Source organism: Schistocerca cancellata, unplaced genomic scaffold (assembly GCF_023864275.1).
Source record: "Schistocerca cancellata isolate TAMUIC-IGC-003103 unplaced genomic scaffold, iqSchCanc2.1 HiC_scaffold_1093, whole genome shotgun sequence".
Taxonomy (NCBI): Eukaryota; Metazoa; Arthropoda; class Insecta; order Orthoptera; family Acrididae; genus Schistocerca; species Schistocerca cancellata.
Genome location: NW_026047092.1, coordinates 311,233 through 455,411, shown reverse-complemented (window position 1 = coordinate 455,411; position 144,179 = coordinate 311,233).

Below are 144,179 nucleotides of genomic sequence, written 5' to 3'. Positions count from 1 at the left end.
CTCATAGCAGAACGGCCATAAGGTGCCCGAGGCAACAATAGACACATGGAGACAAGTCTGCTGGAGGACGATGTATTGAATCGGGACGCAATTTGAGTGATCCATCGTCATTAGGTGGCCATGAACGTTACAATTCTCTATCAGTTTTTCGTCCCATTCGATAATCTAGACTCACAGCAGAACGGCCATAAGGTGCCCGAGGCAGCAATAGACCCATGGAGACAAGTCTGCTGGAGGACGATGTATTGAATCGGGACGCAATTTTAGTGATCCATCGTCATTCGAAATGTGGTGCTACAGAAGATTGCTGAAGATTAGATGGGTAGATCACATAACTAATGAGGAGGTATTGAATAGAATTGGGGAGAAGAGAAGTTTGTGGCACAACTTGATCAGAAGAAGGGATCGGTTGGTAGGACATGTTCTGAGGCATCAAGGAGTCACCAATTTAGTATTGGAGGGCAGCGTGGAGGGTAAAAATCGTAGGGGGAGACCAAGAGATGAATACACTAAGCAGATTCAGAAAGATGTAGGTTGCAGTAGGTACTGGGAGATGAAGAAGCTTGCACAGGATAGAGTAGCATGGAGAGCTGCATCAAACCAGTCTCAGGACTGAAGACCACAACAACAACAACAACATCGTCATTAGGTGGCCCTGAATGTTACAATTCACTATCAGTTTTTCGTCAGATTCGAAAATCTTTGACTCACAGCAGAACGGCCATAAGGTGCCCGAGGCAGCAATAGACCCATGAAGACAAGTCTGCTGGAGGACGATGTATTGAATCGGGACGCAATTAGAGTGATCCATCGTCATTAGGTGGCCCTGAACGTTACAATTCACTATCAGTCTTTCGTCCGATTCGAAAATCTTTGAGTCACAGCAGAACGGCCATAAGGTGCCCGAGGCAGTAATAGACGCATGGTGACAAGTCTGCTGGTGGACGATGTATTGAATCGGGACGCAATTTGAGTGATCCATCGTCATTAGGTGGCCCTGAATGTTACAATTCACTTTCAGTTTTTCGTCCGATTCGAAAATCTTTGACTCACAGCAGAACGGCCATAAGGTGCCCGAGGCAGCAATAGACTCATGGAGACAAGTCTGCTGGAGGACGATGTATTGAATCATGACGCAATTTGAGTGTTCCATCGTCATTAGGAGGCCCTGAATGTTACAATTAACTATCAGTTTTTCGTCCCATTCGATAATCTAGACTCACGGGAGAACGACCATAAGGTGCCCGAGGCAGCAATAGACCCATGGAGACAAGTCTGCTGGAGGACGATGTATTGAATCGGGACGCAATTTGAGTGATCCATCGTCATTGGGTGGCCCTAAACGTTACAATTCACTGTCAGTTTTTTGTCCGATTCGAAAATCTTTGACTCACAAAAGAACGGCCATAAGGTGCCCGAGGCAGCAATAGACCCATGGAGACAAGCCTGCTGGAGGACGATGTATTGAATCGGGACGCAATTTGAGTGATCCATCGTCATTAGGTGGCCCTGAACGTTACAATTCACTATCAGTTTTTCGTCCCATTCGATAATCTAGACTCCCAGCAGAACGGCCATAAGGTGCCCGAGGCAGCAATAGACCCATGGAGACAAGTCTGCTGGAGGACGATGTATTGAATCGGGACGCAATTTTAGTGATCCATCGTCATTAGGTGGCCCTGAATGTTACAATTCACTATCAGTTTTTCGTCAGACTCGAAAATCTTTGACTCACAGCAGAACGGCCATAAGGTGCCCAAGGCAGCAATAGACCCATGATGACAAGTCTGCTGGAGGACGATGTATTGAATCGGGACGCAATTTGAGTGATCCATCGTCATTAGGAGGCCTTGAACGTTACAATTCACTATCAGTTTTTCGTCCGATTCGAAAATCTTTGACTCACAGCAGAACGGCCATAAGGTGCCCGAGGCAGCAATTGACCCATGGAGACAAGTCTGCTGGAGGACGATGTATTGAATCGGGACGCAATTTGAGTGTTCCATCGTTATTAGGAGGCCATGAACGTTACAATTCACTATCAGTTTTTCGTCCGATTCGAAAATCTTTGACTCACAGCAGAACGGCCATAAAGTGCCCGAGGCAGCAATAGACCCATGGAGACAAGTCTGCTGGAGGACGATGTATTGAATCGGGACGCAATTTGAGTGATCCATCGTCATTAGGTGGCCCTGAACGTTACAATTCACTATCAGTCTTTCGTCCGATTCGAAAATCTTTGAGTCACAGCAGAACGGCCATAAGGTGCCCGAGGCAGTAATAGACGCATGGTGACAAGTCTGCTGGAGGACGATGTATTGAATCGGGACGCAATTTGAGTGATCCATCGTCTTTAGGTCGCCCTGAACGTTACAATTCACTATCAGTTTTTCGTCCCATTCGATAAACTAGACTCACAGCAGAACGGCCATAAGGTGCCCGAGGCAGCAATAGACCCATGGAGTCAAGTCGGCTGGAGGACGATGTATAGAATCAGGACGCAATTTGTGTGGTCCATCGTCATTAGGTGGAACTGAATGTTACAATTCACTATCAGTTTTTCATCCGATGCGAAAAACTTTGACTCACAGCAGAACGGCCATAAGGTGCCCGAGGCAGCAATAGACCCATGGAGTCAAGTCGGCTGGAGGACGATGTATTGAATCAGGACGCAATTTGTGTGGTCCATCGTCATTAGGTGGAACTGAATGTTACAATTCACTATCAGTTTTTCATCCGATGCGAAAAACTTTGACTCACAGCAGAACGGCCATAAGGTGCCCGAGGCAGCAATAGACCCATGGAGACAAGTCGGCTGGAGGACGATGTATTGAATCGGGACGCAATTTGAGTGATCCATCGTCATTAGGTGGCCCCGAACGTTACAATTCACTATCAGTCTTTCGTCCGATTCGAAAATCTTTGAGTCACAGCAGAACGGCCACAAGATGCCCGAGGCAGTAATAGACGCATGGTGACAAGTCTGCTGGTGGCCGATGTATTGAATCGGGACGCAATTTGAGTGATCCATCGTCATTAGGTGGCCCTGAATGTTACAATTAACTATCAGTTTTTCGTCCCATTCGATAATCGAGACTCACGGGAGAACGACCATAAGGTGCCCGAGGCAGCAATAGACCCATGGAGACAAGTCTGCTGGAGGACGATGTATTGAATCGGGACGCAATTTGAGTGATCCATCGTCATTAGGTGGCCCTAAACGTTACAATTCACTGTCAGTTTTTTGTCCGATTCGAAAATCTTTGACTCACAGCAGAACGGCCATAAGGTGCCCGAGGCAGCAATAGACCCATGGAGACAAGTCTGCTGGAGGACGATGTATTGAATCGGGACGCAATTTGTGTGTTCCATCGTCATTAGGAGGCCCTGAACGTTACAATTCACTATCAGTTTTTCGTCCGATTCGAAAATCTTTGAGTCACAGCAGAACGGCCATAAGGTGCCCGAGGCAGCAATAGACCCATGGAGACAAGTCTGCTGGAGGACGATGTATTGAATCGGGACGCAATTTGAGTGATCCATCGTCATTAGGTGGCCCTGAACGTTACAATTCACTATCAGTTTTTCGTCCGATTCGAAAATCTCTGACTCATAGCAGAACGGCCATAAGGTGCCCGAGGCAACAATAGACACATGGAGACACGTCTGCTGGAGGACGATGTATTGAATCGGGACGCAATTTGAGTGATCCATCGTCATTAGGTGGCCATGAACGTTACAATTCTCTATCAGTTTTTCGTCCCATTCGATAATCTAGACTCACAGCAGAACGGCCATAAGGTGCCCGAGGCAGCAATAGACCCATGGAGACAAGTCTGCTGGAGGACGATGTATTGAATCGGGACGCAATTTTAGTGATCCATCGTCATTAGGTGGCCCTGAATATAACAATTCACTTTCAGTTTTTCGTCAGATTCGAAAATCTTTGACTCACAGCAGAACGGCCATAAGGGGCCCAAGGCAGCAATAGACCCATGAAGACAAGTCTGCTGGAGGACGATGTATTGAATCGGGACGCAATTTGAGTGATCCATCGTCATTAGGAGGCCTTGAACGTTACAATTCACTATCAGTTTTTCGTCCGATTCGAAAATCTTTGACTCACAGCAGAACGGCCATAAAGTGCCGAGGCAGCAATAGTCAAGTCGGCTGGAGGACGATGTATTGGATCGGGACGCAATTTGTGTGGTCCATTGTCATTAGGTGGCACTGAATGTTACAATTCACTATCAGTTTTTCGTCCGATTCGAAAATCTTTGACTTTCAGCAGAACGGCCATAAGGTGCCCGAGGCAGCAATAGACCCATGGAGACAAGTCTGCTGGAAAACGATGTATTGAATCGGGACGCAATTTGAGTGTTCCATCGTCATTAGGAAGCCCTGAACGTTACAATTCACTATCAGTTTTTCGTCCGATTCGAAAATCTTTGACTCACAGCAGAACGGCCATAAAGTGCCCGAGGCAGCAATAGACCCATGGAGACAAGTCTGCTGGAGGACGATGTATTGAATCGGGACGCAATTTGAGTGTTCCATCGTCATTAGGAGGCCCTGAACGTTACAATTCACTATCAGTTTTTCGTCCGTTTTGAAAATCTTTGAGTCACAGCAGAACGGCCATAAGGTGCCCGAGGCAGCAATAGACCCATGGAGACAAGTCTGCTGGAGGACGATGTATTGAATCGGGACGCAATTTGAGTGATCCATCGTGATTAGGTGGCCCTGAAAGTTACAATTCACTATCAGTTTTTCGTCCGATTCGAAAATCTTTGACTCATAGCAGAACGGCCATAAGGTGCCCGAGGCAACAATAGACACATGGAGACAAGTCTGCTGGAGGACGATGTATTGAATCGGGACGCAATTTGAGTGATCCATCGTCATTAGGTGGCCATGAACGTTACAATTCTCTATCAGTTTTTCGTCCCATTCGATAATCTAGACTCACAGCAGAACGGCCATAAGGTGCCCGAGGCAGCAATAGACCCATGGAGACAAGTCTGCTGGAGGACGATGTATTGAATCGGGACGCAATTTTAGTGATCCATCGTCATTCGAAATGTGGTGCTACAGAAGATTGCTGAAGATTAGATGGGTAGATCACATAACTAATGAGGAGGTATTGAATAGAATTGGGGAGAAGAGAAGTTTGTGGCACAACTTGATCAGAAGAAGGGATCGGTTGGTAGGACATGTTCTGAGGCATCAAGGGATCACCAATTTAGTATTGGAGGGCAGCGTGGAGGGTAAAAATCGTAGGGGGAGACCAAGAGATGAATACACTAAGCAGATTCAGAAAGATGTAGGTTGCAGTAGGTACTGGGAGATGAAGAAGCTTGCACAGGATAGAGTAGCATGGAGAGCTGCATCAAACCAGTCTCAGGACTGAAGACCACAACAACAACAACAACATCGTCATTAGGTGGCCCTGAATGTTACAATTCACTATCAGTTTTTCGTCAGATTCGAAAATCTTTTGACTCACAGCAGAACGGCCATAAGGTGCCCAAGGCAGCAATAGACCCATGAAGACAAGTCTGCTGGAGGACGATGTATTGAATCGGGACGCAATTTGAGTGATCCATCGTCATTAGGTGGCCCTGAACGTTACAATTCACTATCAGTCTTTCGTCCGATTCGAAAATCTTTGAGTCACAGCAGAACGGCCATAAGGTGCCCGAGGCAGTAATAGACGCATGGTGACAAGTCTGCTGGTGGACGATGTATTGAATCGGGACGCAATTTGAGAGATCCATCGTCATTAGGTGGCCCTGAATGTTACAATTCACTTTCAGTTTTTCGTCCGATTCGAAAATCTTTGACTCACAGCAGAACGGCCATAAGGTGCCCGAGGCAGCAATAGACCCATGGAGACAAGTCTGCTGGAGGACGATGTATTGAATCATGACGCAATTTGAGTGTTCCATCGTCATTAGGAGGCCCTGAATGTTACAATTAACTATCAGTTTTTCGTCCCATTCGATAATCTAGACTCACGGGAGAACGACCATAAGGTGCCCGAGGCAGCAATAGACCCATGGAGACAAGTCTGCTGGAGGACGATGTATTGAATCGGGACGCAATTTGAGTGATCCATCGTCATTGGGTGGCCCTAAACGTTACAATTCACTGTCAGTTTTTTGTCCGATTCGAAAATCTTTGACTCACAAAAGAACGGCCATAAGGTGCCCGAGGCAGCAATAGACCCATGGAGACAAGCCTGCTGGAGGACGATGTATTGAATCGGGACGCAATTTGAGTGATCCATCGTCATTAGGTGGCCCTGAACGTTACAATTCACTATCAGTTTTTCGTCCCATTCGATAATCTAGACACCCAGCAGAACGGCCATAAGGTGCCCGAGGCAGCAATAGACCCATGGAGACAAGTCTGCTGGAGGTCGATGTATTGAATCGGGACGCAATTTTAGTGATCCATCGTCATTAGGTGGCCCTGAATGTTACAATTCACTATCAGTTTTTCGTCAGACTCGAAAATCTTTGACTCACAGCAGAACGGCCATAAGGTGCCCAAGGCAGCAATAGACCCATGATGACAAGTCTGCTGGAGGACGATGTATTGAATCGGGACGCAATTTGAGTGATCCATCGTCATTAGGAGGCCTTGAACGTTACAATTCACTATCAGTTTTTCGTCCGATTCGAAAATCTTTGACTCACAGCAGAACGGCCATAAGGTGCCCGAGGCAGCAATTGACCCATGGAGACAAGTCTGCTGGAGGACGATGTATTGAATCGGGACGCAATTTGAGTGTTCCATCGTCATTAGGAGGCCATGAACGTTACAATTCACTATCAGTCTTTCGTCCGATTCGAAAATCTTTGACTCACAGCAGAACGGCCATAAAGTGCCCGAGGCAGCAATAGACCCATGGAGACAAGTCTGCTGGAGGACGATGTATTGAATCGGGACGCAATTTGAGTGATCCATCGTCATTAGGTGGCCCTGAACGTTACAATTCACTATCAGTCTTTCGTCCGATTCGAAAATCTTTGAGTCACAGCAGAACGGCCATAAGGTGCCAGAGGCAGTAATAGACGCATGGTGACAAGTCTGCTGGAGGACGATGTATTGAATCGGGACGCAATTTGAGTGATCCATCGTCTTTAGGTCGCCCTGAACGTTACAATTCACTATCAGTTTTTCGTCCCATTCGATAAACTAGACTCACAGCAGAACGGCCATAAGGTGCCCGAGGCAGCAATAGACCCATGGAGTCAAGTCGGCTGGAGGACGATGTATTGAATCAGGACGCAATTTGTGTGGTCCATCGTCATTAGGTGGAACTGAATGTTACAATTCACTATCAGTTTTTCATCCGATGCGAAAAACTTTGACTCACAGCAGAACGGCCATAAGGTGCCCGAGGCAGCAATAGACCCATGGAGACAAGTCGGCTGGAGGACGATGTATTGAATCGGGACGCAATTTGAGTGATCCATCGTCATTAGGTGGCCCTGAAAGTTACAATTCCCTATCAGTTTTTCGTCCGATTCGAAAATCTTTGACTCACAGCAGAACGGCCATAAGGTGCCCGAGGCAGCAATAGACCCATGGAGACAAATCTGCTGGAGGACGATGTATTGAATCGGGACGCAATTTGAGTGATCCATCGTCATTAGGTGGCCCCGAACGTTACAATTCACTATCAGTCTTTCGTCCGATTCGAAAATCTTTGAGTCACAGCAGAACGGCCATAAGGTGCCCGAGGCAGTAATAGACGCATGGTGACATGTCTGCTGGTGGCCGATGTATTGAATCGGGACGCAATTTGAGTGATCCATCGTCATTAGGTGGCCCTGAATGTTACAATTAACTATCAGTTTTTCGTCCCATTCGATAATCGAGACTCACGGGAGAACGACCATAAGGTGCCCGAGGCAGCAATAGACCCATGGAGACAAGTCTGCTGGAGGACGATGTATTGAATCGGGACGCAATTTGAGTGATCCATCGTCATTAGGTGGCCCTAAACGTTACAATTCACTGTCAGTTTTTTGTCCGATTCGAAAATCTTTGACTCACAGCAGAACGGCCATAAGGTGCCCGAGGCAGCAATAGACCCATGGAGACAAGCCTGCTGGAGGACGATGTATTGAATCGGGACGCAATTTGAGTGATCCATCGTCATTAGGTGGCCCTGAACGTTACAATTCACTATCAGTTTTTCGTCCCATTCGATAATCTAGACTCACAGCAGAACGGCCATAAGGTGCCCGAGGCAGCAATAGACCCATGGAGTCAAGTCGGCTGGAGGACGATGTATTGAATCGGGACGCAATTTGTGTGGTCCATCGTCATTAGGTGGCCCTGAATGTTACAATTCACTATCAGTTTTTCGTCCGATTCGAAAATCTTTGACTCACAGCAGAACGGCCATAAGGTGCCCGAGGCAGCAATAGACCCATGGAGACAAGTCTGCTGGAGGACGATGTATTGAATCGGGACGCAATTTGAGTGTTCCATCGTCATTAGGAGGCCCTGAACGTTACAATTCACTATCAGTTTTTCGTCCGATTCGAAAATCTTGGACTCACAGCATAACGGCCATAAGGTGCCCGAGGCAGCAATAGACCCATGGAGACAAGTCTGCTGGAGGACGATGTATTGAATCGGGACGCAATTTGAGTGATCCATCGTCATTAGGTGGCCCTGAACGTTACAATTCACTATCAGTTTTTCGTCCGATTCGAAAATCTCTGACTCGGAGCAGAACGGCCATAAGGTGCCCGAGGCAACAAAGACACATGGAGACACGTCTGCTGGAGGACGATGTATTGAATCGGGACGCAATTTGAGTGATCCATCGTCATTAGGTGGCCATGAACGTTACAATTCTCTATCAGTTTTTCGTCCCATTCGATAATCTAGACTCACAGCAGAACGGCCATAAGGAGCCCGAGGCAGCAATAGACCCATGGAGACAAGTCTGCTGGAGGACGATGTATTGAATCGGGACGCAATTTTAGTGATCCATCGTCATTAGGTGGTCCTGAATATTACAATTCACTATCAGTTTTTCGTCAGATTCGAAAATCTTTGACTCACAGCAGAACGGCCATAAGGTGCCCAAGGCAGCAATAGACCCATGAAGACAAGTATGCTGGAGGACGATGTATTGAATCGGGACGCAATTTGAGTGATCCATCGTCATTAGGAGGCCTTGAACGTTACAATTCACTATCAGTTTTTCGTCCGATTCGAAAATCTTTGACTCACAGCAGAACGGCCATAAGGTGCCCGAGGCAGCAATAGACCCATGGAGACAAGTCGGCTGGAGGACGATGTATTAAATCGGGACGCAATTTGAGTGATCCATCGTCATTAGGTGGCCCTGAAAATTACAATTCACTATCAGTCTTTCGTCCCATTCGATAATCTAGACTCACGGGAGAACGACCATAAGGTGCCCGAGGCAGCAATAGACCCATGGAGACAAGTCTGCTGGAGGACGATGTATTGAATCGGGACGCAATTTGAGTGATCCATCGTCATTAGGTGGCCCTGAACGTTACAATTCACTATCAGTTTTTCGTCCGATTCGAAAATCTTTGACTCACAGCAGAACGCCCATAAGGTGCCCGAGGCAGCAATAGACCCATGGAGACAAGTCTGCTGGAGGACGATGTATTGAATCGGGACCCAATTTGAGTGATCCATCGTCATTAGGTGGCCCTGAACGTTACAATTCACTATCAGTTTTTCGTCCGATTCGAAAATCTTTGACTCACAGCAGAACGGCCATAAGGTGCCCGAGGCAGCAATAGACCCATGGAGACAAGTCTGCTGGAGGACGATGTATTGAATCGGGACGCAATTTGAGTGTTCCATCGTCATTAGGAGGCACTGATTGTTAGAATTAACTATCAGTTTTTCGTCCCATTCGATAATCTAGACTCACGGGAGAACGACCATAAGGTGCCCGAGGCAGCAATACACCCGTGGAGACAATTCTGCTGGAGGACGATGTATTGAATCGGGACGCAATTTGAGTGATCCATCGTCATTAGGTGGCCGTGAACGTTACAATTCACTATCAGTTTTTCGTCCGATTCGAAAATCTTTGACTCACAGCATAACGGCCATAAGGTGCCCGAGGCAGCAATAGGCCCATGGAGACAAGTCTGCTGGAGGACGATGTATTGAATCGGGACGCAATTTGAGTGTTCCATCGTCATTAGGAGGCCCTGAACGTTACAATTCACTATCAGATTTTCGTCCGATTCGAAAATCTTTGACTCACAGCAGAACGGCCATAAGGTGCCCGAGGCAGCAATAGACCCATGAAGACAAGTCTGCTGGAGGACGATGTATTGATACGTGACGCAATTTGAGTGTTGAATGTTACAATTAACTATCAGTTTTTCGTCCCATTCGATAATCTAGACTCACGGGAGAACGAACATAGGGTGCTCGAGGCAGCAATAGACCCATGGAGACAAGTCTGCTGGAGGACGATGTATTGAATCGGGACGCAATTTGAGTGTTCCATCGTCATTAGGTGGCCCTGAACGTTACAATTCACTATCAGTTTTTCGTCCGATTCGAAAATCCTTTACTCACAGCAGAACGCCCTTAAGGTGCCCGAGGCAGCAATAGGCCCATGGAGACAAGTCTGCTGGAGGACGAGGTATTGAATCGGGACGCAATTTGAGTGATCCATCGTCATTAGGAGGCCCTGAACGTTACAATTCACTACCAGTTTTTCGTCCGATTCGAAAATCTTTGACTCACAGCAGAACGGCCATAAGGTGCCCGAGGCAGCAATAGACCCATGGAGTCAAGTCGGCTGGAGGACGATGTATTGGATCGGGACGCAATTTGTGTGGTCCATCGTCATTAGGTGGCACTGAACGTTACAATTCACTATCAGTCTTTCGTCCGATTCGAAAATCTTTGAGTCACAGCAGAACGGCCATAAGGTGCCCGAGGCAGCAATAGACCCATGGAGACAAGTCTGCTGGAGGACGATGTATTGAATCGGGACGCAATTTGAGTGATCCATCGTCATTAGGTGGCCCTGAACGTTACAATTCACTATCAGTTTTTCGTCCGATTCGAAAATCTCTGACTCGGAGCAGAACGGCCATAAGGTGCCCGAGGCAACAAAGACACATGGAGACACGTCTGCTGGAGGACGATGTATTGAATCGGGACGCAATTTGAGTGATCCATCGTCATTAGGTGGCCATGAACGTTACAATTCTCTATCAGTTTTTCGTCCCATTCGATAATCTAGACTCACAGCAGAACGGCCATAAGGAGCCCGAGGCAGCAATAGACCCATGGAGACAAGTCTGCTGGAGGACGATGTATTGAATCGGGACGCAATTTTAGTGATCCATCGTCATTAGGTGGTCCTGAATATTACAATTCACTATCAGTTTTTCGTCAGATTCGAAAATCTTTGACTCACAGCAGAACGGCCATAAGGTGCCCAAGGCAGCAATAGACCCATGAAGACAAGTATGCTGGAGGACGATGTATTGAATCGGGACGCAATTTGAGTGATCCATCGTCATTAGGAGGCCTTGAACGTTACAATTCACTATCAGTTTTTCGTCCGATTCGAAAATCTTTGACTCACAGCAGAACGGCCATAAGGTGCCCGAGGCAGCAATAGACCCATGGAGACAAGTCGGCTGGAGGACGATGTATTAAATCGGGACGCAATTTGAGTGATCCATCGTCATTAGGTGGCCCTGAAAATTACAATTCACTATCAGTCTTTCGTCCCATTCGATAATCTAGACTCACGGGAGAACGACCATAAGGTGCCCGAGGCAGCAATAGACCCATGGAGACAAGTCTGCTGGAGGACGATGTATTGAATCGGGACGCAATTTGAGTGATCCATCGTCATTAGGTGGCCCTGAACGTTACAATTCACTATCAGTTTTTCGTCCGATTCGAAAATCTTTGACTCACAGCAGAACGCCCATAAGGTGCCCGAGGCAGCAATAGACCCATGGAGACAAGTCTGCTGGAGGACGATGTATTGAATCGGGACCCAATTTGAGTGATCCATCGTCATTAGGTGGCCCTGAACGTTACAATTCACTATCAGTTTTTCGTCCGATTCGAAAATCTTTGACTCACAGCAGAACGGCCATAAGGTGCCCGAGGCAGCAATAGACCCATGGCGACAAGTCTGCTGGAGGACGATGTATTGAATCGGGACGCAATTTGAGTGTTCCATCGTCATTAGGAGGCACTGATTGTTAGAATTAACTATCAGTTTTTCGTCCCATTCGATAATCTAGACTCACGGGAGAACGACCATAAGGTGCCCGAGGCAGCAATACACCCGTGGAGACAATTCTGCTGGAGGACGATGTATTGAATCGGGACGCAATTTGAGTGATCCAACGTCATTAGGTGGCCGTGAACGTTACAATTCACTATCAGTTTTTCGTCCGATTCGAAAATCTTTGACTCACAGCATAACGGCCATAAGGTGCCCGAGGCAGCAATAGGCCCATGGAGACAAGTCTGCTGGAGGACGATGTATTGAATCGGGACGCAATTTGAGTGTTCCATCGTCATTAGGAGGCCCTGAACGTTACAATTCACTATCAGATTTTCGTCCGATTCGAAAATCTTTGACTCACAGCAGAACGGCCATAAGGTGCCCGAGGCAGCAATAGACCCATGGAGACAAGTCTGCTGGAGGACGATGTATTGATACGTGACGCAATTTGAGTGTTGAATGTTACAATTAACTATCAGTTTTTCGTCCCATTCGATAATCTAGACTCACGGGAGAACGAACATAGGGTGCTCGAGGCAGCAATAGACCCATGGAGACAAGTCTGCTGGAGGACGATGTATTGAATCGGGACGCAATTTGAGTGTTCCATCGTCATTAGGTGGCCCTGAACGTTACAATTCACTATCAGTTTTTCGTCCGATTCGAAAATCCTTTACTCACAGCAGAACGCCCTTAAGGTGCCCGAGGCAGCAATAGGCCCATGGAGACAAGTCTGCTGGAGGACGAGGTATTGAATCGGGACGCAATTTGAGTGATCCATCGTCATTAGGAGGCCCTGAACGTTACAATTCACTACCAGTTTTTCGTCCGATTCGAAAATCTTTGACTCACAGCAGAACGGCCATAAGGTGCCCGAGGCAGCAATAGACCCATGGAGTCAAGTCGGCTGGAGGACGATGTATTGGATCGGGACGCAATTTGTGTGGTCCATCGTCATTAGGTGGCACTGAACGTTACAATTCACTATCAGTCTTTCGTCCGATTCGAAAATCTTTGAGTCACAGCAGAACGGCCATAAGGTGCCCGAGGCAGCAATAGACCCAAGGGGACAAGTCTGCTGGAGGACGATGTATTGAATCGGGACGCAATTTGAGTGTTCCATCGTCATTAGGAGGCCCTGAACGTTACAATTCACAATCAGTTTTTCGTCCGATTCGAAAATCTTTGACTCACAGCAGAACGACCATAAGGTGCCCGAGGCATAAATAGACCCATGGAGACAAGTCTGCTGGAGGACGATGTATTAAATCGGGACGCAATTTGAGTGTTTCATCGTCATTAGGAGGCCCTGAATGTTACAATTAACTATCAGTTTTTCGACCCATTCGATAATCTAGACTCACGGGAGAACGACCATATGGTGCCCGAGGCAGCAATAGACCCATGGAGACAAGTCTGCTGGAGGACGATGTATTGAATCGGGACGATGTATTGGATCGGGACGCAATTTGTGTGGTCCATCGTCATTAGGTGGCACTGAACGTTACAAACTGTCAGTTTTTTGTCCGATTCGCAAATCTTTGAGTCACAGCAGAACGGCCATAAGGTGCCCGAGGCAGCAATAGACCCATGGAGGCAAGTCTGCTGGAGGACGATGTATTGAATCGGGACGCAATTTGAGTGTTCCATCGTCATTAGGTGGCCCTGAACGTTACAATTCACTATCAGTTTTTCGTCCGATTCGAAAATCCTTTACTCACAGCAGAACGCCCTTAAGGTGCCCGAGGCAGCAATAGGCCCATGGAGACAAGTCTGCTGGAGGACGAGGTATTGAATCGGGACGCAATTTGAGTGATCCATCGTCATTAGGAGGCCCTGAACGTTACAATTCACTATCAGTTTTTCGTCCGATTCGAAAATCTTTGACTCACAGCAGAACGGCCATAAGGTGCCCGAGGCAGCAATAGACCCATGGAGTCAAGTCGGCTGGAGGACGATGTATTGGATCGGGACGCAATTTGTGTGGTCCATCGTCATTAGGTGGCACTGAACGTTACAATGCACTATCAGTCTTTCGTCCGATTCGAAAATCTTTGAGTCACAGCAGAACGGCCATAAGGTGCCCGAGGCAGCAATAGACCCATGGAGACAAGTCTGCTGGAGGACGATGTATTGAATCGGGACGCAATTTGAGTGTTCCATCGTCATTAGGAGGCCCTTGAACGTTACAATTCACAATCAGTTTTTCGTCCGATTCGAAAATCTTTGACTCACAGCAGAACGGCCATAAGGTGCCCGAGGCAGCAATAGACCCATGGAGACAAGTCTGCTGGAGGACGATGTATTGAATCGGGACGCAATTTGAGTGACCCATCGTCATTAGGTGGCCCTGAACGTCACAATTAACTGTCAGTTTTTTGTCCGATTCGCAAATCTTTGAGTCACAGCAGAACGGCCATAAGGTGCCCGAGGCAGCAATAGACCCATGGAGACAAGTCTGCTGGAGGACGATGTATTGAATCGGGACGCAATTTGAGTGATCCATCGTCATTAGGTGGCCCTGAACGTTACAATTCACTATCAGTTTTTCGTCCGATTCGAAAATCTTGGACTCACAGCATAACGGCCATAAGGTGCCCGAGGCAGCAATAGACCCATGGAGACAACTCTGCTGGAGGACGATGTATTTAATCGGGACGCAATTTGAGTGATCCATCGTCATTAGGTTGCCCTGAACGTTACAATTCACTATCAGTTTTTCGTCCGATTCGAAAATCTTTGACTCACAGTAGAACTGCCATAAAGTGCCCGAGGCAGCAATAGACCCATGGAGACAAGTCTGCTGGAGGACGAGGTATTGAATCGGGACGCAATTTGAGTGTTCCATCGTCATTAGGAGGCCCTGAACGTTACAATTCACTATCAGTTTTTCTTCCGATTCGAAAATCTTTGACTCACAGCAGAACGGCCATAAGGTGCCCGAGGCAGCAATAGACCCATGGAGACAAGTCTGCTGGAGGACGATGTATTGAATCGGGACGCAATTTGAGTGATCCATCGTCATTAGGTGGCCCTGAACGTTACAATCCACTATCAGTTTTTCGTCCGATTCGAAAATCTTTGACTCACAGCAAAACGACCATAAGGCGCCCGAGGCAGCAATAGACCCATGGAGACAAGTCTGCTGGAGGACGAGGTATTTAATCGGGACGCAATTTGAGTGATCCATCGTCATTAGGTGGCCCTGAACGTTACAATTCACTATCAGTTTTTCGTCCGATTCGAAAATCTTTGATTCATAGCAGAACGGCCATAAGGTGCCCGAGGCAACAATAGACACATGGAGACACGTCTGCTGGAGGACGATGTATTGAATCGGGACGCAATTTGAGTGATCCATCGTCATTAGGTGGCCATGAACGTTACAATTCTCTATCAGTTTTTCGTCCCATTCGATAATCTAGACTCACAGCAGAACGGCCATAAGGTGCCCGAGGCAGCAATAGACCCATGGAGACAAGTCTGCTGGAGGACGATGTATTGAATCGGGACGCAATTTTAGTGATCCATCGTCATTAGGTGGCCCTGAATATTACAATTCACTATCAGTTTTTCGTCAGATTCGAAAATCTTTGACTCACAGCAGAACGGCCATAAGGTGCCCAAGGCAGCAATAGACCCATGAAGACAAGTCTGCTGGAGGACGATGTATTGAATCGGGACGCAATTTGAGTGATCCATCGTCATTAGGAGGCCTTGAACGTTACAATTCACTATCAGTTTTTCGTCCGATTCGAAAATCTTTGACTCACAGCAGAACGGCCATAAAGTGCCGAGGCAGCAATAGTCAAGTCGGCTGGAGGACGATGTATTGGATCGGGACGCATTTTGTGTGGTCCATTGTCATTAGGTGGCACTGAATGTTACAATTCACTATCAGTTTTTCGTCCGATTCGAAAATCTTTGACTTTCAGCAGAACGGCCATAAGGTGCCCGAGGCAGCAATAGACCCATGGAGACAAGTCTGCTGGAAAACGGTGTATTGAATCGGGACGCAATTTGAGTGTTCCATCGTCATTAGGAAGCCCTGAACGTTACAATTCACTATCAGTTTTTCGTCCGATTCGAAAATCTTTGACTCACAGCAGAACGGCCATAATGTGCCCGAGGCAGCAATAGACCCATGGAGACAAGTCGGCTGGAGGACGATGTTTTAAATCGGGACGCAATTTGAGTGATCCATCGTCATTAGGTGGCCCTGAAAATTACAATTCACTATCAGTCTTTCGTCCCATTCGATAATCTAGACTCACGGGAGAACGACCATAAGGTGCCCGAGGCAGCAATAGACCCATGGAGACAAGTCTGCTGGAGGACGATGTATTGAATCGGGACCCAATTTGAGTGATCCATCGTCATTAGGTGGCCCTGAACGTTACAATTCACTATCAGTTTTTCGTCCGATTCGAAAATCTTTGACTCACAGCAGAACGGCCATAAGGTGCCCGAGGCAGCAATAGACCCATGGAGACAAGTCTGCTGGAGGACGATGTATTGAATCGGGACGCAATTTGAGTGTTCCATCGTCATTAGGAGGCACTGATTGTTAGAATTAACTATCAGTTTTTCGTCCCATTCGATAATCTAGACTCACGGGAGAACGACCATAAGGTGCCCGAGGCAGCAATACACCCGTGGAGACAATTCTGCTGGAGGACGATGTATTGAATCGGGACGCAATTTGAGTGATCCATCGTCATTAGGTGGCCGTGAACGTTACAATTCACTATCAGTTTTTCGTCCCATTCGATAATCTAGACTCACGGGAGAACGAACATAGGGTGCTCGAGGCAGCAATAGACCCATGGAGACAAGTCTGCTGGAGGACGATGTATTGAATCGGGACGCAATTTGAGTGTTCCATCGTCATTAGGTGGCCCTGAACGTTACAATTCACTATCAGTTTTTCGTCCGATTCGAAAATCCTTTACTCACAGCAGAACGCCCTTAAGGTGCCCGAGGCAGCAATAGGCCCATGGAGACAAGTCTGCTGGAGGACGAGGTATTGAATCGGGACGCAATTTGAGTGATCCATCGTCATTAGGAGGCCCTGAACGTTACAATTCACTATCAGTTTTTCTTCCGATTCGAAAATCTTTGACTCACAGCAGAACGGCCATAAGGTGCCCGAGGCAGCAATAGACCCATGGAGACAAGTCTGCTGGAGGACGATGTATTGAATCGGGACGCAATTTGAGTGATCCATCGTCATTAGGTGGCCCTGAACGTTACAATCCACTATCAGTTTTTCGTCCGATTCGAAAATCTTTGACTCACAGCAAAACGACCATAAGGCGCCCGAGGCAGCAATAGACCCATGGAGACAAGTCTGCTGGAGGACGAGGTATTTAATCGGGACGCAATTTGAGTGATCCATCGTCATTAGGTGGCCCTGAACGTTACAATTCACTATCAGTTTTTCGTCCGATTCGAAAATCTTTGATTCATAGCAGAACGGCCATAAGGTGCCCGAGGCAACAATAGACACATGGAGACACGTCTGCTGGAGGACGATGTATTGAATCGGGACGCAATTTGAGTGATCCATCGTCATTAGGTGGCCATGAACGTTACAATTCTCTATCAGTTTTTCGTCCCATTCGATAATCTAGACTCACAGCAGAACGGCCATAAGGTGCCCGAGGCAGCAATAGACCCATGGAGACAAGTCTGCTGGAGGACGATGTATTGAATCGGGACGCAATTTTAGTGATCCATCGTCATTAGGTGGCCCTGAATATTACAATTCACTATCAGTTTTTCGTCAGATTCGAAAATCTTTGACTCACAGCAGAACGGCCATAAGGTGCCCAAGGCAGCAATAGACCCATGAAGACAAGTCTGCTGGAGGACGATGTATTGAATCGGGACGCAATTTGAGTGATCCATCGTCATTAGGAGGCCTTGAACGTTACAATTCACTATCAGTTTTTCGTCCGATTCGAAAATCTTTGACTCACAGCAGAACGGCCATAAAGTGCCGAGGCAGCAATAGTCAAGTCGGCTGGAGGACGATGTATTGGATCGGGACGCATTTTGTGTGGTCCATTGTCATTAGGTGGCACTGAATGTTACAATTCACTATCAGTTTTTCGTCCGATTCGAAAATCTTTGACTTTCAGCAGAACGGCCATAAGGTGCCCGAGGCAGCAATAGACCCATGGAGACAAGTCTGCTGGAAAACGGTGTATTGAATCGGGACGCAATTTGAGTGTTCCATCGTCATTAGGAAGCCCTGAACGTTACAATTCACTATCAGTTTTTCGTCCGATTCGAAAATCTTTGACTCACAGCAGAACGGCCATAATGTGCCCGAGGCAGCAATAGACCCATGGAGACAAGTCGGCTGGAGGACGATGTTTTAAATCGGGACGCAATTTGAGTGATCCATCGTCATTAGGTGGCCCTGAAAATTACAATTCACTATCAGTCTTTCGTCCCATTCGATAATCTAGACTCACGGGAGAACGACCATAAGGTGCCCGAGGCAGCAATAGACCCATGGAGACAAGTCTGCTGGAGGACGATGTATTGAATCGGGACCCAATTTGAGTGATCCATCGTCATTAGGTGGCCCTGAACGTTACAATTCACTATCAGTTTTTCGTCCGATTCGAAAATCTTTGACTCACAGCAGAACGGCCATATGGTGCCCGAGGCAGCAATAGACCCATGGAGACAAGTCTGCTGGAGGACGATGTATTGAATCGGGACGCAATTTGAGTGTTCCATCGTCATTAGGAGGCACTGATTGTTAGAATTAACTATCAGTTTTTCGTCCCATTCGATAATCTAGACTCACGGGAGAACGACCATAAGGTGCCCGAGGCAGCAATACACCCGTGGAGACAATTCTGCTGGAGGACGATGTATTGAATCGGGACGCAATTTGAGTGATCCATCGTCATTAGGTGGCCGTGAACGTTACAATTCACTATCAGTTTTTCGTCCCATTCGATAATCTAGACTCACGGGAGAACGAACATAGGGTGCTCGAGGCAGCAATAGACCCATGGAGACAAGTCTGCTGGAGGACGATGTATTGAATCGGGACGCAATTTGAGTGTTCCATCGTCATTAGGTGGCCCTGAACGTTACAATTCACTATCAGTTTTTCGTCCGATTCGAAAATCCTTTACTCACAGCAGAACGCCCTTAAGGTGCCCGAGGCAGCAATAGGCCCATGGAGACAAGTCTGCTGGAGGACGAGGTATTGAATCGGGACGCAATTTGAGTGATCCATCGTCATTAGGAGGCCCTGAACGTTACAATTCACTATCAGTTTTTCGTCCGATTCGAAAATCTTTGACTCACAGCAGAACGGCCATAAGGTGCCCGAGGCAGCAATAGACCCATGGAGTCAAGTCGGCTGGAGGACGATGTATTGGATCGGGACGCAATTTGTGTGGTCCATCGCCATTAGGTGGCACTGAACGTTACAATTCACTATCAGTCTTTCGTCCGATTCGAAAATCTTTGAGTCACAGCAGAACGGCCATAAGGTGCCCGAGGCAGCAATAGACCCATGGAGACAAGTCTGCTGGAGGACGATGTATTGAATCAGGACGCAATTTGAGTGTTCCATCGTCATTAGGAGGCCCTGAACGTTACAATTCACAATCAGTTTTTCGTCCGATTCGAAAATCTTTGACTCACAGCAGAACGACCATAAGGTGCCCGAGGCATAAATAGACCCATGGAGACAAGTCTGCTGGAGGACGATGTATTGAATCGGGACGCAATTTGAGTGTTTCATCGTCATTAGGAGGCCCTGAATGTTACAATTAACTATCAGTTTTTCGACCCATTCGATAATCTAGACTCACGGGAGAACGACCATATGGTGCCCGAGGCAGCAATAGACCCATGGAGACAAGTCTGCTTGAGGACGATGTATTGAATCGGGACGCAATTTGAGTGACCCATCGTCATTAGGTGGCCCTGAACGTCACAATTAACTGTCAGTTTTTTGTCCGATTCGCAAATCTTTGAGTCACAGCAGAACGGCCATAAGGTGCCCGAGGCAGCAATAGACCCATGGAGACAAGTCTGCTGGAGGACGATGTATTGAATCGGGACGCAATTTGAGTGATCCATCGTCATTAGGTGGCCCTGAACGTTACAATTCACTATCAGTTTTTCGTCCCATTCGATAATCTAGACTCACAGCAGAACGGCCATAAGTTACCCGAGGCAGCAATAGACCCATGGAGACAAGTCTGCTGGAGGACGATGTATTGAATCGGGACGCAATTTGAGTGATCCATCGTCATTAGGTGGCCCTGAACGTTACAATTCACTATCAGTTTTTCGTCCCATTCGATAATCTAGACTCACAGCAGAACGGCCATAAGGTGCCCGAGGCAGCAATAGACCCATGGAGACAAGTCTGCTGGAGGACGATGTATTGAATCGGGACGCAATTTGAGTGATCCATCGTCATTAGGTGGCCCTGAACGTTACAATTCACTATCGGTTTTTCGTCCGATTCGAAAATCTTGGACTCACAGCATAACGGCCATAAGGTGCCCGAGGCAGCAATAGACCCATGGAGGCAACTCTGCTGGAGGACGATGTATTTAATCGGGACGCAATTTGAGTGATCCATCGTCATTAGGTGGCCCTGAACGTTACAATTCTCTATCAGTTTTTCGTCCTATTCGAAAATCTTTGACTCAGAGCAGAACGGCCATAACGTGCCCGAGGCAGCAATAGACCCATGGAGACAAGTCTGCTGGAGGACGATGTATTGAATCGGGACGCAATTTGAGTGATCCATCGTCATTAGGTTGCCCTGAACGTTACAATTCACCATCAGTTTTTCGTCCGATTCGAAAATCTTTGACTCACAGCAGAACTGCCATAAAGTGCCCGAGGCAGCAATAGACCCATGGAGACAAGTCTGCTGGAGGACGAGGTATTGAATCGGGACGCAATTTGAGTGTTCCATCGTCATTAGGAGGCCCTGAACGTTACAATTCACTATCAGTTTTTCTTCCGATTCGAAAATCTTTGACTCACAGCAGAACGGCCATAAGGTGCCCGAGGCAGCAATAGACCCATGGAGACAAGTCTGCTGGAGGACGATGTATTGAATCGGGACGCAATTTGAGTGATCCATCGTCATTAGGTGGCCCTGAACGTTACAATTCACTATCAGTTTTTCGTCCGATTCGAAAATCTTTGACTCACAGCAAAACGACCATAAGGTGCCCGAGGCAGCAATAGACCCATGGAGACAAGTCTGCTGGAGGACGAGGTATTTAATCGGGACGCAATTTGAGTGATCCATCGTCATTAGGTGGCCCTGAACGTTACAATTCACTATCAGTTTTTCGTCCGATTCGAAAATCTTTGACTCACAGCAGAACGACCATAAGGTGCCCGAGGCATAAATAGACCCATGGAGACAAGTCTGCTGGAGGACGATGTATTGAATCGGGACGCAATTTGAGTGTTTCATCGTCATTAGGAGGCCCTGAATGTTACAATTAACTATCAGTTTTTCGACCCATTCGATAATCTAGACTCACGGGAGAACGACCATATGGTGCCCGAGGCAGCAATAGACCCTTGGAGACAAGTCTGCTGGAGGACGATGTATTGAATCGGGACGCAATTTGAGTGACCCATCGTCATTAGGTGGCCCTGAACGTCACAATTAACTGTCAGTTTTTTGTCCGATTCGCAAATCTTTGAGTCACAGCAGAACGGGCATAAGGTGCCCGAGGCAGCAATAGACCCATGGAGACAAGTCTGCTGGAGGACGATGTATTGAATCGGGACGCAATTTGAGTGATCCATCGTCATTAGGTGGCCCTGAACGTTACAATTCACTATCAGTTTTTCGTCCCATTCGATAATCTAGACTCACAGCAGAACGGCCATAAGTTACCCGAGGCAGCAATAGACCCATGGAGACAAGTCTGCTGGAGGACGATGTATTGAATCGGGACGCAATTTGAGTGATCCATCGTCATTAGGTGGCCCTGAACGTTACAATTCACTATCAGTTTTTCGTCCCATTCGATAATCTAGACTCACAGCAGAACGGCCATAAGGTGCCCGAGGCAGCAATAGACCCATGGAGACAAGTCTGCTGGAGGACGATGTATTGAATCGGGACGCAATTTGAGTGATCCATCGTCATTAGGTGGCCCTGACCGTTACAATTCACTATCAGTTTTTCGTCCGATTCGAAAATCTTGGACTCACAGCATAACGGCCATAAGGTGCCCGAGGCAGCAATAGACCCATGGAGGCAACTCTGCTGGAGGACGATGTATTTAATCGGGACGCAATTTGAGTGATCCATCGTCATTAGGTGGCCCTGAACGTTACAATTCTCTATCAGTTTTTCGTCCTATTCGAAAATCTTTGACTCAGAGCAGAACGGCCATAACGTGCCCGAGGCAGCAATAGACCCATGGAGACAAGTCTGCTGGAGGACGATGTATTGAATCGGGACGCAATTTGAGTGATCCATCGTCATTAGGTTGCCCTGAACGTTACAATTCACTATCAGTTTTTCGTCCGATTCGAAAATCTTTGACTCACAGCAGAACTGCCATAAAGTGCCCGAGGCAGCAATAGACCCATGGAGACAAGTCTGCTGGAGGACGAGGTATTGAATCGGGACGCAATTTGAGTGTTCCATCGTCATTAGGAGGCCCTGAACGTTACAATTCACTATCAGTTTTTCTTCCGATTCGAAAATCTTTGACTCACAGCAGAACGGCCATAAGGTGCCCGAGGCAGCAATAGACCCATGGAGACAAGTCAGCTGGAGGACGATGTATTGAATCGGGACGCAATTTGAGTGATCCATCGTCATTAGGTGGCCCTGAACGTTACAATTCACTATCAGTTTTTCGTCCGATTCGAAAATCTTCGACTCACAGCATAACGGCCATAAGGTGCCCGAGGCAGCAATAGACCCATATAGACAACTCTGCTGGAGGACGATGTATTTAATCGGGACGCAATTTGAGTGATCCATCGTCATTAGGTGGCCATGAACGTTACAATTCACTATCAGTTTTTCGTCCTATTCGAAAATCTTTGACTCAGAGCAGAACGGCCATAACGTGCCCGAGGCAGCAATAGACCCATGGAGACAAGTCTGCTGGAGGACGATGTATTGAATCGGGACGCAATTTGAGTGATCCATCGTCATTAGGTGGCCCTGAACGTTACAATTCACTATCAGTTTTTCGTCCGATTCGAAAATCTTTGACTCACAGCAGAACTGCCATAAAGTGCCCGAGGCAGCAATAGACCCATGGAGACAAGTCTGCTGGAGGACGAGGTATTGAATCGGGACGCAATTTGAGTGTTCCATCGTCATTAGGAGGCCCTGAACGTTACAATTCACTATCAGTTTTTCTTCCGATTCGAAAATCTTTGACTCACAGCAGAACGGCTATAAGGTGCCCGAGGCAGCAATAGACCCATGGAGATAAGTCTGCTGGAGGACGATGTATTGAATCGGGACGCAATTTGAGTGATCCATCGTCATTAGGTGGCCCTGAACGTTACAATTCACTATCAGTTTTTCGTCCGATTCGAAAATCTTTGACTCACAGCAGAACGACCATAAGGTGCCCGAGGCATAAATAGACCCATGGAGACAAGTCTGCTGGAGGACGATGTATTGAATCGGGACGCAATTTGAGTGTTTCATCGTCATTAGGAGGCCCTGAATGTTACAATTAACTATCAGTTTTTCGACCCATTCGATAATCTAGACTCACGGGAGAACGACCATATGGTGCCCGAGGCAGCAATAGACCCATGGAGACAAGTCTGCTGGAGGACGATGTATTGAATCGGGACGCAATTTGAGTGACCCATCGTCATTAGGTGGCCCTGAACGTCACAATTAACTGTCAGTTTTTTGTCCGATTCGCAAATCTTTGAGTCACAGCAGAACGGCCATAAGGTGCCCGAGGCAGCAATAGACCCATGGAGACAAGTCTGCTGGAGGACGAGGTATTTAATCGGGACGCAATTTGAGTGATCCATCGTCATTAGGTGGCCCGGAACGTTACAATTCACTATCAGTTTTTCGTCCGATTCAAAAATCTTTGACTCACAGCAGAACGGCCATAAGGTGCCCGAGGCAGCAATAGACCCATGGAGACAAGTCTGCTGGAGGACGATGTACTGAATCGGGCCGCAATTTGAGTGTTCCATCGTCATTAGGAGGCCCTGAATGTTACAATTAACTATCAGTTTTTCGTCCCATTCGATAATCTAGACTCACGGGAGAACGACCATAAGGTGCCCGAGGCAGCAATAGACCCATGGAGACAACTCTGCTGGAGGACGATGTATTTAATCGGGACGCAATTTGAGTGATTCATCGTCATTAGGTGGATCTGAACGTTACAATTCACTATGAGTTTTTCGTCCTATTCGAAAATCTTTGACTCAGAGCAGAACGGCCATAACGTGCCCGAGGCAGCAATAGACCCATGGAGACAAGTCTGCTGGAGGACGATGTATTGAATCGGGACGCAATTTGAGTGATCCATCGTCATTAGGTAGCCCTGAACGTTACAATTCACTATCAGTTTTTCGTCCGATTCGAAAATCTTTGACTCACAGCAAAACGACCATAAGGTGCCCGAGGCAGCAATAGACCCATGGAGACAAGTCTGCCGGAGGACGAGGTATTTAATCGGGACGCAATTTGAGTGATCCATCGTCATTAGGTGGCCCGGAACGTTACAATTCACTATCAGTTTTTCGTCCGATTCAAAAATCTTTGACTCACAGCAGAACGGCCATAAGGTGCCCGAGGCAGCAATAGACCCATGGAGACAAGTCTGCTGGAGGACGATGTATTGAATCGGGACGCAATTTGAGTGTTCCATCGTCATTAGGAGGCCCTGAATGTTACAATTAACTATCAGTTTTTCGTCCCATTCGATAATCTTAACTCACGGGAGAACGACCATAAGGTGCCCGAGGCAGCAATAGACCCATGGAGACAAGTCTGCTGGAGGACGATGTATTGAATCGAGACGCAATTTGAGTGATCCATCGTCATTAGGTGGCCCTGAACGTTACAATTCACTATCAGATTTTTCGTCCGATTCGAAAATCTTGGACACACAGCATAACGGCCATAAGGTGCCCGAGGCAGCAATAGACCCATGGAGACAACTCTGCTGCAGGACGATGTATTTAATCGGGACGCAATTTGAGTGATCCATCGTCATTAGGTGGCCCTGAACGTTACAATTCACTATCAGTTTTTCGTCCTATTCGAAAATCTTTGACTCAGAGCAGAACGGCCATAACGTGCCCGAGGCAGCAATAGACCCATGGAGACAAGTCTGCTGGAGGACGATGTATTTAATCGGGACGCAATTTGAGTGATCCATCGTCATTAGGTGGCCCTGAACGTTACAATTCACTATCAGTTTTTCGTCCTATTCGAAAATCTTTGACTCAGAGCAGAACGGCCATAACGTGCCCGAGGCAGCAATAGACCCATGGAGACAAGTCTGCTGGAGGACGAGGTATTGAATCGGGACGCAATTTGAGTGTTCCATCGTCATTAGGAGGCCCTGAACGTTACAATTCACTATCAGTTTTTCTTCCGATTCGAAAATCTTTGACTCACAGCAGAACGGCCATAAGGTGCCCGAGGCAGCAATAGACCCATGGAGACAAGTCTGCTGGAGGACGATGTATTGAATCGGGACGCAATTTGAGTGATCCATCGTCATTAGGTGGCCCTGAACGTTACAATTCACTATCAGTTTTTCGTCCGATTCTAAAATCTTTGACTCACAGCAAAACGACCATAAGGTGCCCGAGGCAGCAATAGACCCATGGAGACAAGTCTGCTGGAGGACGAGGTATTTAATCGGGACGCAATTTGAGTGATCCATCGTCATTAGGTGGCCCTGAACGTTACAATTCACTATCAGTTTTTCGTCCGATTCGAAAATCTTCGACTCACAGCATAACGGCCATAAGGTGCCCGAGGCAGCAATAGACCCATATAGACAACTCTGCTGGAGGACGATGTATTTAATCGGGACGCAATTTGAGTGATCCATCGTCATTAGGTGGCCCTGAACGTTACAATTCACTATCAGTTTTTCGTCCTATTCGAAAATCTTTGACTCAGAGCAGAACGGCCATAACGTGCCCGAGGCAGCAATAGACCAATGGAGACAAGTCTGCTGGAGGACGATGTATTGAATCGGGACGCAATTTGAGTGATCCATCGTCATTAGGTGGCCCTGAACGTTACAATTCACTATCAGTTTTTCGTCCGATTCGAAAATCTTTGACTCACAGCAGAACTGCCATAAAGTGCCCGAGGCAGCAATAGACCCATGGAGACAAGTCTGCTGGAGGACGAGGTATTGAATCGGGACGCAATTTGAGTGTTCCATCGTCATTAGGAGGCCCTGAACGTTACAATTCACTATCAGTTTTTCTTCCGATTCGAAAATCTTTGACTCACAGCAGAACGGCTATAAGGTGCCCGAGGCAGCAATAGACCCATGGAGATAAGTCTGCTGGAGGACGATGTATTGAATCGGGACGCAATTTGAGTGATCCATCGTCATTAGGTGGCCCTGAACGTTACAATTCACTATCAGTTTTTCGTCCGATTCGAAAATCTTTGACTCACAGCAAAACGACCATAAGGTGCCCGAGGCAGCAATAGACCCATGGAGACAAGTCTGCTGGAGGACGAGGTATTTAATCGGGACGCAATTTGAGTGATCCATCGTCATTAGGTGGCCCGGAACGTTACAATTCACTATCAGTTTTTCGTCCGATTCAAAAATCTTTGACTCACAGCAGAACGGCCATAAGGTGCCCGAGGCAGCAATAGACCCATGGAGACAAGTCTGCTGGAGGACGATGTATTGAATCGGGAGGCAATTTGAGTGTTCCATCGTCATTAGGAGGCCCTGAATGTTACAATTAACTATCAGTTTTTCGTCCCATTCGATAATCTAGACTCACGGGAGAACGACCATAAGGTGCCCGAGACAGCAATAGACCCATGGAGACAAGTCTGCTGGAGGACGATGTATTGAATCGGGACGCAATTTGAGTGATCCATCGTCATTAGGTGGCCCTGAACGTTACAATTCACTATCAGTTTTTCGTCCGATTCGAAAATCTTGGGCTCACAGCATAACGGCCATAAGGTGCCCGAGGCAGCAATAGACCCATGGAGACAACTCTGCTGGAGGACGATGTATTTAATCGGGACGCAATTTGAGTGATCCATCGTCATTAGGTGGCCCTGAACGTTACAATTCACTATCAGTTTTTCGTCCTATTCGAAAATCTTTGACTCAGAGCAGAACGGCCATAACGTGCCCGAGGCAGCAATAGACCCATGGAGATAAGTCTGCTGGAGGACGATGTATTGAATCGGGACGCAATTTGAGTGATCCATCGTCATTAGGTGGCCCTGAACGTTACAATTCACTATCAGTTTTTCGTCCGATTCGAAAATCTTTGACTCACAGCAGAACTGCCATAAAATGCCCGAGGCAGCAATAGACCCATGGAGACAAGTCTGCTGGAGGACGATGTATTGAATCGGGACGCAATTTGAGTGTTCCATCGTCATTAGGTGGCCCTGAACGTTACAATTCACTATCAGTTTTTCTTCCGATTCGAAAATCTTTGACTCACAGCAGAACGGCCATAAGGTGCCCGAGGCAGCAATAGACCCATGGAGACAAGTCTGCTGGAGGACGATGTATTGAATCGGGACGCAATTTGAGTGATCCATCGTCATTAGGTGGCCGTGAACGTTACAATTCACTATCAGTTTTTCGTCCGATTCGAAAATCTTTGACTCACAGCAAAACGACCATAAGGTGCCCGAGGCAGCAATAGACCCATGGAGACAAGTCTGCTGGAGGACGAGGTATTTAATCGGGACGCAATTTGAGTGATCCATCGTCATTAGGTGGCCCGGAACGTTACAATTCACTATCAGTTTTTCGTCCGATTCAAAAATCTTTGACTCACAGCAGAACGGCCATAAGGTGCCCGAGGCAGCAATAGACCCATGGAGACAAGTCTGCTGGAGGACGATGTACTGAATCGGGCCGCAATTTGAGTGTTCCATCGTCATTAGGAGGCCCTGAATGTTACAATTAACTATCAGTTTTTCGTCCCATTCGATAATCTAGACTCACGGGAGAACGACCATAAGGTGCCCGAGGCAGCAATAGACCCATGGAGACAACTCTGCTGGAGGACGATGTATTTAATCGGGACGCAATTTGAGTGATTCATCGTCATTAGGTAGCCCTGAACGTTACAATTCACTATCAGTTTTTCGTCCGATTCGAAAATCTTTGACTCACAGCAAAACGACCATAAGGTGCCCGAGGCAGCAATAGACCCATGGAGACAAGTCTGCCGGAGGACGAGGTATTTAATCGGGACGCAATTTGAGTGATCCATCGTCATTAGGTGGCCCGGAACGTTACAATTCACTATCAGTTTTTCGTCCGATTCAAAAATCTTTGACTCACAGCAGAACGGCCATAAGGTGCCCGAGGCAGCAATAGACCCATGGAGACAAGTCTGCTGGAGGACGATGTATTGAATCGGGACGCAATTTGAGTGTTCCATCGTCATTAGGAGGCCCTGAATGTTACAATTAACTATCAGTTTTTCGTCCCATTCGATAATCTTAACTCACGGGAGAACGACCATAAGGTGCCCGAGGCAGCAATAGACCCATGGAGACAAGTCTGCTGGAGGACGATGTATTGAATCGGGACGCAATTTGAGTGATCCATCGTCATTAGGTGGCCCTGAACGTTACAATTCACTATCAGTTTTTCGTCCGATTCGAAAATCTTGGACACACAGCATAACGGCCATAAGGTGCCCGAGGCAGCAATAGACCCATGGAGACAACTCTGCTGCAGGACGATGTATTTAATCGGGACGCAATTTGAGTGATCCATCGTCATTAGGTGGCCCTGAACGTTACAATTCACTATCAGTTTTTCGTCCTATTCGAAACCTTGACTCAGAGCAGAACGGCCATAACGTGCCCGAGGCAGCAATAGACCCATGGAGACAAGTCTGCTGGAGGACGATGTATTTAATCGGGACGCAATTTGAGTGATCCATCGTCATTAGGTGGCCCTGAACGTTACAATTCACTATCAGTTTTTCGTCCTATTCGAAAATCTTTGACTCAGAGCAGAACGGCCATAACGTGCCCGAGGCAGCAATAGACCCATGGAGACAAGTCTGCTGGAGGACGATGTATTGAATCGGGACGCAATTTGAGTGATCCATCGTCATTAGGTGGCCCTGAACGTTACAATTCACTATCAGTTTTTCGTCCGATTCGAAAATCTTTGACTCACAGCAGAACTGCCATAAAGTGCCCGAGGCAGCAATAGACCCATGGAGACAAATCTGCTGGAGGACGAGGTATTGAATCGGGACGCAATTTGAGTGTTCCATCGTCATTAGGAGGCCCTGAACGTTACAATTCACTATCAGTTTTTCTTCCGATTCGAAAATCTTTGACTCACAGCAGAACGGCCATAAGGTGCCTGAGGCAGCAATAGACCCATGGAGACAAGTCTGCTGGAGGACGATGTATTGAATCGGGACGCAATTTGAGTGATCCATCGTCATTAGGTGGCCCTGAACGTTACAATTCACTATCAGTTTTTCGTCCGAATCGAAAATCTTGGACTCACAGCATAACGGCCATAAGGTGCCCGAGGCAGCAATAGACCCATGGAGACAACTCTGCTGGAGGACGATGTATTTAATCGGGACGCAGTTTGAGTGATCCATCGTCATTAGGTGGCCCTGAACGTTACAATTCACTATCAGTTTTTCTTCCTATTTGAAAATCTTTGACTCAGAGCAGAACGGCCATAACGTGCCCGAGGCAGCAATAGACCCATGGAGACAAGTCTGCTGGAGGACGATGTATTGAATCGGGACGCAATTTGAGTGATCCATCGTCATTAGGTGGCCCTGAACGTTACAATTCACTATCAGTTTTTCGTCCGATTCGAAAATCTTTGACTCACAGCAAAACGACCATAAGGTGCCCGAGGCAGCAATAGACCCATGGAGACAAGTCTGCTGGAGGACGAGGTATTTAATCGGGACGCAATTTGAGTGATCCATCGTCATTAGGTGGCCCGGAACGTTATAATTCACTATCAGTTTTTCGTCCGATTCAAAAATCTTTGACTCACAGCAGAAAGGCCATAAGGTGCCCGAGGCAGCAATAGACCCATGGAGACAAGTCTGCTGGAGGACGATGTATTGAATCGGGACGCAATTTGAGTGTTCCATCGTCATTAGGAGGCCCTGAATGTTACAATTAACTATCAGTTTTTCGTCCCATTCGATAATCTAGACTCACGGGAGAACGACCATAAGGTGCCCGAGGCAGCAATAGACCCATGGAGACAAGTCTGCTGGAGGACGATGTATTGAATCGGGACGCAATTTGAGTGATCCATCGTCATTAGGCGGCCCTGAACGTTACAATTCACTATCAGTTTTTCGTCCTATTCGAAAATCTTTGACTCAGAGCAGAACGGCCATAAGGTGCCCGAGGCAGCAATAGACCCATGGAGACAAGTCTGCTGGAGGACGAGGTATTGAATCGGGACGCAATTTGAGTGTTCCATCGTCATTAGGAGGCCCTGAACGTTACAATTCACTATCAGTTTTTCTTCCGATTCGAAAATCTTTGACTCACAGCAGAACGGCCATAAGGTGCCCGAGGCAGCAATAGACCCATGGAGACAAGTCTGCTGGAGGACGATGTATTGAATCGGGACGCAATTTGAGTGATCCATCGTCATTAGGTGGCCCTGAACGTTACAATTCACTATCAGTTTTTCGTCCGATTCGAAAATCTTTGACTCACAGCAGAACGGCCATAAGGTGCCCGAGGCAGCAATAGACCCATGGAGACAAGCCTGCTGGCGGACAAGGTATTGAATCGGGACGCAATTTGAGTGTTCCATCGTCATTAGGAGGCCCTGAACGTTACAATTCACTATCAGTTTTTCGTCCGATTCGAAAATCTTTGACTCACAGCAGAACGGCCATAAGGTGCCCGAGGCAGCAATAGACCCATGGAGACAATTCTGCTGGAGGACGATATATTGAATCGGGACGCAATTTCAGTAATCCATCGTCATTAGGTGGCCCTGAACGTTACAATTCACTATCAATTTTAAGTCCGATTCGAAAATCTTTGACTCACAGCAGATCGGCCATAAGGTGCCCGAGGCAGCAATAGACCCATGGAGACAAGTCTGCTGGAGGGTGATGTATTGAATCGGGACGCAATTTGAGTGTTCCATCGTCATTAGGAGGCCCTGAATGTTACAATTAACTATCAGTTTTTCGTCCCATTCGATAATCTAGACTCACGGGAGAACGACCATAAGGTGCCCGAGGCAGCAACAGACCCATGGAGACAAGTCTGCTGGAGGACGATGTATTGAATCGGGACGCAATTTGAGTGATCCATCGTCATTAGGTGGCCCTGAACGTTACAATTCACTATCAGTTTTTCGTTAGATTCGAAATTCTTTGACTCACAGCAGAACGCCCATAAGGTGCCCGAGGCAACAATAGACCCATGGAGACAAGTCTGCTGGAGGACGAAGTATTGAATCGGGACGCAATTTGAGTGTTCCATCGTCATTAGGAGGCCCTGAACGTTACAATTCACTATCAGTTCTTCGTCCGATTCGAAAATCTTTGACTCACAGCAGAACGGCCATAAGGTGCCCGAGGCAGCAATAGACCCATGGAGACAAGCCTGCTGGCGGACAAGGTATTGAATCGGGACGCAATTTGAGTGTTCCATCGTCATTAGGTGGCCCTGAACGTTACAATTCACTATCAGTTTTTCGTCCGATTCGAAAATCCTTTACTCACAGCAGAACGCCCTTAAGGTGCCCGAGGCAGCAATAGGCCCATGGAGACAAGTCTGCTGGAGGACGAGGTATTGAATCGGGACGCAATTTGAGTGATCCATCGTCATTAGGAGGCCCTGAACGTTACAATTCACTATCAGTTTTTCGTCCGATTCGAAAATCTTTGACTCACAGCAGAACGGCCATAAGGTGCCCGAGGCAGCAATAGACCCATGGAGACAAGTCTGCTGGAGGACGATGTATTGAAACGGGACGCAATTTGAGTGATCCATCGTCATTAGGTGGCCCTGAACGTTACAATTCACTATCAGTTTTTCGTCCGATTCGAAAATCTTTGACTCACAGCAAAACGGCCATAACGTGCCCGAGGCAGCAATAGACCCATGGAGACAAGTCTGCTGGAGGACGAAGTATTTAATCGGGACGCAATTTGAGTGATCCATCGTCATTAGGTATCCCTGAACGTTACAATTCACTATCAGTTTTTCGTCCGATTCAAAGATCTTTGACTCACAGCAGAACGCCCATAAGGTGCCCGAGGCAGCAATAGACCCATGGAGACAAGTCTGCCGGAGGACGATGTATTGAATCGGGACGCAATTTGAGTGTTCCATCGTCATTAGGAGGCCCTGAATGTTACAATTAACTATCAGTTTTTTGTCCCATTCGATAATCTAGACTCACGGGAGAACGACCATAAGGTGCCCGAGGCAGCAATAGACCCATGGAGACAAGTCTGCTGGAGGACGATGTATTGAATCGGGACGCAATTTGAGTGATCCATCGTCATTAGGTGGCCCTGAACGTTACAATTCACTTTCAGTTTTTCGTCCGATTCGAAAATCTTTGACTCACAGCAGAACGGCCATAAGGTGCCCGAGGCAGCAATAGACCCATGGAGACAAGTCTGCTGGAGGACGATGTATTGAATCGGGACGCAATTTGAGTGATCCATCGTCATTAGGTGGCCCTGAACGTTACAATTCACTATCAGTTTTTCGTCCGATTCGAAAATCTTTGACTCACAGCAGAACTGCCATAAAGTGCCCGAGGCAGCAATAGACCCATGGAGACAAATCTGCTGGAGGACGAGGTATTGAATCGGGACGCAATTTGAGTGTTCCATCGTCATTAGGAGGCCCTGAACGTTACAATTCACTATCAGTTTTTCTTCCGATTCGAAAATCTTTGACTCACAGCAGAACGGCCATAAGGTGCCCGAGGCAGCAATAGCCCCATGGAGACAAGTCTGCTGGAGGACGATGTATTGAATCGGGACGCAATTTGAGTGATCCATCGTCATTAGGTGGCCCTGAACGTTACAATTCACTATCAGTTTTTCGTCCGAATCGAAAATCTTGGACTCACAGCATAACGGCCATAAGGTGCCCGAGGCAGCAATAGACCCATGGAGACAACTCTGCTGGAGGACGATGTATTTAATCGGGACGCAATTTGAGTGATCCATCGTCATTAGGTGGCCCTGAACGTTACAATTCACTATCAGTTTTTCTTCCTATTCGAAAATCTTTGACTCAGAGCAGAACGGCCATAACGTGCCCGAGGCAGCAATAGACCCATGGAGACAAGTCTGCTGGAGGACGATGTATTGAATCGGGACGCAATTTGAGTGATCCATCGTCATTAGGTGGCCCTGAACGTTACAATTCACTATCAGTTTTTCGTCCGATTCGAAAATCTTTGACTCACAGCAAAACGACCATAAGGTGCCCGAGGCAGCAATAGACCCATGGAGACAAGTCTGCTGGAGGACGAGGTATTTAATCGGGACGCAATTTGAGTGATCCATCGTCATTAGGTGGCCCGGAACGTTATAATTCACTATCAGTTTTTCGTCCGATTCAAAAATCTTTGACTCACAGCAGAAAGGCCATAAGGTGCCCGAGGCAGCAATAGACCCATGGAGACAAGTCTGCTGGAGGACGAGGTATTGAATCGGGACGCAATTTTAGTGTTCCATCGTCATTAGGAGGCCCTGAATGTTACAATTAACTATCAGTTTTTCGTCCCATTCGATAATCTAGACTCACGGGAGAACGACCATAAGGTGCCCGAGGCAGCAATAGACCCATGGAGACAAGTCTGCTGGAGGACGATGTATTGAATCGGGACGCAATTTGAGTGATCCATCGTCATTAGGCGGCCCTGAACGTTACAATTCACTATCAGTTTTTCGTCCTATTCGAAAATCTTTGACTCAGAGCAGAACGGCCATAAGGTGCCCGAGGCAGCAATAGACCCATGGAGACAAGTCTGCTGGAGGACGATGTATTGAATCGGGACGCAATTGGAGTGATCCATCGTCATTAGGTGGCCCTGAACGTTACAATTCACTATCAGTTTTTCGTCCGATTCGAAAATCTTTGACTCACAGCAGAACTGCCATAAAGTGCCCGAGGCAGCAATAGACCCATGGAGACAAGTCTGCTGGAGGACGAGGTATTGAATCGGGACGCAATTTGAGTGTTCCATCGTCATTAGGAGGCCCTGAACGTTACAATTCACTATCAGTTTTTCTTCCGATTCGAAAATCTTTGACTCACAGCAGAACGGCCATAAGGTGCCCGAGGCAGCAATAGACCCATGGAGACAAGTCTGCTGGAGGACGATGTATTGAATCGGGACGCAATTTGAGTGATCCATCGTCATTAGGTGGCCCTGAACGTTACAATTCACTATCAGTTTTTCGTCCGATTCGAAAATCTTTGACTCACAGCAGAACGGCCATAAGGTGCCCGAGGCAGCAATAGACCCATGGAGACAAGCCTGCTGGCGGACAAGGTATTGAATCGGGACGCAATTTGAGTGTTCCATCGTCATTAGGAGGCCCTGAACGTTACAATTCACTATCAGTTTTTCGTCCGATTCGAAAATCTTTGACTCACAGCAGAACGGCCATAAGGTGCCCGAGGCAGCAATAGACCCATGGAGACAATTCTGCTGGAGGACGATATATTGAATCGGGACGCAATTTCAGTAATCCATCGTCATTAGGTGGCCCTGAACGTTACAATTCACTATCAATTTTAAGTCCGATTCGAAAATCTTTGACTCACAGCAGATCGGCCATAAGGTGCCCGAGGCAGCAATAGACCCATGGAGACAAGTCTGCTGGAGGGCGATGTATTGAATCGGGACGCAATTTGAGTGTTCCATCGTCATTAGGAGGCCGTGAATGTTACAATTAACTATCAGTTTTTCGTCCCATTCGATAATCTAGACTCACGGGAGAACGACCATAAGGTGCCCGAGGCAGCAACAGACCCATGGAGACAAGTCTGCTGGAGGACGATGTATTGAATCGGGACGCAATTTGAGTGATCCATCGTCATTAGGTGGCCCTGAACGTTACAATTCACTATCAGTTTTTCGTTAGATTCGAAATTCTTTGACTCACAGCAGAACGCCCATAAGGTGCCCGAGGCAACAATAGACCCATGGAGACAAGTCTGCTGGAGGACGAAGTATTGAATCGGGACGCAATTTGAGTGTTCCATCGTCATTAGGAGGCCCTGAACGTTACAATTCACTATCAGTTCTTCGTCCGATTCGAAAATCTTTGACTCACAGCAGAACGGCCATAAGGTGCCCGAGGCAGCAATAGACCCATGGAGACAAGTCTGCTGGAGGACGAGGTATTGAATCGGGACGCAATTTGAGTGTTCCATCGTCATTAGGAGGCCCTGAACGTTACAATTCACTATCAGTTTTTCTTCCGATTCGAAAATCTTTGACTCACAGCAGAACGGCCATAAGGTGCCCGAGGCAGCAATAGACCCATGGAGACAAGTCTGCTGGAGGACGATGTATTGAATCGGGACGCAATTTGAGTGACCCATCGTCATTAGGTGGCCCTGAACGTTACAATTCACTATCAGTTTTTCGTCCGATTCGAAAATCTTTGACTCACAGCAGAACGGCCATAAGGTGCCCGAGGCAGCAAAAGACCCATGGAGACAAGCCTGCTGGCGGACAAGGTATTGAATCGGGACGCAATTTGAGTGTTCCATCGTCATTAGGAGGCCCTGAACGTTACAATTCACTATCAGTTTTTCGTCCGATTCGAAAATCTCTGACTCACAGCAGAACGGCCATAAGGTGCCCGAGGCAGCAATAGACCCATGGAGACAATTCTGCTGGAGGACGATATATTGAATCGGGACGCAATTTCAGTAATCCATCGTCATTAGGTGGCCCTGAACGTTACAATTTACTATCAATTTTAAGTCCGATTCGAAAATCTTTGACTCACAGCAGATCGGCCATAAGGTGCCCGAGGCAGCAATAGACCCATGGAGACAAGTCTGCTGGAGGGCGATGTATTGAATCGGGACGCAATTTGAGTGTTCCATCGTCATTAGGAGGCCCTGAATGTTACAATTAACTATCAGTTTTTCGTCCCATTCGATAATCTAGACTCACGGGAGAACGACCATAAGGTGCCCGAGGCAGCAATAGACCCATGGAGACAAGTCTGCTGGAGGACGATGTATTGAATCGGGACGCAATTTGAGTGATCCATCGTCATTAGGTGGCCCTGAACGTTACAATTCGCTATCAGTTTTTCGTTAGATTCGAAATTCTTTGACTCACAGCAGAACGCCCATAAGGTGCCCGAGGCAACAATAGACCCATGGAGACAAGTCTGCTGGAGGACGAAGTATTGAATCGGGACGCAATTTGAGTGTTCCATCGTCATTAGGAGGCCCTGAACGTTACAATTCACTATCAGTTCTTCGTCCGATTCGAAAATCTTTGACTCACAGCAGAACGGCCATAAGGTGCCCGAGGCAGCAATAGACCCATGGAGACAAGTCTGCTGGAGGACGAGGTATTGAATCGGGACGCAATTTGAGTGTTCCATCGTCATTAGGAGGCCCTGAACGTTACAATTCACTATCAGTTTTTCTTCCGATTCGAAAATCTTTGACTCACAGCAGAACGGCCATAAGGTGCCCGAGGCAGCAATAGACCCATGGAGACAAGTCTGCTGGAGGACGATGTATTGAAACGGGACGCAATTTGAGTGATCCATCGTCATTAGGTGGCCCTGAACGTTACAATTCACTATCAGTTTTTCGTCCGATTCGAAAATCTTTGACTCACAGCAAAACGGCCATAACGTGCCCGAGGCAGCAATAGACCCATGGAGACAAGTCTGCTGGAGGACGAGGTATTTAATCGGGACGCAATTTGAGTGATCCATCGTCATTAGGTGGCCCTGAACGTTACAATTCACTATCAGTTTTTCGTCCGATTCAAAGATCTTTGACTCACAGCAGAACGCCCATAAGGTGCCCGAGGCAGCAATAGACCCATGGAGACAAGTCTGCTGGAGGACGATGTATTGAATCGGGACGCAATTTGAGTGTTCCATCGTCATTAGGAGGCCCTGAATGTTACAATTAACTATCAGTTTTTTGTCCCATTCGATAATCTAGACTCACGGGAGAACGACCATAAGGTGCCCGAGGCAGCAATAGACCCATGGAGACAAGTCTGCTGGAGGACGATGTATTGAATCGGGACGCAATTTGAGTGATCCATCGTCATTAGGTGGCCCTGAACGTTACAATTCACTTTCAGTTTTTCGTCCGATTCGAAAATCTTTGACTCACAGCAGAACGGCCATAAGGTGCCCGAGGCAGCAATAGACCCATGGAGACAAGTCTGCTGGAGGACGATGTATTGAATCGGGACGCAATTTGAATGATCCATCGTCATTAGGTGGCCCTGAACGTTACAATTCACTTTCAGTTTTTCGTCCGATTCGAAAAAGTTTGACTCACAGCAGAACGGCCATAAGGTGCCCGAGGCAGCAATTGACCCATGGAGACAAGTCTGCTGGAGGACGATGTATTGAGTCGGGACGCTATTTGCGTGTTCCATCGTCATTAGGAGGCCCTGAATGTTACAATTAACTATCAGTTTTTCGTCCGATTCGAAAATCTTTGAGTCACAGCAGAACGGCCATAAGGTGCCCGAGGCAGCAATTGACCCATGGAGACAAGTCTGCTGGAGGACGATGTATTGAGTCGGGACGCTATTTGCGTGTTCCATCGTCATTAGGTGGCCCTGAATGTTACAATTAACTATCAGTTTTTCGGCCCATTCGATAATCTAGACTCACAGCAGAACGGCCATAAGGTGCCCGAGGCAGCAATAGACCCATGGAGACAACTCTGCTGCAGGACGATGTATTTAATCGGGACGCAATTTGAGTGATCCATCGTCATTAGGTGGCCCTGAACGTTACAATTCACTATCAGTTTTTCGTCCTATTCGAAAATCTTTGACTCACAGCAGAACGGCCATAACGTGCCCGAGGCAGCAATAGACCCATGGAGACAAGTCTGCTGGAGGACGATGTATTTAATCGGGACGCAATTTGAGTGATCCATCGTCATTAGGTGGCCCTGAACGTTACAATTCACTATCAGTTTTTCGTCCTATTCGAAAATCTTTGACTCAGAGCAGAACGGCCATAACGTGCCCGAGGCAGCAATAGACCCATGGAGACAAGTCTGCTGGAGGACGAGGTATTGAATCGGGACGCAATTTGAGTGATCAATCGTCATTAGGTGGCCTTGAACGTTACATTTCACTATCAGTTTTTCGCCGATTGGAAAATCTTTGACTAACAGCAGATTGGTCATAAGGTGCCCGAGGCAGCAATAGACCCATGGAGACAAGTCTGCTGGAGGACCATGTATTGAATCGGGACGCAATTTGGGTGTTCCATCGTCATTAGGAGGCCCTGAACGTTACAATTCACTATCAGGTTTTCGTCCGATTCGAAAATCTTTGGCTCACAGCAGAACGGCCATAAGGTGCCCGAGCCAGAAATAGACCCATGGAGACAAGTCGGCTGGAGGACGATGTATTCAATCGGGACGCAATTTGAGTGATCCATCGTCATTAGGTGGCCCTGAATGTTACAATTCGCTATCAGTTTTTCGTCCGATTCGAAAATCTTTGACTCACAGCAGAACGGCCATAAGGTGCCCGAGGCAGCAATAGACCCATCGAGACAAGTCTGCTGGAGGACGATGTATTGAATCGGGACGCAATTTGAGTGTTCCATCGTCATTAGGACGCCCTGACCGTTACAATTCACTATCAGTTTTTCGTCCGATTCGAAAATCTTTGACTCACAGCAGAACGCCCATAAGGTGCCCGAGGCTGCAATTGACCCATGGAGACAAATCTGCTGGAGGACGATGTATTGAATCGGGACGCAATTTGAGTGTTCCATCGTCATTAGGTGGCCCTGAACATTACAATTCACTATCAGTTTTTCGTCCGATTCGAAAATCTTTGACTCACAACAGAACGGCCATAAGGTGCCCGAGGCAGCAATAGACCCATGGAGACAAGTCGGCTGGAGGACGATGTATTGAATAGGGACGCAATTTGAGTGATCCATCGTCATTAGGTGGCCCTGATAGTTACAATTCACTATCAGTTTTTCGACCGATTCGATAATCTTTGACTCACAGCAGAACGGCCATAATATGCCCGAGGCAGCAATAGACCCATGGAGACAAGTCTGCTGGAGGACGATGTATTGAATCGGGACGCAATTTGAGTGATCCAACTTCATTAGTTGGAGCTGAACGTTACAATTCACTATCAGTTTTTCGTCCGATTCGAAATTCTTTGACTCACAGCAGAACGGCCATAAGGTGCCCGAGGCGGCAATAGACCCATGGAGACAAGTCTGCTGGAGGGCGATGTAATGAATCGGGACGCAATTTGAGTGTTCCATCGTCATTAGGAGGCCCTGAATGTTACAATTAACTATCAGTTTTTCGTCCCATTCGATAATCTAGACTCACGGGAGAACGGCTATAAGGTGCCCGAGGCAGCAATAGACCCATGGAGACAAGTCTGCTGGAGGACGATGTATTGAATCGGGACGCAATTTGAGTGATCCATCGTCATTAGGTGGCCCTGAATGTTACAATTCACTATCAGTTTTTCGTCCGATTCGAAAATCTTTGACTCACAGCAGAACGACCATAAGGTGCCCGAGGCAGCAATAGACCCATGGAGACAAGTCGGCTGGAGGACGATGTATTGAATCGGGACGCAATTTGAGTGTTCCATCGTCATTAGGATTCCCTGAATGTTACAATTAACCATCAGTTTTTCGTCCCATTCGATAATCTAGACTCACGGGAGAACGACCATAAGGTGCCCGAGGCAGCAATAGACCCATGGAGACAAGTCTGCTGGAGGACGATGTATTGAATCGGGACGCAATTTGAGTGATCCATCGTCATTAGGTGGCCCTGAATGTTATAATTCACTATCAGTTTTTTGTCCGATTTGAAAATCTTTGACTAACAGCAAATTGGCCATAAGGTGCCCGAGGCAGCAATAGACCCATGGAGACAAGTCTGCTGGATGACCATGTATTGAATCGGGACGCAATTTGAGTGTTCCATCGTCATTAGGAGGCCCTGAACGTTACAATTCACTATCAGGTTTTCGTCCGATTCGAAAATCTTTGGCTCACAGCAGAACGGCCATAAGGTGCCCGAGCCAGAAATAGACCCATGGAGACTAGTCGGCTGGAGGACGATGAATTGAATCGGGACGCAATTTGAGTGATCCATCGTCATTAGGTGGCCCTGAATGTTACAATTCACTATCAGTTTTTCGTCCGATTCGAAAATCTTTGACTCACAGCAGAACGGCCATAAGATGCCCGAGGCAGCAATAGACCCATGGAGACAAGTCTGCTGGAGGACGATGTATTGAATCCGGACGCAATTTGAGTCTTCCATCGTCATTAGGAGGCTCTGAACGTTACAATTCACTATCAGTTTTTCGTCCGATTCGAAAATCTTTGATTCACAGCAGAACGGCCATAAGGTGCCCGAGGCTGCAATTGACCCATGGAGACAAGTCTGCTGGAGGACGATGTATTGATCGGGACGCGATTTGAGTGATCCATCGTCACTAGGTGGCCCTGAACGTTACTATCAGTTATTCCTCCTATTCGATAATCTAGACTCACAGCAGAACGGCAATAAGGTGCCCGAGACAGCAATAGACCCATGGAGTCAAGTCGGCTGGAGGACGATGTATTGAATCGGGACGCAATTTGTGTGGTCCATCGTCATTAGGTGGCCCTGAATGTTACAAATCACTATGAGTTTTTCGTCCGATTCGAAAATCTTTGACTCACAGCAGAACGGCCATAAGATGCCCGAGGCAGCAATAGACCCATGGAGACAAGTCTGCTGGAGGACGATGTATTGAATCCGGACGCAATTTGAGTGTTCCATCGTCATTAGGAGGCTCTGAACGTTACAATTCACTATCAGTTTTTCGTCCGATTCGAAAATCTTTGATTCACAGCAGAACGGCCATAAGGTGCCCGAGGCAGCAATAGACCCATGGAGACAAGTCTGCTGGAGTACGATGTATTGAATCGGGACGCAATTTGAGTGATCCAACGTCATTAGGTGGCCCTGAACGTTACAATTCACTATCAGTTTTTCGTCCGATTCGAAATTCTTTGACTCACAGCAGAATGGCCATAAAGTGCCAAAGGGAACAATAGACCCATGGAGACAAGTCGGCTGGAGGACGATGTATTGAATCGGGACGCAATTTGAGTGATCCATCGTCATTAGGTGGCTCTGAATGTTACAATTGACTATCAGTTTTTCGTCAGATTCGAAATTCTTTGACTCACAGCAGAACGGCCTTAAGGTGCCCTAGGCAGCAATAGACCCATGGAGACAAGTCTGCTGGAGTGCGATGTATTGAATCGGGACGCAATTTGAGTGTTCCATCGTCATTAGGAGGCCCTGAATGTTACAATTAACTATCAGTTTTTCTTCCCATTCGATAATCTAGACTCACGGGAGAACGACCATAAGGTGCCCGAGGCAGCAATAGACCCATGGAGAGAAGTCTGCTGGAAGACGAGGTATTTAATCGGGACGCAATTTGAGTGTTCCATCGTCATTAGGAGGCCCTGAACGTTACAATTCACTATCAGTTTTTCGTCCGATTCGAAAATCTTTGACTCACAGCAGAACGGCCATAAGGTGCCCGAGGCAGCAATAGACCCATGGAGACAAGTCTGCTGGAGTGCGATGTATTGAATCGGGACGCAATTTGAGTGTTCCATCGTCATTAGGAGGCCCTGACCGTTACAATTCACTATCAGTTTTTCGCCCGATTCGAAAATCTTTGACTCACAGCAGAACGGCCATAAGGTGCCCGAGGCAGCAATAGACCCATGGAGACAAGTCGGCTGGAGGACGATGTATTAAATCGGGACGCAATTTGAGTGATCCATCGTCATTAGGTGGCCCTGAAAGTTTCAATTCACTATCAGTTTTTCGTCCGATACGAAAATCTTTGACTCACAGCAGAACGACCATAAGGTGCCCGAGGCAGCAATAGACCCATGGAGACAAGTCTGCTGGAGGACGATGTATTGAATCGGGACGCAATTTGAGTGATCCATCGTCATTAGGCGGCCCTGAACGTTACATTTCACTATCAGTTTTTCGTCCGATTCGAAAATCTTTGACTCACAGCATAACGCCCATAAGGTGCCCGAGGTAGCAATAGACCCATAGAGACAAGTCTGTTGGAGGACGAGGTATTGAATCGGGGCGAAATTTAAGTGTTCCATCGTCATTAGGAGGCCCTTAACGTTACAATTCACTATCAGTTTTTTGTCCGATTTGAATACCTTTGACTAACAGCAGATTGGCCATAAGGTGCCCGAGGCAGCAATAGACCCATGGAGACAAGTCTGCTGGAGGACCATGTATTGAATCGGGACGCAATTTGAGTGTTCCATCGTCATTAGGAGGCCCTGAACGTTACAATTCACTATCAGGTTTTCGTCCGATTCGAAAATCTTTGACTCACAGCAGAACGGCCATAAGGTGCCCAAGGCAGCAATAGACCCATGGAGACAAGTCTGCTGGAGGACGATGTGTTGAATCGGGACGCAATTTGAGTGATCCATCGTCATTAGGTGGCCCTGAACGTTACAATTCACTATCAGTTTTTCGTCCGATTCGAAAATCTTTGACTCACAGCAGAACGGCCATAAGGTGCCCGAGGCAGCAATAGGCCCATGGAGACAAGTCTGCTGGAGGACGATGTATTGAATCGGGACGCAATTTGAGTGATCCATCGTCATTAGGTGGCCCTGAACGTTACAATTCACTATCAGTTTTTCGTCCGATTCGAAAATCTTTGACTCACAGCAGAACGGCCATAAGGTGCCCGAGGCAGCAATAGACCCATGGAGACAAGTGTGCTGGAGAACGATGTATTGAATCGGGACGCAATTTGAGTGTTCCATCGTCATTAGGTGGCCCTGAATGTTACAATTAACTATCAGTTTTTCGTCCCATTCGATAATCTAGACTCACAGCAGAACGGCCATAAGGTGCCCGAGGCAGCAATAGACCCATGGAGTCAAGTCGGCTGGAAGACGATGTATTGGATCGGGACGCAATTTGTGTGGTCCATCGTCATTAGGTGGCACTGAATGTTACAATTCACTATCAGTTTTTCGTCCGATTCGAAAATCTTTGACTCACAGCAGAACGGCCATAAGGTGACCGAGACAGCAATAGACCCATGGAGACAAGTCTGCTGGAGGACAATGTAATGAATCGGGACGCAATTTGAGTGTTCCATCGTCATTAGGAGGCCCTGAACGTTACAATTCACTATCAGTTTTTCGTCCGATTCGAAAATCTTTGACTCACAACAGAACGGCCATAAGGTGCCCGAGGCAGCAATAGACCCATGGAGACAAGTCTGCTGGAGGACGATGTATTGAATCGGGACGCAATTTGAGTGATCCATCGTCATTAGGTGGCCCTGAACGTTACAATTCACTATCAGTTTTTCGTCCGATTCGAAAATCTTTGACTCACAGCAGAACGGCCATAAGGTGCCCGAGGCAGCAACAGACCCATAGAGACAAGTCTGCTGGAGGACGATGTATTGAATCGGGACGCAATTTGAGTGATCCATCGTCATTAGGTGGCCCTGAACGTTACAATTCACTATCAGTTTTTCGTCCGATTCGAAAATCTTTAAGGTGCCCGAGGCAGCAATAGACCCATGGAGACAAGTCTGCTGGAGGACGATGTATTAAATCGGTACGCAATTTGAGTGATCCATCGTCATTAGGTGGCCCTGAAAGTTACAATTCACTATCTGTTTTTCGTCCGATTCGAAAATCTTTGACTCACAGCAGAAGGACCATAAGGTGCCCGAGGCAGCAATAGACCCATGGAGACAAGTCGGCTGGAGGACGATGTATTGAATCGGGACGCAATTTGAGTGTTCCATCGTCATTAGGAGGCCCTCAATGTCACAATTAACCATCAGTTTTTCGTCCCATTCGATAATCTAGACTCACGGGAGAACGACCATAAGGTGCCCGAGGCAGCAATATACCCATGGAGACAAGTCTGCTGGAAGACGATGTATTGAATCGGGACGCAATTTGAGTGATCAATCGTCATTAGGTGGTCCTGAACGTTACATTTCACTATCAGTTTTTCGTACGATTGGAAAATCTTTGACTCACAGCAGAACGGCCATAACGTGCCCGAGGCAGCAATAGACCCATGGAGACAAGTCTGCTGGAGGACGATGTATTGAATCGGGACGCAATTTGAGTGATCCATCGTCATTAGGTGGCCCTGAACGTTACAATTCACTATCAGTTTTTCGTCCGATTCGAAAATCTTTGACTCACAGCAGAACTGCCATAAGGTGCCCGAGGCAGCAATAGACTCATGGAGACAAGTCTGCTGGAGGACGAGGTATTGAATCGGGACGCAATTTGAGTGTTCCATCGTCATTAGGAGGCCCTGAACGTTACAATTCACTATCAGTTTTTCGTCCGATTCGAAAATCTTTGACTCACAGCAGAACGGCCATAAGGTGCCCGAGGCAGCAATAGACCCATGGAGACAAGTCTGCTGGAGAACGATGTGTTGAATCGGGACGCAATTTGAGTGATCCATCGTCATTAGGTGGCCCTGAACGTTACAATTCACTATCAGTTTTTCGTCCGATTCGAAAATCTTTGACTAACAGCAGAACGGCCATAAGGTGACCAAGACAGCAACAGACCCATGGAGACAAGTCTGCTGGAGGACGATGTATTGAATCGGGACGCAATTTGAGTGTTCCATCGTCATTAGGAGGCCCTGACCGTTACAATTCACTATCAGTTTTTCGTCCGATTCGAAAATCTTTGACTCACAGCAGAACGGCCATAAGGTGCCCGAGGCAGCAATAGACCCATGGAGACAAGTCTGCTGGAGGACCATGTATTGAATCTGGACGCAATTTGAGTGTTCCATCGTCATTAGGAGGCCCTGAACGTTACAATTCACTATCAGGTTTTCGTCCGATTCGAAAATCTTTGACTCACAGCAGAACGGCCATAAGGTGCCCGAGCCAGCAATAGACCCATGGAGACAAGTCTGCTGGAGGACGATGTATTGAATCCGGACGCAATTTGAGTGATCTATCGTCATTAGGTGGCCCTGAACGTTACAATTCACTAGCAGTTTTTCCTCCCATTCGATAATCTAGACTCACAGCAGAACGGCCTTAAGGTGCCGAGGCAGCCCATGGAGTGAACTCGGCTGGAGGACGATGTATTGAATCGGGACGCAATTTGTGTGGCCCATCGTCATTAGGTGGCCCTGAATGTTACAATTCACTATCAGTTTTTCGTACGATTCGAAAATCTTTGACTCACAGCAGAACGGCCATAAGGTGCCCGAGGCAGCAATAGACCCATGGAGACAAGTCTGCTGGAGGACGATGTATTGAATCCGGACGCAATTTGAGTGATCCAACGTCATTAGGTGGCCCTGAACGTTACAATTCACTATCAGTTTTTCGTCAGATTCGAAAATCTTTGACTCACAGCAGAACGGCCATAAGGTGCCCGAGGCAGCAATAGACCCATGGAGACAAGTGTGCTGGAGGACGATGTATTGAATCGGGACGCAATTTGAGTGTTCCATCGTCATTAGGTGGCCCTGAATGTTACAATTAACTATCAGTTTTTCGTCCCATTCGATAATCTAGACTCACAGCAGAACGGCCATAAGGTGCCCGAGGCAGCAATAGACCCATGGAGTCAAGTCGGCTGGAAGACGATGTATTGGATCGGGACGCAATTTGTGTGGTCCATCGTCATTAGGTGGCACTGAATGTTACAATTCACTATCAGTTTTTCGTCCGATTCGAAAATCCTTGACTCACAGCAGAACGGCCATAAGGTGACCGAGACAGCAATAGACCCATGGAGACAAGTCTGCTGGAGGACAATGTAATGAATCGGGACGCAATTTGAGTGTTCCATCGTCATTAGGAGGCCCTGAACGTTACAATTCACTATCAGTTTTTCGTCCGATTCGAAAATCTTTGACTCACAACAGAACGGCCATAAGGTGCCCGAGGCAGCAATAGACCCATGGAGACAAGTCTGCTGGAGGACGATGTATTGAATCGGGACGCAATTTGAGTGATCCATCGTCATTAGGTGGCCCTGAACGTTACAATTCACTATCAGTTTTTCGTCCGATTCGAAAATCTTTGACTCACAGCAGAACGGCCATAAGGTGCCCGAGGCAGCAATAGACCCATAGAGACAAGTCTGCTGGAGGACGATGTATTGAATCGGGACGCAATTTGAGTGATCCATCGTCATTAGGTGGCCCTGAACGTTACAATTCACTATCAGTTTTTCGTCCGATTCGAAAATCTTTAAGGTGCCCGAGGCAGCAATAGACCCATGGAGACAAGTCTGCTGGAGGACGATGTATTAAATCGGTACGCAATTTGAGTGATCCATCGTCATTAGGTGGCCCTGAAAGTTACAATTCACTATCAGTTTTTCGTCCGATTCGAAAATCTTTGACTCACAGCAGAAGGACCATAAGGTGCCCGAGGCAGCAATAGACCCATGGAGACAAGTCGGCTGGAGGACGATGTATTGAATCGGGACGCAATTTGAGTGTTCCATCGTCATTAGGAGGCCCTCAATGTCACAATTAACCATCAGTTTTTCGTCCCATTCGATAATCTAGACTCACGGGAGAACGACCATAAGGTGCCCGAGGCAGCAATATACCCATGGAGACAAGTCTGCTGGAAGACGATGTATTGAATCGGGACGCAATTTGAGTGATCAATCGTCATTAGGTGGTCCTGAACGTTACATTTCACTATCAGTTTTTCGTACGATTGGAAAATCTTTGACTCACAGCATAACGGACATAAGGTGCCCGAGGCAGCAATAGACCCATAGAGACAAGCCTGTTGGAGGCCGAGGTATTGAATCGGGACGCAATTTGAGTGTTCCATCGTCATTAGGAGGCCCTGAACGTTACAATTCACTATCAGTTTTTTGTCCGATTTGAAAATCTTTGACTAACAGCAGATTGGCCATAAGGTGCCCGAGGCAGCAATAGACCCATGGAGACCAGTCTGCTGGAGGAACATGTATTGAATCGGGACGCAATTTGAGTGTTCCATCGTCATTAGGAGGCTCTGAACGTTACAATTCACTATCAGTTTTTCGTCCGATTCGAAAATCTTTGATTCACAGCAGAACGGCCATAAGGTGCCCGAGGCAGCAATAGACACATGGAGACAAGTCTGCTGGAGGACGAAGTATTGAATCGGGACGCAATTTGAGTGATCCATCGTCATTAGGTGGCCCTGAACGTTACAATTCACTATCAGTTTTTCGTCCGATTCGAAAATCTTTGACTCACAGCAGAACGGCCATAACGTGCCCGAGGCAGCAATAGACCCATGGAGACAAGTCTGCTGGAGGACGATGTATTGAATCGGGACGCAATTTGAGTTATCCATCGTCATTAGGTGGCCCTGAACGTTACAATTCACTATCAGTTTTTCGTCCGATTCGAAAATCTTTGACTCACAGCAGAACGGCCATAAGGTGCCCGAGGCAGCAATAGACTCATGGAGACAAGTCTGCTGGAGGACGAGGTATTGAATCGGGACGCAATTTGAGTGTTCCATCGTCATTAGGAGGCCCTGAACGTTACAATTCACTATCAGTTTTTCGTCCGATTCGAAAATCTTTGACTCACAGCAGAACGGCCATAAGGTGCCCGAGGCAGCAATAGACCCATGGAGACAAGTCTGCTGGAGAACGATGTGTTGAATCGGGACGCAATTTGAGTGATCCATCGTCATTAGGTGGCCCTGAACGTTACAATTCACTATCAGTTTTTCGTCCGATTCGAAAATCTTTGACTAACAGCAGAACGGCCATAAGGTGACCAAGACAGCAACAGACCCATGGAGACAAGTCGGCTGGAGGACGATGTATTGAATCGGGACGCAATTTGAGTGTTCCATCGTCATTATGAGGCCCTGACCGTTACAATTCACTATCAGTTTTTCGTCCGATTCGAAAATCTTTGACTCACAGCAGAACGGCCATAAGGTGCCCGAGGCAGCAATAGACCCATGGAGACAAGTCTGCTGGAGGACCATGTATTGAATCTGGACGCAATTTGAGTGTTCCATCGTCATTAGGAGGCCCTGAACGTTACAATTCACTATCAGGTTTTCGTCCGATTCGAAAATCTTTGACTCACAGCAGAACGGCCATAATGTGCCCGAGGCAGCAATAGACCCATGGAGACAAGTCTGCTGGAGGACGATGTATTGAATCCGGACGCAATTTGAGTGATCTATCGTCATTAGGTGGCCCTGAACGTTACAATTCACTAGCAGTTTTTCCTCCCATTCGATAATCTAGACTCACAGCAGAACGGCCTTAAGGTGCCGAGGCAGCAATTACCCATGGAGTGAACTCGGCTGGAGGACGATGTATTGAATCGGGACGCAATTTGTGTGGCCCATCGTCATTAGGTGGCCCTGAATGTTACAATTCACTATCAGTTTTTCGTACGATTCGAAAATCTTTGACTCACAGCAGAACGGCCATAAGGTGCCCGAGGCAGCAATAGACCCATGGAGACAAGTCTGCTGGAGGACGATGTATTGAATCCGGACGCAATTTGAGTGATCCAACGTCATTAGGTGGCCCTGAACGTTACAATTCACTATCAGTTTTTCGTCAGATTCGAAAATCTTTGACTTACAGCAGTACGGCCATAAGGTGCCCTAGGCAGCAATAGACCCATGGAGACAAGTCTGCTGGAGGGCGATGTATTGAATCGGGACGCAATTTGAGTGTTCCATCGTCATTAGGAGGCCCTGAACGTTACAATTCACTATCAGGTTTTCGTCCGATTCGAAAATCTTTGACTCACAGCAGAACGGCCATAAGGTGCCCGAGCCAGCAATAGACCCATGGAGACAAGTCTGCTGGAGGACGATGTATTGAATCGGGACGCAATTTGAGTAATCCATCGTCATTAGGTGGCCCTGAATGTTACAATTCGCTATCAGTTTTTCGTCCGATTCGAAAATCTTTGACTCACAGCAGAACGGCCATAAGGTGCCCGAGGCAGCAATAGACCCATGGAGACAAGTCTGCTGGAGGACCATGTATTGAATCGGGACGCAATTTGAGTGTTCCATCGTCATTAGGAGGCCCTGAACGTTACAATTCACTATCAGGTTTTCGTCCGATTCGATAATCTTTGACTCACAGCAGAACGGCCATAAGTTGCCCGAGCCAGCAAAAGAACCATGGATACAAGTCGGCTGGAGGACGATGTATTGAATCGGGACGCAATTTGAGTGATCCATCGTCATTAGGTGGCCCCGAATGTTACAATTCGCTATCAGTTTTTCGTCCGATTCGAAAATCTTTAACTCACAGCAGAACGGCCATAAGGTGCCCGAGGCAGCAATAGACCCATGGAGACAAGTCGCCTGGAGGACGATGTATTGAATAGAGACGCAATTTGTGTGATCCATCGTCATTAGGTGGCCCTGAAAGTTACAATTCACTATCAGTTTTTCGTCCGATTCGAAAATCTTTGACTCACAGCAGAACGGCCATAATGTGCCCGAGGCAGCAATAGACCCATGGAGACAAGTCTGCTGGAGGACGATGTATTGAATCGGGACGCAATTTGAGTGATCCATCGTCATTAGGTGGCCCTGAACGTTACAATTCATTATCAGTTTTTCCTCCCATTCGATAATCTAGACTCACAGCAGAACGGCTATAAGGTGCCCGAGGCAGCAATAGACCCATGGAGTCAAGTCGGCTGGAGGACGATGTATTGAATCGGGAAGCAATTTGTGTGGTCCATCGTCATTAGGTGGCCCTGAATGTTACTATACACTTTCAGTTTTTCGTCCGATTCGAAAATCTTTGACTCACAGCAGAACGGCCATAAGGTGCCCGAGGCAGCAATAGACCCATGGAGACAAGTCTGCTGGAGGACGATGTATTGAATCCGGACGCAATTTGAGTGATCCAACGTCATTAGGTGGCCCTGAACGTTACAATTCACTATCAGTTTTTCGTCAGATTCGAAAATCTTTGACTTACAGCAGTACGGCCATAAGGTGCCCTAGGCAGCTATAGACCCATGGAGACAAGTCTGCTGGAGGGCGATGTATTGAATCGGGACGCTATTTGAGTGTTCCATCGTCATTAGGAGGCCCTGAACGTTACAATTCACTATCAGGTTTTCGTCCGATTCGAAAATCTTTGACTCACAGCAGAACGGCCATAAGGTGCCCGAGCCAGCAATAGACCCATGGAGACAAGTCTGCTGGAGGACGATTTAATGAATCGGGACGCAATTTGAGTGTTCCATCGTCATTAGGAGGCCCTGAACGTTACAATTCACTATCAGTTTTTCGTCCGATTCGAAAATCTTTGACTCACAGCAGAACGACCATAATGTGCCCGAGGCAGCAATAGACCCATGGTGACAAGTCTGCTGGAGGACGATGTATTGAATCGGGACGCAATTTGAGTGTTCCATCGTCATTAGGTGGCCCTGAACGTTACAATTCACTATCAGTTTTTCCTCCCATTCGATAATCTAGACTCACAGCAAAACGGCCATAAGGTGCCCGAGGCAGCAATAGACCCATGGAGTCAAGTCGGCTGGAGGACGATGTATTGAATCGGGTCGCAATTTGTGTGGTCCATCGTCATTAGGTGGCCCTGAATGTTACAATTCACTATCAGTTTTTCGTCCGATTCGAAAATCTTTGACTCACAGCAGAACGGCCATAAGGTGCCCGAGGCAGCAATAGACCCATGGAGACAAGTCTGCTGGAGGACGATGTATTGAATCGGGACGCAATTTGAGTGATCCATCGTCATTAGGTGGCCCTGAACGTTACAATTCACTATCAGTTTTTCGTCCGATTAGGAAAATCTTTGATTCACAGCAGAACGGCCATAAGGTGCCCGAGGCAGCAACAGACCCATGGAGACAAGTCTGCTGGAGGACGATGTATTGAATCGGGACGCAATTTGAGTGTTCCATCGTCATTAGGAGGCCCTGAATGTTACAATTAACTATCAGTTTTTCGTCCCATTCGATAATCTAGACTCACAGCAGAACGGCCATAAGGTGCCCGAGGCAGCAATTGACCCATGGAGTCAAGTCGGCTGGAGGACGATGTATTGGATCGGGACGCAATTTGTGTGGTCCATCGTCATTAGGTGGCACTGAATGTTAGAATTCAATATCAGTTTTTCGTCCGATTCGAAAATCTTTGACTAGCAGCTGAACGGCCATAAGGTGACCGAGACAGCAATAAACCCATGGAGACAAGTCTGCCGGAGGACGATGTATTGAATCGTGACGCAATTTGAGTGTTCCATCGTCATTAGGAAGCCCTGACCGTTACAATTCACTATCAGTTTTTCGTCCGATTCGAAAATCTTTGACTCACAGCAGAACGGCCATAAGGTGCCCGAGGCAGCAATAGACCCATGGAGACAAGTCTGCTGGAGGACGATGTATTGAATCCGGACGCAATTTGAGTGATCCGACGTCATTTGGTGGCCCTGAACGTTACAATTCACTATCAGTTTTTCGTCCGATTCGAAATTCTTTGACTCACAGCAGAACGGCCATAAGGTGCCCGAGGCAGCAATAGACCCATGAAGACAAGTCGGCTGGAGGACGATGTATTGAATCGGGACGCAATTTGAGTGATCCATCGTCATTAGGTGGCCCTGAACGTTACAATTCACTATCAGTTTTTCGTCCGATTAGGAAAATCTTTGATTCACAGCAGAACGGCCATAAGGTGCCCGAGGCAGCAACAGGCCCATGGAGACAAGTCTGCTGGAGGACGATGTATTGAATCGGGACGCAATTTGAGTGTTCCATCGTCATTAGGAGGCCCTGAATGTTACAATTAACTATCAGTTTTTCGTCCCATTCGATAATCTAGACTCACAGCAGAACGGCCATAAGGTGCCCGAGGCAGCAATAGACCCATGGAGTCAAGTCGGCTGGAGGACGATGTATTGGATCGGGACGCAATTTGAGTGATCCAACGTCATTAGGTTGCCCTGAACGTTACAATTCACTATCAGTTTTTCGTCCGATTCGAAATTCTTTGACTCACAGCAGAACGGCCATAAGGTGCCCGAGGCAGCAATAGACCCATGGAGACAAGTCGGCTGGAGGACGATGTATTGAATCGGGACGCAATTTGAGTGATCCATCGTCATTAGGTGGCCCTGAACGTTACAATTCACTATCAGTTTTTTCTCCGATTTGAGAATCTTTGACTAACAGCAGAACGGCCATAAGGTGCCCGAGGCAGCAATAGACCCATGGAGACAAGTCTGCTGGAGGACCATGTATTGAATCGGGACGCATTTGAGTGTTCCATCGTCATTAGGAGGCCCTCAATGTTACAATTCACTATCAGGTTTTCGTCCGATTCGAAAATCTTCGACTCACAGCAGAACGGCCATAAGGTGCCCGAGCCAGCAATAGACCCATGGAGACAAGTCGGCTGGAGGACGATGTATTGAATCGGGACGCAATTTGTGTGGTCCATCGTCATTAGGAGGCCCTGAATGTTACATTTAACTATCAGTTTTTCGTCCCATTCGATAATCTAGACTCACGGGAGAACGACCATAAGGTGCCCGAGGCAACAATAGACCCATGGAGTCAAGTCTGCTGGAGGACGAGGTATTGAATCGGGACGCGATTTGAGTGTTCCATCGTCATTAGGAGGCCCTGAACGTTACAATTCACTATCAGTTTATCGTCCGATTCGAAAATCTTTGACTCACGGGAGAACGGCCACAATGTGCCCGAGGCAGCAATAGACCAATGGAGACAAGTCTGCTGGGCGACGATGTATTGAATCGGAACGCAATTTGAGTGATCCATCGTCATTAGGTGGCCCTGAACGTTACAATTCACTATCAGTTTTTCCTCCCATTCGATAATCTAGACTCACAGCAGAACGGCCATAAGGTGCCCGAGGCAGCAATAGACCCATGGAGTCAAGTCGGCTGGAGGACGATGTATTGAATCGGGACGCAATTTGAGTGATCCATCGTCATTAGGTGGCCCTGAACGTTACAATTCACTATCAGTTTTTCCTCCCATTCGATAATCTAGACTCACAGCAGAACGGCCATAAGGTGCCCGAGGCACCAATAGACCAATGGAGTCAAGTCGGCTGGAGGACGATGTATTGAATCGGGACGCAATTTGTGTGGTCCATCGTCATTAGGTGGCCCTGAATGTTACGATTCACTATCAGTTTTTCGTCCGATTAGAAAATCTTTGACTCATAGCAGAACGGCCAAAAGGTGCCCGAGGCAGCAATAGACTCATGGAGACAAGTCTGCTGGAGGACGATGTATTGAATCGGGATGCAATTTGAGTGATCCATCGTCATCAAGTTGCCCTGAACGTTACAATTCACTATCAGTTTTTCGTCCGATTCGAAAATCTATGACTCACAGCAGAACGGCCATAAGGTTCCCGAGGCAGCAATAGACCCATGGAGACAAGTCTGCTGGAGGACAAGGAATTGAATCGGGACGCAATTTGAGTGTTCCATCGTCATTAGGAGGCCCTGAACGTTACAATTCACCATCAGTTTTTCGTCCGATTCGAAAATCTTTGACTCACAGCAGAACGGCCATAAGGTGCCCGAGGCAGCAATAGACCCATGGAGACAAGTCTGCTGGAGGACGATATATTGAATCGGGACGCAATTTGAGTAATCCATCGTCATTAGGTTGCCCTGAACGTTACAATTCACTATTAGTTTTTCGTCCGATTCGAAAATCTTTGACTCACGGGAGAACGGCCATAATGTGCCCGAGGCAGCAATAGACCAATGGAGACAAGTCTGCTGGGCGACGATGTATTGAATCGGGACGCAATTTGAGTGATCCATCGTCATTAGGTGGCCCTGAACGTTACAATTCACTATCAGTTTTTCCTCCCATTCGATAATCTAGACTCACAGCAGAACGGAAATAAGGTGCCCGAGGCAGCAATAGACCCATGGATTCAAGTCGGCTGGAGGACGATGTATTGAATCGGGACGCAATTTGAGTGATCCATCGTCATTAGGTGGCCCTGAACGTTACAATTCACTATCAGTTTTTCCTCCCATTCGATAATCTAGACTCACAGCAGAACGGCCATAAGGTGCCCGAGGCACCAATAGACCAATGGAGTCAAGTCGGCTGGAGGACGATGTATTGAATCGGGACGCAATTTGTGTGGTCCATCGTCATTAGGTGGCCCTGAATGTTACGATTCACTATCAGTTTTTCGTCCGATTAGAAAATCTTTGACTCATAGCAGAACGGCCAAAAGGTGCCCGAGGCAGCAATAGACTCATGGAGACAAGTCGGCTGGAGGACGATGTATTGAATCGGGACGCAATTTGAGTGATCCATCGTCATTAGGTGGCCCTGAATGTTACAATTGACTATCAGTTTTTCGTCAGATACGAAAATCTTTGACTCACAGCAGAACGGCCATAAGGTGCCCGAGCTAGCAATAGACCCATGGAGACAAGTCGGCTGGAGGACGGTGTATTTAATCGGGACGCAATTTGTGTGGTCCATCGTCATTAGGAGGCCCTGAATGTTACAATTAACTATCAGTTTTTCGTCCCATTCGATAATCTAGACTCACGGGAGAATGACCATAAGGTGCCCGAGGCAACAATAGACACATGGAGTCAAGTCTGCTGGAGGACGAGGTATTGAATCGGGACGCAATTTGAGTGTTCCATCGTCATTAGGAGGCCCTGAACGTTACAATTCACTATCAGTTTTTCGTCCGATTCGAAAATCTTGGACTCACAGCATAACGGCCATAAGGTTCCCGAGGCAGCAATAGACCCATGGAGACAAGTCTGCTGGAGGATGATGTATTGAATGGGGATGCAATTTGAGTGATCCATCGTCATTAAGTGGCCCTGAACGTTACAATTCACTATCAGTTTTTCGTCCGATTTGAAAATCTTTGACTCACAGCAGAACGGCCATAAGGTTCCCGAGGCAGCAATAGACCCATGGAGACAAGTCTGCTGGAGGACAAGGAATTGAATCGGGACGCAATTTGAGTGTTCCATCGTCATTAGGCGGCCCTGAACGTTACAATTCACTATCAGTTTTTCGTCCGATTCGAAAATCTTTGACTCACAGCAGAACGGCCATAAGGTGCCCGAGGCAGCAATAGACCCATGGAGACAAGTCTGCTGGAGGACGATATATTGAATCGGGACGCAATTTGAGTAATCCATCGTCATTAGGTGGCCCTGAACGTTACAATTCACTATCAGTTTTTCGTCCGATTCGAAAATCTTTGACTCACGGGAGAACGGCCATAATGTGCCCGAGGCAGCAATAGCCCCATGGAGACAAGTCTGCTGGAGGACGATGTATTGAATCGGGACGCAATTTGAGTGATCCATCGTCATTAGGTGGCCCTGAACGTTACAATTCACTATCAGTTTTTCCGCCCATTCGATAATCTAGACTCACAGCAGAACGGCCATAAGGTGCCCGAGGCAGCAATAGACCCATGGAGTCAAGTCGGCTGGAGGACGATGTATTGAATCGGGACGCAATTTGAGTGATCCATCGTCATTAGGTGGCCCTGAACGTTACAATTCACTATCAGTTATTCCACCCATTCGATAATCTAGACTCACAGCAGAACGGCCATAAGGTGCCCGAGGAAACAATAGACATATGGAGACAAGTCTGCTGTAGGACGATGTATTGAATCGGGACGCAATTTGAGTGATCCATCGTCATTAGGTGGCCCTGAACGTTACAATTCACTATCAGTTTTTCGTCCGATTTGGAAAATCTTTGATTCACAGCAGAACGGCCATAAGGTGCCCGAGGCAGCAACAGACCCATGGAGACAAGTCTGCTGGAGGACGATGTATTGAATCGGGACGCAATTTGAGTGTTCCATCGTCATTAGGAGGCCCTGAATGTTACAATTCACTATCAGTTTTTCGTCCCATTCGATAATCTAGACTCACAGCAGAACGGCCATAAGGTGCCCGAGGCAGCAATAGACCCAAGGAGTCAAGTCGGCTGGAGGACGATGTATTGGATCGGGACGCAATTTTTGTGGTCCATCGTCATTAGGTGGCACTGAATGTTACAATTCACTATCAGTTTTTCGTCCGATTCGAAAATCTTTGACTAGCAGCAGAACAGCCATAAGGTGACCGAGACAGCAATAAACCCATGGAGACAAGTCTGCTGGAGGACGATGTATTGAATCGGGACGCAATTTGAGTGTTCCATCGTCATTAGGAGGCCCTGAACGTTACAATTCACTATCAGTTTTTCGTCCGATTCGAAAATCTTTGACTCACAGCATAACGGCCATAAGGTTCCCGAGGGAGCAATAGACCCATGGAGACAAGTCTGCTGGAGGACGATGTATTGAATGGGGATGCAATTTGAGTGATCCATCGTCATTAAGTGGCCCTGAACGTTACAATTCACTATCAGTTTTTTGTCCGATTCGAATATCTATGACTCACAGCAGAACGGCCATAAGGTTCCCGAGGCAGCAATAGACCCATGGAGACAAGTCTGCTGGAGGACAAGGAATTGAATCGGGTCGCAATTTGAGTGTTCCATCGTCATTAGGAGGCCCTGAACGTTACAATTCACCATCAGTTTTTCGTCCGATTCGAAAATCTTTGACTCACAGCAGAACGGCCATAAGGTGCCCGAGGCAGCAATAGACCCATGGAGACAAGTCTGCTGGAGGACGATATATTGAATCGGGACGCAATTTGAGTAATCCATCGTCATTAGGTTGCCCTGAACGTTACAATTCACTATTAGTTTTTCGTCCGATTCTAAAATCTTTGACTCACGGGAGAACGGCCATAATGTGCCCGAGGCAGCAATAGACCAATGGAGACAAGTCTGCTGGGCGACGATGTATTGAATCGGGACGCAATTTGAGTGATCCATCGTCATTAGGTGGCCCTGAACGTTACAATTCACTATCAGTTTTTCCTCCCATTCGATAATCTAGACTCACAGCAGAACGGCCATAAGGTGCCCGAGGCAGCAATAGACCCATGGAGTCAAGTCGGCTGGAGGACGATGTATTGAATCGGGACGCAATTTGAGTGATCCATCGTCATTAGGTGGCCCTGAACGTTACAATTCACTATCAGTTTTTCCTCCCATTCGATAATCTAGACTCACAGCAGAACGGCCATAAGGTGCCCGAGGCAGCAATAGACCCATGGAGTCAAGTCGGCTGGAGGACGATGTATTGAATCGGGACGCAATTTGAGTGTTCCATCGTCATTAGGAGGCCCTGAATGTTACAATTAACTATCAGTTTATCGTCCCATTCGATAATCTAGACTCACGGGAGAACGACCATAAGGTGCCCGAGGCAGCAATAGACCCATGGAGACAAGTCTGCTGGAGGACGATGTATTGAATCGGGACGCAATTTGAGTGTTCCATCGTCATTAGGAGGTCCTGAATGTTACAATTAACTATCAGTTTATCGTCCCATTCGATAATCTAGACTCACGGGAGGACGACCATAAGGTGCCCGAGGAAACAATAGACATATGGAGACAAGTCTGCTGGAGGACGAGGTATTGAATCGGGACGCAATTTGAGTGTTCCGTCGTCATTAGGAGGCCCTGAACGTTACAATTAACTATCAGTTTTTCGTCCCATTTGATAATCTAGACTCACGGGAGAACGACCATAAGGTGCCCGAGGCAGCAATAGACCCATGGAGACAAGTCTGCTGGAGGACGATGTATTGAATCGGGACGCAATTTGAGTGTTCCATCGTCATTAGGAGGCCCTAAACGTTACAATTCACTATCAGGTTTTCGTCCGATTCGAAAATTTTTGACTCACAGCAGAACGGCCATAAGGTGCCCGAGCCAGCAATAGACCCATGGAGACAAGTCGGCTGGAGGACGGTGTATTTAATCGGGACGCAATTTCTGTGGTCCATCGTCATTAGGAGGCCCTGAATGTTACAATTAACTATCAGTTTTTCGTCCCATTCGATAATCTAGACTCACGGGAGAACGACCATAAGGTGCCCGAGGCAACAATAGACCCATGGAGTCAAGTCCGCTGGAGGACGAGGTATTGAATCGGGACGCAATTTGAGTGTTCCATCGTCATTAGGAGGCCCTGAACGTTACAATTCACTATCAGTTTTTCGTCCGATTCGAAAATCTTGGACTCACAGCATAACGGCCATAAGGTTCCCGAGGCAGCAATAGACCCATGGAGACAAGTCAGCTGGAGGACGATGTATTGAATGGGGATGCAATTTGAGTGATCCATCGTCATTAAGTGGCCCTGAACGTTACAATTCACTATCAGTTTTTCGTCCGATTTGAAAATCTTTGACTCACAGCAGAACGGCCATAAGGTTCCCGAGGCAGCAATAGACCCATTGAGACAAGTCTGCTGGAGGACAAGGAATTGAATCGGGACGCAATTTGAGTGTTCCATCGTCATTAGGCGGCCCTGAACGTTACAATTCACTATCAGTTTTTCGTCCGATTCGAAAATCTTTGACTCACAGCAGAACGGCCATAAGGTGCCCGAGGCAGCAATAGACCCATGGAGACAAGTCTGCTGGAGGACGATATATTGAATCGGGACGCAATTTGAGTAATCCATCGTCATTAGGTGGCCCTGAACGTTTTAATTCACTATCAGTTTTTCGTCCGATTCGAAAATCTTTGACTCACGGGAGAACGGCCATAATGTGCCCGAGGCAGCAATAGCCCCATGGAGACAAGTCTGCTGGAGGACGATGTATTGAATCGGGACGCAATTTGAGTGATCCATCGTCATTAGGTGGCCCTGAACGTTACAATTCACTATCAGTTTTTCCTCCCATTCGATAATCTAGACTCACAGCAGAACGGCCATAAGGTGCCCGAGGCAGCAATAGACCCATGGAGTCAAGTCGGCTGGAGGACGATGTATTGAATCGGGACGCAATTTGAGTGATCCATCGTCATTAGGTGGCCCTGAACGTTACAATTCAATATCAGTTATTCCTCCCATTCGATAATCTAGACTCACAGCAGAACGGCCATAAGGTGCCCGAGGAAACAATAGACATATGGAGACAAGTCTGCTGGAGGACGATGTATTGAATCGGGACGCAATTTGAGTGATCCATCGTCATTAGGTGGCCCTGAACGTTACAATTCACTATCAGTTTTTCGTCCGATTCGGAAAATCTTTGATTCACAGCAGAACGGCCATAAGGTGCCCGAGGCAGCAACAGACCCATGGAGACAAGTCTGCTGGAGGACGATGTATTGAATCGGGACGCAATTTGAGTGTTCCATCGTCATTAGGAGGCCCTGAATGTTACAATTAACTATCAGTTTTTCGTCCCATTCGATAATCTAGACTCACAGCAGAACGGCCATAAGGTGCCCGAGGCAGCAATAGACCCAAGGAGTCAAGTCGGCTGGAGGACGATGTATTGGATCGGGACGCAATTTGTGTGGTCCATCGTCATTAGGTGGCACTGAATGTTACAATTCACTATCAGTTTTTCGTCCGATTCGAAAATCTTTGACTAGCAGCAGAACAGCCATAAGGTGACCGAGACAGCAATAAACCCATGGAGACAAGTCTGCTGGAGGACGATGTATTGAATCGGGACGCAATTTGAGTGTTCCATCGTCATTAGGAGGCCCTGATCGTTACAATTCACTATCAGTTTTTTGTCCGATTTGAGAATCTTTGACTAACAGCAGAACGGCCATAAGGTGCCCGAGGCAGCAATAGACCCATGGAGACAAGTCTGCTGGAGGACCATGTATTGAATCGGGACGCATTTGAGTGTTCCATCGTCATTAGGAGGCCCTGAACGTTACAATTCACTATCAGGTTTTCGTCCGATTCGAAAATCTTTGACTCACAGCAGAACGGCCATAAGGTGCCCGAGCCAGCAATAGACCCATGGAGACAAGTCGGCTGGAGGACGATGTATTGAATCGGGACGCAATTTGTGTGGTCCATCGTCATTAGGAGGCCCTGAATGTTACATTTAACTATCAGTTTTTCGTCCCATTCGATAATCTAGACTCACGGGAGAACGACCATAAGGTGCCCGAGGCAACAATAGACCCATGGAGTCAAGTCTGCTGGAGGACGAGGAATTGAATCGGGACGCGATTTGAGTGTTCCATCGTCATTAGGAGGCCCTGAACGTTACAATTCACTATCAGTTTATCGTCCGATTCGAAAATCTTTGACTCACAGCATAACGGCCATAAGGTTCCCGAGGCAGCAATAGACCCATGGAGACAAGTCTGCTGGAGGACGATGTATTGAATGGGGATGCAATTTGAGTGATCCATCGTCTTTAAGTGGCCCTGAACGTTACAATTCACTATCAGTTTTTCGTCCGATTCGAAAATCTATGACTCACAGCAGAACGGCCATAAGGTTCCCGAGGCAGCAATAGACCCATGGAGACAAGTCTGCTGGAGGACAAGGAATTGAATCGGGACGCAATTTGAGTGTTCCATCGTCATTAGGAGGCCCTGAACGTTACAATTCACCATCAGTTTTTCGTCCGATTCGAAAATCTTTGACTCACAGCAGAACGGCCATAAGGTGCCCGAGGCAGCAATAGACCCATGGAGACAAGTCTGCTGGAGGACGATATATTGAATCGGGACGCAATTTGAGTAATCCATCGTCATTAGGTTGCCCTGAACGTTACAATTCACTATTAGTTTTTCGTCCGATTCGAAAATCTTTGACTCACGGGAGAACGGCCATAATGTGCCCGAGGCAGCAATAGACCAATGGAGACAAGTCTGCTGGGCGACGATGTATTGAATCGGGACGCAATTTGAGTGATCCATCGTCATTAGGTGGCCCTGAACGTTACAATTCACTATCAGTTTTTCCTCCCATTCGATAATCTAGACTCACAGCAGAACGGCCATAAGGTGCCCGAGGCAGCAATAGACCCATGGAGTCAAGTCGGCTGGAGGACGATGTATTGAATCGGGACGCAATTTGAGTGACCCATCGTCATTAGGTGGCCCTGAACGTTACAATTCACTATCAGTTTTTCCTCCCATTCGATAATCTAGACTCACAGCAGAACGGCCATAAGGTGCCCGAGGCACCAATAGACCAATGGAGTCAAGTCGGCTGGAGGACGATGTATTGAATCGGGACGCAATTTGTGTGGTCCATCGTCATTAGGTGGCCCTGAATGTTACGATTCACTATCAGTTTTTCGTCCGATTAGAAAATCTTTGACTCATAGCAGAACGGCAAAAGGTGCCCGAGGCAGCAATAGACCCATGGAGACAAGCCTGCTGGAGGACGATGTATTGAATCCGGACGCAATTTGAGTGATCCAACGTCATTAGGTGGCCCTGAACGTTACAATTCACTATCACTTTTTCGTCCGATTCGAAATTCTTTGACTCACAGCAGATCGGCCATAAGGTGCCCGAGGCAGCAATAGACCCATGGAGACAAGTCGGCTGGAGGACGATGTATTGAATCGGGACGCAATTTGAGTGATCCATCGTCATTAGGTGGCCCTGAATGTTACAATTGACTATCAGTTTTTCGTCAGATACGAAAATCTTTGACTCACAGCAGAACGGCCATAAGGTGCCCTAGGCAGCAATAGACCCATGGAGACAAGTCTGCTGGAGGGCGATGTATTGAATCGGGACGCAATTTGAGTGTTCCATCGTCATTAGGAGGCCCTGAATGTTACAATTAACTATCAGTTTATCGTCCCATTCGATAATCTAGACTCACGGGAGAACGACCATAAGGTGCCCGAGGAAACAATAGACAAATGGAGACAAGTCTGCTGGAGGACAAGGTATTGAATCGGGACGCAATTTGAGTGTTCCGTCGTCATTAGGAGGCCCTGAACGTTACAATTAACTATCAGTTTTTCGTCCCATTCGATAATCTAGACTCACGGGAGAACGACCATAAGGTGCCCGAGGCAGCAATAGACCCATGGAGACAAGTCTGCTGGAGGACGATGTATTGAATCGGGACGCAATTTGAGTGTTCCATCGTCATTAGGAGGCCCTGAATGTTACAATTAACTATCAGTTTATCGTCCCATTCGATACTCTAGACTCACGGGAGGACGACCATAAGGTGCCCGAGGAAACAATAGACATATGGAGACAAGTCTGCTGGAGGACGAGGTATTGAATCGGGACGCAATTTGAGTGTTCCGTCGTCATTAGGAGGCCCTGAACGTTACAATTAACTATCACTTTTTCGTCCCATTTGATAATCTAGACTCACGGGAGAACGACCATAAGGTGCCCGAGGCAGCAATAGACCCATGGAGAGAAGTCTGCTGGAGGACGATGTATTGAATCGGGACGCAATTTGAGTGTTCCATCGTCATTAGGAGGCCCTGAACGTTACAATTCACTATCAGGTTTTCGTCCGATTCGAAAATCTTTGACTCACAGCAGAACGGCCATAAGGTGCCCGAGCCAGCAATTGACCCATGGAGACAAGTCGGCTGGAGGACGGTGTATTTAATCGGGACGCAATTTGTGTGGTCCATCGTCATTAGGTGGCACTGAATGTTACAATTCACTATCAGTTTTTCGTCCGATTCGAAAATCTTTGACTAGCAGCAGAACAGCCATAAGGTGACCGAGACAGCAGTAAACCCATGGAGACAAGTCTGCTGGAGGACGATGTATTGAATCGTGACGCAATTTGAGTGTTCCATCGTCATTAGGAGGCCCTGACCCTTACAATTCACTGTCAGTTTTTCGTCCGATTCGAAAATCTTTGACTCACAGCAGTACGGCCATAAGGTGCCCGAGGCAGCAATAGACCCATGGAGACAAGACTGCTGGAGGACGATGTATTGAATCCGGACGCAATTTGAGTGATCCAACGTCATTTGGTGGCCCTGAACGTTACAATTCACTATCAGTTTTTCGTCCGATTCGAAATTCATTGACTCACAGCAGAACGGCCATAAGGTGCCCGAGACAGCAATAGACCCATGGAGACAAGTCGGCTGGAGGACGATGTTTTGAATCGGGACGCAATTTGAGTGATCCATCGTCATTAGGTGGCCCTGAATGTTACAATTGACTATCAGTATTTCGTCAGATTCGAAAATCTTTGACTCACAGCAGAACGGCCATAAGGTGCCCTAGGCAGCAATAGACCCATGGAGACAAGTCCGCTGGAGGGCGAGGTATTGAATCGGGACGCAATTTGAGTGTTCCATCGTCATTAGGAGGCCCTGAACGATACAATTCACTATCAGTATTTTGTCCGATTTGAAAATCTTTGACTAACAGCAGAACGGCCATAAAGGTGCCCGAGGCAGCAATAGACCCATGGAGACAAGTCTGCTGGAGGACCATGTATTGAATCGGGACGCAATTTGAGTGTTCCATCGTCATTAGGAGGCCCTGAATGTTACAATTCACTATCAGGTTTTCGTCCGATTCGAAAATCTTTGACTCACAGCAGAACGGCCATAATGTGCCCGAGCCAGCAAAAGAACCATGGAGACAAGTCGGCTGGAGGACGATGTATTGAATCGGGACGCAATTTGAGTGATCCATCGTCATTAGGTGGCCCTGAATGTTACAATTCGCTATCAGTTTTTCGTCCGATTCAAAAATCTCTAACTCACAGCAGAACGGCCATAAGGTGCCCGAGGCAGCAATAGACCCATCGAGACAAGTCTGCTGGAGGACGATGTATTGAATCGGGACGCAATTTGAGTGTTCCATCGTCATTAGGAGGCCCGGAACATTACAATTCACTATCAGTTTTTCGTCCGACTCGAAAATCTTTGACTCACAACAGAACGGCCATAAGGTGCCCGAGCCAGCAATAGACCCATGGAGACAAGTCGGCTGGAGGACGATGTATTGAATCGGTACGCAATTTGTGTGGTCCATCGTCATTAGGTGGCCCTGAATGTTACAATTCACTATCAGATTTTCGTCCGATTCGAAAATCTTTGACTCACAGCAGAACGGCCATAAGGTGCCCGAGGCAGCAATAGACCCATGGAGACAAGTCTGCTGGAGGACGATGTATTGAATCCGGACGCAATTTGAGTGATCCAACGTCATTAGGTGGCCCTGAACGTTACAATTCACTATCAGTTTTTCGTCCGATTCGAAATTCTTTGACTCACAGCAGAACGGCCATAAGGTGCCCGAGGCAGCAATAGACCCATGGAGACAAGTCGGCTGGAGGACGATGTATTGAATCGGGACGCAATTTGAATGATCCATCGTCATTAGGTGGCCCTGAATGTTACAATTGACTATCAGTTTTTCGTCAGATTCGAAAATCTATGACTCACAGCAGAACGGCCATAAGGTACCCTAGGCAGACAAGTCTGCTGGAGGGCGATGTATTGAATCGGGACGCAATTTGGGTGTTCCATCGTCATTAGGAGGCCTATCAGTTTATCGTCCCATTCGATAATCTAGACTCACGGGAGAACGACCATAAGGTGCCCGAGGAAACAATAGACATATGGAGACAAGTCTGCTGGAGGACGAGGTATTGAATCGGGACGCAATTTGAGTGTTCCATCGTCATTAGGAGGCCCTGAACGTTACAATTAACTATCAGTTTTTCGTCCCATTCGATAATCTAGACTCACGGGAGAACGACCATAAGGTGCCCGAGGCAGCAATAGACCCATGGAGACAATCTGCTGGAGGACGATGTATTGAATCGGGACGCAATTTGAGTGTTCCATCGTCATTAGGAGGCCCTGAACGTTACAATTCACTATCAGGTTTTCGTCCGATTCGAAAATCTTTGACTCACAGCAGAACGGCCATAAGGTGCCCGAGCCAGCAATAGACCCATGGAGACAAGTCGGCTGGAGGACGATGTATTGATTCGGGACGCAATTTGTGTGGTTCATCGTCATTAGGAGGCCCTGAATGTTACAATTAACTACCAGTTTTTCGTCCCATTCGATAATCTAGACTCACGGGAGAACGACCATAAGGTGCCCGAGGCAACAATAGACCCATGGAGTCAAGTCTGCTGGAGGACGACGTATTGAATCGGGACGCAATTTGAGTGTTCCATCGTCATTAGGAGGCCCTGAACGTTACAATTCAATATCAGTTTTTCGTCCGATTCGAAAATCTTTTACTCACAGCATAACGGCCATAAGGTTCCCGAGGCAGCAATAGACCCATGGAGACAAGTCTGCTGGAGGACGATATATTGAATCGGGACGCAATTTGAGTATTCCATTGTCATTAGGTGGCCCTGAACGTTACAATTCACTATCAGTTTTTCGTCCGATTCGAAAATCTTTGACTCACGGGAGAACGGCCATAATGTGCCCGAGGCAGCAATAGACCAATGGAGACAAGTCTGCTGGAGGACGATGTATTGAATCGGGACGCAATTTGAGTGATCCATCGTCATTAGGTGGCCCTGAACGTTACAATTCACTATCAGTTTTTCCTCCCATTCGATAATCTAGACTCACAGCAGAACGGCCATAAGGTGCCCGAGGCAGCAATAGACCCATGGAGTCAAGTCGGCTGGAGGACGATGTATTGAATCGGGACGCAATTTGAGTGATCCATCGTCATTAGGTGGCCCTGAATGTTACAATTCACTCTCAGTTTTTCCTCCCATTCGATAATCTAGACTCACAGCAGAACGGCCATAAGGTGCCCGAGGCAGCAATAGACCCATGGAGTCAAGTCGGCTGGAGGACGATGTATTGAATCGGGACGCAATTTGTGTGGTCCATCGACATTAGGTGGCCCTGAATGTTACAATTCACTATCAGTTTTTCGTCCGATTCGAAAATCTTTGACTCACAGCAGAACGGCCATAAGGTCCCCATTGCAGCAATAGACCCATGGAGACAAGTCTGCTGGAGGACGATGTATTGAATCCGGACGCAATTTGAGTGATCCAACTTCATTAGGTGGCCCTGAACGTTACAATTCACTATCAGTTTTTCGTCCGATTTGAAATTCTTTGACTCACAGCAGAACGGCCATAAGGTGCCCGAGGCAGCAATAGACCCATGGAGACAAGTCTGCTGGAGGGCGATGTAATGAATCGGGACGCAATTTGAGTGTTCCATCGTCATTAGGAGGCCCTGAACGTTACAATTCACTATCAGGTTTTCGTCCGATTCGAAAATCTTTGACTCACAGCAGAACGGCCATAAGGTGCCCGAGCCAGCAATAGACCCATGGAGACAAGTCGGCTGGAGGACGATGTATTGAATCGGGACGCAAATTGAGTGATCCATCGTCATTAGGTGGCCCTGAATGTTACAATTCACTATCAGTTTTTCGTCAGATTCGAAAATCTTTGACTCACAGCAGAACGGCCATAAGGTGCCCTAGGCAGCAATAGACCCATGGAGACAAGTCTGCTGGAGGGCGATGTATTGAATCGGGACGCAATTTGAGTGTTCCATCGTCATTAGGAGGCCCTGAATGTTACAATTAACTATCAGTTTATCGTCCCATTCGATAATCTAGACTCACGGGAGAACGACCATAAGGTGCCCGAGGAAACAATAGACACATGGAGACAAGTCTGCTGGAGGACGAGGTATTGAATCGGGACGCAATTTGAGTGTTCCGTCGTCATTAGGAGGCCCTGAACGTTACAATTAACTATCAGTTTTTCGTCCCATTCGATAATCTAGACTCACGGGAGAACGACCATAAGGTGCCCGAGGCAGCAATAGACCCATGGAGACAAGTCTGCTGGAGGACGATGTATTGAATCGGGACGCAATTTGAGTGTTCCATCGTCATTAGGAGGCCCTGAACGTTACAAATCACTATCAGTTTTTTGTCCGATTTGAAAATCTTTGACTAACAGCAGAGCGGCCATAAGGTGCCCGAGGCAGCAATAGACCCATGGAGACAAGTCTGCTGGAGGACCATGTATTGAATCGGGACGCATTTGAGTGTTCCATCGTCATTAGGAGGCCCTGAACGTTACAATTCACTATCAGGTTTTCGTCCGATTCGAAAATCTTTGACTCACAGCAGAACGGCCATAAGGTGCCCGAGCCAGCAATAGACCCATGGAGACAAGTCGGCTGGAGGACGATGTACTGAATCGGGACGCAAATTGAGTGATCCATCGTCATTAGGTGGCCCTGAATGTTACAATTCACTATCAGTTTTTCGTCAGATTCGAAAATCTTTGACTCACAGCAGAACGGCCATAAGGTGCCCTAGGCAGCAATAGACCCATGGAGACAAGTCTGCTGGAGGGCGATGTATTGAATCGGGACGCAATTTGAGTGTTCCATCGTCATTAGGAGGCCCTGAATGTTACAATTAACTATCAGTTTATCGTCCCATTCGATAATCTAGACTCACGGGAGAACGACCATAAGGTGCCCGAGGAAACAATAGACATATGGAGACAAGTCTGCTGGAGGACGAGGTATTGAATCGGGACGCAATTTGGGTGTTCCGTCGTCATTAGGAGGCCCTGAACGTTACAATTAACTATCAGTTTTTCGTCCCATTCGATAATCTAGACTCACGGGAGAACGACCATAAGGTGCCCGAGGCAGCAATAGACCCATGGAGACATATCTGCTGGAGGACGATGTATTGAATCGGGACGCAATTTGAGTGTTCCATCGTCATTAGGTGGCCCTGAATGTTACAATTAACTATCAGTTTATCGTCCCATTCGATAATCTAGACACACGGGAGAACGACCATAAGGTGCCCGAGGAAACAATAGACATATGGAGACAAGTCTGCTGTAGGACGAGGTATTGAATCGGGACGCAATTTGAGTGTTCCGTCGTCATTAGGAGGCCCTGAACGTTACAATTAACTATCAGTTTTTCGTCCCATTCGATAATCTAGACTCACGGGAGAACGACCATAAGGTGCCCGAGGCAGCAATAGACCCATGGAGACAAGTCTGCTGGAGGACGATGTATTTAATCGGGACGCAATTTGAGTGTTCCATCGTCATTAGGAGGCCCTGAACGTTACAATTCACTATCAGGTTTTCGTCCGATTCGAAAATCTTTGACTCACAGCAGAACGGCCATAAGGTGCCCGAGCCAGCAACAGACCCATGGAGACAAGTCGGCTGGAGGACGATGTATTGAATCGGGACGCAATTTGTGTGGTCCATCGTCATTAGGAGGCCCTGAATGTTACAATTAACTATCAGTTTTTCGTCCCATTCGATAATCTAGACTCACGGGAGAACGACCATAAGGTGCCCGAGGCAACAATAGACCCATGGAGTCAAGTCTGCTGGAGGACGAGGTATTGAATCGGGACGCAATTTGAGTGTTCCATCGTCATTAGGAGGCCCTGAACGTTACAATTCACTATCAGTTTTTCGTCCGATTCGAAAATCTTTGACTCACAGCATAACGGCCATAAGGATCCCGAGGCAGCAATAGACCCATGGAGACAAGTCTGCTGGAGGACGATGTATTGAACGGGGATGCAATTTGAGTGATCCATCGTCATTAAGTGGCCCTGAACGTTACAATTCTCTATCAGTTTTTCGTCCGATTCGAAAATCTTTGACTCACAGCAGAACGGCCATAAGGTTCCCGAGGCAGCAATAGACCCATGGAGACAAGTCTGCTGGAGGACAAGGAATTGAATCGGGACGCAATTTGAGTGTTCCATCGTCATTAGGCGGCCCTGAACGTTACAATTCGCTATCAGTTTTTCGTCCGATTCGAAAATCTTTGACTCACAGCAGAACGGCCATAAGGTGCCCGAGGCAGCAATAGACCCATGGAGACAAGTCGGCTGGAGGACGATGTATTGAATCGGGACGCAATTTGAGTGTTCCATCGTCATTAGGTGGCCCTGAATGTTACAATTAACTATCAGTTTATCGTCCCATTCGATAATCTAGACTCACGGGAGAACGACCATAAGGTGCCCGAGGAAACAATAGACATATGGAGACAAGTCTGCTGGAGGACGAGGTATTGAATCGGGACGCAATTTGAGTGTTCCGTCGTCATTAGGAGGCCCTGAACGTTACAATTAACTATCAGTTTTTCGTCCCATTCGATAATCTAGACTCACGGGAGAACGACCATAAGGTGCCCGAGGCAGCAATAGACCCATGGAGACAAGTCTGCTGGAGGACGATGTATTGAATCGGGACGCAATTTGAGTGTTCCATCGTCATTAGGAGGCCCTGAACGTTACAAATCACTATCAGTTTTTTGTCCGATTTGAAAATCTTCGACTAACAGCAGAGCGGCCATAAGGTGCCCGAGGCAGCAATAGACCCATGGAGACAAGTCTGCTGGAGGACCATGTATTGAATCGGGACGCATTTAAAGTGTTCCATCGTCATTAGGAGGCCCTGAACGTTACAATTCACTATCAGGTTTTCGTCCGATTCGAAAATCTTTGACTCACAGCAGAACGGCCATAAGGTGCCCGAGCCAGCAATAGACCCATGGAGACAAGTCGGCTGGAGGACGATGTATTGAATCGGGACGCAAATTGAGTGATCCATCGTCATTAGGTGGCCCTGAATGTTACAATTCACTATCAGTTTTTCGTCAGATTCGAAAATCTTTGACTCACAGCAGAACGGCCATAAGGTGCCCTAGGCAGCAATAGACCCATGGAGACAAGTCTGCTGGAGGGCGATGTATTGAATCGGGACGCAATTTGAGTGTTCCATCGTCATTAGGAGGCCCTGAATGTTACAATTAACTATCAGTTTATCGTCCCATTCGATAATCTAGACTCACGGGAGAACGACCATAAGGTGCCCGAGGAAACAATTGACATATGGAGACAAGTCTGCTGGAGGACGAGGTATTGAATCGGGACGCAATTTGAGTGTTTCGTCGTCATTAGGAGGCCCTGAACGTTACAATTAACTATCAGTTTTTCGTCCCATTCGATAATCTAGACTCACGGGAGAACGACCATAAGGTGCCCGAGGCAGCAATAGACCCATGGAGACATATCTGCTGGAGGACGATGTATTGAATCGGGACGCAATTTGAGTGTTCCATCGTCATTAGGTGGCCCTGAATGTTACAATTAACTATCAGATTATCGTCCCATTCGATTTTCTAGACTCACGGGAGAACGACCATAAGGTGCCCGAGGCAACAATAGACCCATGGAGTCAAGTCTGCTGGAGGACGAGGTATTGAATCGGGACGCAATTTGAGTGTTCCATCGTCATTAGGAGGCCCTGAACGTTACAATTCACTATCAGTTTTTCGTCCGATTCGAAAATCTTTGACTCACAGCATAACGGCCATAAGGTTCCCGAGGCAGCAATAGACCCATGGAGACAAGTCTGCTGGAGGACGATGTATTGAACGGGGATGCAATTTGAGTGATCCATCGTCATTAAGTGGCCCTGAACGTTACAATTCACTATCAGCTTTTCGTCCGATTCGAAAATCTTTGACTCACAGCAGAACGGCCATAAGGTTCCCGAGGCAGCAATAGACCCATGGAGACAAGTCTGCTGGAGGACAAGGAATTGAATCGGGACGCAATTTGAGTGTTCCATCGTCATTAGGCGGCCCTGAACGTTACAATTCGCTATCAGTTTTTCTTAAGATTCGAAAATCTTTGACTCACAGCAGAACGGCCATAAGGTGCCCGAGGCAGCAATAGACCCATGGAGACAAGTCGGCTGGAGGACGATGTATTGAATCGGGACGCAATTTGAGTGATCCATCGTCATTAGGTGGCCCTGAATGTTACAATTGACTATCAGTTTTTCGTCAGATTCGAAAATCTTTGACTCACAGCAGAACGGCCATAAGGTGCCCTAGGCAGCAATAGACCCATGGAGACAAGTCTGCTGGAGGGCGATGTAATGAATCGGGACGCAATTTGAGTGTTCCATCGTCATTAGGAGGCCCTGAATGTTACAATTAACTATCAGTTTATCGTCCAATTCGATAATCTAGACTCACGGGAGAACGACCATAAGGTGCCCGAGGAAACAGTAGACATATGGAGACAAGTCTGCTGGAGGACGAGGTATTGAATCGGGACGCAATTTGAGTGTTCCGTCGTCATTAGGAGGCCCTGAACGTTACAATTAACTATCAGTTTTTCGTCCCATTCGATAATCTAGACTCACGGGAGAACAACCATAAGGTGCCCGAGGCAGCAATAGACCCATGGAGACAAGTCTGCTGGAGGACGATGGATTGAATCGGGACGCAATTTGAGTGTTCCATCGTCATTAGGAGGCCCTGAACGTTACAATTCACTATCAGTTTTTTGTCCGATTTGAAAATCTTTGACTAACAGCAGAACGGCCATAAGGTGCCCGAGGCAGCAATAGACCCATGGAGACAAGTCTGCTGGATGACCATGTATTGAATCGGGACGCATTTGAGTGTTCCATCGTCATTAGGAGGCCCTGCGCGTTACAATTCACTATCAGGTTTTCGTCCGATTCGAAAATCTTTGACTCACAGCAGAACGGCCATAAGGTGCCCGAGCCAGCAACAGACCCATGGAGACAAGTCGGCTGGAGGACGATGTATTGAATCGGGACGCAATTTGTGTGGTCCATCGTCATTAGGAGGCCCTGAATGTTACAATTAACTATCAGTTTTTCGTCCCATTCGATAATCTAGACTCACGGGAGAACGACCATAAGGTGCCCGAGGCAACAATAGACCCATGGAGTCAAGTCTGCTGGAGGACGAGGTATTGAATCGGGACGCAATTTGAGTGTTCCATCGTCATTAGGAGGCCCTGAACGTTACAATTCACTATCAGTTTTTCGTCCGATTCGAAAATCTTTGACTCACAGCATAACGGCCATAAGGATCCCGAGGCAGCAATAGACCCATGGAGACAAGTCTGCTGGAGGACGATGTATTGAACGGGGATGCAATTTGAGTGATCCATCGTCATTAAGTGGCCCTGAACGTTACAATTCTCTATCAGTTTTTCGTCCGATTCGAAAATCTTTGACTCACAGCAGAACGGCCATAAGGTTCCCGAGGCAGCAATAGACCCATGGAGACAAGTCTGCTGGAGGACAAGGAATTGAATCGGGACGCAATTTGAGTGTTCCATCGTCATTAGGCGGCCCTGAACGTTACAATTCGCTATCAGTTTTTCGTCCGATTCGAAAATCTTTGACTCACAGCAGAACGGCCATAAGGTGCCCGAGGCAGCAATAGACCCATGGAGACAAGTCGGCTGGAGGACGATGTATTGAATCGGGACGCAATTTGAGTGTTCCATCGTCATTAGGTGGCCCTGAATGTTACAATTAACTATCAGTTTATCGTCCCATTCGATAATCTAGACTCACGGGAGAACGACCATAAGGTGCCCGAGGAAACAATAGACATATGGAGACAAGTCTGCTGGAGGACGAGGTATTGAATCGGGACGCAATTTGAGTGTTCCGTCGTCATTAGGAGGCCCTGAACGTTACAATTAACTATCAGTTTTTCGTCCCATTCGATAATCTAGACTCACGGGAGAACGACCATAAGGTGCCCGAGGCAGCAATAGACCCATGGAGACAAGTCTGCTGGAGGACGATGTATTGAATCGGGACGCAATTTGAGTGTTCCATCGTCATTAGGAGGCCCTGAACGTTACAAATCACTATCAGTTTTTTGTCCGATTTGAAAATCTTCGACTAACAGCAGAGCGGCCATAAGGTGCCCGAGGCAGCAATAGACCCATGGAGACAAGTCTGCTGGAGGACCATGTATTGAATCGGGACGCATTTAAAGTGTTCCATCGTCATTAGGAGGCCCTGAACGTTACAATTCACTATCAGGTTTTCGTCCGATTCGAAAATCTTTGACTCACAGCAGAACGGCCATAAGGTGCCCGAGCCAGCAATAGACCCATGGAGACAAGTCGGCTGGAGGACGATGTATTGAATCGGGACGCAAATTGAGTGATCCATCGTCATTAGGTGGCCCTGAATGTTACAATTCACTATCAGTTTTTCGTCAGATTCGAAAATCTTTGACTCACAGCAGAACGGCCATAAGGTGCCCTAGGCAGCAATAGACCCATGGAGACAAGTCTGCTGGAGGGCGATGTATTGAATCGGGACGCAATTTGAGTGTTCCATCGTCATTAGGAGGCCCTGAATGTTACAATTAACTATCAGTTTATCGTCCCATTCGATAATCTAGACTCACGGGAGAACGACCATAAGGTGCCCGAGGAAACAATTGACATATGGAGACAAGTCTGCTGGAGGACGAGGTATTGAATCGGGACGCAATTTGAGTGTTTCGTCGTCATTAGGAGGCCCTGAACGTTACAATTAACTATCAGTTTTTCGTCCCATTCGATAATCTAGACTCACGGGAGAACGACCATAAGGTGCCCGAGGCAGCAATAGACCCATGGAGACATATCTGCTGGAGGACGATGTATTGAATCGGGACGCAATTTGAGTGTTCCATCGTCATTAGGTGGCCCTGAATGTTACAATTAACTATCAGATTATCGTCCCATTCGATTTTCTAGACTCACGGGAGAACGACCATAAGGTGCCCGAGGCAACAATAGACCCATGGAGTCAAGTCTGCTGGAGGACGAGGTATTGAATCGGGACGCAATTTGAGTGTTCCATCGTCATTAGGAGGCCCTGAACGTTACAATTCACTATCAGTTTTTCGTCCGATTCGAAAATCTTTGACTCACAGCATAACGGCCATAAGGTTCCCGAGGCAGCAATAGACCCATGGAGACAAGTCTGCTGGAGGACGATGTATTGAACGGGGATGCAATTTGAGTGATCCATCGTCATTAAGTGGCCCTGAACGTTACAATTCACTATCAGTTTTTCGTCCGATTCGAAATTCTTTGACTCACAGCAGAACGGCCATAAGGTTCCCGAGGCAGCAATAGACCCATGGAGACAAGTCTGCTGGAGGACAAGGAATTGAATCGGGACGCAATTTGAGTGTTCCATCGTCATTAGGCGGCCCTGAACGTTACAATTCGCTATCAGTTTTTCTTAAGATTCGAAAATCTTTGACTCACAGCAGAACGGCCATAAGGTGCCCGAGGCAGCAATAGACCCATGGAGACAAGTCGGCTGGAGGACGATGTATTGAATCGGGACGCAATTTGAGTGATCCATCGTCATTAGGTGGCCCTGAATGTTACAATTGACTATCAGTTTTTCGTCAGATTCGAAAATCTTTGACTCACAGCAGAACGGCCATAAGGTGCCCTAGGCAGCAATAGACCCATGGAGACAAGTCTGCTGGAGGGCGATGTAATGAATCGGGACGCAATTTGAGTGTTCCATCGTCATTAGGAGGCCCTGAATGTTACAATTAACTATCAGTTTATCGTCCAATTCGATAATCTAGACTCACGGGAGAACGACCATAAGGTGCCCGAGGAAACAGTAGACATATGGAGACAAGTCTGCTGGAGGACGAGGTATTGAATCGGGACGCAATTTGAGTGTTCCGTCGTCATTAGGAGGCCCTGAACGTTACAATTAACTATCAGTTTTTCGTCCCATTCGATAATCTAGACTCACGGGAGAACAACCATAAGGTGCCCGAGGCAGCAATAGACCCATGGAGACAAGTCTGCTGGAGGACGATGGATTGAATCGGGACGCAATTTGAGTGTTCCATCGTCATTAGGAGGCCCTGAACGTTACAATTCACTATCAGTTTTTTGTCCGATTTGAAAATCTTTGACTAACAGCAGAACGGCCATAAGGTGCCCGAGGCAGCAATAGACCCATGGAGACAAGTCTGCTGGATGACCATGTATTGAATCGGGACGCATTTGAGTGTTCCATCGTCATTAGGAGGCCCTGCGCGTTACAATTCACTATCAGGTTTTCGTCCGATTCGAAAATCTTTGACTCACAGCAGAACGGCCATAAGGTGCCCGAGGCAGCAATAGACCCATGGAGACAAGTCTGCTGGAGGACGATGTATTGAATCGGGACGCAATTTGAGTGTTCCATCGTCATTAGGAGGCCCTGAATGTTACAATTAACTATCAGTTTATCGTCCCATTCGATAATCTAGACTCACGGGAGAACGACCATAAGGTGCCCGAGGAAACAATAGACATATGGAGACAAGTCTGCTGGAGGACGAGGTATTGAATCGGGACGCAATTTGAGTGTTCCGTCGTCATTAGGAGGCCCTGAACGTTACAATTAACTATCAGTTTTTCGTCCCATTCGATAATCTAGACTCACGGGAGAACGACCATAAGGTGCCCGAGGCAGCAATAGACCCATGGAGACAAGTCTGCTGGAGGACGATGTATTTAATCGGGACGCAATTTGAGTGTTCCATCGTCATTAGGAGGCCCTGAACGTTACAATTCACTATCAGTTTTTCGTCCGATTCGAAAATCTTTGACTCACAGCAGAACGGCCATAAGGTGCCCGAGGCAGCAACAGACCCATGGAGACAAGTCTGCTGGAGGACGATATATTGAATCGGGACGCAATTTGAGTAATCCATCGTCATTAGGTGGCCCTGAACGTTACAATTCACTATCAGTTTTTCGTCCGATTCGAAAATCTTTGACTCACGGGAGAACGGCCATAATGTGCCCGAGGCAGCAATAGACCCAAGCAGACAAGTCTGCTGGAGGACGATGTATTGAATCGGGACGCAATTTGAGTGATCCATCGTCATTAGGTGGTCCTGAACGTTACAATTCACTATCAGTTTTTCCTCCCATTCGATAATCTAGACTCACAGCAGAACGGCCATAAGGTGCCCGAGGCAGCAATAGACCCATGGAGTCAAGTCGGCTGGAGGACGATGTATTGAATCGGGACGCAATTTGTGTGGTCCATCGTCATTAGGTGGCCCTGAATGTTACAATTCACTATCAGTTTTTCGTCCGATTCGAAAATCTTTGACTCACAGCAGAACGGCCATAAGGTGCCCGAGGCAGCAATAGACCCATGGAGACAAGTCTGCTGGAGGACGATGTATTGAATCCGGACGCAATTTGAGTGATCCAACGTCATTAGGTGGCCCTGAACGTTACAATTCACTATCAGTTTTTCGTCCGATTCGAAATTCTTTGACTCACAGCAGAACGGCCATAAGGTGCCCGAGGCAGCAATAGACCCATGGAGACAAGTCGGCTGGAGGACGATGTATTGAATCGGGACGCAATTTGAGTGATCCATCGTCATTAGGTGGCCCTGAATGTTACAACTGACTATCAGTTTTTCGTTAGATTCGAAAATCTTTGACTCACAGCAGAACGGCCATAAGGTGCCCTAGGCAGCAATAGACCCATGGAGACAAGTCGGCTGGAGGCCGATGTAATGAATCGGGACGCAATTTGACTGTTCCATCGTCATTAGGAGGCCCTGAATGTTACAATTAACTATCAGTTTATCGTCCCATTCGATAATCTAGACTCACGGGAGTACGACCATAAGGTGCCCGAGGAAACAATAGACATATGGAGACAAGTCTGCTGGAGGACGAGGTATTGAATCGGGACGCAATTTGAGTGTTCCGTCGTCATTAGGAGGCCCTGAACGTTACAATTAACTATCAGTTTTTCGTCCCATTCGATAATCTAGACTCACGGGAGAACGACCATAAGGTGCCCGAGGCAGCAATAGACCCATGGAGACAAGTCTGCTGGAGGACGATGTATTGAATCGGGACGCAATTTGAGTGTTCCATCGTCATTAGGAGGCCCTGAACGTTACAATTCACTATCAGTTCTTTGTCCGATTTGAAAATCTTTGACTAACAGCAGAACGGCCATAAGGTGCCCGAGGCAGCAATAGACCCATGGAGACAAGTCGGCTGGAGGACGATGTATTGAATCGGGACGCAATTTGTGTGGTCCATCGTCATTAGGAGGCCCTGAATGTTACAATTCACTATCAGGTTTTCGTCCCATTCGATAATCTAGACTCACGGGAGAACGACCATAAGGTGCCCGAGGCAACAATAGACCCATGGAGTCAAGTCTGCTGGAGGACGAGGTATCGAATCGGGCCGCAATTTGAGTGTTCCATCGTCATTAGGAGGCCCTGAACGTTACAATTCACTATCAGGTTTTCGTCCGATTCGAAAATCTTTGACTCACAGCAGAACGGCCAAAAGGTGCCCGAGCCAGCAATAGACCCATGGAGACAAGTCGGCTGGAGGACGATGTACTGAATCGGGACGCAAATTGAGTGATCCATCGTCATTAGGTGGCCCTGAATGTTACAATTAACTATCAGTTTATCGTCCCATTCGATAATCTAGACTCACGGGAGAACGACCATAAGGTGCCCGAGGAAACAATAGACATATGGAGACAAGTCTGCTGGAGGACGAGGTATTGAATCGGGACGCAATTTGGGTGTTCCGTCGTCATTAGGAGGCCCTGAACGTTACAATTAACTATCAGTTTTTCGTCCCATTCGATAATCTAGACTCACGGGAGAACGATCATAAGGTGCCCGAGGCAGCAATAGACCCATGGAGACATATCTGCTGGAGGACGATGTATTGAATCGGGACGCAATTTGAGTGTTCCATCGTCATTAGGTGGCCCTGAATGTTACAATTAACTATCAGTTTATCGTCCCATTCGATAATCTAGACTCACGGGAGAACGACCATAAGGTGCCCGAGGAAACAATAGACATATGGAGACAAGTCTGCTGTAGGACGAGGTATTGAATCGGGACGCAATTTGAGTGTTCCGTCGTCATTAGGAGGCCCTGAACGTTACAATTAACTATCAGTTTTTCGTCCCATTCGATAATCTAGACTCACGGGAGAACGACCATAAGGTGCCCGAGGCAGCAATAGACCCATGGAGACAAGTCTGCTGGAGGACGATGTATTTAATCGGGACGCAATTTGAGTGTTCCATCGTCATTAGGAGGCCCTGAACGTTACAATTCACTATCAGGTTTTCGTCCGATTCGAAAATCTTTGACTCACAGCAGAACGGCCATAAGGTGCCCGAGCCAGCAACAGACCCATGGAGACAAGTCGGCTGGAGGACGATGTATTGAATCGGGACGCAATTTGTGTGGTCCATCGTCATTAGGAGGCCCTGAATGTTACTATTAACTATCAGTTTTTCGTCCCATTCGATAATCTAGACTCACGGGAGAACGACCATAAGGTGCCCGAGGCAACAATAGACCCATGGAGTCAAGTCTGCTGGAGGACGAGGTATTGAATCGGGACGCAATTTGAGTGTTCCATCGTCATTAGGAGGCCCTGAACGTTACAATTCACTATCAGTTTTTCGTCCGATTCGAAAATCTTTGACTCACAGCATAACGGCCATAAGGTTCCCGAGGCAGCAATAGACCCATGGAGACAAGTCTGCTGGAGGACGATGTATTGAACGGGGATGCAATTTGAGTGATCCATCGTCATTAAGTGGCCCTGAACGTTACAATTCTCTATCAGTTTTTCGTCCGATTCGAAAATCTTTGACTCACAGCAGAACGGCCATAAGGTTCCCGAGGCAGCAATAGACCCATGGAGACAAGTCTGCTGGAGGACAAGGAATTGAATCGGGACGCAATTTGAGTGTTCCATCGTCATTAGGCGGCCCTGAACGTTACAATTCGCTATCAGTTTTTCGTCCGATTCGAAAATCTTTGACTCACAGCAGAACGGCCATAAGGTGCCCGAGGCAGCAATAGACCCATGGAGACAAGTCGGCTGGAGGACGATGTATTGAATCGGGACGCAATTTGAGTGTTCCATCGTCATTAGGTGGCCCTGAATGTTACAATTAACTATCAGTTTATCGTCCCATTCGATAATCTAGACTCACGGGAGAACGACCATAAGGTGCCCGAGGAAACAATAGACATATGGAGACAAGTCTGCTGGAGGACGAGGTATTGAATCGGGACGCAATTTGAGTGTTCCGTCGTCATTAGGAGGCCCTGAACGTTACAATTAACTATCAGTTTTTCGTCCCATTCGATAATCTAGACTCACGGGAGAACGACCATAAGGTGCCCGAGGCAGCAATAGACCCATGGAGACAAGTCTGCTGGAGGACGATGTATTGAATCGGGACGCAATTTGAGTGTTCCATCGTCATTAGGAGGCCCTGAACGTTACAAATCACTATCAGTTTTTTGTCCGATTTGAAAATCTTCGACTAACAGCAGAGCGGCCATAAGGTGCCCGAGGCAGCAATAGACCCATGGAGACAAGTCTGCTGGAGGACCATGTATTGAATCGGGACGCATTTAAAGTGTTCCATCGTCATTAGGAGGCCCTGAACGTTACAATTCACTATCAGGTTTTCGTCCGATTCGAAAATCTTTGACTCACAGCAGAACGGCCATAAGGTGCCCGAGCCAGCAATAGACCCATGGAGACAAGTCGGCTGGAGGACGATGTATTGAATCGGGACGCAAATTGAGTGATCCATCGTCATTAGGTGGCCCTGAATGTTACAATTCACTATCAGTTTTTCGTCAGATTCGAAAATCTTTGACTCACAGCAGAACGGCCATAAGGTGCCCTAGGCAGCAATAGACCCATGGAGACAAGTCTGCTGGAGGGCGATGTATTGAATCGGGACGCAATTTGAGTGTTCCATCGTCATTAGGAGGCCCTGAATGTTACAATTAACTATCAGTTTATCGTCCCATTCGATAATCTAGACTCACGGGAGAACGACCATAAGGTGCCCGAGGAAACAATTGACATATGGAGACAAGTCTGCTGGAGGACGAGGTATTGAATCGGGACGCAATTTGAGTGTTTCGTCGTCATTAGGAGGCCCTGAACGTTACAATTAACTATCAGTTTTTCGTCCCATTCGATAATCTAGACTCACGGGAGAACGACCATAAGGTGCCCGAGGCAGCAATAGACCCATGGAGACATATCTGCTGGAGGACGATGTATTGAATCGGGACGCAATTTGAGTGTTCCATCGTCATTAGGTGGCCCTGAATGTTACAATTAACTATCAGATTATCGTCCCATTCGATTTTCTAGACTCACGGGAGAACGACCATAAGGTGCCCGAGGCAACAATAGACCCATGGAGTCAAGTCTGCTGGAGGACGAGGTATTGAATCGGGACGCAATTTGAGTGTTCCATCGTCATTAGGAGGCCCTGAACGTTACAATTCACTATCAGTTTTTCGTCCGATTCGAAAATCTTTGACTCACAGCATAACGGCCATAAGGTTCCCGAGGCAGCAATAGACCCATGGAGACAAGTCTGCTGGAGGACGATGTATTGAACGGGGATGCAATTTGAGTGATCCATCGTCATTAAGTGGCCCTGAACGTTACAATTCACTATCAGTTTTTCGTCCGATTCGAAATTCTTTGACTCACAGCAGAACGGCCATAAGGTTCCCGAGGCAGCAATAGACCCATGGAGACAAGTCTGCTGGAGGACAAGGAATTGAATCGGGACGCAATTTGAGTGTTCCATCGTCATTAGGCGGCCCTGAACGTTACAATTCGCTATCAGTTTTTCTTAAGATTCGAAAATCTTTGACTCACAGCAGAACGGCCATAAGGTGCCCGAGGCAGCAATAGACCCATGGAGACAAGTCGGCTGGAGGACGATGTATTGAATCGGGACGCAATTTGAGTGATCCATCGTCATTAGGTGGCCCTGAATGTTACAATTGACTATCAGTTTTTCGTCAGATTCGAAAATCTTTGACTCACAGCAGAACGGCCATAAGGTGCCCTAGGCAGCAATAGACCCATGGAGACAAGTCTGCTGGAGGGCGATGTAATGAATCGGGACGCAATTTGAGTGTTCCATCGTCATTAGGAGGCCCTGAATGTTACAATTAACTATCAGTTTATCGTCCAATTCGATAATCTAGACTCACGGGAGAACGACCATAAGGTGCCCGAGGAAACAGTAGACATATGGAGACAAGTCTGCTGGAGGACGAGGTATTGAATCGGGACGCAATTTGAGTGTTCCGTCGTCATTAGGAGGCCCTGAACGTTACAATTAACTATCAGTTTTTCGTCCCATTCGATAATCTAGACTCACGGGAGAACAACCATAAGGTGCCCGAGGCAGCAATAGACCCATGGAGACAAGTCTGCTGGAGGACGATGGATTGAATCGGGACGCAATTTGAGTGTTCCATCGTCATTAGGAGGCCCTGAACGTTACAATTCACTATCAGTTTTTTGTCCGATTTGAAAATCTTTGACTAACAGCAGAACGGCCATAAGGTGCCCGAGGCAGCAATAGACCCATGGAGACAAGTCTGCTGGATGACCATGTATTGAATCGGGACGCATTTGAGTGTTCCATCGTCATTAGGAGGCCCTGCGCGTTACAATTCACTATCAGGTTTTCGTCCGATTCGAAAATCTTTGACTCACAGCAGAACGGCCATAAGGTGCCCGAGGCAGCAATAGACCCATGGAGACAAGTCTGCTGGAGGACGATGTATTGAATCGGGACGCAATTTGAGTGTTCCATCGTCATTAGGAGGCCCTGAATGTTACAATTAACTATCAGTTTATCGTCCCATTCGATAATCTAGACTCACGGGAGAACGACCATAAGGTGCCCGAGGAAACAATAGACATATGGAGACAAGTCTGCTGGAGGACGAGGTATTGAATCGGGACGCAATTTGAGTGTTCCGTCGTCATTAGGAGGCCCTGAACGTTACAATTAACTATCAGTTTTTCGTCCCATTCGACAATCTAGACTCACGGGAGAACGACCATAAGGTGCCCGAGGCAGCAATAGACCCATGGAGACAAGTCTGCTGGAGGACGATGTATTTAATCGGGACGCAATTTGAGTGTTCCATCGTCATTAGGAGGCCCTGAACGTTACAATTCACTATCAGTTTTTCGTCCGATTCGAAAATCTTTGACTCACAGCAGAACGGCCATAAGGTGCCCGAGGCAGCAACAGACCCATGGAGACAAGTCTGCTGGAGGACGATATATTGAATCGGGACGCAATTTGAGTAATCCATCGTCATTAGGTGGCCCTGAACGTTACAATTCACTATCAGTTTTTCGTCCGATTCGAAAATCTTTGTCTCACGGGAGAACGGCCATAATGTGCCCGAGGCAGCAATAGACCCAAGCAGACAAGTCTGCTGGAGGACGATGTATTGAATCGGGACGCAATTTGAGTGATCCATCGTCATTAGGTGGTCCTGAACGTTACAATTCACTATCAGTTTTTCCTCCCATTCGATAATCTAGACTCACAGCAGAACGGCCATAAGGTGCCCGAGGCAGCAATAGACCCATGGAGTCAAGTCGGCTGGAGGACGATGTATTGAATCGGGACGCAATTTGTGTGGTCCATCGTCATTAGGTGGCCCTGAATGTTACAATTCACTATCAGTTTTTCGTCCGATTCGAAAATCTTTGACTCACAGCAGAACGGCCATAAGGTGCCCGAGGCAGCAATAGACCCATGGAGACAAGTCTGCTGGAGGACGATGTATTGAATCCGGACGCAATTTGAGTGATCCAACGTCATTAGGTGGCCCTGAACGTTACAATTCACTATCAGTTTTTCGTCCGATTCGAAATTCTTTGACTCACAGCAGAACGGCCATAAGGTGCCCGAGGCAGCAATAGACCCATGGAGACAAGTCGGCTGGAGGACGATGTATTGAATCGGGACGCAATTTGAGTGATCCATCGTCATTAGGTGGCCCTGAATGTTACAACTGACTATCAGTTTTTCGTTAGATTCGAAAATCTTTGACTCACAGCAGAACGGCCATAAGGTGCCCTAGGCAGCAATAGACCCATGGAGACAAGTCGGCTGGAGGCCGATGTAATGAATCGGGACGCAATTTGACTGTTCCATCGTCATTAGGAGGCCCTGAATGTTACAATTAACTATCAGTTTATCGTCCCATTCGATAATCTAGACTCACGGGAGTACGACCATAAGGTGCCCGAGGAAACAATAGACATATGGAGACAAGTCTGCTGGAGGACGAGGTATTGAATCGGGACGCAATTTGAGTGTTCCGTCGTCATTAGGAGGCCCTGAACGTTACAATTAACTATCAGTTTTTCGTCCCATTCGATAATCTAGACTCACGGGAGAACGACCATAAGGTGCCCGAGGCAGCAATAGACCCATGGAGACAAGTCTGCTGGAGGACGATGTATTGAATCGGGACGCAATTTGAGTGTTCCATCGTCATTAGGAGGCCCTGAACGTTACAATTCACTATCAGTTCTTTGTCCGATTTGAAAATCTTTGACTAACAGCAGAACGGCCATAAGGTGCCCGAGGCAGCAATAGACCCATGGAGACAAGTCGGCTGGAGGACGATGTATTGAATCGGGACGCAATTTGTGTGGTCCATCGTCATTAGGAGGCCCTGAATGTTACAATTCACTATCAGGTTTTCGTCCCATTCGATAATCTAGACTCACGGGAGAACGACCATAAGGTGCCCGAGGCAACAATAGACCCATGGAGTCAAGTCTGCTGGAGGACGAGGTATCGAATCGGGCCGCAATTTGAGTGTTCCATCGTCATTAGGAGGCCCTGAACGTTACAATTCACTATCAGGTTTTCGTCCGATTCGAAAATCTTTGACTCACAGCAGAACGGCCATAAGGTGCCCGAGCCAGCAATAGACCCATGGAGACAAGTCGGCTGGAGGACGATGTACTGAATCGGGACGCAAATTGAGTGATCCATCGTCATTAGGTGGCCCTGAATGTTACAATTAACTATCAGTTTATCGTCCCATTCGATAATCTAGACTCACGGGAGAACGACCATAAGGTGCCCGAGGAAACAATAGACATATGGAGACAAGTCTGCTGGAGGACGAGGTATTGAATCGGGACGCAATTTGGGTGTTCCGTCGTCATTAGGAGGCCCTGAACGTTACAATTAACTATCAGTTTTTCGTCCCATTCGATAATCTAGACTCACGGGAGAACGATCATAAGGTGCCCGAGGCAGCAATAGACCCATGGAGACATATCTGCTGGAGGACGATGTATTGAATCGGGACGCAATTTGAGTGTTCCATCGTCATTAGGTGGCCCTGAATGTTACAATTAACTATCAGTTTATCGTCCCATTCGATAATCTAGACTCACGGGAGAACGACCATAAGGTGCCCGAGGAAACAATAGACATATGGAGACAAGTCTGCTGTAGGACGAGGTATTGAATCGGGACGCAATTTGAGTGTTCCGTCGTCATTAGGAGGCCCTGAACGTTACAATTAACTATCAGTTTTTCGTCCCATTCGATAATCTAGACTCACGGGAGAACGACCATAAGGTGCCCGAGGCAGCAATAGACCCATGGAGACAAGTCTGCTGGAGGACGATGTATTGAATCGGGACGCAATTTGAGTGTTCCATCGTCATTAGGAGGCCCTGAACGTTACAAATCACTATCAGTTTTTTGTCCGATTTGAAAATCTTCGACTAACAGCAGAGCGGCCATAAGGTGCCCGAGGCAGCAATAGACCCATGGAGACAAGTCTGCTGGAGGACCATGTATTGAATCGGGACGCATTTAAAGTGTTCCATCGTCATTAGGAGGCCCTGAACGTTACAATTCACTATCAGGTTTTCGTCCGATTCGAAAATCTTTGACTCACAGCAGAACGGCCATAAGGTGCCCGAGCCAGCAATAGACCCATGGAGACAAGTCGGCTGGAGGACGATGTATTGAATCGGGACGCAAATTGAGTGATCCATCGTCATTAGGTGGCCCTGAATGTTACAATTCACTATCAGTTTTTCGTCAGATTCGAAAATCTTTGACTCACAGCAGAACGGCCATAAGGTGCCCTAGGCAGCAATAGAACCATGGAGACAAGTCTGCTGGAGGGCGATGTATTGAATCGGGACGCAATTTGAGTGTTCCATCGTCATTAGGAGGCCCTGAATGTTACAATTAACTATCAGTTTATCGTCCCATTCGATAATCTAGACTCACGGGAGAACGACCATAAGGTGCCCGAGGAAACAATAGACATATGGAGACAAGTCTGCTGGAGGACGAGGTATTGAATCGGGACGCAATTTGAGTGTTTCGTCGTCATTAGGAGGCCCTGAACGTTACAATTAACTATCAGTTTTTCGTCCCATTCGATAATCTAGACTCACGGGAGAACGACCATAAGGTGCCCGAGGCAGCAATAGACCCATGGAGACATATCTGCTGGAGGACGATGTATTGAATCGGGACGCAATTTGAGTGTTCCATCGTCATTAGGTGGCCCTGAATGTTACAATTAACTATCAGATTATCGTCCCATTCGATTTTCTAGACTCACGGGAGAACGACCATAAGGTGCCCGAGGCAACAATAGACCCATGGAGTCAAGTCTGCTGGAGGACGAGGTATTGAATCGGGACGCAATTTGAGTGTTCCATCGTCATTAGGAGGCCCTGAACGTTACAATTCACTATCAGTTTTTCGTCCGATTCGAAAATCTTTGACTCACAGCATAACGGCCATAAGGTTCCCGAGGCAGCAATAGACCCATGGAGACAAGTCTGCTGGAGGACGATGTATTGAACGGGGATGCAATTTGAGTGATCCATCGTCATTAAGTGGCCCTGAACGTTACAATTCACTATCAGTTTTTCGTCCGATTCGAAAATCTTTGACTCACAGCAGAACGGCCATAAGGTTCCCGAGGCAGCAATAGACCCATGGAGACAAGTCTGCTGGAGGACAAGGAATTGAATCGGGACGCAATTTGAGTGTTCCATCGTCATTAGGCGGCCCTGAACGTTACAATTCGCTATCAGTTTTTCTTCCGATTCGAAAATCTTTGACTCACAGCAGAACGGCCATAAGGTGCCCGAGGCAGCAATAGACCCATGGAGACAAGTCGGCTGGAGGACGATGTATTGAATCGGGACGCAATTTGAGTGATCCATCGTCATTAGGTGGCCCTGAATGTTACAATTGACTATCAGTTTTTCGTCAGATTCGAAAATCTTTGACTCACAGCAGAACGGCCATAAGGTGCCCTAGGCAGCAATAGACCCATGGAGACAAGTCTGCTGGAGGGCGATGTAATGAATCGGGACGCAATTTGAGTGTTCCATCGTCATTAGGAGGCCCTGAATGTTACAATTAACTATCAGTTTATCGTCCAATTCGATAATCTAGACTCACGGGAGAACGACCATAAGGTGCCCGAGGAAACAGTAGACATATGGAGACAAGTCTGCTGGAGGACGAGGTATTGAATCGGGACGCAATTTGAGTGTTCCGTCGTCATTAGGAGGCCCTGAACGTTACAATTAACTATCAGTTTTTCGTCCCATTCGATAATCTAGACTCACGGGAGAACAACCATAAGGTGCCCGAGGCAGCAATAGACCCATGGAGACAAGTCTGCTGGAGGACGATGGATTGAATCGGGACGCAATTTGAGTGTTCCATCGTCATTAGGAGGCCCTGAACGTTACAATTCACTATCAGTTTTTTGTCCGATTTGAAAATCTTTGACTAACAGCAGAACGGCCATAAGGTGCCCGAGGCAGCAATAGACCCATGGAGACAAGTCTGCTGGATGACCATGTATTGAATCGGGACGCATTTGAGTGTTCCATCGTCATTAGGAGGCCCTGCGCGTTACAATTCACTATCAGGTTTTCGTCCGATTCGAAAATCTTTGACTCACAGCAGAACGGCCATAAGGTGCCCGAGGCAGCAATAGACCCATGGAGACAAGTCTGCTGGAGGACGATGTATTGAATCGGGACGCAATTTGAGTGTTCCATCGTCATTAGGAGGCCCTGAATGTTACAATTAACTATCAGTTTATCGTCCCATTCGATAATCTAGACTCACGGGAGAACGACCATAAGGTGCCCGAGGAAACAATAGACATATGGAGACAAGTCTGCTGGAGGACGAGGTATTGAATCGGGACGCAATTTGAGTGTTCCGTCGTCATTAGGAGGCCCTGAACGTTACAATTAACTATCAGTTTTTCGTCCCATTCGATAATCTAGACTCACGGGAGAACGACCATAAGGTGCCCGAGGCAGCAATAGACCCATGGAGACAAGTCTGCTGGAGGACGATGTATTTAATCGGGACGCAATTTGAGTGTTCCATCGTCATTAGGAGGCCCTGAACGTTACAATTCACTATCAGTTTTTCGTCCGATTCGAAAATCTTTGACTCACAGCAGAACGGCCATAAGGTGCCCGAGGCAGCAACAGACCCATGGAGACAAGTCTGCTGGAGGACGATATATTGAATCGGGACGCAATTTGAGTAATCCATCGTCATTAGGTGGCCCTGAACGTTACAATTCACTATCAGTTTTTCGTCCGATTCGAAAATCTTTGACTCACGGGAGAACGGCCATAATGTGCCCGAGGCAGCAATAGACCCAAGGAGACAAGTCTGCTGGAGGACGATGTATTGAATCGGGACGCAATTTGAGTGATCCATCGTCATTAGGTGGTCCTGAACGTTACAATTCACTATCAGTTTTTCCTCCCATTCGATAATCTAGACTCACAGCAGAACGGCCATAAGGTGCCCGAGGCAGCAATAGACCCATGGAGTCAAGTCGGCTGGAGGACGATGTATTGAATCGGGACGCAATTTGTGTGGTCCATCGTCATTAGGTGGCCCTGAATGTTACAATTCACTATCAGTTTTTCGTCCGATTCGAAAATCTTTGACTCACAGCAGAACGGCCATAAGGTGCCCGAGGCAGCAATAGACCCATGGAGACAAGTCTGCTGGAGGACGATGTATTGAATCCGGACGCAATTTGAGTGATCCAACGTCATTAGGTGGCCCTGAACGTTACAATTCACTATCAGTTTTTCGTCCGATTCGAAATTCTTTGACTCACAGCAGAACGGCCATAAGGTGCCCGAGGCAGCAATAGACCCATGGAGACAAGTCGGCTGGAGGACGATGTATTGAATCGGGACGCAATTTGAGTGATCCATCGTCATTAGGTGGCCCTGAATGTTACAACTGACTATCAGTTTTTCGTTAGATTCGAAAATCTTTGACTCACAGCAGAACGGCCATAAGGTGCCCTAGGCAGCAATAGACCCATGGAGACAAGTCGGCTGGAGGCCGATGTAATGAATCGGGACGCAATTTGACTGTTCCATCGTCATTAGGAGGCCCTGAATGTTACAATTAACTATCAGTTTATCGTCCCATTCGATAATCTAGACTCACGGGAGAACGACCATAAGGTGCCCGAGGAAACAATAGACATATGGAGACAAGTCTGCTGGAGGACGAGGTATTGAATCGGGACGCAATTTGAGTGTTCCGTCGTCATTAGGAGGCCCTGAACGTTACAATTAACTATCAGTTTTTCGTCCCATTCGATAATCTAGACTCACGGGAGAACGACCATAAGGTGCCCGAGGCAGCAATAGACCCATGGAGACAAGTCTGCTGGAGGACGATGTATTGAATCGGGACGCAATTTGAGTGTTCCATCGTCATTAGGAGGCCCTGAACGTTACAATTCACTATCAGTTCTTTGTCCGATTTCAAAATCTTTGACTAACAGCAGAACGGCCATAAGGTGCCCGAGGCAGCAATAGACCCATGGAGACAAGTCGGCTGGAGGACGATGTATTGAATCGGGACGCAATTTGTGTGGTCCATCGTCATTAGGAGGCCCTGAATGTTACAATTCACTATCAGGTTTTCGTCCCATTCGATAATCTAGACTCACGGGAGAACGACCATAAGGTGCCCGAGGCAACAATAGACCCATGGAGTCAAGTCTGCTGGAGGACGAGGTATTGAATCGGGCAGCAATTTGAGTGTTCCATCGTCATTAGGAGGCCCTGAACGTTACAATTCACTATCAGTTTTGCGTGCGATTCGAAAATCTTTGACTCACAGCATAACGGCCATAAGGTTCCCGAGGCAGCAATAGACCCATGGAGACAAGTCTGCTGGAGGACGATGTATTGAATGGGGATGCAATTTGAGTGATCCATCGTTATTAAATGGCCCTGAACGTTACAATTCAATATCAGTTTTTCGTCCGATTCGAAAATCTTTGACTCACAGCAGAACGGCCATAAGGTTCCCGAGGCAGCAATAGACCCATGGAGACAAGTCTGCTGGAGGACAAGGAATTGAATCGTGACGCAATTTGAGTGTTCCATCGTAATTGGGAGGCCCTGAACGTTACAATTCACTATCAGTTTTTCGTCCGATTCGAAAATCTTTGACTCACAGCAGAACGGCCATAAGGTGCCCGAGGCAGCAATAGACCCATGGAGACAAGTCTGCTGGAGGACGATGTATTGAATCCGGACGCAATTTGAGTGATCCAACGTTATTTGGTGGCCCTGAACGTTACAATTCACTATCAGTTTTTCGTCCGATTCGAAATTCTTTGACTCACAGCAGAACGGCCATAAGGTGCCCGAGCCAGCAAAAGACCCATGGAGACAAGTCGGCTGGAGGACGATGTATTGAATCGGGACGCAATTTGAGTGATCCATCGTCATTAGGTGGCCCTGAATGTTACAATTCGCTATCAGTTTTTCGCCGATTCGAAAATCTTTGACTCACAGCAGAACGGCCATAAGGTGCCCGAGGCAGCAATAGACCCATCGAGACAAGTCTGCTGGAGGACGATGTATTGAATCCGGACGCAATTTGAGTGATCCAACGTCATTAGGTGGCCCTGAACGTTACAATTCACTATCAGTTTTTCGTCCGATTCGAAATTCTTTGACTCACAGCAGAACGGCCATAAGGTGCCCGAGGCAGCAATAGACCCATGGAGACAAGTCGGCTGGAGGACGATGTATTGAATCGGGACGCAATTTGAGTGTTCCATCGTCATTAGGAGGCCCTGAACGTTACAATTTACTATCAGTTTTTCGTCCGATTCGAAAATCTTTGACTCACTGCATAACGGCCATAAGGTTCCCGAGGCAGCAATAGACCCATGGAGACAAGTCTGCTGGAGGACGATGTATTGAATGGGGATGCAATTTGAGTGATCCATCGTCATTAAATGGCCCTGAACGTTGATGATGATGATGAGCGTTTGGCGTCATTGGCCGGGAGGCCCCTCGCGGGGCAGGTCCAGCCGCCTTGGGCGACCTGCACGCCGGATGGGGATGAAATGATGATGAACACAACACAACACCCAGTCCCTGAGCGGAGAAAATCTCCGACCCAGCCGGGAATCGAACCCGGGCCCGGAGGACGTCAATCCGTCACGCTGACCACTCAGCTACTGGGGCGGACGTCCTGAACGTTACAATTCACTATCAGTTTTTCGTCCGATTCGAAAATCTTTGACTCACAGCAGAACGGCCATAAGGTTCCCGAGGCAGCAATAGACCCATGGAGACAAGTCTGCTGGAGGACAAGGAATTGAATCGGGACGCAATTTGAGTGTTCCATCGTCATTAGGAGGCCCTGAACGTTACAATTCACTATCAGTTTTTCGTCCGATTCGAAAATCTTTGACTCACAGCAGAACGGCCATAAGGTGCCCAAGGCAGCAATAGACCCATGGAGACAAGTCTGCTGGAGGACGATGTGTTGAATCGGGACGCAATTTGAGTGATCCATCGTCATTAGGTGGCCCTGAACGTTACAATTCACTATCAGTTTTTCGTCCGATTCGAAAATCTTTGACTCACAGCAGAACGGCCATATAGTGCCCGAGGCAGCAATAGGCCCATGGAGACAAGTCTGCTGGAGGACAATGTATTGAATCGGGACGCAATTTGAGTGATCCATCGTCATTAGGTGGCCCTGAACGTTACAATTCACTATCAGTTTCTCGTCCGATTCGAAAATCTTTGACTCACAGCAGAACGGCCATAAGGTGCCCGAGGCAGCAATAGACCCATGGAGACAAGTGTGCTGGAGGACGATGTATTGAATCGGGACGCAATTTGAGTGTTCCATCGTCATTAGGTGGCCCTGAATGTTACAATTCACTATCAGTTTTTCGTCCCATTCGATAATCTAGACTCACAGCAGAACGGCCATAAGGTGCCCGAGGCAGCAATAGACCCATGGAGACAAGTCGGCTGGAGGACGATGTATTGAATCGGGACGCAATTTGAGTTATCCATCGTCATTAGGTGGCCCTGAATGTTACAATTGACTATCAGTTTTTCGTCAGATTCGAAAATCTTTGACTCACAGCAGAACGGTCATAAGGTGCCCTAGGCAGCAATAGACCCATGGAGACAAGTCTCCTGGAGGGCGAGGTATTGAATCGGGACGCAATTTGAGTGTTCCATCGTCATTAGGAGGCCCTGAACGATACAATTCACTATCAGTTTTTTGTCCGATTTGAAAATCTTTGACTAACAGCAGAACGGCCATAAGGTGCCCGAGGCAGCAATAGACCCATGGAGACAAGTCCGCTGGAGGACCATGTATTAAATCGGGACGCAATTTGAGTGTTCCATCGTCATTAGGAGGCCCTGAACGTTACAATTCACTATCAGGTTTTCGTCCGATTCGAAAATCTTTGACTCACAGCAGAACGGCCATAAGGTGCCCGAGCCAGCAATAGACCCATGGAGACAAGTCGGCTGGTGTACGATGTATTGAATCGGGACGCAATTTGAGTGATCCATCGTCATTAGGTGGCCCTGAATGTTACAATTCGCTATCAGTTTTTCGTCCGATTCGAAAATCTTTGACTCACAGCAGAACGGCCATAAGGTGCCCGAGGCAGCAATAGACCCATCGAGACAAGTCTGCTGGAGGACGATGTATTGAATCGGGACGCAATTTGAGTGTTCCATCGTCATTAGAGGACCCTGAACATTACAATTCACAATCAGTTTTTCGTCCGACTCGAAAATCTTTGACTCACAACAGAACGGCCGTAAGGTGCCCGAGGCAGCAATAGACCCATGGAGACAAGTCGCCTGGAGGACGATGTATTGAATAGGGACGCAATTTGAGTGATCCATCGTCATTAGGTGGCCCTGAAAGTTACAATTCACTATCAGTTTTTCGTCCGATTCGAAAATCTTTGACTCACAGCAGAACGGCCATAATGTGCCCGAGGCAGCAATAGACCCATGGAGTCAAGTCGGCTGGAGGACGATGTATTGAATCGGGACGCAATTTGTGTGGTCCATCGTCATTAGGTGGCCCTGAATGTTACAATTCACTATCAGTTTTTCGTCCGATTCGAAAATCTTTGACTCACAGCAGAACGGCCATAAGGTGCCCGAGGCAGCAATAGACCCATGGAGACAAGTCTGCTGGAGGGCGAGGTATTGAATCGGGACGCAAATTGAGTGTTCCATCGTCATTAGGAGGCCCTGAACGATACAATTCACTATCAGTTTTTTGTCCGATTTGAAAATCTTTGACTAACAGCAGAACTTCCATAAGGGGCACGAGGCAGCAATAGACCCATGGAGACAAGTCTGCTGGGGGACGATGTATTGAATCGGGACGCAATTTGAGTGATCCATCGTCATTAGGTGGCCCTGATCGTTACAATTCACTATCAGTTTTTCCTCCCATTCGATAATCTAGACTCACAGCAGAACGGCCATAAGGTGCCCGAGCCAGCAACAGACCCATGGAGACAAGTCGGCTGGAGGACGATGTATTGAATCGGGACGCAATTTGAGTGATCCATCGTCATTAGGTGGCCCTGATCGTTACAATTCACTATCAGTTTTTCCTCCCATTCGATAATCTAGACTCACAGCAGAACGGCCATAAGGTGCCCGAGCCAGCAACAGACCCATGGAGACAAGTCGGCTGGAGGACGATGTATTGAATCGGGACGCAATTTGTGTGGTCCATCGTCATTAGGAGGACCTGAATGTTACAACTAACTATCAGTTTTTCGTCCCATTCGACAATCTAGACTCACGGGAGAACGACCATAAGGTGCCCGAGGCAACAATAGACCCATGGAGTCAAGTCTGCTGGAGGACGAGGTATTGAATCGGGACGCAATTTGAGTGTTCCATCGTCATTAGGAGGCCCTGAACGTTACAATTCACTATCAGTTTTTCGTCCGATTCGAAAATCTTTGACTCACAGCATAACGGCCATAAGGTTCCCGAGGCAGCAATAGACCCATGGAGACAAGTCTGCTGGAGGACGATGTATTGAACGGGGATGCAATTTGAGTGATCCATCGTCATTAAGTGGCCCTGAACGTTACAATTCACTATCAGTTTTTCGTCCGATTCGAAAATCTTTGACTCACAGCAGAACGGCCATAAGGTTCCCGAGGCAGCAATAGTCCCATGGAGACAAGTCTGCTGGAGGACAAGGAATTGAATCGGGACGCAATTTGAGTGTTCCATCGTCATTAGGCGGCCCTGAACGTTACAATTCGCTATCAGTTTTTCGTCCGATTCGAAAATCTTTGACTCACAGCAGAACGGCCATAAGGTGCCCGAGGCAGCAATAGACCCATGGAGACAAGTCGGCTGGAGGACGATGTATTGAATCGGGACGCAATTTGAGTGATCCATCGTCATTAGGTGGCCCTGAATGTTACAATTGACTATCAGTTTTTCGTCAGATTCGAAAATCTTTGACTCACAGCAGAACGGCCATAAGGTGCCCTAGGCAGCAATAGACCCATGGAGACAAGTCGGCTGGAGGGCGATGTAATGAATCGGGACGCAATTTGAGTGTTCCATCGTCATTAGGAGGCCCTGAATGTTACAATTAACTATCAGTTTATCGTCCCATTCGATAATCTAGACTCACGGGAGAACGACCATAAGGTGCCCGAGGAAACAGTAGACATATGGAGACAAGTCTGCTGGAGGACGAGGTATTGAATCGGGACGCAATTTGAGTGTTCCGTCGTCATTAGGAGGCCCTGAACGTTACAATTAACTATCAGTTTTTCGTCCCATTCGATAATCTAGACTCACGGGAGAACAACCATAAGGTGCCCGAGGCAGCAATAGACCCATGGAGACAAGTCTGCTGGAGGACGATGGATTGAATCGGGACGCAATTTGAGTGTTCCATCGTCATTAGGATGCCCTGAACGTTACAATTCACTATCAGTTTTTTGTCCGATTTGAAAATCTTTGACTAACAGCACAACGGCCATAAGGTGCCCGAGGCAGCAATAGACCCATGGAGACAAGTCTGCTGGATGACCATGTATTGAATCGGGACGCATTTGAGTGTTCAATCGTCATTAGGAGGCCCTGAACGTTACAATTCACTATCAGGTTTTCGTCCGATTCGAAAATCTTTGACTCACAGCAGAACGGCCATAAGGTGCCCGAGGCAGCAATAGACCCATGGAGACAAGTCTGCTGGAGGACGATGTATTGAATCGGGACGCAATTTGAGTGTTCCATCGTCATTAGGAGGCCCTAAATGTTACAATTAACTATCAGTTTATCGTCCCATTCGATAATCTAGACTCACGGGAGAACGACCATAAGGTGCCCGAGGAAACAATAGACATATGGAGACAAGTCTGCTGGAGGACGAGGTATTGAATCGGGACGCAATTTGAGTGTTCCGTCGTCATTAGGAGGCCCTGAACGTTACAATTAACTATCAGTTTTTCGTCCCATTCGATAATCTAGACTCACGGGAGAACGACCATAAGGTGCCCGAGGCAGCAATAGACCCATGGAGACAAGTCTGCTGGAGGACGATGTATTTAATCGGGACGCAATTTGAGTGTTCCATCGTCATTAGGAGTCCCTGAACGTTACAATTCACTATCAGTTTTTCGTCCGATTCGAAAATCTTTGACTCACAGCAGAACGGCCATAAGGTGCCCGAGGCAGCAATAGACCCATGGAGACAAGTCTGCTGGAGGACGATATATTGAATCGGGACGCAATTTGAGTAATCCATCGTCATTAGGTGGCCCTGAACGTTACAATTCACTATCAGTTTTTCGTCCGATTCGAAAATCTTTGACTCACGGGAGAACGGCCATAATGTGCCCGAGGCAGCATTAGACCCAAGGAGACAAGTCTGCTGGAGGACGATGTATTGAATCGGGACGCAATTTGAGTGATCCATCGTCATTAGGTGGCCCTGAACGTTACAATTCACTATCAGTTTTTCCTCCCATTCGATAATCTAGACTCAAAGCAGAACGGCCATAAGGTGCCCGAGGCAGCAATAGACCCATGGAGTCAAGTCGGCTGGAGGACGATGTATTGAATCGGGACGCAATTTGAGTGATCCATCGTCATTAGGTGGTCCTGAACGTTACAATTCACTATCAGTTTTTCCTTCCATTCGATAATCTAGACTCACAGCAGAACGGCCATAAGGTGCCCGAGGCAGCAATAGACCCATGGAGTCAAGTCGGCTGGAGGACGATGTATTGAATCGGGACGCAATTTGTGTGGTCCATCGTCATTAGGTGGCCCTGAATGTTACAATTCACTATCAGTTTTTCGTCCGATTCGAAAATCTTTGACTCACAGCAGAACGGCCATAAGGTGCCCGAGGCAGCAATAGACCCATGCAGACAAGTCTGCTGGAGGACGATGTATTGAATCCGGACGCAATTTGAGTGATCCAACGTCATTAGGTGGCCCTGAACGTTACAATTCACTATCAGTTTTTCGTCCGATTCGAAATTCTTAGACTCACAGCAGAACGGCCTTAAGGTGCCCGAGGCAGCAATAGACCCATGGAGACAAGTCGGCTGGAGGACGATGTATTGAATCGGGACGCAATTTGAGTGATCCATCGTCATTAGGTGGCCCTGAATGTTACAATTGACTATCAGTTTCTCGTTAGATTCGAAAATCTTTGACTCACAGCAGAACGGCCATAAGGTGCCCTAGGCAGCAATAGACCCATGGAGACAATTCTGCTGGAGGCCGATGTAATGAATCGGGACGCAATTTGACTGTTCCATCGTCATTAGGAGGCCCTGAATGGTACAATTAACTATCAGTTTATCGTCCCATTCGATAATCTAGACTCACGGGAGAACGACCATAAGGTGCCCGAGGAAACAATAGACATATGGAGACAAGTCTGCTGGAGGACGAGGTATTGAATCGGGACGCAATTTGAGTGTTCCGTCGTCATTAGGAGGCCCTGAACGTTACAATTAACTATCAGTTTTTCGTCCCATTCGATAATCTAGACTCACGGGAGAACGACCATAAGGTGCCCGAGGCAGCAATAGACCCATGGAGACAAGTCTGCTGGAGGACGATGTATTGAATCGGGACGCAATTTGAGTGTTCCATCGTCATTAGGAGGCCCTGAACGTTACAATTCACTATCAGTTCTTTGTCCGATTTGAAAATCTTTGACTAACAGCAGAACGGCCATAAGGAGCCCGAGGCAGCAATAGACCCATGGAGACAAGTCTGCTGGAGGACCATGTATTGAATCGGGACGCATTTGAGTGTTCCATCGTCATTAGGAGGCCCTGAACGTTACAATTCACTATCAGGTTTTCGTCCGATTCGGAAATCTTTGACTCACAGCAGAACGGCCATAAGGTGCCCGAAACAGCAATAGACCCATGGAGACAAGTCGGCTGGAGGACGATGTATTGAATCGGGACGCAATTTGTGTGGTCCATCGTCATTAGGAGGCCCTGAATGTTACAATTCACTATCAGTTTTTGGTCCCATTCGATAATCTAGACTCACGGGAGAACGACCATAAGGTGCCCGAGGCAACAATAGACCCATGGAGTCAAGTCTGCTGGAGGACGAGGTATTGAATCGGGCCGCAATTTGAGTGTTCCATCGTCATTAGGAGGCCCTGAACGTTACAATTCACTATCAGTTTTGCGTGCGATTCGAAAATCTTTGACTCACAGCATAACGGCCATAAGGTTCCCGAGGCAGCAATAGACCCATGGAGACAAGTCTGCTGGAGGACGATGTATTGAATGTGGATGCAATTTGAGTGATCCATCGTTATTAAATGGCCCTGAACGTTACAATTCAATATCAGTTTTTCGTCCGATTCGAAAATCTTTGACTCACAGCAGAACGGCCATAAGTTTCCCGAGGCAGCAATAGACCCATGGAGACAAGTCTGCTGGAGGACAAGGAATTGAATCGTGACGCAATTTGAGTGTTCCATCGTAATTAGGAGGCCCTGAACGTTACAATTCACTATCAGTTTTTCGTCCGATTCGAAAATCTTTGACTCACAGCAGAACGGCCATAAGGTGCCCGAGGCAGCAATAGACCCATGGAGACAAGTCTGCTGGAGGACGATGTATTGAATCCGGACGCAATTTGAGTGATCCAACGTTATTTGGTGGCCCTGAACGTTACAATTCACTATCAGTTTTTCGTCCGATTCGAAATTCTTTGACTCACAGCAGAACGGCCATAAGGTGCCCGAGCCAGCAAAAGACCCATGGAGACAAGTCGGCTGGAGGACGATGTATTGAATCGGGACGCAATTTGAGTGATCCATCGTCATTAGGTGGCCCTGAATGTTACAATTCGCTATCAGTTTTTCGCCGATTCGAAAATCTTTGACTCACAGCAGAACGGCCATAAGGTGCCCGAGGCAGCAATAGACCCATCGAGACAAGTCTGCTGGAGGACGATGTATTGAATCCGGACGCAATTTGAGTGATCCAACGTCATTAGGTGGCCCTGAACGTTACAATTCACTATCAGTTTTTCGTCCGATTCGAAATTCTTTGACTCACAGCAGAACGGCCATAAGGTGCCCGAGGCAGCAATAGACCCATGGAGACAAGTCGGCTGGAGGACGATGTATTGAATCGGGACGCAATTTGAGTGTTCCATCGTCATTAGGTGGCCCTGAATGTTACAATTCACTATCAGTTTTTCGTCCCATTCGATAATCGAGACTCACAGCAGAACGGCCATAAGGTGCCCGAGGCAGCAATAGACCCATGGAGACAAGTCGGCTGGAGGACGATGTATTGAATCGGGACGCAATTTGAGTTATCCATCGTCATTAGGTGGCCCTGAATGTTACAATTGACTATCAGTTTTTCGTCAGATTCGAAAATCTTTGACTCACAGCAGAACGGTCATAAGGTGCCCTAGGCAGCAATAGACCCATGGAGACAAGTCTCCTGGAGGGCGAGGTATTGAATCGGGACGCAATTTGAGTGTTCCATCGTCATTAGGAGGCCCTGAACGATACAATTCACTATCAGTTTTTTGTCCGATTTGAAAATCTTTGACTAACAGCAGAACGGCCATAAGGTGCCCGAGGCAGCAATAGACCCATGGAGACAAGTCCGCTGGAGGACCATGTATTAAATCGGGACGCAATTTGAGTGTTCCATCGTCATTAGGAGGCCCTGAACGTTACAATTCACTATCAGGTTTTCGTCCGATTCGAAAATCTTTGACTCACAGCAGAACGGCCATAAGGTGCCCGAGCCAGCAATAGACCCATGGAGACAAGTCGGCTGGTGTACGATGTATTGAATCGGGACGCAATTTGAGTGATCCATCGTCATTAGGTGGCCCTGAATGTTACAATTCGCTATCAGTTTTTCGTCCGATTCGAAAATCTTTGACTCACAGCAGAACGGCCATAAGGTGCCCGAGGCAGCAATAGACCCATCGAGACAAGTCTGCTGGAGGACGATGTATTGAATCGGGACGCAATTTGAGTGTTCCATCGTCATTAGAGGACCCTGAACATTACAATTCACAATCAGTTTTTCGTCCGACTCGAAAATCTTTGACTCACAACAGAACGGCCATAGGGTGCCCGAGGCAGCAATAGACCCATGGAGACAAGTCGCCTGGAGGACGATGTATTGAATAGGGACGCAATTTGAGTGATCCATCGTCATTAGGTGGCCCTGAAAGTTACAATTCACTATCAGTTTTTCGTCCGATTCGAAAATCTTTGACTCACAGCAGAACGGCCATAATGTGCCCGAGGCAGCAATAGACCCATGGAGTCAAGTCTGCTGGAGGACGATGTATTGAATCGGGACGCAATTTGTGTGGTCCATCGTCATTAGGTGGCCCTGAATGTTACAATTCACTATCAGTTTTTCGTCCGATTCGAAAATCTTTGACTCACAGCAGAACGGCCATAAGGTGCCCGAGGCAGCAATAGACCCATGGAGACAAGTCTGCTGGAGGGCGAGGTATTGAATCGGGACGCAAATTGAGTGTTCCATCGTCATTAGGAGGCCCTGAACGATACAATTCACTATCAGTTTTTTGTCCGATTTGAAAATCTTTGACTAACAGCAGAACTTCCATAAGGGGCACGAGGCAGCAATAGACCCATGGAGACAAGTCTGCTGGGGGACGATGTATTGAATCGGGACGCAATTTGAGTGATCCATCGTCATTAGGTGGCCCTGATCGTTACAATTCACTATCAGTTTTTCCTCCCATTCGATAATCTAGACTCACAGCAGAACGGCCATAAGGTGCCCGAGCCAGCAACAGACCCATGGAGACAAGTCGGCTGGAGGACGATGTATTGAATCGGGACGCAATTTGAGTGATCCATCGTCATTAGGTGGCCCTGATCGTTACAATTCACTATCAGTTTTTCCTCCCATTCGATAATCTAGACTCACAGCAGAACGGCCATAAGGTGCCCGAGCCAGCAACAGACCCATGGAGACAAGTCGGCTGGAGGACGATGTATTGAATCGGGACGCAATTTGTGTGGTCCATCGTCATTAGGAGGACCTGAATGTTACAACTAACTATCAGTTTTTCGTCCCATTCGACAATCTAGACTCACGGGAGAACGACCATAAGGTGCCCGAGGCAACAATAGACCCATGGAGTCAAGTCTGCTGGAGGACGAGGTATTGAATCGGGACGCAATTTGAGTGTTCCATCGTCATTAGGAGGCCCTGAACGTTACAATTCACTATCAGTTTTTCGTCCGATTCGAAAATCTTTGACTCACAGCATAACGGCCATAAGGTTCCCGAGGCAGCAATAGACCCATGGAGACAAGTCTGCTGGAGGACGATGTATTGAACGGGGATGCAATTTGAGTGATCCATCGTCATTAAGTGGCCCTGAACGTTACAATTCACTATCAGTTTTTCGTCCGATTCGAAAATCTTTGACTCACAGCAGAACGGCCATAAGGTTCCCGAGGCAGCAATAGTCCCATGGAGACAAGTCTGCTGGAGGACGATGTATTGAATCGGGACGCAATTTGAGTGATCCATCGTCATTAGGTGGCCCTGAATGTTACAATTGACTATCAGTTTTTCGTCAGATTCGAAAATCTTTGACTCACAGCAGAACGGCCATAAGGTGCCCTAGGCAGCAATAGACCCATGGAGACAAGTCGGCTGGAGGGCGATGTAATGAATCGGGACGCAATTTGAGTGTTCCATCGTCATTAGGAGGCCCTGAATGTTACAATTAACTATCAGTTTATCGTCCCATTCGATAATCTAGACTCACGGGAGAACGACCATAAGGTGCCCGAGGAAACAGTAGACATATGGAGACAAGTCTGCTGGAGGACGAGGTATTGAATCGGGACGCAATTTGAGTGTTCCGTCGTCATTAGGAGGCCCTGAACGTTACAATTAACTATCAGTTTTTCGTCCCATTCGATAATCTAGACTCACGGGAGAACAACCATAAGGTGCCCGAGGCAGCAATAGACCCATGGAGACAAGTCTGCTGGAGGACGATGGATTGAATCGGGACGCAATTTGAGTGTTCCATCGTCATTAGGAGGCCCTGAACGTTACAATTCACTATCAGTTTTTTGTCCGATTTGAAAATCTTTGACTAACAGCACAACGGCCATAAGGTGCCCGAGGCAGCAATAGACCCATGGAGACAAGTCTGCTGGATGACCATGTATTGAATCGGGACGCATTTGAGTGTTCAATCGTCATTAGGAGGCCCTGAACGTTACAATTCACTATCAGGTTTTCGTCCGATTCGAAAATCTTTGACTCACAGCAGAACGGCCATAAGGTGCCCGAGGCAGCAATAGACCCATGGAGACAAGTCTGCTGGAGGACGATGTATTGAATCGGGACGCAATTTGAGTGTTCCATCGTCATTAGGAGGCCCTGAATGTTACAATTAACTATCAGTTTATCGTCCCATTCGATAATCTAGACTCACGGGAGAACGACCATAAGGTGCCCGAGGAAACAATAGACATATGGAGACAAGTCTGCTGGAGGACGAGGTATTGAATCGGGACGCAATTTGAGTGTTCCGTCGTCATTAGGAGGCCCTGAACGTTACAATTAACTATCAGTTTTTCGTCCCATTCGATAATCTAGACTCACGGGAGAACGACCATAAGGTGCCCGAGGCAGCAATAGACCCATGGAGACAAGTCTGCTGGAGGACGATGTATTTAATCGGGACGCAATTTGAGTGTTCCATCGTCATTAGGAGTCCCTGAACGTTACAATTCACTATCAGTTTTTCGTCCGATTCGAAAATCTTTGACTCACAGCAGAACGGCCATAAGGTGCCCGAGGCAGCAATAGACCCATGGAGACAAGTCTGCTGGAGGACGATATATTGAATCGGGACGCAATTTGAGTAATCCATCGTCATTAGGTGGCCCTGAACGTTACAATTCACTATCAGTTTTTCGTCCGATTCGAAAATCTTTGACTCACGGGAGAACGGCCATAATGTGCCCGAGGCAGCATTAGACCCAAGGAGACAAGTCTGCTGGAGGACGATGTATTGAATCGGGACGCAATTTGAGTGATCCATCGTCATTAGGTGGCCCTGAACGTTACAATTCACTATCAGTTTTTCCTCCCATTCGATAATCTAGACTCAAAGCAGAACGGCCATAAGGTGCCCGAGGCAGCAATAGACCCATGGAGTCAAGTCGGCTGGAGGACGATGTGTTGAATCGGGACGCAATTTGAGTGATCCATCGTCATTAGGTGGTCCTGAACGTTACAATTCACTATCAGTTTTTCCTTCCATTCGATAATCTAGACTCACAGCAGAACGGCCATAAGGTGCCCGAGGCAGCAATAGACCCATGGAGTCAAGTCGGCTGGAGGACGATGTATTGAATCGGGACGCAATTTGTGTGGTCCATCGTCATTAGGTGGCCCTGAATGTTACAATTCACTATCAGTTTTTCGTCCGATTCGAAAATCTTTGACTCACAGCAGAACGGCCATAAGGTGCCCGAGGCAGCAATAGACCCATGGAGACAAGTCTGCTGGAGGACGATGTATTGAATCCGGACGCAATTTGAGTGATCCAACGTCATTAGGTGGCCCTGAACGTTACAATTCACTATCAGTTTTTCGTCCGATTCGAAATTCTTAGACTCACAGCAGAACGGCCTTAAGGTGCCCGAGGCAGCAATAGACCCATGGAGACAAGTCGGCTGGAGGACGATATATTGAATCGGGACGCAATTTGAGTGATCCATCGTCATTAGGTGGCCCTGAATGTTACAATTGACTATCAGTTTCTCGTTAGATTCGAAAATCTTTGACTCACAGCAGAACGGCCATAAGGTGCCCTAGGCAGCAATAGACCCATGGAGACAATTCTGCTGGAGGCCGATGTAATGAATCGGGACGCAATTTGACTGTTCCATCGTCATTAGGAGGCCCTGAATGGTACAATTAACTATCAGTTTATCGTCCCATTCGATAATCTAGACTCACGGGAGAACGACCATAAGGTGCCCGAGGAAACAATAGACATATGGAGACAAGTCTGCTGGAGGACGAGGTATTGAATCGGGACGCAATTTGAGTGTTCCGTCGTCATTAGGAGGCCCTGAACGTTACAATTAACTATCAGTTTTTCGTCCCATTCGATAATCTAGACTCACGGGAGAACGACCATAAGGTGCCCGAGGCAGCAATAGACCCATGGAGACAAGTCTGCTGGAGGACGATGTATTGAATCGGGACGCAATTTGAGTGTTCCATCGTCATTAGGAGGCCCTGAACGTTACAATTCACTATCAGTTCTTTGTCCGATTTGAAAATCTTTGACTAACAGCAGAACGGCCATAAGGAGCCCGAGGCAGCAATAGACCCATGGAGACAAGTCTGCTGGAGGACCATGTATTGAATCGGGACGCATTTGAGTGTTCCATCGTCATTAGGAGGCCCTGAACGTTACAATTCACTATCAGGTTTTCGTCCGATTCGGAAATCTTTGACTCACAGCAGAACGGCCATAAGGTGCCCGAAACAGCAATAGACCCATGGAGACAAGTCGGCTGGAGGACGATGTATTGAATCGGGACGCAATTTGTGTGGTCCATCGTCATTAGGAGGCCCTGAATGTTACAATTCACTATCAGTTTTTGGTCCCATTCGATAATCTAGACTCACGGGAGAACGACCATAAGGTGCCCGAGGCAACAATAGACCCATGGAGTCAAGTCTGCTGCAGGACGAGGTATTGAATCGGGCCGCAATTTGAGTGTTCCATCGTCATTAGGAGGCCCTGAACGTTACAATTCACTATCAGTTTTGCGTGCGATTCGAAAATCTTTGACTCACAGCATAACGGCCATAAGGTTCCCGAGGCAGCAATAGACCCATGGAGACAAGTCTGCTGGAGGACGATGTATTGAATGTGGATGCAATTTGAGTGATCCATCGTTATTAAATGGCCCTGAACGTTACAATTCAATATCAGTTTTTCGTCCGATTCGAAAATCTTTGACTCACAGCAGAACGGCCCTAAGTTTCCCGAGGCAGCAATAGACCCATGGAGACAAGTCTGCTGGAGGACAAGGAATTGAATCGTGACGCAATTTGAGTGTTCCATCGTAATTAGGAGGCCCTGAACGTTACAATTCACTATCAGTTTTTCGTCCGATTCGAAAATCTTTGACTCACAGCAGAACGGCCATAAGGTGCCCGAGGCAGCAATAGACCCATGGAGACAAGTCTGCTGGAGGACGATGTATTGAATCCGGACGCAATTTGAGTGATCCAACGTCATTAGGTGGCCCTGAACGTTACAATTCACTATCAGTTTTTCGTCCGATTCGAAATTCTTAGACTCACAGCAGAACGGCCTTAAGGTGCCCGAGGCAGCAATAGACCCATGGAGACAAGTCGGCTGGAGGACGATGTATAGAATCGGGACGCAATTTGAGTGATCCATCGTCATTAGGTGGCCCTGAATGTTACAATTGACTATCAGTTTCTCGTTAGATTCGAAAATCTTTGACTCACAGCAGAACGGCCATAAGGTGCCCTAGGCAGCAATAGACCCATGGAGACAATTCTGCTGGAGGCCGATGTAATGAATCGGGACGCAATTTGACTGTTCCATGGTCATTAGGAGGCCCTGAATGGTACAATTAACTATCAGTTTATCGTCCCATTCGATAATCTAGACTCACGGGAGAACGACCATAAGGTGCCCGAGGAAACAATAGACATATGGAGACAAGTCTGCTGGAGGACGAGGTATTGAATCGGGACGCAATTTGAGTGTTCCGTCGTCATTAGGAGGCCCTGAACGTTACAATTAACTATCAGTTTTTCGTCCCATTCGATAATCTAGACTCACGGGAGAACGACCATAAGGTGCCCGAGGCAGCAATAGACCCATGGAGACAAGTCTGCTGGAGGACGATGTATTGAATCGGGACGCAATTTGAGTGTTCCATCGTCATTAGGAGGCCCTGAACGTTACAATTCACTATCAGTTCTTTGTCCGATTTGAAAATCTTTGACTAACAGCAGAACGGCCATAAGGAGCCCGAGGCAGCAATAGACCCATGGAGACAAGTCTGCTGGAGGACCATGTATTGAATCGGGACGCATTTGAGTGTTCCATCGTCATTAGGAGGCCCTGAACGTTACAATTCACTATCAGGTTTTCGTCCGATTCGGAAATCTTTGACTCACAGCAGAACGGCCATAAGGTGCCCGAAACAGCAATAGACCCATGGAGACAAGTCGGCTGGAGGACGATGTATTGAATCGGGACGCAATTTGTGTGGTCCATCGTCATTAGGAGGCCCTGAATGTTACAATTCACTATCAGTTTTTGGTCCCATTCGATAATCTAGACTCACGGGAGAACGACCATAAGGTGCCCGAGGCAACAATAGACCCATGGAGTCAAGTCTGCTGGAGGACGAGGTATTGAATCGGGCCGCAATTTGAGTGTTCCATCGTCATTAGGAGGCCCTGAACGTTACAATTCACTATCAGTTTTGCGTGCGATTCGAAAATCTTTGACTCACAGCATAACGGCCATAAGGTTCCCGAGGCAGCAATAGACCCATGGAGACAAGTCTGCTGGAGGACGATGTATTGAATGTGGATGCAATTTGAGTGATCCATCGTTATTAAATGGCCCTGAACGTTACAATTCAATATCAGTTTTTCGTCCGATTCGAAAATCTTTGACTCACAGCAGAACGGCCCTAAGTTTCCCGAGGCAGCAATAGACCCATGGAGACAAGTCTGCTGGAGGACAAGGAATTGAATCGTGACGCAATTTGAGTGTTCCATCGTAATTAGGAGGCCCTGAACGTTACAATTCACTATCAGTTTTTCGTCCGATTCGAAAATCTTTGACTCACAGCAGAACGGCCATAAGGTGCCCGAGGCAGCAATAGACCCATGGAGACAAGTCTGCTGGAGGACGATGTATTGAATCCGGACGCAATTTGAGTGATCCAACGTTATTTGGTGGCCCTGAACGTTACAATTCACTATCAGTTTTTCGTCCGATTCGAAATTCTTTGACTCACAGCAGAACGGCCATAAGGTGCCCGAGCCAGCAAAAGACCCATGGAGACAAGTCGGCTGGAGGACGATGTATTGAATCGGGACGCAATTTGAGTGATCCATCGTCATTAGGTGGCCCTGAATGTTACAATTCGCTATCAGTTTTTCGCCGATTCGAAAATCTTTGACTCACAGCAGAACGGCCATAAGGTGCCCGAGGCAGCAATAGACCCATCGAGACAAGTCTGCTGGAGGACGATGTATTGAATCCGGACGCAATTTGAGTGATCCAACGTCATTAGGTGGCCCTGAACGTTACAATTCACTATCAGTTTTTCGTCCGATTCGAAATTCTTTGACTCACAGCAGAACGGCCATAAGGTGCCCGAGGCAGCAATAGACCCATGGAGACAAGTCGGCTGGAGGACGATGTATTGAATCGGGACGCAATTTGAGTGTTCCATCGTCATTAGGAGGCCCTGAACGTTACAATTTACTATCAGTTTTTCGTCCGATTCGAAAATCTTTGACTCACTGCATAACGGCCATAAGGTTCCCGAGGCAGCAATAGACCCATGGAGACAAGTCTGCTGGAGGACGATGTATTGAATGGGGATGCAATTTGAGTGATCCATCGTCATTAAATGGCCCTGAACGTTGATGATGATGATGAGCGTTTGGCGTCATTGGCCGGGAGGCCCCTCGCGGGGCATGTCCAGCCGCCTTGGGCGACCTGCACGCCGGATGGGGATGAAATGATGATGAACACAACACAACAACCAGTCCCTGAGCGGAGAAAATCTCCGACCCAGCCGGGAATCGAACCCGGGCCCGGAGGACGTCAATCCGTCACGCTGACCACTCAGCTACTGGGGCGGACGTCCTGAACGTTACAATTCACTATCAGTTTTTCGTCCGATTCGAAAATCTTTGACTCACAGCAGAACGGCCATAAGGTTCCCGAGGCAGCAATAGACCCATGGAGACAAGTCTGCTGGAGGACAAGGAATTGAATCGGGACGCAATTTGAGTGTTCCATCGTCATTAGGAGGCCCTGAACGTTACAATTCACTATCAGTTTTTCGTCCGATTCGAAAATCTTTGACTCACAGCAGAACGGCCATAAGGTGCCCGAGGCAGCAATAGACCCATGGAGACAAGTCTGCTGGAGGACGATATATTGAATCGGGACGCAATTTCAGTAATCCATCGTCATTAGGTGGCCCTGAACGTTACAATTCACTATCAGTTTTTCGTCCGATTCGAAAATCTTTGACTCACGGGAGAACGGCCATAATGCGCCCGAGGCAGCAATAGACCCATGGAGACAAGTCTGCTGGAGGACGATGTATTGAATCGGGACGCAATTTGAGTGATCCATCGTCATTAGGTGGCCCTGAACGTTACAATTCACTATCAGTTTTTCCTCCCTTTCGATAATCTAGACTCACAGCAGAACGGCCATAAGGTGCCCGAGGCAGCAATTGACCCATGGAGACAAGTCTGCTGGAGGACGATGGATTGAATCCGGACGCAATTTGAGTGATCCAACGTCATTTGGTGGCCCTGAACGTTACAATTCCCTATCAGTTTTTCGTCCGATTCGAAATTCTTTGACTCACAACAGAACGGCCATAAGGTGCCCGAGGCAGCAATAGACCCATGGAGACAAGTCGGCTGGAGGACGATGTATTGAATCGGGACGCAATTTGAGTGATCCATCGTCATTAGGTGGCCCTGAATGTTACAATTGACTATCAGTTTTTCGTCAGATTCGAAAATCTTTGACTCACAGCAGAACGGTCATAAGGTGCCCTAGGCAGCAATAGACCCATGGAGACAAGTCTCCTGGAGGGCGAGGTATTGAATCGGGACGCAATTTGAGTGTTCCATCGTCATTAGGAGGCCCTGAACGATACAATTCACTATCAGTTTTTTGTCCGATTTGAAAATCTTTGACTAACAGCAGAACGGCCATAAGGTGCCCGAGGCAGCAATAGACCCATGGAGACAAGTCCGCTGGAGGACCATGTATTAAATCGGGACGCAATTTGAGTGTTCCATCGTCATTAGGAGGCCCCGAACGTTACAATTCACTATCAGGTTTTCGTCCGATTCGAAAATCTTTGACTCACAGCAGAACGGCCATAAGGTGCCCGAGCCAGCAATAGACCCATGGAGACAAGTCGGCTGGAGTACGATGTATTGAATCGGGACGCAATTTGAGTGATCCATCGTCATTAGGTGGCCCTGAATGTTACAATTCGCTATCAGTTTTTCGTCCGATTCGAAAATCTTTGACTCACAGCAGAACGGCCATAAGGTGCCCGAGGCAGCAATAGACCCATGGAGACAAGTCTGCTGGGGGACGATGTATTGAATCGGGACGCAATTTGAGTGATCCATCGTCATTAGGTGGCCCTGAATGTTACAATTCACTATCAGTTTTTCGTCCGATTCGAAAATCTTTGACTCACAGCAGAACGGCCATAAGGTACCCGAGGCAGCAATAGACCCATGGAGACAAGTCTGCTGGAGGGCGAGGTATTGAATCGGGACGCAATTTGAGTGTTCCATCGTCATTAGGAGGCCCTGAACGATACAATTCACTATCAGTTTTTTGTCCGATTTGAAAATCTTTGACTAACAGCAGAACTTCCATAAGGGGCCCGAGGCAGCAATAGACCCATGGAGACAAGTCTGCTGGGGGACGATGTATTGAATCGGGACGCAATTTGAGTGATCCATCGTCATTAGGTGGCCCTGATCGTTACAATTCACTATCAGTTTTTCCTCCCATTCGATAATCTAGACTGACAGCAGAACGGCCATAAGGTGCCCGAGGCAGCAATAGACCCATGGAGTCAAGTCGGCTGGAGGACGATGTATTGAATCGGGACGCAATTTGTGTGGTCCATCGTCATTAGGTGGCCCTGAATGTTACAATTCACTATCAGTTTTTCGTCCGATTCGAAAATCTTTGACTCACAGCAGAACGGCCATAAGGTGCCCGAGGCAGCAATAGACCCATGGAGACAAGTCTGCTGGGGGACGATGTATTGAATCGGGACGCAATTTGAGTGATCCATCGTCATTAGGTGGCCCTGAACGTTACAATTCACTATCAGTTTTTCGTCCGATTCGAAAATCTTTGACTCACAGCAGAACGGCCATAAGGTGCCCGAGGCAGCAATAGACCCATGGAGACAAGTCTGCTGGGGGACGATGTATTGAATCGGAACGCAATTTGAGTGATCCATCGTCATTAGGTGGCCCTGATCGTTACAATTCGCTATCAGTTTTTCCTCCCATTCGATAATCTAGACTGACAGCAGAACGGCCATAAGGTGCCCGAGGCAGCAATAGACCCATGGAGACAAGTCGGCTGGAGGACGATGTATTGAATCGGGACGCAATTTGAGTGATCCATCGTCATTAGGTGGCCCTGAATGTTACAATTGACTATCAGTTTCTCGTTAGATTCGAAAATCTTTGACTCACAGCAGAACGGCCATAAGGTGCCCAAGGCAGCAATAGACCCATGGAGACAAGTCTGCTGGAGGCCGATGTAATGAATCGGGACGCAATTTGACTGTTCCATCGTCATTAGGAGGCCCTGAATGTTACAATTAACTATCAGTTTATCGTCCCATTCGATAATCTAGACTCACGGGAGAACGACCATAAGGTGCCCGAGGAAACAATAGACATATGGAGACAAGTCTGCTGGAGGACGAGGTATTGAATCGGGACGCAATTTGAGTGTTCCGTCGTCATTAGGAGGCCCTGAACGTTACAATTAACTATCAGTTTTTCGTCCCATTCGATAATCTAGACTCACGGGAGAACGACCATAAGGTGCCCGAGGCAGCAATAGACCCATGGAGACAAGTCTGCTGGAAGACGATGTATTGAATCGGGACGCAATTTGAGTGTTCCATCGTCATTAGGAGGCCCTGAACGTTACAATTCACTATCAGTTCTTTGTCCGATTTGAAAATCTTTGACTAACAGCAGAACGGCCATAAGGTGCCCGAGGCAACAATAGACCCATGGAGTCAAGTCTGCTGGAGGACGAGGTATTGAATCGGGCCGCAATTTGAGTGTTCCATCGTCATTAGGAGGCCCTGAACGTTACAATTCACTATCAGTTTTGCGTGCGATTCGAAAATCTTTGACTCACAGCATAACGGCCATAAGGTTCCCGAGGCAGCAATAGACCCATGGAGACAAGTCTGCTGGAGGACGATGTATTGAATGTGGATGCAATTTGAGTGATCCATCGTTATTAAATGGCCCTGAACGTTACAATTCAATATTAGTTTTTCGTCCGATTCGAAAATCTTTGACTCACAGCAGAACGGCCATAAGGTTCCCGAGGCAGCAATAGACCCATGGAGACAAGTCTGCTGGAGGACAAGGAATTGAATCGTGACGCAATTTGAGTGTTCCATCGTAATTAGGAGGCCCTGAACGTTACAATTGACTATCAGTTTTTCGTCCGATTCGAAATTCTTTGACTCACAGCAGAACGGCCATAAGGTGCCCGAGCCAGCAAAAGACCCATGGAGACAAGTCGGCTGGAGGACGATGTATTGAATCGGGACGCAATTTGAGTGATCCATCGTCATTAGGTGGCCCTGAATGTTACAATTCGCTATCAGTTTTTCGCCGATTCGAAAATCTTTGACTCACAGCAGAACGGCCATAAGGTGCCCGAGGCAGCAATAGACCCATCGAGACAAGTCTGCTGGAGGACGATGTATTGAATCCGGACGCAATTTGAGTGATCCAACGTCATTAGGTGGCCCTGAACGTTACAATTCACTATCAGTTTTTCGTCCGATTCGAAATTCTTTGACTCACAGCAGAACGGCCATAAGGTGCCCGAGGCAGCAATAGACCCATGGAGACAAGTCGGCTGGAGGACGATGTATTGAATCGGGACGCAATTTGAGTGTTCCATCGTCATTAGGAGGCCCTGAACGTTACAATTTACTATCAGTTTTTCGTCCGATTCGAAAATCTTTGACTCACTGCATAACGGCCATAAGGTTCCTGAGGCAGCAATAGACCCATGGAGACAAGTCTGCTGGAGGACGATGTATTGAATGGGGATGCAATTTGAGTGATCCATCGTCATTAAATGGCCCTGAACGTTGATGATGATGATGAGCGTTTGGCGTCATTGGCCGGGAGGCCCCTCGCGGGGCATGTCCAGCCGCCTTGGGCGACCTGCACGCCGGATGGGGATGAAATGATGATGAACACAACACAACAACCAGTCCCTGAGCGGAGAAAATCTCCGACCCAGCCGGGAATCGAACCCGGGCCCGGAGGACGTCAATCCGTCACGCTGACCACTCAGCTACTGGGGCGGACGTCCTGAACGTTACAATTCACTATCAGTTTTTCGTCCGATTCGAAAATCTTTGACTCACAGCAGAACGGCCATAAGGTTCCCGAGGCAGCAATAGACCCATGGAGACAAGTCTGCTGGAGGACAAGGAATTGAATCGGGACGCAATTTGAGTGTTCCATCGTCATTAGGAGGCCCTGAACGTTACAATTCACTATCAGTTTTTCGTCCGATTCGAAAATCTTTGACTCACAGCAGAACGGCCATAAGGTGCCCGAGGCAGCAATAGACCCATGGAGACAAGTCTGCTGGAGGACGATATATTGAATCGGGACGCAATTTCAGTAATCCATCGTCATTAGGTGGCCCTGAACGTTACAATTCACTATCAGTTTTTCGTCCGATTCGAAAATCTTTGACTCACGGGAGAACGGCCATAATGCGCCCGAGGCAGCAATAGACCCATGGAGACAAGTCTGCTGGAGGACGATGTATTGAATCGGGACGCAATTTGAGTGATCCATCGTCATTAGGTGGCCCTGAACGTTACAATTCACTATCAGTTTTTCCTCCCTTTCGATAATCTAGACTCACAGCAGAACGGCCATAAGGTGCCCGAGGCAGCAATTGACCCATGGAGACAAGTCTGCTGGAGGACGATGGATTGAATCCGGACGCAATTTGAGTGATCCAACGTCATTTGGTGGCCCTGAACGTTACAATTCCCTATCAGTTTTTCGTCCGATTCGAAATTCTTTGACTCACAACAGAACGGCCATAAGGTGCCCGAGGCAGCAATAGACCCATGGAGACAAGTCGGCTGGAGGACGATGTATTGAATCGGGACGCAATTTGAGTGATCCATCGTCATTAGGTGGCCCTGAATGTTACAATTGACTATCAGTTTTTCGTCAGATTCGAAAATCTTTGACTCACAGCAGAACGGTCATAAGGTGCCCTAGGCAGCAATAGACCCATGGAGACAAGTCTCCTGGAGGGCGAGGTATTGAATCGGGACGCAATTTGAGTGTTCCATCGTCATTAGGAGGCCCTGAACGATACAATTCACTATCAGTTTTTTGTCCGATTTGAAAATCTTTGACTAACAGCAGAACGGCCATAAGGTGCCCGAGGCAGCAATAGACCCATGGAGACAAGTCCGCTGGAGGACCATGTATTAAATCGGGACGCAATTTGAGTGTTCCATCGTCATTAGGAGGCCCCGAACGTTACAATTCACTATCAGGTTTTCGTCCGATTCGAAAATCTTTGACTCACAGCAGAACGGCCATAAGGTGCCCGAGCCAGCAATAGACCCATGGAGACAAGTCGGCTGGAGTACGATGTATTGAATCGGGACGCAATTTGAGTGATCCATCGTCATTAGGTGGCCCTGAATGTTACAATTCGCTATCAGTTTTTCGTCCGATTCGAAAATCTTTGACTCACAGCAGAACGGCCATAAGGTGCCCGAGGCAGCAATAGACCCATGGAGACAAGTCTGCTGGGGGACGATGTATTGAATCGGGACGCAATTTGAGTGATCCATCGTCATTAGGTGGCCCTGAATGTTACAATTCACTATCAGTTTTTCGTCCGATTCGAAAATCTTTGACTCACAGCAGAACGGCCATAAGGTACCCGAGGCAGCAATAGACCCATGGAGACAAGTCTGCTGGAGGGCGAGGTATTGAATCGGGACGCAATTTGAGTGTTCCATCGTCATTAGGAGGCCCTGAACGATACAATTCACTATCAGTTTTTTGTCCGATTTGAAAATCTTTGACTAACAGCAGAACTTCCATAAGGGGCCCGAGGCAGCAATAGACCCATGGAGACAAGTCTGCTGGGGGACGATGTATTGAATCGGGACGCAATTTGAGTGATCCATCGTCATTAGGTGGCCCTGATCGTTACAATTCACTATCAGTTTTTCCTCCCATTCGATAATCTAGACTGACAGCAGAACGGCCATAAGGTGCCCGAGGCAGCAATAGACCCATGGAGTCAAGTCGGCTGGAGGACGATGTATTGAATCGGGACGCAATTTGTGTGGTCCATCGTCATTAGGTGGCCCTGAATGTTACAATTCACTATCAGTTTTTCGTCCGATTCGAAAATCTTTGACTCACAGCAGAACGGCCATAAGGTGCCCGAGGCAGCAATAGACCCATGGAGACAAGTCTGCTGGGGGACGATGTATTGAATCGGGACGCAATTTGAGTGATCCATCGTCATTAGGTGGCCCTGAACGTTACAATTCACTATCAGTTTTTCGTCCGATTCGAAAATCTTTGACTCACAGCAGAACGGCCATAAGGTGCCCGAGGCAGCAATAGACCCATGGAGACAAGTCTGCTGGGGGACGATGTATTGAATCGGAACGCAATTTGAGTGATCCATCGTCATTAGGTGGCCCTGATCGTTACAATTCGCTATCAGTTTTTCCTCCCATTCGATAATCTAGACTGACAGCAGAACGGCCATAAGGTGCCCGAGGCAGCAATAGACCCATGGAGACAAGTCGGCTGGAGGACGATGTATTGAATCGGGACGCAATTTGAGTGATCCATCGTCATTAGGTGGCCCTGAATGTTACAATTGACTATCAGTTTCTCGTTAGATTCGAAAATCTTTGACTCACAGCAGAACGGCCATAAGGTGCCCAAGGCAGCAATAGACCCATGGAGACAAGTCTGCTGGAGGCCGATGTAATGAATCGGGACGCAATTTGACTGTTCCATCGTCATTAGGAGGCCCTGAATGTTACAATTAACTATCAGTTTATCGTCCCATTCGATAATCTAGACTCACGGGAGAACGACCATAAGGTGCCCGAGGAAACAATAGACATATGGAGACAAGTCTGCTGGAGGACGAGGTATTGAATCGGGACGCAATTTGAGTGTTCCGTCGTCATTAGGAGGCCCTGAACGTTACAATTAACTATCAGTTTTTCGTCCCATTCGATAATCTAGACTCACGGGAGAACGACCATAAGGTGCCCGAGGCAGCAATAGACCCATGGAGACAAGTCTGCTGGAAGACGATGTATTGAATCGGGACGCAATTTGAGTGTTCCATCGTCATTAGGAGGCCCTGAACGTTACAATTCACTATCAGTTCTTTGTCCGATTTGAAAATCTTTGACTAACAGCAGAACGGCCATAAGGTGCCCGAGGCAACAATAGACCCATGGAGTCAAGTCTGCTGGAGGACGAGGTATTGAATCGGGCCGCAATTTGAGTGTTCCATCGTCATTAGGAGGCCCTGAACGTTACAATTCACTATCAGTTTTGCGTGCGATTCGAAAATCTTTGACTCACAGCATAACGGCCATAAGGTTCCCGAGGCAGCAATAGACCCATGGAGACAAGTCTGCTGGAGGACGATGTATTGAATGTGGATGCAATTTGAGTGATCCATCGTTATTAAATGGCCCTGAACGTTACAATTCAATATTAGTTTTTCGTCCGATTCGAAAATCTTTGACTCACAGCAGAACGGCCATAAGGTTCCCGAGGCAGCAATAGACCCATGGAGACAAGTCTGCTGGAGGACAAGGAATTGAATCGTGACGCAATTTGAGTGTTCCATCGTAATTAGGAGGCCCTGAACGTTACAATTCACTATCAGTTTTTCGTCCGATTCGAAATTCTTTGACTCACAGCAGAACGGCCATAAGGTGCCCGAGCCAGCAAAAGACCCATGGAGACAAGTCGGCTGGAGGACGATGTATTGAATCGGGACGCAATTTGAGTGATCCATCGTCATTAGGTGGCCCTGAATGTTACAATTCGCTATCAGTTTTTCGCCGATTCGAAAATCTTTGACTCACAGCAGAACGGCCATAAGGTGCCCGAGGCAGCAATAGACCCATCGAGACAAGTCTGCTGGAGGACGATGTATTGAATCCGGACGCAATTTGAGTGATCCAACGTCATTAGGTGGCCCTGAACGTTACAATTCACTATCAGTTTTTCGTCCGATTCGAAATTCTTTGACTCACAGCAGAACGGCCATAAGGTGCCCGAGGCAGCAATAGACCCATGGAGACAAGTCGGCTGGAGGACGATGTATTGAATCGGGACGCAATTTGAGTGTTCCATCGTCATTAGGAGGCCCTGAACGTTACAATTTACTATCAGTTTTTCGTCCGACTCGAAAATCTTTGACTCACTGCATAACGGCCATAAGGTTCCCGAGGCAGCAATAGACCCATGGAGACAAGTCTGCTGGAGGACGATGTATTGAATGGGGATGCAATTTGAGTGATCCATCGTCATTAAATGGCCCTGAACGTTGATGATGATGATGAGCGTTTGGCGTCATTGGCCGGGAGGCCCCTCGCGGGGCAGGTCCAGCCGCCTTGGGCGACCTGCACGCCGGATGGGGATGAAATGATGATGAACACAACACAACACCCAGTCCCTGAGCGGAGAAAATCTCCGACCCAGCCGGGAATCGAACCCGGGCCCGGAGGACGTCAATCCGTCACGCTGACCACTCAGCTACTGGGGCGGACGTCCCTAACGTTACAATTCACTATCAGTTTTTCGTCCGATTCGAAAATCTTTGACTCACAGCAGAACGGCCATAAGGTTCCCGAGGCAGCAATAGACCCATGGAGACAAGTCTGCTGGAGGACAAGGAATTGAATCGGGACGCAATTTGAGTGTTCCATCGTCATTAGGAGGCCCTGAACGTTACAATTCACTATCAGTTTTTCGTCCGATTCGAAAATCTTTTACTCACAGCAGAACGGCCATAAGGTGCCCGAGGCAGCAATAGACCCATGGAGACAAGTCTGCTGGAGGACGATATATTGAATCGGGACGCAATTTGAGTAATCCATCGTCATTAGGTGGCCCTGAACGTTACAATTCACTATCAGTTTTTCGTCCGATTCGAAAATCTTTGACTCACGGGAGAACGGCCATAATGCGCCCGAGGCAGCAATAGACCCATGGAGACAAGTCTGCTGGAGGACGATGTATTGAATCGGGACGCAATTTGAGTGATCCATCGTCATTAGGTGGCCCTGAACGTTACAATTCACTATCAGTTTTTCCTCCCTTTCGATAATCTAGACTCACAGCAGAACGGCCATAAGGTGCCCGAGGCAGCAATTGACCCATGGAGACAAGTCTGCTGGAGGACGATGGATTGAATCCGGACGCAATTTGAGTGATCCAACGTCATTTGGTGGCCCTGAACGTTACAATTCCCTATCAGTTTTTCGTCCGATTCGAAATTCTTTGACTCACAACAGAACGGCCATAAGGTGCCCGAGGCAGCAATAGACCCATGGAGACAAGTCGGCTGGAGGACGATGTATTGAATCGGGACGCAATTTGAGTGATCCATCGTCATTAGGTGGCCCTGAATGTTACAATTGACTATCAGTTTTTCGTCAGATTCGAAAATCTTTGACTCACAGCAGAACGGTCATAAGGTGCCCTAGGCAGCAATAGACCCATGGAGACAAGTCTCCTGGAGGGCGAGGTATTGAATCGGGACGCAATTTGAGTGTTCCATCGTCATTAGGAGGCCCTGAACGATACAATTCACTATCAGTTTTTTGTCCGATTTGAGAATCTTTGACTAACAGCAGAACGGCCATAAGGTGCCCGAGGCAGCAATAGACCCATGGAGACAAGTCCGCTGGAGGACCATGTATTAAATCGGGACGCAATTTGAGTGTTCCATCGTCATTAGGAGGCCCTGAACGTTACAATTCACTATCAGGTTTTCGTCCGATTGGAAAATCTTTGACTCACAGCAGAACGGCCATAAGGTGCCCGAGCCAGCAATAGACCCATGGAGACAAGTCGGCTGGAGTACGATGTATTGAATCGGGACGCAATTTGAGTGATCCATCGTCATTAGGTGGCCCTGAATGTTACAAATCGCTATCAGTTTTTCGTCCGATTCGAAAATCTTTGACTCACAGCAGAACGGCCATAAGGTGCCCGAGGCAGCAATAGACCCATCGAGACAAGTCTGCTGGAGGACGATGTATTGAATCGGGACGCAATTTGAGTGTTCCATCGTCATTAGAAGGCCCTGAACATTACAATTCACAATCAGTTTTTCGTCCGACTCGAAAATCTTTGACTCACAACAGAACGGCCATAAGGTTCCCGAGGCAGCAATAGACCCATGGAGACAAGTCGCCTGGAGGACGATGTATTGAATAGGGACGCAATTTGAGTGATCCATCGTCATTAGGTGGCCCTGAAAGTTGCAATTCACTATCAGTTTTTTGTCTGATTCGAAAATCTTTGACTCACAGCAAAACGGCCATAATGTGCCCGAGGCAGCAATAGACCCATGGAGTCAAGTCGGCTGGAGGACGATGTATTGAATCGGGACGCAATTTGTGTGGTAGATCGTCATTAGGTGGCCCTGAATGTTACAATTCACTATCAGTTTCTCGTCCGATTCGAAAATCTTTGACTCACAGCAGAACGGCCATAAGGTGCCCGAGGCAGCAATAGACCCATGGAGACAAGTCTGCTGGAGGGCGAGGTATTGAATCGGGACGCAATTTGAGTGTTCCATCGTCATTAGGAGGCCCTGAACGATACAATTCACTATCAGTCTTTTGTCCGATTTGAAAATCTTTGACTAACAGCAGAACTTCCATAAGGGGCCCGAGGCAGCAATAGACCCATGGAGACAAGTCTGCTGGGGGACGATGTATTGAATCGGGACGCAATTTGAGTGATCCATCGTCATTAGGTGGCCCTGATCGTTACAATTCACTATCAGTTTTTCCTCCCATTCGATAATCTAGACTGACAGCAGAACGGCCATAAGGTGCCCGAGGCAGCAATAGACCCATGGAGTCAAGTCGGCTGGAGGACGATGTATTGAATCGGGACGCAATTTGTGTGGTCCATCGTCATTAGGTGGCCCTGAATGTTACAATTCACTATCAGTTTTTCGTCCGATTCGAAAATCTTTGACTCACAGCAGAACGGCCATAAGGTGCCCCGAGGCAGCAATAGACCCATGGAGACAAGCCTGCTGGAGGGCGATGTATTGAATCGGGACGCAATTTGAGTGTTCCATCGTCATTAGGAGGCCCTGAACGTTACAATTCACTATCAGTTTTTCGTCCGATTCGAAAATCTTTGACTCACAGCAGAACGGCCATAAGGTGCCCGAGGCAGCAATAGACCCATGGAGACAAGTCTGCTGGAGGGCGAGGTATTGAATCGGGACGCAATTTGAGTGTTCCATCGTCATTAGGATGCCCTGAACGATACAATTCACTATCAGTTTTTTGTCCGATTTGAAAATCTTTGACTAACAGCAGAACTTCCATAAGGGGCCCGAGGCGGCAATAGACCCATGGAGACAAGTCTGCTGGGGGACCATGTATTGAATCGGGACGCAATTTGAGTGATCCATCGTCATTAGGTGGCCCTGATCGTTACAATTCACTATCAGTTTTTCCTCCCATTCGATAATCTAGACTCACAGCAGAACGGCCATAAGGCGCCCGAGGCAGCAATAGACCCATGGAGTCAAGTCGGCTGGAGGACGATGTATTGAATCGGGACGCAATTTGTGTGGTCCATCGTCATTAGGTGGCCCTGAATGTTACAATTCACTATCAGTTTTTCGTCCGATTCGAAAATCTTTGACTCACAGCAGAACGGCCATAAGGTGCCCCGAGGCAGCAATAGACCCATGGAGACAAGTCTGCTGGAGGGCGATGTATTGAATCGGGACGCAATTTGAGTAATCCATCGTCATTAGGTGGCCCTGAACGTTACAATTCACTATCAGTTTTTCGACCGATTCGAAAATCTTTGACTCACGGGAGAACGGCCATAATGCGCCCGAGGCAGCAATAGACCCATGGAGACAAGTCTGCTGGAGGACGATGTATTGAATCGGGACGCAATTTGAGTGATCCATCGTCATTAGGTGGCCCTGAACGTTACAATTCACTATCAGTTTTTCCTCCCTTTCGATAATCTAGACTCACAGCAGAACGGCCATAAGGTGCCCGAGGCAGCAATAGACCCATGGAGACAAGTCTGCTGGAGGACGATGGATTGAATCCGGACGCAATTTGAGTGATCCAACGTCATTTGGTGGCCCTGAACGTTACAATTCCCTATCAGTTTTTCGTCCGATTCGAAATTCTTTGACTCACAACAGAACGGCCATAAGGTGCCCGAGGCAGCAATAGACCCATGGAGACAAGTCGGCTGGAGGACGATGTATTGAATCGGGACGCAATTTGAGTGATCCATCGTCATTAGGTGGCCCTGAATGTTACAATTGACTATCAGTTTTTCGTCAGATTCGAAAATCTTTGACTCACAGCAGAACGGTCATAAGGTGCCCTAGGCAGCAATAGACCCATGGAGACAAGTCTCCTGGAGGGCGAGGTATTGAATCGGGACGCAATTTGAGTGTTCCATCGTCATTAGGAGGCCCTGAACGATACAATTCACTATCAGTTTTTGGTCCGATTTGAAAATCTTTGACTAACAGCTGAACGGCCATAAGGTGCCCGAGGCAGCAATAGACCCATGGAGACAAGTCTGCTGGAGGACGATATATTGAATCGGGACGCAATTTGAGTAATCCATCGTCATTAGGTGGCCCTGAACGTTACAATTCACTATCAGTTTTTCGTCCGATTCGAAAATCTTTGACTCACGGGAGAACGGCCATAATGCGCCCGAGGCAGCAATAGACCCATGGAGACAAGTCTGCTGGAGGACGATGTATTGAATCGGGACGCAATTTGAGTGATCCATCGTCATTAGGTGGCCCTGAACGTTACAATTCACTATCTGTTTTTCCTCCCTTTCGATAATCTAGACTCACAGCAGAACGGCCATAAGGTGCCCGAGGCAGCAATTGACCCATGGAGACAAGTCTGCTGGAGGACGATGGATTGAATCCGGACGCAATTTGAGTGATCCAACGTCATTTGGTGGCCCTGAACGTTACAATTCCCTATCAGTTTTTCGTCCGATTCGAAATTCTTTGACTCACAACAGAACGGCCATAAGGTGCCCGAGGCAGCAATAGACCCATGGAGACAAGTCGGCTGGAGGACGATGTATTGAATCGGGACGCAATTTGAGTGATCCATCGTCATTAGGTGGCCCTGAATGTTACAATTGACTATCAGTTTTTCGTCAGATTCGAAAATCTTTGACTCACAGCAGAACGGTCATAAGGTGCCCTAGGCAGCAATAGACCCATGGAGACAAGTCTCCTGGAGGGCGAGGTATTGAATCGGGACGCAATTTGAGTGTTCCATCGTCATTAGGAGGCCCTGAACGATACAATTCACTATCAGTTTTTTGTCCGATTTGAAAATCTTTGACTAACAGCAGAACGGCCATAAGGTGCCCGAGGCAGCAATAGACCCATGGAGACAAGTCCGCTGGAGGACCATGTATTAAATCGGGACGCAATTTGAGTGTTCCATCGTCATTAGGAGGCCCTGAACGTTACAATTCACTATCAGGTTTTCGTCCGATTGGAAAATCTTTGACTCACAGCAGAACGGCCATAAGGTGCCCGAGCCAGCAATAGACCCATGGAGACAAGTCGGCTGGAGTACGATGTATTGAATCGGGACGCAATTTGAGTGATCCATCGTCATTAGGTGGCCCTGAATGTTACAATTCGCTATCAGTTTTTCGTCCGATTCGAAAATCTTTGACTCACAGCAGAACGGCCATAAGGTGCCCGAGGCAGCAATAGACCCATCGAGACAAGTCTGCTGGAGGACGATGTATTGAATCGGGACGCAATTTGAGTGTTCCATCGTCATTAGAAGGCCCTGAACATTACAATTCACAATCAGTTTTTCGTCCGACTCGAAAATCTTTGACTCACAACAGAACGGCCATAAGGTTCCCGAGGCAGCAATAGACCCATGGAGACAAGTCGCCTGGAGGACGATGTATTGAATAGGGACGCAATTTGAGTGATCCATCGTCATTAGGTGGCCCTGAAAGTTGCAATTCACTATCAGTTTTTTGTCTGATTCGAAAATCTTTGACTCACAGCAGAACGGCCATAATGTGCCCGAGGCAGCAATAGACCCATGGAGTCAAGTCGGCTGGAGGACGATGTATTGAATCGGGACGCAATTTGTGTGGTCCATCGTCATTAGGTGGCCCTGAATGTTACAATTCACTATCAGTTTTTCGTCCGATTCGAAAATCTTTGACTCACAGCAGAACGGCCATAAGGTGCCCGAGGCAGCAATAGACCCATGGAGACAAGTCTGCTGGAGGGCGAGGTATTGAATCGGGACGCAATTTGAGTGTTCCATCGTCATTAGGAGGCCCTGAACGATACAATTCACTATCAGTCTTTTGTCCGATTTGAAAATCTTTGACTAACAGCAGAACTTCCATAAGGGGCCCGAGGCAGCAATAGACCCATGGAGACAAGTCTGCTGGGGGACGATGTATTGAATCGGGACGCAATTTGAGTGATCCATCGTCATTAGGTGGCCCTGATCGTTACAATTCACTATCAGTTTTTCCTCCCATTCGATAATCTAGACTGACAGCAGAACGGCCATAAGGTGCCCGAGGCAGCAATAGACCCATGGAGTCAAGTCGGCTGGAGGACGATGTATTGAATCGGGACGCAATTTGTGTGGTCCATCGTCATTAGGTGGCCCTGAATGTTACAATTCACTATCAGTTTTTCGTCCGATTCGAAATTCTTTGACTCACAGCAGAACGGCCATAAGGTGCCCCGAGGCAGCAATAGACCCATGGAGACAAGCCTGCTGGAGGGCGATGTATTGAATCGGGACGCAATTTGAGTGTTCCATCGTCATTAGGAGGCCCTGAACGTTACAATTCACTATCAGTTTTTCGTCCGATTCGAAAATCTTTGACTCACAGCAGAACGGCCATAAGGTGCCCGAGGCAGCAATAGACCCATGGAGACAAGTCTGCTGGAGGGCGAGGTATTGAATCGGGACGCAATTTGAGTGTTCCATCGTCATTAGGATGCCCTGAACGATACAATTCACTATCAGTTTTTTGTCCGATTTGAAAATCTTTGACTAACAGCAGAACTTCCATAAGGGGCCCGAGGCGGCAATAGACCCATGGAGACAAGTCTGCTGGGGGACCATGTATTGAATCGGGACGCAATTTGAGTGATCCATCGTCATTAGGTGGCCCTGATCGTTACAATTCACTATCAGTTTTTCCTCCCATTCGATAATCTAGACTCACAGCAGAACGGCCATAAGGCGCCCGAGGCAGCAATAGACCCATGGAGTCAAGTCGGCTGGAGGACGATGTATTGAATCGGGACGCAATTTGTGTGGTCCATCGTCATTAGGTGGCCCTGAATGTTACAATTCACTATCAGTTTTTCGTCCGATTCGAAAATCTTTGACTCACAGCAGAACGGCCATAAGGTGCCCCGAGGCAGCAATAGACCCATGGAGACAAGTCTGCTGGAGGGCGATGTATTGAATCGGGACGCAATTTGATTGTTCCATCGTCATTAGGAGGCCCTGAACGTTACAATTCACTATCAGTTTTTCGTCCGATTCGAAAATCTTTGACTCACAGCAGAACGGCCATAAGGTGCCCGAGGCAGCAATAGACCCATGGAGACAAGTCTGCTGGAGGACGATATATTGAATCGGGACGCAATTTGAGTAATCCATCGTCATTAGGTGGCCCTGAACGTTACAATTCACTATCAGTTTTTCGACCGATTCGAAAATCTTTGACTCACGGGAGAACGGCCATAATGCGCCCGAGGCAGCAATAGACCCATGGAGACAAGTCTGCTGGAGGACGATGTATTGAATCGGGACGCAATTTGAGTGATCCATCGTCATTAGGTGGCCCTGAACGTTACAATTCACTATCAGTTTTTCCTCCCTTTCGATAATCTAGACTCACAGCAGAACGGCCATAAGGTGCCCGAGGCAGCAATAGACCCATGGAGACAAGTCTGCTGGAGGACGATGGATTGAATCCGGACGCAATTTGAGTGATCCAACGTCATTTGGTGGCCCTGAACGTTACAATTCCCTATCAGTTTTTCGTCCGATTCGAAATTCTTTGACTCACAACAGAACGGCCATAAGGTGCCCGAGGCAGCAATAGACCCATGGAGACAAGTCGGCTGGAGGACGATGTATTGAATCGGGACGCAATTTGAGTGATCCATCGTCATTAGGTGGCCCTGAATGTTACAATTGACTATCAGTTTTTCGTCAGATTCGAAAATCTTTGACTCACAGCAGAACGGTCATAAGGTGCCCTAGGCAGCAATAGACCCATGGAGACAAGTCTCCTGGAGGGCGAGGTATTGAATCGGGACGCAATTTGAGTGTTCCATCGTCATTAGGAGGCCCTGAACGATACAATTCACTATCAGTTTTTGGTCCGATTTGAAAATCTTTGACTAACAGCTGAACGGCCATAAGGTGCCCGAGGCAGCAATAGACCCATGGAGACAAGTCCGCTGGAGGACCATGTATTAAATCGGGACGCAATCTGAGTGTTCCATCGTCATTAGGAGGCCCTGAACGTTACAATTCACTATCAGGTTTTCGTCCGATTCGAAAATCTTTGACTCACAGCAGAACGGCCATAAGGTGCCCGAGCCAGCAATAGACCCATGGAGACAAGTCGGCTGGAGTACGATGTATTGAATCGGGACGCAATTTGAGTGATCCATCGTCATTAAGTGGCCCTGAATGTTACAATTCGCTATCAGTTTTTCGTCCGATTCGAAAATCTTTGACTCACAGCAGAACGGCCATAAGGTGCCCGAGGCAGCAATAGACCCATCCAGACAAGTCTGCTGGAGGACGATGTATTGAATCGGGACGCAATTTGAGTGTTCCATCGTCATTAGAAGGCCCTGAACATTACAATTCACAATCAGTTTTTCGTCCGACTCGAAAATCTTTGACTCACAACAGAACGGCCATAAGGTGCCCGAGGCAGCAATAGACCCATGGAGACAAGTCGCCTGGAGGACGATGTATTGAATAGGGACGCAATTTGAGTGATCGATCGTCATTAGGTGGCCCTGAAAGTTACAATTCACTATCAGTTTTTCGTCCGATTCGAAAATCTTTGACTCACAGCAGAACGGCCATAATGTGCCCGAGGCAGCAATAGACCCATGGAGTCAAGTCGGCTGGAGGACGATGTATTGAATCGGGACGCGATTTGTGTGGTCCATCGTCATTAGGTGGCCCTGAATGTTACAATTCACTATCAGTTTTTCGTCCGCTTCGAAAATCTTTGACTCACAGCAGAACGGCCATAAGGTGCCCGAGGCAGCAATAGACCCATGGAGACAAGTCTGCTGGAGGGCGAGGTATTGAATCGGGACGCAATTTGAGTGTTCCATCGTCATTAGGAGGCCCTGAACGTTACAATTCACTATCAAGTTTTCGTCCGATTCGAAAATCTTTGACTCACAGCAGAACGGCCATAAGGTGCCCGAGCCAGCAAAAGACCCATGGAGACAAGTCGGCTGGAGGACGATGTATTGAATCGGGACGCAATTTGAGTGATCCATCGTCATTAGGTGGCCCTGAATGTTACAATTCGCTATCAGTTTTTCCTCCCATTCGATAATCTAGACTCACAGCAGAACGGCCATAAGGTGCCCGAGGCAGCAATAGACCCATGGAGTCAAGTCGGCTGGAGGACGATGTATTGAATCGGGACGCAATTTGTGTGGTCCATCGTCATTAGGTGGCCCTGAATGTTACAATTCACTATCAGTTTTTCGTCCGATTCGAAAATCTTTGACTCACAGCAGAACGGCCATAAGGTGCCCGAGGCAGCAATAGACCCATGGAGACAAGTCTGCTGGAGGACCATGTATTGAATCGGGACGCAATTTGAGTGTTCCATCGTCATTAGGAGGCCCTGAACGTTACAATTCACTATCAAGTTTTCGTCCGATTCGAAAATCTTTGACTCACAGCAGAACGGCCATAAGGTGCCCGAGCCAGCAAAAGACCCATGGAGACAAGTCGGCTGGAGGACGATGTATTGAATCGGGACGCAATTTGAGTGATCCATCGTCATTAGGTGGCCCTGAATGTTACAATTCGCTATCAGTTTTTCGTCCGATTCGAAAATCTTTGACTCACAGCAGAACGGCCATAAGGTGCCCGAGGCAGCAATAGACCCATCGAGACAACTCTGCTGGAGGACGATGTATTGAATCGGGACGCAATTTGAGTGTTCCATCGTCATTAGGAGGCCCTGAACATTACAATTCACTATCAGTTTTTCGTCCGATTCGAAATTCTTTGACTCACAGCAGAACGGCCATAAGGTGCCCGAGGCAGCAATAGACCCATGGAGACAAGTCGGCTGGAGGACGATGTAATGAATCGGGACGCAATTTGAGTGATCCATCGTCATTAGGTGGCCCTGAATGTTACAATTGACTATCAGTTTTTCGTCAGATTCGAAAATCTTTGACTCACAGCAGAACGGCCATAAGGTGCCCTAGGCAGCAATAGACCCATGGAGACAAGTCTGCTGGAGGGCGATGTATTGAATCGGGACGCAATTTGATTGTTCCATCGTCATTAGGAGGCCCTGAATGTTACAATTAACTATCAGTTTTTCGTCCCATTCGATAATGTAGACTCACGGGAGAACGACCATAAGGTGCCCGAGGCAGCAATAGACCCATGGAGACAAGTCTGCTGGAGGACGATGTATTGAATCGGGACGCAATTTGAGTGTTCCATCGTCATTAGGAGGCCCTGAACGTTACAATTCACTATCAGTTTTTTGTCCGATTTGAAAATCTTTGACTAACAGCAGAACGGCCATAAGGTGCCCGAGGCAGCAATAGACCCATGGAGACAAGTCTGCTGGAGGACCATGTATTGAATCGGGACGCATTTGAGTGTATCCATCGTCATTAGGAGGCCCTGAACGTTACAATTCACTATCAGGTTTTCGTCCGATTCGAAAATCTTTGACTCACAGCAGAACGGCCATAAGGCGCCCGAGCCAGCAATAGACCCATGGAGACAAGTCGGCTGGAGGACGATGTATTGAATCGGGACGCAATTTGTGTGGTCCATCGTCATTAGGAGGCCCTGAATGTTACAATTAACTATCAGTTTTTCGTCCCATTCGATAATCTAGACTCACGGGAGAACGACCATAAGGTGCCCGAGGCAACAATAGACCCATGGAGTCAAGTCTGCTGGAGGACGACGTATTGAATCGGGACGCAATTTGAGTGTTCCATCGTCATTAGGAGGCCCTGAACGTTACAATTCACTATCAGTTTTTCGTCCGATTCGAAAATCTTTGACTCACAGCAGAACGGCCATAAGGTGCCCGAGGCAGCAATAGACCCATGGAGACAAGTCTGCTGGAGGACGATATATTGAATCGGGACGCAATTTGAGTAATCCATCGTCATTAGGTGGCCCTGAATGTTACAATTCACTATCAGTTTTTCGTCCGATTCTAAAATCTTTGACTCACGGGAGAACGGCCATAATGTGCCCGAGGCAGCAATAGACCCATGGAGGCAAGTCTGCTGGAGGACGATGTATTGAATCGGGACGCAATTTGAGTGATCCATCGTCATTAGGTGGCCCTGAACGTTACAATTCACTATCAGTTTTTCCTCCCATTCGATAATCTAGACTCACAGCAGAACGGCCATAAGGTGCCCGAGGCAGCAATAGACCCATGGAGTCAAGTCGGCTGGAGGACGATGTATTGAAGCGGGACGCAATTTGTGTGGTCCATCGTCATTAGGTGGCCCTGAATGAAACAATTCACTATCAGTTTTTCGTCCGATTCGATAATCTTTGACTCACAGCAGAACGGCCATAAGGTGTCCGAGGCAGCAATAGACCCATGGAGACAAGTCGGCTGGAGGACGATGTATTGAATCGGGACGCAATTTGAGTGATCCATCGTCATTAGGTGGCGCTGAATGTTACAATTGACTATCAGTTTTTCGTCAGATTCGAAAATCTTTGACTCACAGCAGAACGGCCATAACGTGCCCTAGGCAGCAATAGACCCATGGAGACAAGTCTGCTGGAGGACGATGTATTGAATCGGGACGCAATTTGATTGTTCCATCGTCATTAGGAGGCCCTGAACGTTACAATTAACTATCAGTTTTTCGTCCCATTCGATAATCTAGACTCACGGGAGAACGACCATAAGGTGCCCGAGGCAGCAATAGACCCATGGAGACAAGTCTGCTGGAGGACGATGTATTGAATCGGTACGCAATTTGAGTGTTCCATCGTCATTAGGAGGCCCTGAACGTTACAATTCACTATCAGTTTTTTGTCCGATTTGAAAATCTTTGACTAACAGCAGAACGGCCAAAAGGTGCCCGAGGCAGCAATAGACCCATGGATACAAGTCTGCTGGAGGACCATGTATTGAATCGGGACGCATTTGAGTGTTCCATCGTCATTAGGAGGCCCTGAACGTTACAATTCACTATCAGGTTTTCGTCCGATTCGAAAATCTTTGACTCACAGCAGAACGGCCATAAGATGTCCGAGGCAGCAATAGACCCATGGAGACAAGTCGGCTGGAGGACGATGTATTGAATCGGGACGCAATTTGTGAGATCCATCGTCATTAGGTGGCGCTGAATGTTACAATTGACTATCAGTTTTTCGTCAGATTCGAAAATCTTTGACTCACAGCAGAACGGCCATAACGTGCCCTAGGCAGCAATAGACCCATGGAGACAAGTCTGCTGGAGGGCGAGGTATTGAATCGGGACGCAATTTGATTGTTCCATCGTCATTAGGAGGCCCTGAACGTTACAATTAACTATCAGTTTTTCGTCCCATTCGATAATCTAGACTCACGGGAGAACGACCATAAGGTGCCCGAGGCAGCAATAGACCCATGGAGACAAGTCTGCTGGAGGACGATGTATTGAATCGGTACGCAATTTGAGTGTTCCATCGTCATTAGGAGGCCCTGAACGTTACAATTCACTATCAGGTTTTTGTCCGATTTGAAAATCTTTGACTAACAGCAGAACGGCCAAAAGGTGCCCGAGGCAGCAATAGACCCATGGATACAAATCTGCTGGAGGACCATGTATTGAATCGGGACGCATTTGAGTGTTCCATCGTCATTAGGAGGCCCTGAACGTTACAATTCACTATCAGGTTTTCGTCCGATTCGAAAATCTTTGACTCACAGCAGAACGGCCATAAGGTGTCCGAGGCAGCAATAGACCCATGGAGTCAAGTCGGCTGGAGGACGATGTATTGAATCGGGACGCAATTTGTGTGGTCCATCGTCATTAGGTGGCCCTGAATGTTACAATTCACTATCAGTTTTTCGTCCGATTCGAAAATCTTTGACTCACAGCAGAACGGCCATAAGGTGCCCGAGGCAGCAATAGACCCATGGAGACAAGTCTGCTGGAGGACCATGTATTGAATCGGGACGCAATTTGAGTGTTCCATCGTCATTAGGAGGCCCTGAACGTTACAATTCACTATCAAGTTTTCGTCCGATTCGAAAATCTTTGACTCACAGCAGAACGGCCATAAGGTGCCCGAGCCAGCAAAAGACCCATGGAGACAAGTCGGCTGGAGGACGATGTATTGAATCGGGACGCAATTTGAGTGATCCATCGTCATTAGGTGGCCCTGAATGTTACAATTCACTATCAGTTTTTCGTCCGATTCGAAAATCTTTGACTCACAGCAGAACGGCCATAAGGTGCCCGAGGCAGAAATAGACCCATCGAGACAACTCTGCTGGAGGACGATGTATTGAATCGGGACGCAATTTGAGTGTTCCATCGTCGTTAGGAGGCCCTGAACATTACAATTCACTATCAGTTTTTCGTCCGATTCGAAATTCTTTGACTCACAGCAGAACGGCCATAACGTGCCCGAGGCAGCAATAGACCCATGGAGACAAGTCGGCTGGAGGACGATGTAATGAATCGGGACGCAATTTGAGTGATCCATCGTCATTAGGTGGCCCTGAATGTTACAATTGACTATCAGTTTTTCGTCAGATTCGAAAATCTTTGACTCACAGCAGAACGGCCATAAGGTGCCCTAGGCAGCAATAGACCCATGGAGACAAGTCTGCTGGAGGGCGATGTATTGAATCGGGACGCAATTTGATTGTTCCATCGTCATTAGGAGGCCCTGAATGTTACAATTAACTATCAGTTTTTCGTCCCATTCGATAATGTAGACTCACGGGAGAACGACCATAAGGTGCCCGAGGCAGCAATAGACCCATGGAGACAAGTCTGCTGGAGGACGATGTATTGAATCGGGACGCAATTTGAGTGTTCCATCGTCATTAGGAGGCCCTGAACGTTACAATTCACTATCAGTTATTTGTCCGATTTGAAAATTTTTGACTAACAGCAGAACGGCCATAAGGTGCCCGAGGCAGCAATAGACCCATGGAGACAAGTCTGCTGGAGGACCATGTATTGAATCGGGACGCATTTGAGTGTATCCATCGTCATTAGGAGGCCCTGAACGTTACAATTCACTATCAGGTTTTCGTCCGATTCGAAAATCTTTGACTCACAGCAGAACGGCCATAAGGCGCCCGAGCCAGCAATAGACCCATGGAGACAAGTCGGCTGGAGGACGATGTATTGAATCGGGACGCAATTTGTGTGGTCCATCGTCATTAGGAGGCCCTGAATGTTACAATTCACTATCAGTTTTTCGTCCCATTCGATAATCTAGACTCACGGGAGAACGACCATAAGGTGCCCGAGGCAACAATAGACCCATGGAGTCAAGTCTGCTGGAGGACGACGTATTGAATCGGGACGCAATTTGAGTGTTCCATTGTCATTAGGAGGCCCTGAACGTTACAATTCACTATCAGTTTTTCGTCCGATTCGAAAATCTTTGACTCACAGCAGAACGGCCATAAGGTGCCCGAGGCAGCAATAGACCCATGGAGACAAGTCTGCTGGAGGACGATATATTGAATCGGGACGCAATTTGAGTAATCCATCGTCATTAGGTGGCCCTGAATGTTACAATTCACTATCAGTTTTTCGTCCGATTCGAAAATCTTTGACTCACGGGAGAACGGCCATAATGTGCCCGAGGCAGCAATAGACCCATGGAGGCAAGTCTGCTGGAGGACGATGTATTGAATCGGGACGCAATTTGAGTGATCCATCGTCTTTAGGTGGCCCTGAACGTTACAATTCACTATCAGTTTTTCCTCCCATTCGATAATCTAGACTCACAGCAGAACGGCCATAAGGTGCCCGAGGCAGCAATAGACCCATGGAGTCAAGTCGGCTGGAGGACGATGTATTGAAGCGGGACGCAATTTGTGTGGTCCATCGTCATTAGGTGGCGCTGAATGTTACAATTGACTATCAGTTTTTCGTCAGATTCGAAAATCTTTGACTCACAGCAGAACGGCCATAACGTGCCCTAGGCAGCAATAGACCCATGGAGACAAGTCTGCTGGAGGACGATGTATTGAATCGGGACGCAATTTGATTGTTCCATCGTCATTAGGAGGCCCTGAACGTTACAATTAACTATCAGTTTTTCGTCCCATTCGATAATCTAGACTCACGGGAGAACGACCATAAGGTGCCCGAGGCAGCAATAGACCCATGGAGACAAGTCTGCTGGAGGACGATGTATTGAATCGGGACGCAATTTGAGTGTTCCATCGTCATTAGGAGGCCCTGAACGTTACAATTCACTATCAGTTTTTTGTCCGATTTGAAAATCTTTGACTAACAGCAGAACGGCCAAAAGGTGCCCGAGGCAACAATAGACCCATGGATACAAGTCTGCTGGAGGACCATGTATTGAATCGGGACGCATTTGAGTGTTCCATCGTCATTAGGAGGCCCTGAACGTTACAATTCACTATCAGGTTTTCGTCCGATTCGAAAATCTTTGACTCACAGCAGAACGGCCATAAGGTGTCCGAGGCAGCAATAGACCCATGGAGACAAGTCGGCTGGAGGACGATGTATTGAATCGGGACGCAATTTGAGTGATCCATCGTCATTAGGTGGCGCTGAATGTTACAATTGACTATCAGTTTTTCGTCAGATTCGAAAATCTTTGACTCACAGCAGAACGGCCATAACGTGCCCTAGGCAGTAATAGACCCATGGAGACAAGTCTGCTGGAGGACGATGTATTGAATCGGGACGCAATTTGAGTGTTCCATCGTCATTAGGAGGCCCTGAACGTTACAATTCACTATCAGTTTTTTGTCCGATTTGAAAATCTTTGACTAACAGCAGAACGGCCAAAAGGTGCCCGAGGCAGCAATAGACCCATGGATACAAGTCTGCTGGAGGACCATGTATTGAATCGGGACGCATTTGAGTGTTCCATCGTCATTAGGAGGCCCTGAACGTTACAATTCACTATCAGGTTTTCGTCCGATTCGAAAATCTTTGACTCACAGCAGAACGGCCATAAGGTGTCCGAGGCAGCAATAGACCCATGGAGACAAGTCGGCTGGAGGACGATGTATTGAATCGGGACGCAATTTGTGAGATCCATCGTCATTAGGTGGCGCTGAATGTTACAATTGACTATCAGTTTTTCGTCAGATTCGAAAATCTTTGACTCACAGCAGAACGGCCATAACGTGCCCTAGGCAGCAATAGACCCATGGAGACAAGTCTGCTGGAGGCCGAGGTATTGAATCGGGACGCAATTTGAGTGTTCCATCGTCATTAGGAGGCCCTGAACGTTACAATTCACTATCAGGTTTTTGTCCGATTTGAAAATCTTTGACTAACAGCAGAACGGCCAAAAGGTGCCCGAGGCAGCAATAGACCCATGGATACAAGTCTGCTGGAGGACCATGTATTGAATCGGGACGCATTTGAGTGTTCCATCGTCATTAGGAGGCCCTGAACGTTACAATTCACTATCAGGTTTTCGTCCGATTCGAAAATCTTTGACTCACAGCAGAACGGCCATAAGGTGTCCGAGGCAGCAATAGCCCCATGGAGTCAAGTCGGCTGGAGGAAGATGTATTGCATCGGGACGCAATTTGTGTGGTCCATCGTCATTAGGTGGCCCTGAATGTTACAATTCACTATCAGTTTTTCGTCCGATTCGAAAATCTTTGACTCACAGCAGAACGGCCATAAGGTGCCCGAGGCAGCAATAGACCCATGGAGACAAGTCTGCTGGAGGACCATGTATTGAATCGGGACGCAATTTGAGTGTTCCATCGTCATTAGGAGGCCCTGAACGTTACAATTCACTATCAAGTTTTCGTCCGATTCGAAAATCTTTGACTCACAGCAGAACGGCCATAAGGTGCCCGAGCCAGCAAAAGACCCATGGAGACAAGTCGGCTGGAGGACGATGTATTGAATCGGGACGCAATTTGAGTGATCCATCGTCATTAGGTGGCCCTGAATGTTACAATTCGCTATCAGTTTTTCGTCCGATTCGAAAATCTTTGACTCACAGCAGAACGGCCATAAGGTGCCCGAGGCAGCAATAGACCCATCGAGACAACTCTGCTGGAGGACGATGTATTGAATCGGGACGCAATTTGAGTGTTCCATCGTCATTAGGAGGCCCTGAACATTACAATTCACTATCAGATTTTCGTCCGATTCGAAATTCTTTGACTCACAGCAGAACGGCCATAACGTGCCCGAGGCAGCAATAGACCCATGGAGACAAGTCGGCTGGAGGACGATGTAATGAATCGGGACGCAATTTGAGTGATCCATCGTCATTAGGTGGCCCTGAATGTTACAATTGACTATCAGTTTTTCGTCAGATTCGAAAATCTTTGACTCACAGCAGAACGGCCATAAGGTGCCCTAGGCAGCAATAGACCCATGGAGACAAGTCTGCTGGAGGGCGATGTATTGAATCGGGACGCAATTTGATTGTTCCATCGTCATTAGGAGGCCCTGAATGTTACAATTAACTATCAGTTTTTCGTCCCATTCGATAATGTAGACTCACGGGAGAACGACCATAAGGTGCCCGAGGCAGCAATAGACCCATGGAGACAAGTCTGCTGGAGGACGATGTATTGAATCGGGACGCAATTTGAGTGTTCCATCGTCATTAGGAGGCCCTGAACGTTACAATTCACTATCAGTTTTTTGTCCGATTTGAAAATCTTTGACTAACAGCAGAACGGCCATAAGGTGCCCGAGGCAGCAATAGACCCATGGAGACAAGTCTGCTGGAGGACCATGTATTGAATCGGGACGCATTTGAGTGTATCCATCGTCATTAGGAGGCCCTGAACGTTACAATTCACTATCAGGTTTTCGTCCGATTCGAAAATCTTTGACTCACAGCAGAACGGCCATAAGGCGCCCGAGCCAGCAATAGACCCATGGAGACAAGTCGGCTGGAGGACGATGTATTGAATCGGGACGCAATTTGTGTGGTCCATCGTCATTAGGAGGCCCTGAATGTTACAATTAACTATCAGTTTTTCGTCCCATTCGATAATCTAGACTCACGGGAGAACGACCATAAGGTGCCCGAGGCAACAATAGACCCATGGAGTCAAGTCTGCTGGAGGACGACGTATTGAATCGGGACGCAATTTGAGTGTTCCATTGTCATTAGGAGGCCCTGAACGTTACAATTCACTATCAGTTTTTCGTCCGATTCGAAAATCTTTGACTCACAGCAGAACGGCCATAAGGTGCCCGAGGCAGCAATAGACCCATGGAGACAAGTCTGCTGGAGGACGATATATTGAATCGGGACGCAATTTGAGTAATCCATCGTCATTAGGTGGCCCTGAGTGTTACAATTCACTATCAGTTTTTCGTCCGATTCGAAAATCTTTGACTCACGGGAGAACGGCCATAATGTGCCCGAGGCAGCAATAGACCCATGGAGGCAAGTCTGCTGGAGGACGATGTATTGAATCGGGACGCAATTTGAGTGATCCATCGTCATTAGGTGGCCCTGAACGTTACAATTCACTATCAGTTTTTCCTCCCATTCGATAATCTAGACTCACAGCAGAACGGCCATAAGGTGCCCGAGGCAGCAATAGACCCATGGAGTCAAGTCGGCTGGAGGACGATGTATTGAAGCGGGACGCAATTTGTGTGGTCCATCGTCATTAGGTGGCGCTGAATGTTACAATTGACTATCAGTTTTTCGTCAGATTCGAAAATCTTTGACTCACAGCAGAATGGCCATAACGTGCCCTAGGCAGCAATAGACCCATGGAGACAAGTCTGCTGGAGGACGATGTATTGAATCGGGACGCAATTTGATTGTTCCATCGTCAGTAGGAGGCCCTGAACGTTACAATTAACTATCAGTTTTTCGTCCCATTCGATAATCTAGACTCACGGGAGAACGACCATAAGGTGCCCGAGGCAGCAATAGACCCATGGAGACAAGTCTGCTGGAGGACGATGTATTGAATCGGGACGCAATTTGAGTGTTCCATCGTCATTAGGAGGCCCTGAACGTTACAATTCACTATCAGTTTTTTGTCCGATTTGAAAATCTTTGACTAACAGCAGAACGGCCAAAAGGTGCCCGAGGCAGCAATAGACCCATGGATACAAGTCTGCTGGAGGACCATGTATTGAATCGAGACGCATTTGAGTGTTCCATCGTCATTAGGAGGCCCTGAACGTTACAATTCACTATCAGGTTTTCGTCCGATTCGAAAATCTTTGACTCACAGCAGAACGGCCATAAGGTGTCCGAGGCAGCAATAGACCCATGGAGACAAGTCGGCTGGAGGACGATGTATTGAATCGGGACGCAATTTGAGTGATCCATCGTCATTAGGTGGCGCTGAATGTTACAATTGACTATCAGTTTTTCGTCAGATTCGAAAATCTTTGACTCACAGCAGAACGGCCATAACGTGCCCTAGGCAGCAATAGACCCATGGAGACAAGTCTGCTGGAGGGCGAGGTATTGAATCGGGACGCAATTTGAGTGTTCCATCGTCATTAGGAGGCCCTGAACGTTACAATTCACTATCAGGTTTTTGTCCGATTTGAAAATCTTTGACTAACAGCAGAACGGCCAAAAGGTGCCCGAGGCAGCAATAGACCCATGGATACAAGTCTGCTGGAGGACCATGTATTGAATCGGGACGCATTTGAGTGTTCCATCGTCATTAGGAGGCCCTGAACGTTACAATTCACTATCAGGTTTTCGTCCGATTCGAAAATCTTTGACTCACAGCAGAACGGCCATAAGGTGTCCGAGGCAGCAATAGACCCATGGAGTCAAGTCGGCTGGAGGACGATGTATTGAATCGGGACGCAATTTGTGTGGTCCATCGTCATTAGGTGGCCCTGAATGTTACAATTCACTATCAGTTTTTCGTCCGATTCGAAAATCTTTGACTCACAGCAGAACGGCCATAAGGTGCCCGAGGCAGCAATAGACCCATGGAGACAAGTCTGCTGGAGGACCATGTATTGAATCGGGTCGCAATTTGAGTGTTCCATCGTCATTAGGAGGCCCTGAACGTTACAATTCACTATCAAGTTTTCGTCCGATTCGAAAATCTTTGACTCACAGCAGAACGGCCATAAGGTGCCCGAGCCAGCAAAAGACCCATGGAGACAAGTCGGCTGGAGGACGATGTATTGAATCGGGACGCAATTTGAGTGATCCATCGTCATTAGGTGGCCCTGAATGTTACAATTCGCTATCAGTTTTTCGTCCGATTCGAAAATCTTTGACTCACAGCAGAACGGCCATAAGGTGCCCGAGGCAGCAATAGACCCATCGAGACAACTCTGCTGGAGGACGATGTATTGAATCGGGACGCAATTTGAGTGTTCCATCGTCATTAGGAGGCCCTGAACATTACAATTCACTATCAGTTTTTCGTCCGATTCGAAATTCTTTGACTCACAGCAGAACGGTCATAAGGTGCCCGAGGCAGCAATAGACCCATGGAGACAAGTCGGCTGGAGGACGATGTAATGAATCGGGACGCTATTTGAGTGATCCATCGTCATTAGGTGGCCCTGAATGTTACAATTGACTATCAGTTTTTCGTCAGATTCGAAAATCTTTGACTCACAGCAGAACGGCCATAAGGTGCCCTAGGCAGCAATAGACCCATGGAGACAAGTCTGCTGGAGGGCGATGTATTGAATCGGGACGCAATTTGATTGTTCCATCGTCATTAGGAGGCCCTGAATGTTACAATTAACTATCAGTTTTTCGTCCCATTCGATAATGTAGACTCACGGGAGAACGACCATAAGGTGCCCGAGGCAGCAATAGACCCATGGAGACAAGTCTGCTGGAGGACGATGTATTGAATCGGGACGCAATTTGAGTGTTCCATCGTCATTAGGAGGCCCTGAACGTTACAATTCACTATCAGTTTTTTGTCCGATTTGAAAATCTTTGACTAACAGCAGAACGGCCATAAGGTGCCCGAGGCAGCAATAGACCCATGGAGACAAGTCTGCTGGAGGACCATGTATTGAATCGGGACGCATTTGAGTGTATCCATCGTCATTAGGAGGCCCTGAACGTTACAATTCACTATCAGGTTTTCGTCCGATTCGAAAATCTTTGACTCACAGCAGAACGGCCATAAGGCGCCCGAGCCAGCAATAGACCCATGGAGACAAGTCGGCTGGAGGACGATGTATTGAATCGGGACGCAATTTGTGTGGTCCATCGTCATTAGGAGGCCCTGAATGTTACAATTAACTATCAGTTTTTCGTCCCATTCGATAATCTAGACTCACGGGAGAACGACCATAAGGTGCCCGAGGCAACAATAGACATATGGAGTCAAGTCTGCTGGAGGACGACGTATTGAAGCGGGACGCAATTTGAGTGTTCCATCGTCATTAGGAGGCCCTGAACGTTACAATTCACTATCAGTTTTTCGTCCGATTCGAAAATCTTTGACTCACAGCAGAACGGCCATAAGGTGCCCGAGGCAGCAATAGACCCATGGAGACAAGTCTGCTGGAGGACGATATATTGAATCGGGACGCAATTTGAGTAATCCATCGTCATTAGGTGGCCCTGAATGTTACAATTCACTATCAGTTTTTCGTCCGATTCGAAAATCTTTGACTCACGGGAGAACGGCCATAATGTGCCCGAGGCAGCAATAGACCCATGGAGGGAAGTCTGCTGGAGGACGATGTATTGAATCGGGACGCAATTTGAGTGATCCATCGTCATTAGGTGGCCCTGAACGTTACAATTCACTATCAGTTTTTCCTCCCATTCGATAATCTAGACTCACAGCAGAACGGCCATAAGGTGCCCGAGGCAGCAATAGACCCATGGAGTCAAGTCGGCTGGAGGACGATGTATTGAAGCGGGACGCAATTTGTGTGGTCCATCGTCATTAGGTGGCCCTGAATGTTACAATTCACTATCAGTTTTTCGTCCGATTCGATAATCTTTGACTCACAGCAGAACGGCCATAAGGTGTCCGAGGCAGCAATAGACCCATGGAGACAAGTCGGCTGGAGGACGATGTATTGAATCGGGACGCAATTTGAGTGATCCATCGTCATTAGGTGGCGCTGAATGTTACAATTGACTATCAGTTTTTCGTCAGATTCGAAAATCTTTGACTCACAGCAGAACGGCCATAACGTGCCCTAGGCAGCAATAGACCCATGGAGACAAGTCTGCTGGAGGACGATGTATTGAATCGGGACGCAATTTGATTGTTCCATCGTCATTAGGAGGCCCTGAACGTTACAATTAACTATCAGTTTTTCGTCCCATTCGATAATCTAGACTCACGGGAGAACGACCATAAGGTGCCCGAGGCAGCAATAGACCCATGGAGACAAGTCTGCTGGAGGACGATGTATTGAATCGGGACGCAATTTGAGTGTTCCATCGTCATTAGGAGGCCCTGAACGTTACAATTCACTATCAGTTTTTTGTCCGATTTGAAAATCTTTGACTAACAGCAGAACGGCCAAAAGGTGCCCGAGGCAGCAATAGACCCATGGATACAAGTCTGCTGGAGGACCATGTATTGAATCGGGACGCATTTGAGTGTTCCATCGTCATTAGGAGGCCCTGAACGTTACAATTCACTATCAGGTTTTCGTCCGATTCGAAAATCTTTGACTCACAGCAGAACGGCCATAAGGTGTCCGAGGCAGCAATAGACCCATGGAGACAAGTCGGCTGGAGGACGATGTATTGAATCGGGACGCAATTTGAGTGATCCATCGTCATTAGGTGGCGCTGAATGTTACAATTGACTATCAGTTTTTCGTCAGATTCGAAAATCTTTGACTCACAGAAGAACGGCCATAAGGTGCCCTAGGCAGCAATAGACCCATGGAGACAAGTCTGCTGGAGGGCGATGTATTGAATCGGGACGCAATTTGATTGTTCCATCGTCATTAGGAGGCCCTGAATGTTACAATTAACTATCAGTTTTTCGTCCCATTCGATAATCTAGACTCACGGGAGAACGCCCATAAGGTGCCCGAGGCAGCAATAGACCCATGGAGACAAGTCTGCTGGAGGACGATGTATTGAATCGGAACGCAATTTGAGTGTTCCATCGTCATTAGGAGGCCCTGAACGTTACAATTCACTATCAGTTTTTTGTCCGATTTGAAAATCTTTGACTAACAGCAGAACGGCCAAAAGGTGCCCGAGGCAGCAATAGACCCATGGATACAAGTCTGCTGGAGGACCATGTATTGAATCGGGACGCATTTGAGTGTTCCATCGTCATTAGGAGGCCCTGAACGTTACAATTCACTATCAGGTTTTCGTCCGATTCGAAAATCTTTGACTCACAGCAGAACGGCCATAAGGTGTCCGAGGCAGCAATAGACCCATGGAGACAAGTCGGCTGGAGGACGATGTATTGAATCGGGACGCAATATGAGTGATCCATCGTCATTAGGTGGCGCTGAATGTTACAATTGACTATCAGTTTTTCGTCAGATTCGAAAATCTTTGACTCACAGCAGAACGGCCATAAGGTGCCCTAGGCAGCAATAGACCCATGGAGACAAGTCTGCTGGAGGGCGATGTATTGAATCGGGACGCAATTTGATTGTTCCATCGTCATTAGGAGGCCCTGAATGTTACAATTAACTATCAGTTTTTCGTCCCATTCGATAATGTAGACTCACGGGAGAACGACCATAAGGTGCCCGAGGCAGCAATAGACCCATGGAGACAAGTCTGCTGGAGGACGATGTATTGAATCGGGACGCAATTTGAGTGTTCCATCGTCATTAGGAGGCCCTGAACGTTACAATTCACTATCAGTTTTTTGTCCGATTTGAAAATCTTTGACTAACAGCAGAACGGCCATAAGGTGCCCGAGGCAGCAATAGACCCATGGAGACAAGTCTGCTGGAGGACCATGTATTGAATCGGGACGCATTTGAGAGTATCCATCGTCATTAGGAGGCCCTGAACGTTACAATTCACTATCAGGTTTTCGTCCGATTCGAAAATCTTTGACTCACAGCAGAACGGCCATAAGGCGCCCGAGCCAGCAATAGACCCATGGAGACAAGTCGGCTGGAGGACGATGTATTGAATCGGGACGCAATTTGTGTGGTCCATCGTCATTAGGAGGCCCTGAATGTTACAATTAACTATCAGTTTTTCGTCCCATTCGATAATCTAGACTCACGGGAGAACGACCATAAGGTGCCCGAGGCAACAATAGACCCATGGAGTCAAGTCTGCTGGAGGACGACGTATTGAATCGGGACGCAATTTGAGTGTTCCATCGTCATTAGGAGGCCCTGAACGTTACAATTCACTATCAGTTTTTCGTCCGATTCGAAAATCTTTGACTCACAGCAGAACGGCCATAAGGTGCCCGAGGCAGCAATAGACCCATGGAGACAAGTCTGCTGGAGGACGATATATTGAATCGGGACGCAATTTGAGTAATCCATCGTCATTAGGTGGCCCTGAATGTTACAATTCACTATCAGTTTTTCGTCCGATTCGAAAATCTTTGACTCACGGGAGAACGGCCATAATGTGCCCGAGGCAGCAATAGACCCATGGAGGCAAGTCTGCTGGAGGACGATGTATTGAATCGGGACGCAATTTGAGTGATCCATCGTCATTAGGTGGCCCTGAACGTTACAATTCACTATCAGTTTTTCCTCCCATTCGATAATCTAGACTCACAGCAGAACGGCCATAAGGTGCCCGAGGCAGCAATAGACCCATGGAGTCAAGTCGGCTGGAGGACGATGTATTGAAGCGGGACGCAATTTGTGTGGTCCATCGTCATTAGGTGGCCCTGAATGTTACAATTCACTATCAGTTTTTCGTCCGATTCGATAATCTTTGACTCACAGCAGAACGGCCATAAGGTGTCCGAGGCAGCAATAGACCCATGGAGACAAGTCGGCTGGAGGACGATGTATTGAATCGGGACGCAATTTGAGTGATCCATCGTCATTAGGTGGCGCTGAATGTTACAATTGACTATCAGTTTTTCGTCAGATTCGAAAATCTTTGACTCACAGCAGAACGGCCATAACGTGCCCTAGGCAGCAATAGACCCATGGAGACAAGTCTGCTGGAGGACGATGTATTGAATCGGGACGCAATTTGATTGTTCCATCGTCATTAGGAGGCCCTGAACGTTACAATTAACTATCAGTTTTTCGTCCCATTCGATAATCTAGACTCACGGGAGAACGACCATAAGGTGCCCGAGGCAGCAATAGACCCATGGAGACAAGTCTGCTGGAGGACGATGTATTGAATCGGGACGCAATTTGAGTGTTCCATCGTCATTAGGAGGCCCTGAACGTTACAATTCACTATCAGTTTTTTGTCCGATTTGAAAATCTTTGACTAACAGCAGAACGGCCAAAAGGTGCCCGAGGCAGCAATAGACCCATGGATACAAGTCTGCTGGAGGACCATGTATTGAATCGGGACGCATTTGAGTGTTCCATCGTCATTAGGAGGCCCTGAACGTTACAATTCACTATCAGTTTTTCGTCCGATTCGAAAATCTTTGACTCACAGCAGAACGGCCATAAGGTGTCCGAGGCAGCAATAGACCCATGGAGACAAGTCGGCTGGAGGACGATGTATTGAATCGGGACGCAATTTGAGTGATCCATCGTCATTAGGTGGCGCTGAATGTTACAATTGACTATCAGTTTTTCGTCAGATTCGAAAATCTTTGACTCACAGCAGAACGGCCATAACGTGCCCTAGGCAGCAATAGACCCATGGAGACAAGTCTGCTGGAGGGCGAGGTATTGAATCGGGACGCAATTTGAGTGTTCCATCGTCATTAGGAGGCCCTGAACGTTACAATTCACTATCAGGTTTTTGTCCGATTTGAAAATCTTTGACTAACAGCAGAACGGCCAAAAGGTGCCCGAGGCAGCAATAGACCCATGGATACAAGTCTGCTGGAGGACCATGTATTGAATCGGGACGCATTTGAGTGTTCCATCGTCATTAGGAGGCCCTGAACGTTACAATTCACTATCAGGTTTTCGTCCGATTCGAAAATCTTTGACTCACAGCAGAACGGCCATAAGGTGTCCGAGGCAGCAATAGACCCATGGAGACAAGTCGGCTGGAGGACGATGTATTGAATCGGGACGCAATTTGAGTGATCCATCGTCATTAGGTGGCGCTGAATGTTATAATTGACTATCAGTTTTTCGTCAGATTCGAAAATCTTTGACTCACAGCAGAACGGCCATAACGTGCCCTAGGCAGCAATAGACCCATGGAGACAAGTCTGCTGGAGGGCGAGGTATTGAATCGGGACGCAATTTGAGTGTTCCACCGTCATTAGGAGGCCCTGAACGATACAATTCACTATCAGTTTTTTGTCCGATTTGAAAATCTTTGACTAACAGCAGAACGGCCATAAGGTGCCCGAGGCAGCAATAGACCCATGGAGACAAGTCTGCTGGAGGACCATGTATTGAATCGGGACGCAATTTGAGTGTCCATCGTCATTAGGAGGCCCTGAACGTTACAATTCACTATCAGGTTTTCGTCCGATTCGAAAATCTTTGACTCACAGCAGAACGGCCATAAGGTGCCCGAGGCAGCAATAGACCCATGGAGACAAGTCTGCTGGAGGACCATGTATTGAATCGGGACGCATTTGAGTGTATCCATCGTCATTAGGAGGCCCTGAACGTTACAATTCACTATCAGGTTTTCGTCCGATTCGAAAATCTTTGACTCACAGCAGAACGGCCATAAGGCGCCCGAGCCAGCAATAGACCCATGGAGACAAGTCGGCTGGAGGACGATGTAATGAATCGGGACGCAATTTGAGTGATCCATCGTCATTAGGTGGCCCTGAATGTTACAATTGACTATCAGTTTTTCGTCAGATTCGAAAATCTTTGACTCACAGCAGAACGGCCATAAGGTGCCCTAGGCAGCAATAGACCCATGGAGACAAGTCTGCTGGAGGGCGATGTATTGAATCGGGACGCAATTTGATTGTTCCATCGTCATTAGGAGGCCCTGAATGTTACAATTAACTATCAGTTTTTCGTCCCATTCGATAATGTAGACTCACGGGAGAACGACCATAAGGTGCCCGAGGCAGCAATAGACCCATGGAGACAAGTCTGCTGGAGGACGATGTATTGAATCGGGACGCAATTTGAGTGTTCCATCGTCATTAGGAGGCCCTGAACGTTACAATTCACTATCAGTTTTTTGTCCGATTTGAAAATCTTTGACTAACAGCAGAACGGCCATAAGGTGCCCGAGGCAGCAATAGACCCATGGAGACAAGTCTGCTGGAGGACCATGTATTGAATCGGGACGCATTTGAGTGTATCCATCGTCATTAGGAGGCCCTGAACGTTACAATTCACTATCAGGTTTTCGTCCGATTCGAAAATCTTTGACTCACAGCAGAACGGCCATAAGGCGCCCGAGCCAGCAATAGACCCATGGAGACAAGTCGGCTGGAGGACGATGTATTGAATCGGGACGCAATTTGTGTGGTCCATCGTCATTAGGAGGCCCTGAATGTTACAATTAACTATCAGTTTTTCGTCCCATTCGATAATCTAGACTCACGGGAGAACGACCATAAGGTGCCCGAGGCAACAATAGACCCATGGAGTCAAGTCTGCTGGAGGACGACGTATTGAATCGGGACGCAATTTGAGTGTTCCATCGTCATTAGGAGGCCCTGAACGTTACAATTCACTATCAGTTTTTCGTCCGATTCGAAAATCTTTGACTCACAGCAGAACGGCCATAAGGTGCCCGAGGCAGCAATAGACCCATGGAGACAAGTCTGCTGGAGGACGATATATTGAATCGGGACGCAATTTGAGTAATCCATCGTCATTAGGTGGCCCTGAATGTTACAATTC